General features: G+C 33.7%; 4 protein-coding genes across 5 annotated transcripts; 3 read left to right on the forward strand and 1 right to left on the reverse strand.

Moving 5' to 3' along the window:
* The first annotated feature begins 10,025 nt into the window (after positions 1-10,025).
* On the forward strand, positions 10,026-117,437 carry LOC111045250 (glucose dehydrogenase [FAD, quinone]). Of its 2 annotated transcripts, XM_039442688.1 has the most exons (11): positions 10,026-10,312; positions 28,755-28,795; positions 77,844-77,897; positions 82,502-82,789; positions 92,670-92,963; positions 93,952-94,112; positions 96,056-96,262; positions 98,915-99,106; positions 101,371-101,571; positions 111,759-112,160; positions 116,423-117,437. In XM_039442688.1, the coding sequence occupies exons 4-11, from the start codon at positions 82,726-82,728 to the stop codon at positions 116,780-116,782; spliced, it is 1,881 nt and encodes a 626-aa protein (XP_039298622.1). In that variant the 5' UTR covers positions 10,026-10,312; positions 28,755-28,795; positions 77,844-77,897; positions 82,502-82,725; the 3' UTR covers positions 116,783-117,437. The 2 variants fall into 2 exon arrangements, with proteins under 2 accessions (XP_039298622.1, XP_022186303.2); XM_022330611.2 differs by lacking the exon at positions 10,026-10,312 and having other exon boundaries at positions 28,774-28,795; positions 82,505-82,789.
* LOC120354825 lies at positions 57,252-62,092 on the reverse strand. The gene is made up of 5 exons (XM_039442690.1): positions 61,377-62,092; positions 60,626-60,727; positions 60,062-60,148; positions 59,450-59,676; positions 57,252-58,094 (listed from the first exon to the last, which is right to left on the reverse strand). Exons 1-4 carry the CDS (start codon positions 61,478-61,480, stop codon positions 59,532-59,534), a joined length of 438 nt encoding a protein of 145 aa, XP_039298624.1. The 5' UTR covers positions 61,481-62,092; the 3' UTR covers positions 57,252-58,094; positions 59,450-59,531.
* Positions 69,993-82,590, forward strand: LOC120354689. Its single transcript, XM_039442106.1, has 3 exons — positions 69,993-70,069; positions 70,614-71,951; positions 82,502-82,590. Exons 2-3 carry the CDS (start codon positions 70,682-70,684, stop codon positions 82,588-82,590), a joined length of 1,359 nt encoding a protein of 452 aa, XP_039298040.1. The 5' UTR covers positions 69,993-70,069; positions 70,614-70,681.
* Positions 117,438-118,871: 1,434 nt separating the features above from the next.
* LOC111045248 lies at positions 118,872-140,346 on the forward strand. The gene is made up of 3 exons (XM_022330609.2): positions 118,872-119,055; positions 122,831-122,912; positions 137,328-140,346. Exons 1-3 carry the CDS (start codon positions 119,000-119,002, stop codon positions 140,121-140,123), a joined length of 2,934 nt encoding a protein of 977 aa, XP_022186301.2. The 5' UTR covers positions 118,872-118,999; the 3' UTR covers positions 140,124-140,346.
* The last annotated feature ends 3,833 nt before the right edge of the window (positions 140,347-144,179 follow it).

Genomic DNA, 144,179 nt, shown 5'->3' on the forward strand with positions numbered 1-144,179 from the left:
ATTCTGTTCCCAAATTTTGATAACAGGAAAAGCTCAAAACTATTCTGTTCCCAAATTTTGATAAAGAATAACATGTCCGAAAAAATAGGTCATGTTCTGTACATTAATCTTATTCATGGAGAAGTAATTAATAAATTCTAGATATTGAAATATCCTAGGATTTTATTGGATAAGTGACTGGTAAGTGAGTGACTTGGGCAACCAATATTCCTTCAGTTACCGTAATCCATTTTTACAATAACATTTATTGGAACTGTAATAAATTCTACTCATTGAATTACAAAATATAATGATTGTTGATAAATGTGGTTATTATAAAAATGTATATAGGCCTAATCAATAAACTCATAAAGAATATTTTTGAATTTCTAAATTGTTCATGATTGAAAAATATGTTCTTCGGAAAAAAGATTTAATCAGTCGTCTAAGAACTAGAACAATCTGACAATATCAACCCTAGAATGGTAGACATGAGTAAATTTCTCTCACGTGTCACGTCGTCTGGAGTGACTTTATGTCTCAAATATCTGTCTGAATCCTGATAAATACTTTCTTCAGTAAAATTAGTCTTGTTGATTGCAGTAATTACATTGATTCTATAGAGAATAGCATTGTCAGAAACCTTTTTCTATGACAGCTGGTGAGTAAATTTTACACAAGTCCACCATTAACGGAATATAAATTTTATGCATATATTGCAATCACTTACAAGGTTTAGTAGTACATTTTATTCAATTTTTAAATAATAAATAAACTATGGTGAAGTGAATATTTATATTTCTAAACACAAAATACCTATTACACACAATACAATGCTAATAAAGCTATTACTTCCAACTCAGCCCTTTGAACGCCATCGAGCTGAAACTTATTTTTCTATCTGCTTTATTCTCAATATTTATCATCATAATAACTCTGTTATTATTCTTTGAATTCCATTATTACTCATAGTTTGTGATTTCTTTCATTATTGCTAGTTTTTTGCTAGTAGTAGTTTTTTGCTTTAGTAGTACATTTTATTCAATTTTTAAATAATAATAAACTATGGTGAAGTGAATATTTATATTTCTAAACACAAAATACCTATTACACACAATACAATGCTAATAAAGCTATTACTTCCAACTCAGCCCTTTGAACGCCATCGAGCTGAAACTTATTTTTCTATCTGCTTTATTCTCAATATTTATCATCATAATAAACTCTGTTATTATTCTTTGAATTCCATTATTACTCATAGTTTGTGATTTCTTTCATTATTGCTAGTTTTTTGCTAGTAGTAGTTTTTTGCTTTAGTAGTACATTTTATTCAATTTTTAAATAATAAATAAACTATGGTGAAGTGAATATTTATATTTCTAAACACAAAATACCTATTACACACAATACAATGCTAATAAAGCTATTACTTCCAACTCAGCCCTTTGAACGCCATCGAGCTGAAACTTATTTTTCTATCTGCTTTATTCTCAATATTTATCATCATAATAAACTCTGTTATTATTCTTTGAATTCCATTATTACTCATAGTTTGTGATTTCTTTCATTATTGCTAGTTTTTTGCTTTATTCTCAATATTTATCATCATAATAAACTCTGTTATTATTCTTTGAATTCCATTATTACTCATAGTTTGTTATTTCTTTCATTATTGCTAGTTTTTCGCTTTCTCAATCTTCAATTCAATTCAATTGTCTGTCTGATAATTTGCGACTCCTCCCTGCACAAATCATCTATTCAATTCGATTCAATTCAATTTCAATTTGTTTAATATAATATGGAGACCTCATCGTTTAAACGAATTGAATTGGGTAGATGATTCAATTCGTTTATTTCCACTTGGCATAACAATATATGAACATAATTATATTTTATCTTTAACAAAATAAGAATTACATTTTTAGAAAAATAGTACAAAGAACATATTGATTGAGTGGAATTCCCCCAGTAAGACTATAAATGCGTCTGAGTTTGGGAGACAGTTCCATCAAGCAGTATTATTCAATAAGTAGTCATATGGTATTATATTTACTATAAATTACAATATGTGTGATTAAAATTACAAAATGAGATTCAGATAGCAGTAGGTGATTTATAATTGATAACATATAGTGCTATAGTGAGTGATATTCCGAGTGAGAGAGCAAGATCTGAGGACCCAAAAACCGGCGATAATAAGCCTGTATTATATTTTGAAATTCTAAATAATTATATGAACGTGAGGTATGAATGTATGAATGAATTTAGCATTTACTATGCAGGGAGAATAGTCATGTAATCCATAACACTGTTATATTTTGTAAATATGTCTTATTTCATGAATAAACTATCCAAATTTAAATTTGGATTTGAATTTCATACATGCATTTCAATTGTGCAGGATGGGCATGAAAATGTTAGTATATAATAATGATATTAGTCAATGATAATAAGTTTTATAAACTTCCAAGAACCTTTACTGTAGCCCACATTCTCTTGAATGAGATTTATTATAATATTATTTCGCTACATTATTATGACATGAAGTGAAGACAGGCAACCTCCTTGGTGAAGAAGAATTTATTCGCCTACTTGAAAATGACAAGTTAGATGAAGAGGGTGATACTCCTAATGAAAATAAATCAGAGCCGGAGTTTGATTCAGAATGGTATAATACATGATAATGATCAAAATCATAATTGGAAATCTGATAAACAACAGAAAAGCTTTGCTGATGAACTTTTCACAGTGGTAATAGCTGATTGAGAGCAAAGTGAAGAACATACAATTTTCGTGGCAGGACGAAGCTACCATAAAATTCGAATAGATCATGGTCAATCTAATGCTATAATAGTTGTCTCCAGTGAAGATAATTCTGCAGCTAATAGGTTTTACCAGAAAACAGGTTAGAAGGCTTCGAAGAGGAAAATAGTTAAGAGGAGTATTTTTGATGGTCAGCATCAATTTTGGTTTATGTGTCAGCTCTCACTGTGTGCTTCACAGCAATTATCACTCATATTCCGTGACACATTATGGCGACGTGTGTCCTTTACGGATACTGCTTCGTCAATTTTTCCAGTATTATTTTTTGTGAATTGTGACACATGAGTGTGATGGGAGACGAGGATGAACTTTTGGCTCACAGACTAAAGCTGGATCCAGGTTATAAAGTCAGCATCTTACTTAACATTATTTTGCTAACGTTGTCTGTCATTAGACAAAGCAAATAGATCCTTTATCCTTATCTAACTACACACGGTTGCTAAATGGTTTAAAGCATATAGCGCCGGTTGCACAAAATCCAGTTAAATTTTAACCTTGATTAATTCTGAGAGTAAGAATCAGTAAAGTTTATTGAAAAGACGGCTTCTCTGACTGATTCTCGTAGAGTTAATCACGGTTAAAACTTAAATGGCTTTTGTGCGACCGGCGCTATATGAAGATATATGATGAGCTACCAAATTCAATCTGAATCATGAAAATGTGTTATCGAAACATGAAAAATATTTCTTATTGACGAGAAATATAGCATTATATTATTTGTGATGTAATTGATCATTATTACAAACTACCAATTAATCATTAATTAATTGATCATTATTATAAACTAGCAATTAATATCATATAGCCTATACCAGGATGACTTGTATTTCAGCCATCTACTATAAAAGGCAGTGGAAAAAGAGAATTGGCAACCATGCCCTTCTATCATTCCAACTGATTTTACAGCATGAGTATCACTATCTCATTCCACTATAATATGAGGAAGGACTGGCGTATTGTGGTGTTAACTACACTCAAGATTATAAAATGAGCAATATTTCTTCTTTATTATACTATAGTGAGGTCCACGTTATAATGGCAGTGTTTGATTGGCAATGGTATTGCTATCCTTGTCTACCATTCAACAAAGCGAATAGCGCTATCTCTTTCTCGTTTTGCTCTGTTGCCAGATCGACTTTTAACAATGTAGAATAAATAATTAATTAACAAAAATATTTTATCTAAATTATGAAAATTCATTATGAAATTATTGATAAATATAATTGTTTGCTTAATAAAATGTAATTGATTATTTTAAACGAGAATGAACCTTCAATATTACATCAATAAACCTATATCAGCTAACGTCTATAGAAGGCATTGACTAGACAGAGGATCAGCTACGTTGATCTTCTATCTTTCTCCACTACCATTATAACGTGGACCTCACTATAGCATAAAAGCTTCTTGCTTAATTTTTCAGCTGTACTCTCTGTTAAGCACTCCAATTTATAGTCAAGTAAGAATGACGTGCTTTCTTCTAGCGTTATGGATGAAATAGTGTTTGAGTAGAAAACCGCGAATTGGTTTTCACGCACAATTAGTATTTTTGTAGTAGAATACAGTAGTACAGGAAAATAAATTTTGCTCAAGACAGAGGTGCCCACCGGGAAGGGGAGGTTTGAAAGCAGACTGCATCTATTGCCAGTACAAAATCTGGAGGGTATGTACAAGGAAACACCCCTGCATGAGATTAATCATAATCTTATTAAATAAGATCGGAGGAGTAACTGATATTTATTAGATCAATTATAATAGCAATTTTCTGGTGGGACTGTTCGGAAGGTGGTCCGCCCCTGGCAAAACTTCACAAATTCAACTTTTAAAAGTGTGTTTTAGATAAAAAAACACACTTTGGAAAAAATTAAACGGTACACTGCTGCCTCAATCCGTGCTCTCCAGATTTTAACTCATTAGACCAGAATTTTCAGAGCATTATTATACAGATTTGCTCGTTCAAAGACAAGAAAATTTGTTCGAGTCTTAGAATAGTTGATGCTAATTCATGACGTCATGAAGATATTCAGCCGAACAATGTTTGCCAGATGTGGACGAGACTTATGTCTAGGATGATAGGATAATACATAATAAATAATCTTACTTTATCACAGCATAATGTGATCTCAAATTACACCATAGTGTGAGATTACACTATGGCTCAACTCCTACTAACGCGACTCAGGTCTAGAAGTGACTCGACTCTAGTCGAGAGCATGTTGTGTTTTCGAAATGGTGACGTCGCGGAGACTAGAATCGACTGGTCTGATTGAATCTGTTGATTAAGCTTCACGCAACATAGACAACATCCATATTGCTACGGATGTGTTTTCTCTGACTTCACGCGTGCAATTCTCTGTGATTCCCGCCAATTCAGCAATGCGTGATCCCTCTGCGCGACGCACTCAAGTCTGGGATCCCAGACTTTTGCGTAGCACGCAGAATCTATTTGCCAGTAGTCGCTGTTCCACCTCCTTGGAATAAAAAATCTCAAAAATGTTTCAAAATGATCGGAATTCATCCTATATGCCGCCATCGAACCAGTCTGAAACATAGAGAACTTTTAGTATGCGCCTCTAAAAGTTTTCCGCCCTGAGCATTCTCTCACTCAGTCCATCATAGAATGGGGCCTAAGTTACATCACTACGTAACTTATAAAAATGTTTTCACTATTTAAAAGCCTATTCAGTTTTGTATTTTATCATATTTCATTATGTAAAAAACTTTCTCACAATAAAACTCATCTTACAACAGAGAATGTGATAAGGCTGGTCTTTTCATAGACAACATTTATGCAGCAATAGCATCCAACAGCTGAACATTTACTTTGAGTTTTTGATGGAGGAATATAAAAATACGTCTCAATCTCTGTGCCATGATTCAGATCAATACACGAATGATAATAAGAAAGGAGAAGATGAATGTCTGTTTCTTCTTCTTATTCTTCTCCTCCTCCTTCTTTTTCTTCTTCTTCTCCTTCTTCTTCTCCTTCTCCTCATTCTTCTCCTTCCTTTCCTTTTCCTTTTTCTTCTTCTTTTCCTTCTCCTTATTCTTGTGATTTTCCTGATTGTCCTTCTTCCCCTTCTTCTCCTTTTCCTTCTTCTTCTTTTCCTTCTTCTCCTACTTCTTCTTCTCCTTCTTCACCTTCCTCTCCTTCTCCTTATTCTTCTCTTTCTTCTTCCTCAACACTATCTCTTCCTCCTTCTCCTTCTCCTCCTCTCCCTTCTTCATGTCTTCTTCATTCATTGTCTCCGTCTTCTCGTGTCCTCTTCTCCTCTTATCTCTCCTTCCACAATCATCTCCTACTCTTGACATCTATCTCCTTTAAGTGAAGAAGAAGATTATGAACTTCTTCTTCACTTAGAAATTAATGACAGGATGAAATTTTTAGAGATGGCGTGTGAGTCTAAGTGATAAGTCCTCACAACAACTAGAGATATATTTATTTATTCAATGAGACACAAAACACAATACATCAGAGTTATTGGGGAAGGATACATATCACAACCTTTCGGTCTCTAACTTTTAATCTCCAACTCAGTAATATGCCCCTTGCATGTGCATAGAGCACAACGTGCTCCATCTCCTATTATTCCTCGTATCCTCCTACACCTACCCATCCTACCCATTTTTCCATCCTCATTTTCCTTCTTCTCCTTATCCTTTTCCACTTTCCTAGTGTTTCTATTCTTCTCCTTCTCTTTCTTCTTCATCTTCCTCTTTTGCCTTCTCCTTCTTGACCTTCCCCTCCTTCTCCTTATTCCTCTTCTCCAACACTTTATCCTCTTTCATCTTCTCCTACTACTGCTCCTTCTTCTTCTCCTTCTCCTCCATCTCCTTCTTCTTCTCCCTCTCCTGAAATTATGTGGGATGGAAAAAATACGTCCACATTTATGTATCAATTAGAGTCACAACGAAGACATGTGGTGGTTGAAAAAACGAAAGTATTTGAATCATCGTTGGCCAAAGATTGACAAAACAACTTCATACAGATAACTCAGAATGTAATCTCAATGGTAAGCCTGACAAGTGAGCCACCTGGGCTGGAGAACTCGCTCATGAACTATTGTACTCATTTTGAAATCCACAACTTGCAAATATTTTGTAAATCAATAAAACTTTGAAGTTCACTTCATATGGGTGAATAAGTCTGAATCAAAATTCAAGACAGCTGAGAACACGTGTCGGCGCATAAGGAGAGACAATCTGTGTAATAACTTCCAAAGCACAAATCAACAGTAAACTGGATGATAAGTCACTACATTTTTTTCAAAATGTAGTCTCAATGTTATAAAGTGACAGGTTTCCTGTTACACCCTCAAAAGCGACAAAGGAGTGAGTCAATTTCGTTATTGACCAACAAATAATAGTTCAAAGAATATTTTATCTGAGATAATTAGGCCTTGATGAAATCAATCGAACAAATACATAAATAAACTCACAAACGGAGAACGACTCAAGGCTCTAATCATTAGTAAGAATATGTTACGCTCGTTCAAATGACTATAATATATATATATATATATATATATATAATATATATATATATATATATATATATATATATATATAAAGTAATAAATAAGCAGCAATAGCTGCTATCCACTTACAGCTTACAGGTATTACTACTGCTGGAGTATCATGAATCTAATTATGGATATATCTGTCATGGAAATAATTTTGCAAAACTCTTCTCTAAAATTATATTCTAGAAAACAATCTGTTTTTCTTATTCCGTTGTAATTGAAGATTGGTGGGGGGGGGGTGAATCAGACTCCTACTTTCCTATCATCCTCAATTTCTTCCCAGTGAGGTCATACCCACTGACTGTATGATTCAGATAAAACTGTCAGCATTCCTGTTTTCCATTGAAGCAATGCTCTCAGTTTAAAATGAATATCATTTTATAATATTATTATACGCCCAAACCATTTTTAATCCCTAACAATCAGCATTCCACACAAAAAAAATTAATGCTAAATGCTATTCAACAAATGCTGACAATTTGTATTGAATCTCACTATAATATAATATTATTATCCGCCCACTCCCATTGGGAGAAAGCCAGGAAAGGTCATGCCGGTGCTGCACTGTACAGACTCAGGTATGTCGTAACCAGCATTTGCAATTAGTCGCCGATTGTAGCGTTTTCCTCCACACAACACACAGATGAAAGTAAAATCTTAGCTGATAGCAGCCGGCAACATGCTAAAATGTTCCGCTGCATTCCGATTCCAATGACATCAACAAGTCTCTGCAAGTATGTTACACACTGTCTGTCTTCCTCCTCACCAACGGACACTTTAGCATACAGTACAGTGTTCAAAGTGAAACATGAAAAACAATTCAAATTGATTCCGACGACATCAACAAGTATTAGCAAGTGAGTTACTGATCAAAGTTGTTATAAAAACTTTGTTACACACTGCCTTCCACTCCATCAATGGAAATTGAGGACATCATAGGATACCGCACAGTGTGGTGACATCCCCTGCATCAAGATTTCAGTAGATCTAGTACCAGTCCATAAAGTGTAGAACTTCAGTACTTCCAGTGTTCTGTGCGTGCAGTTCCTGTTGTTTTAAGAACGTACAGTGGATACAGTATCATATGTTTAACTCTAGAATTATCAGAGAATTTTGAATGATAGGTTTTGCCATTTGGGGCCGTTTGAACAGTGAAAGCTTGAACTGAATAATTGTCTCAGCTGGTGGTTTGATCTTGAAATGAAACACATCAGCCTATAACAAACGAGACTTAATATGGACTCATTCCTGTTTTTATAACCTTTTTTTACTGGCACTGTGCAAGTGACACTAAAAATCATAAGCCCATCCCCTATATACCTTTAAACATTTAAATAACTTCTTCCTAATCCCTAACTAGTGAGCAACGGTGTAGCTGACCGAGAATCAGCCTCCAACGAGAACTAAACTTCCCATTTCTTTCAGTATCTCCAGCACTGGTCAAAATAGGTAATTGACGTACTGGAAACTTGACGTATTGTACGGTACTCCCAAACAGAGTGGGAATACAATATTCTGCATATTTCCTCCCGACATAAGGAACAATTTGTAGACTCAAGTATTCTGTAACTTGAATGAATTCCCCATTATGTCGACAAATTTAGTTACTTGTTACTACTCCGATCATACATTAGTCTATTGTTTTAGTTTTAGAGAACTGAAGATGCGGCAGGCTCAGCATATGTTACCATATTCTTGCTTTCTCTCAATCATTGATTTGATTTTGTTATTGTGTGAATAAGTGAAATAAATAATGTTTACCACATACCACAGCAGACTTTCTGAAAACACACGTATCTTCTCAAATATAGCTTACTATTACTAAGTGATAATTTAATCTCAGATCACAGTTTTATCCTTAGTCATTCTTGCTATACTGAGATTCACGTTATAAACTCAGCACCTGATTTACATTGGTTTGCTTTCCTTCTCTGTCATGAGACAAAGCAGATAGATCTATTCTTCTCTATCACCACACTGTTGCCTAATCATTTCTTGATAATGAAGAACATAATGAACTGCCAATATATTAAATTACAATTTATTATAAAAAAGTATTTTTCAATAAATTTTCTTGAAAAATAAACAAAGGAATTCGTGATGCTTCCATTAGTTTTGTATGTGCATCTAGCAAAGAGATGAACTTCTCTGAACATTGATTTGATAGACTTTTTTATTTACAAAATTATTCACAATGTTATTGAATTGTTAACTTGGCTATTCACCAAATATTATTGAATACTAGCGAAATATTATTGAATGTTCAAATAATTATTGGTAACATTTTTGAATTGGTAATGCCGGTTTTATGGTATCTGGTGATCGAAGGTTTTGTAGTTCGATTCTGAGACTCTGATACATTTCTTATTCGATATTGTTAGCATTAACTAAGCTATTCAATTAATTATTGAGTAATAGCGTCCATATTGCTTACTTCACAAAATTTGTCTATTGATTTGTTTATTGCTAACAACTTTGTTTATTGATGAAATTATTGAATTGATAACGCCGGTTGCCTGGTCTCTGATGATCAGAGTTCCTGAAGCTCAATAATTATTGGAAGTGGGAATGCTGTGGTGCCTTATCACGTCTCATCCTCCAACTCGAACTCCTCCTTCCCCGCTTGCTCCTTGCTCTGCCGTGCGACTTGTTACAACTCAGATCCCCAATTGCATAACTGGCATTCAGTCGGTCTTCGGATGGGTGGAAGGAAGAACCGTGGAGAAGCACAAAGAAGCAAAGTGATTCAAAACACCGAGGAAAGAGAGAGTGCAATAAAATGGTAGTTTGGTGGGAGAAGGACGGTGCCTACCAGAGGGGATCGTGAACAAGTGAATGTGGCTGTCAGCTGATACATGTTAGTCGCGTGCGAAGCCAGTAGTTGAGCCGTGCGTTCGTTCGTCCAACTTTCAGGTGTGAATCGCTTTCTGAAAATAAGCCGTCAAGAAAATTTAGTGTAGTTCATCAGTCTTCGTCAAGAGAGGCAGGTAAGATTTAATTCAAAGTTTACTAGGATAAATCTGAATTTTTTCAACATAAAAATGAAATTTTAGCTATTTTGCTAATTTGGAAAAGCATAAAGATGCATAAAGATTTGAGCATACAGATAAAAAAATTGACTTCATGGTTCACTGGGATAAAATACAATCTGTCCTTGGGAAAAAAATAAATTCCCAATGAAACTATAGGGGTTTTTCGAAAAACTCATTTGTGAAAAGTAAACAACTGATGTTTTGCTTAAGCATGTAGAAGTTAGCAAGGAAAATACACTTGAGGACGATGAAAGTCGGGTTTTATAAGAATTATTTTAAATAAATTTCTTGTTTTTTTTGCTACTAATATATATGTTTGAAAAGAGTAAATAACTGAAATCTTTTTGAACAAGTTGAATTTCAACAACAATATGATGCGGCTTTGAGGAAAAACACGTTCTCAATAATTGAAGTAATGTTCATTTTGTTGCTAAAACTCGTGTTGAAGAAAGTAAACAGAAATTACCGTTGTCGAACAACATTTGAAGAATTAACTTGAAAAACATAATCGAGTTGAACAAATAAAACTTGTTAATGAAATTGCAACAGCATTGTGGACATTATAAATGTAATTGTATCGAAGTCAAACAATGTGAATGGGATATTATATTCGAAATGAGGGTTTTCTGCCAAAGTTTTCGGAAGAAGTGAACGAAAGGTTGCTGATATGAGACTATAAATGACATGACATTGTGATACAATAAAATATAAGATGAATTGGGTTACAAAATTCAATTTACTCAGGTGTTCAGTGTCAAGAAGAGAAACGCTTTCAACCATGTGTGTGTGTAATCGAAATTTAAACATGCAATTCTCAGTACGCGTAATCATGAGATGACAATGATATTCTTGCATTCGTTAGTCAGTGAAAGTCCAATCTTCTAGCCAGTAGATACAAACTTCCAAGTATTTCTGACTCATTTCGAGTGGTCATTTCTACTGCAAATTGTGAATGAGCAGTACAAGACGTAAGGAAGCCGACGATTATAATTATCGTGATTTTTAGACAGCAGGAAGTTCACTGAAAACAGAATGGAAGGTTTGCAATTGAAGTATTTATGACCGTTGTCGAGAAAATAGAAGTCAGGAAGCTACGTTAATTTACGTTACCTTTCCTTTTTCTTGGAAAGTTCAAGATCATGTAAAGCTTGGTAAACATTGGACACAGAACAGTAGGAAATAATATTCGTTTCAAATAAACTATGACAATAATCAGAAATTATCATACATTGATTGATATTGATAATAGATATACATTGACTTTTTCTCAACAAGTTGTTATCTATTCATTGATGGGAGAAATGATGAGAAAATCATAAAATAAATTGAATGTTAACACTGCTCTTGATTTGAGAGTACCAATAGTTCATTATTGTATAGTGGTCCTAATTGTTTACTCCCCCAGCTCAGCCGGATAGGCACTACCAACCTTTGAGTAAATGATCAGGAATAGATGTGGGTTTGAATCCCGCCAAGCACTTAATAAGTAATAGACATGCTTTGTTTAATAATAGACACATTAGATAGTTTAATGTATCGCATCCCATTACCCACGTTCAAGTGAGAGCTAGCTCATGTCGGTATCATCAAGCAAGTATGTGTTATTTTTTGAAATATATACATAAATTCAAAAATAATCTCAAACATCTCTACAAGACTTGTGTTTTCTAAATGATTGAGGTCTGAGACAGTTTTGGGCGAAAAAGCATTCACGTGGATATTCCAGTACTATAGTACTGGAACTTTGGAGTATGGAGTGTGACCATCAACATGATTCCTCTCACTCTACTCACCCTCCGGAAAGTGGATACTGATTTATCTAGGGAATTATGGATGACTTTATATTGTTTATCTAGAAGCTTGAATTCAATAACACTAATGTCGTAAATGAGAATTTGGATTCAAAGCTGTGGGAGTTTCCTCCTAGTGGATCATTCAAGTAACATTTTTTCTAGATGAAGTAACAGATTTTGTAGATAAATAAAAATATTCTCACTTCATCACAATAATAATAATATTATGTATTTTCTGTGGAACAGTATAATATTGAAGATAATTGGAAAAATAGAATGTCACTACAATTTGAAAACGTCACAAGAGTTTGACATCAAACGTGTAAGTTCTCCAATAATTATTCAATTGTCCGTAATCTACTTTCTAGTCCTCTTATATAACAAAATTAATTAAACTGAATTAGTGTTGGTCTATGACTTGGGTAGTTCCACTTCGCTGACTTGAGCATGTCATTACAACACGACTGACCTGGAGATGTGAATGGAGTCAGACCCGATTAGGAGAATATTTTTATTGTCATGGTCACCCATCCAACCTCAAATCCTTGCTTACGTTGCTTAACAATAACAATCACGCGGCTGAGCGGTCATCATTCATAAGACGAGCAACCACTAGTGTCGCTCAAATGTTAAATTTGTTGGACCTTTAACTCTCGTGATTTTTTTTCAAATCCTCTTTCCGAATTTGTAGGTCTTCAATATCATCTTCGTTTCCAGATCACAAAACTATGAATAGCGTAATAACGGCAACAGGAATTAAAATCGTAATTCATGTGCCATAAAAAGAAATACAAACCGTTCTCAATTATTGAACTATTGATCCATCCATTTCTCATCCAGGGCCGAATTCCACAATGGGCCGAGTAGGCCCGGGCCTATGGGCGCAATATGGACCCATAGGGTGCACAACAAAGAGAAAAATAATTAAAATATATAGAAATAAAAATACATAGTCATGACATTAACTTTTGACGATAATATTGAGACAATGTGTTCCAGATTTCTGATCAAATCAAAGATTGAGGTTTCAAAGTATTGATTGGTCTTACAAAACAAATGAAAAGTATTCGTCATTGTAAAAAAATATATAGTAATTCAATAGGCTGAAACAAAACAATAATTAAATACTATTTTTGTATAGCATCAATGATATATATCAACTTCCATCTACCGGATAAATACAATACTACATCCAACTACTGTATGTTCAACAGCTCTTCCACCAATCACAAACGACTAGCTTCGTTCTAGCACACGCCCTTCAATCATATTGGTCGATGACAAATCACCAACTCCATTTTAAGTCAGTAATTCCAACCAACCAGGGGTAACAAGACTGTATTATTTTTGAGAGTATTGAATGCGGTTCAAGTGAGAGATAATATTCTCTCTCTACTCTGTGTACTCAATCAAGAATTGAATTATCATGTTTGTTTGAACACAAATTTGTCACGCTACTTGCGTGCATGAGACAGTATCATAAATGTGTGAGAATTGAAAAGGATTGTCAATTTCTTCATGGATCCTTACAGTATTAACCAAAGTTTTATTGGATATATATTTAGTTATTTGACCTTAGAAAAAGCTGTGCTAATAAATACCTCAGTGTGATGCCTCAGTACTCTTCCACATTATTCCTGAATGACTCAAGGGACCCTCGGTTCCTTGGATAATAGAAGGATAATAAAACTGTTTATAGAATTAAATTTTGTCATGCTCATACTCTCTACTGAAACGTTGTAAACCTTTTCTCCAAAATATTTGGGATTCAACTCATAAGAATTAATTCTATGCTGTTGTGGTAATGTGGTGAACAATACATGTTGTGTTTCATTCTTGGATTCACGCCTATAGGAATAAACATTATACATATGAATTCATACATTCAGTAATGTGAGAACTGCGAGTATAATGTATATTGGAAACTATAGATGGCAAGAAAAAGAGCAATACTCTTTTAACGTGATTGTTATAAAGTCATTACGATTTTCTTCTGAGGATAGTGTTGGCGCAAACTGCATGTAAGTTCATCCAATTCTACGATCTCAATGGCTGTCATCAATTTTACAACACTATTTTGATGTACATAAATGATTCTGATGTACATTAGAATGATATTCTACTGTCTTTGAAAGACTCAGGAATATAGGAATCAAACAAAGAGCAACTGCGTTAGTAAACAGATAGAATCAAGGAAGGACCACTATTATGGTTTGATTTTATTCTATCAATATGATTAGCAAAATGTCCGAGACAGGATTCATGGAGGGTTGAAATGGTTCCGTCAATTTTTATGGACTATTCAACAAAAATAATCACTACTGTTCTTCGTTCTCATCTGGCGATTGTTTATCTATTTTTTATATATTATTTATCTATACGTGTTTCGGATGGACACGGCTGTCAGGCCCTAAAATTGATCAGTTGCGACCTGAAAACTGTGACACCAGACCTGTGTCAGCCAGCCAGGTCACTCGATATTATTATTGATCTATTGATCGCTGTAACTTTAAAAACGGTTTAAGAGCAATCGTAGGGAAAAAAATCGTTGAAGACCTAAGCAATCGTAGGGAAAAAATCTTTCTGAACAAAATCGAGGTAAGCATCATTTAATGAAGAGGCAATCGATATGAAATGTAGTAGGCGGTGAATTGAGCAAGGAAGCTAATCAGTCGTGAATTATCAAATAAATAAAAAATAGAGATAAAAAATAACAGAGAACCGGTCCTGATGTAACAGCTACCTCTGCTCATCGCCACGTGATGTAATCTGATATCACAACACTGAGTTTAAAATAATGATACCCTGAAGAAGTTTGTCTTTGCAATAACTCTCGACGTTTAGCCGACATTTTTTCAAATCGTGTTAGCGAGTAGTTATTATCGAGTAACTACGGTTAATCTTGACAGCCTTGACGGCTCGCCACGTTAAAGTAGGTTAATAACCACAGATCGACAAAAGGTGCAGTTTGATTTTTGATTCAATTAACCCGAGATTTAAACATTCCTTGGAACTCCTACACGGAAAAATCTATAAAAATAAAGAGTTAGCATAAAATACTGTATAATAAACGTAAAATCGGAACAGGCTTAACTTTTGAGGTATATAGGCTTAGAGTGTTTCTCTTACCCCCACTTCTTACCTCTCACCAGTAGCTCGGGCAGCCCAACTCATAAGGCATGCCCTAATTATTGTTCACGAAAAATTGAAAAAAACAATCAGGAAAAATCGAAAAAACCTCACTATACTTACTGGTCTTCATATATCACACTGGTGAGCTTCCATTGAACTAGGCCGGATATTGCACGATTCAACAATTTCAGCTTATCATTGTTAATATCATATGAGGAAAGATTGGATTTCAGGATTATTTGGGTGCAAGTCTACGTACAGACTTGAGCAGCACGAGTACGCGCATTTCACTTTTCATCAGCTGATGATACGCTTATTATATCTACCTTATTCGTATACTTTACTGTTTCTGTACAAATACAGATAATATAATCAGGATGAGAAGTGTAATGCGCATGTTCGTGGCGCTCAAATCTGAGCGCAACTTAAGATATGGGTTTATACATTAATATAAAATTGAGAAAAATCATTATTGGGCGCATTTGGGACTTTCAAGTCCTCTCTACCACTCACCATCGAGGTACTACTTACATGTTTAGAGGTTTATTATTTATAATTAAATTTGGGGTGGAAGCGTCAATTCGAACAATTATGAAAACCTTCGACTCATCAACAAATTAATGTCTCTCAAATCCATCCTCGTTTAATATAGACACTTTTAAAACTATCACTAATTAGTTTGAATCAATCATTCAATTGATTTAATTAATTGGTTGATTGAATCATTGGCAGATTTTAAAACTCTTTATCCGAACGCTGAACTGGACACTCTAGACAGTGTGTTTCAAATCCATGCTATCCTGGAATAAACTTCTTTAATGGCTCATGAGCTCTTGGTTATGACCATTGACTTTCAAAATTCTATGCAATCTAGAATATCTTTTTCTGAACTCTGAACATTGACTAAAATGTTTTAATTGACTACAACCAAAGACAAACCGACTGTTCTCTTTTATTATTCTATTCTATATTATACTACATACAGTTATAATCTTTTTTATGCTACCACGCTAGTTACAAGGATTCAAAGTTATGTGACAAACACTGATAACAGAATGTGAATGTACAACATATGAATGAGAGCCATGTAAAGAAAGTAGCATGTGCTGAGAATAGTTTTTGTTGCGACCTTCAGCTTCAAGAAGACTACAAATATTTCTTCATGAGAGTGAAATTACAAGAGCGTTAAACAACTGAAGGTTGAAGAAAACAATAATGAGCTTTGTGAAACAAAAAGTGTTGAGACTTGAGAGAAGCGGAAGAAGATAATGTTATTGGTAGAGCAGGAGAGCAGGAAGCTGTATATGTGTTATCTAGTTATTTCGTTGCTTGGAGCAGAAGCATAATTAGAGAGGCTCTATAGAGCAATTCACATCCGTGTATGAAATTTAATCGATGAGCTGATCAAAGGAACATACAGTAATTACCATCGTGTTACTCCATAGCTAGTCACATTGTTCCTGGAGTAGAACACATGTTCATCTTCATTTTTTCAGGCTCTACTGAGGAAATTATTGGATTAAGGATTGTTCTTGCTACGGTTCGTTCAATATCAGCCAACTAGGAATGCTATGTGAGGTATTTTGAAAAAGGTGTTGTGTGTCTGTTTAGTCTGCAAGCTACAAGCTACAGTTCACTAATAGATAGTACCTTATTGTATGGTGATAACTCAATGAAGCCTGATCTTTGAGAATGGGTTATTGATGGGTACAAGTGAGTAACACATCATATTTAAAGATCAGTTATAACATTGCAAATAGCAAATCATACATATAAATTCATTCACAGTCATATCAAAATTTGGAAAGGAAAAGTATTTGGCTAGACCTGTTGGTCCTTTTGATATTTGATCTGTGTATTATGAAATGTGAATAATAAATAAATGTAAAACATAACATGCATTCTACAAGCAGTATCTATTTACTTTTTCTGAAATGATCGTTAAAAAATATTCAACCTATTTCAATTCTTCATTAATTTAGATATCAATTCAAATATTGCATGGACGTCCCTTGCTTGGATGGATTCTGATTGGCTGAGGGTCTAAATATAATTTTCAAAAGTGTATGTTTAAGTTATGTTAGTGTCATTAGTTCACCCCTACATAAACATAAATGATGGATAAAATTTTTCTCGCTAATCTGCTTACGACTCACCCAAATATTTGTTTATTTTTACAGATTTCAAATTCCATTACCAGGTTACCGTATTGTGTGTGGATAATTCTAATAGATTATGTGATGCCCTTGATCCGTGATAATTTTATAAGAGTCCGGAGAGTGGATTTATAAATAATTATTATTTTCTAGTATAGTTCTTAAGCTAGAATTGTTCACTAGTCTCGGTCTCATGATAACATGTATAATATTTCTGATTAAAAGTGTTTCTGTTTCAGAATTTTAATAAGCAGTGAGCTATTATGATTGCTGTGACTAGAGTAGACATTAGTCTTTTCAAAATGGTTTCGGCTTTTGATATCACGTTTTCTTAAATCATCAATCTTTTCAAAATACCCTACTCAATATTTAAATTTATTTGGAGATGAATAAATATTAGATTGAAATTGAACAAATCAGAATCTTAACCCTTCAGAAGCTCTCAGTTCAATAATATCACATTGGGCGCAACAAATTTTGCATGTGCTAATAAGATATGATTGAGATTGCTCCTTGATTTTCGAGGTGCTCCACTCAATTTTCTCTCTTCTTTATCATTGATCATTGATGACTACATGCTTGATAATAATTCCGTAACTTCTGCAATTTTTATAATCTATTCATTCTTAATTTTTTCAATGGAAATTATTCGTCTTTCATACTTCACAACATAATTACTCGTTTACTAGTCTCTCCACAGTACCAGTACGTCTGTGATGAAGATGAAGATTTAAATATAATACTATAAAATTAGAAATTACAATAAAATAAAATACCAATTAAATTTCGATCGGATTGTGAATAATGATAAAGTGGAATAGCAAATTAAAAGTGTCTCCACCAGAATACGATGATCTACCTGAGATTTAAATACTAAACATGGTCATAGAACATTATGAAGTCAAGTTTTGAACCAGGTTTTTTAATATTCTACAAATAAAATAAACTAGAAAGTTGAATATCGTGCCTGATCCAATGATAAGTTGGTAAAGCGAACTGTTTTATACCGTTTTGTATACAGATATACTGAGCATTACCCATAGCGTGCCGTGTCAACTACGTATAAAGAAAAGTATCATGTACATATGACTAATCCTTCTTCTACTTCCAAGTATATATAAATATATAGCGTGTCTTTTTTCTTGCTTGTGCAGTAGCGAAGCTCGTTTTGATGTCAAACTTTCCAATTTCAATGGTTGAATGTTTAGTTTTGCCACGGCCGCAGTTTGCCGAATTTATTTTCTTGTGCTTCTTGTTTTCAAGAGCGACTGTTTATCAATTCTTCTTGCCTTCAGAATGAATCTTGAACCACATTATATGAAAAGTAGAGAGCACCGCTTGCATGTGAACAGTAAATTTAGGTCTCTCATCAGACAAAAGAGTGAAAAGCCGGTTTCATTGTACTAACAAATTCAAGACCAACTACTCAACTTTTGGGCTCTGTTACTTAGAAATATTTCATACAAACGTTTATTATTTTCGTACGAGCACCTTCAACAGGAAGTTCATCGATTGCTTTGTTCTCCAATACATTCTGTGCAACTAACACTCGTGAATGATAAAGTATTATGTATGTCAAGGATATATTGTGCAGTTTATCGATCAGGCAAGGAGAGGTATAGATTTCCATTAGTTCTTCTCTGAGGATTGATATTCTCATTAAGTTTTCGTGTTCAGGCAGTTTTAGGAATTATTAGATTCTATATCTTCATTCATATAGATTATGTCTTTGATGTTCATCCCTGACGCACATCATATCTATGAAAAAACATACAGTTTCAGGTCTTTTCCGAATCATCGCGTAGTGATTTCGATTTCATGATTGTCTGTTAGCAAAGCTGTTCCCAAGCACACATCATTTCATCGGGAGAACAGAGTATTGGTAATAGCTTTATTTAATAAGAGCTTTAATTTTCATCTGTAGAAACAGTATCTGAGTCTTTTGATACTTGTAACGAATAATGTTCAATATTAACGAAAAAAATATGTTAGACTCTACTTGTTTAGTCACACTCCACAAAATTATACTTAGATTATTCATATTTCATCATTATATTTCATATTATTCACAACAGTACACTTTTTTATAGAGAACAGTTCTGTATGAGCCTTTCAACGCACGGAAAATTCTCCATAACAATACGTCTTCTCGATACAATACTTTTTTATACATTATAGAACTGAAAATCATTCAGACATTAACACTCAGACATCAGATAAACGTAAAAAAAACTGAAAACCTGATACTAAAATTAATGTTATAGAAATATATTATATTGAAATAAAACTAATCTAACAATTTAATGGATTTATTTAACCCAATACTATTACAATAATTATTCAACCTAGGTCCAAATTGAATGTTGTTATATGATATAAATTATATATATTCTTATATTATATATTTGTTTTATCTTTTATATTATATATATTCATATGATATACATTATTATATTCTTTATTCATCGATATTTGAACATATTAATGCAATCTTGCAATCAGACTTGAGCCAGCTAGGTCACTCGATATTATAATTATTATTATCATTACATCAATACTTTTTTGAAATTGAAATTTATTTTCGAAACAAATTTGTTGATTATATTGTATAAATAAATACAAAACTGTACTGCAAATTGGATTTCCTGCACTGCCAACACAATACAGAATATTGAATGTTATTTAGATATCAACACATTACCAGAGAGTAACGTTACACAGAAATAAAAAGCTGATCCTACAAATATAACAATTCAAAGCATCCAGCATTTAACCGTTTAGGGATGTCACATTCACTTCATGCTACAATGTCTGGAGAACCATGACCCTGTAACTGGATTGGATCCAGAGGAATGTGAGTTGTTTTCAATAGTAGTTGTTCATGTAGTGGATTATTACCGGGCTGTGGAGCCACTCATCACTTGGAAAGTGTGCCGAATGTGCGAATGCTTGAACGAATGTGTGTCTGTCTCGAAGCCTAGAACCGCATCGGCTTTCTATCTGGTAAGAAATGCTGAAAACTATTAGTACATTTCCCACGGCGAAGGGCTCTTAGTCACGGTTCTGGCCGAAACATTTTCGTTGCCTCACTGGGAACACCTCACTCCTGGTGGAACCCCTGTAGAGAGATACACACAAGTAACCCATGATGTTTCAATTGAACTCACAGCCTCTGTAGAGACAGTCTCATTAGATATAGATCAAATTTCGTTCGCTCATCAGTACTTAGTACTAAAATTATAGTATATGATATACTAATAGTATAGTAATACACTATAGTACTAACAGCTAAATGAACTTACCTATAAATCTGAGTACCCTTTTAAATTATTCCGTCACGACATGTTTCGGCTACTAATGCCGTTTTGAAAATTTTTACTTGAAAAAATTCCATGTAGATTTACATTTTTATTTAACCTATATTAAAAGTATAAAAGTAGCCCTAAAGAAAAAATATTAACAGCCAACTATTTCAATCGAATCATAACTTTTTACATAATGAATAAAAACGACATCATGACACCACTAATTCATCAAAACAATTTGAGGTACCAGTTTCAATAAAAACAGAGCTTTATTACTTCAACAATTGATGCACTTGGTAGCCTACATCTAGTTCAATCTAACCAGAACCAGAGCTTTAATACTTCTGAGATGAAGATCGCCCATCACTAGCTATGGATGAAGTAGGTACAACTGTATTACAATCAAATCAGAGCTTTCGCATATTGAATGAAAACGACTTAATCTTACGAACAAAGCCACTAATTTATAGGTCTAATAACAATCAGACATACTAGACTCAGTTGTAACAAAATTATTAACCTGTATAGTTAAATGGAAGCTTGAACATTATGCAGTAGATCATTTAGTATGGATGAAGCTCTGTGATTGGTCATTATCTGTTGACCAATGATGGTTGAGCTCTCCTACTGTCATTGTCTGAGAGTAGACAAACCTGAGTATTCCAATTATGGTGATGAGAACCGTTAAGCTTTTTACATAATCAATAACTCGGTATTTATGCTCCAAATAGATTAGGGGTATTCACAATGTTGGAGCTGGCTAAGTCGAGCTATTCGCTAACTCCTGCTATTTGCTAAGTCTGTGTTAACTCAATGGTACTCAGTGGTACGTTAGAAAAAAAATTAACAGACGAGATAGCAGATAGCGCAGGCTTGAGTCCGCAAACTCTAGTTAATCCTGTTAAAACGGCGGTCATATTTGTTTTGGTCATATTTGGTAGCAAAAGTGAGGTTATAAACTTTGAGTTACACTAATTATCCGCTTGGACTGCTATTGCAGTTAGATTATAGCAGTTGGTTTTAGATAGGGCGTTCACAATCCAGAGTTATCAAATAGCACTTTAACTGGCTAAAACAACATTGTGAATACCCCTAATATCTCAACTAACTAGGAATTTATCTGTTTTGAATTTGGTTCTCATTGTATTATATTGTAGTTTTGTCTCTAATAAATTTATATTCCCCTTGCTACATATGAATCAATAAAATAAACATTAATCAATTAGTAGCCAATGCCAACTAGAAAAATTTGTTTTTCATCGATTTTCACTTGAATTACCAATAGTCTTGCAATATTTCAACAGTTGTAATTGACAGTTCTCAACTAAGTAACCAAGAGAAACTTTTTCCAACATCATGGCTCTCATTTTCAGCAGTGATAGGCTACAATTAACTTATAGTATATATTTATGTCTCTCTAGTCTGACTACACTAGTGTGTTGCTTACCATGTGCTTAAAAAGCGTGTTTGATTTAATTCAATAATGTCCTGAAGTTGATGATTCATCTGGAATAATGCAGCAACAGCTGAATTAATCAGTTCGTAAATTTCATAGACATTCACATTCAATACAAATAAACTTTGGTTGAATTAGTCCTGAATTCGTTTCATTGATCAAGAGAGAATAAAGTAGTTACCATTTGATAGATTCCTTTAATTGAATTTGATAAACGAATGAATGAAACGATGAAAAGATTGATGAATGAAAGTTGCAAATATTAACATAACAGCATGTAGGCTACTACTCTCCATGTATAGCCCAGTGCAAAACAGATGGAATAATTATTATTCAACTGATAAAAAGAGGTTTGCTCGTGACTTGTATTTATGTTTGATAGAATAGCTCAGTCAGAGTTGGAAGGAGATGAATGGAGTCGCCTCGTCGTATCCTTTGAATCGGTGTCTCCAATGAAAAGACGGCCTCAAAATGGTTAATAGAATAGAATAGAATAGAATAGAATAGAATAGAAATAGTCTTTATTCATCAGATGTAAGAAATACATTGGAACAGTGTCAGTAGATTAAATATATATATATAGATATAAATAACTAGGCTAGCCTAGTATAGACAAAAACGTTTCGTCAAAAATCAATGTTAAACTCTTCAAACGAATACAGCGACAATTTTACCAGATATTCCCTTAGATACTTTGCAAACATTGTTGGATCTTCTAATATTTGGAGACTGCTTGGCAACTTTACAAAACACTTCTTACCTCTGTATATGGTTTTTTTCGTAAAAAGATCTAATCTGTGCCTCTCTGTTATACGACCAAACCTTGTATTATAACCGTGAGTGTTATTTCTCAAGTTTGTGTCACCAAATTTTTTGAAAAAGACTATAACATCATATATGTATTGTCCATATATTGTTAAAATTTCCAGGTCTGAGAAAGCTAATTTTACAGAATCAGTTCTATTGAGGTTCAGCATAATTCTTATTGCTCGTTTTTGCTGTTTTAGAATTTTATCAAGGTTACTTTTACTTGTACTACCATATATGCAGAGACCATATGATAGATGTGCATGTACTACTGAGTGGTATATTGATTTTAATATTTGTATACTACATAAACTGGACATTTGACGCAATGCATATAGACCTGGGGATATTTTTTTCACAACATTGGCAACATGATTATCCCACGAAAGGTTACTATCTATTAACAGACCAAGAAATTTAGTTTGATCTTTACAATCCAAAAGGGTGTTATTAATAGCTACGCTTGGACACAATTCACTCCTGTTCTGCCTTGTTGAAAAGGGGACTACAATAGACTTACTTGAGTTCAGCAAGAGATTTCGGCTATTCAGGTATTCATTAATAGAGGACAGGCCTACAGCAGATGAGAGTTCTACATCCTCAATCGATTTTCCTGAAAATATGATGTTAGCATCATCTGCATAGAGACACACAGAGGCATGTGCTCGAACCACATCAGGCAGACCCTTGATGTAACATAGGAATAGTAAGGGACCCAAAATGGACCCTTGAGGGACACCATACTTTAAACTTCTTAGGTTAGAGCGATAACTGTATTTGTAACTATGATTGTTTTTCTCCTCAGTATGCTCTACTTCAACAAATTGCCGTCTGCCAATCAAATAAGATGAGAACCACTTCCTCTCCTTATCATGTACTCCCAATTCCTCTAATGCGCGCAAAAGAACATTATGAGACACACTATCAAATGCACGTGTCATATCTAAAAATATGCCAATAATTCTCTCACCTTTATCTATTGTATTAATTATGGTATCTATGAAATCCACCATTGCTGTAATTGTTGACTTTTTTGAGCGGAAACCATGCTGTTCTTTATCCAATAAATGGTTTGCTTCTAGGTATTTCATTAATTGAATATATACCACACGTTCAATGATTTTTGAGAAAACTGATAACAACGCTATTGGTCTGTAGCAACCTGGATCTTTGATGTCACCTTTTTTAAATATTGGAAAAACTTTAGCTATCTTCAGTTTATCAGGAAATTGACCTGCTATAAGGGATGAATTTATGATGTGTGTTAATGGCTTGATTATAGCTCGTAAAACTCGTTTCACTACCGTTATTGGGATATCATCTGGCCCAGAAGAGTGTTTGTTCTCAAATGACATCACTATTTTATGTAATTGACACTCAGTAATAGGTTCAAATCTAAACCTCAATGAAGATTGACAACAACGTGGATTTTGTACAGTTACAGGTCTAGAACCATTGGGAATATCTGGTTTAACAAACCTATCAACAGCCGAAACAAAAAAATCGTTAAATATATTGCTCACAGTACTAGGATTCGTTGAGTGTATACCATCGCTTATTACACTTAGATTTGAGTTGTTCTTCCTATTCTTACCCACCTCAGCATTTATAATTTTCCAAGTTACTTTATTCTTATTTTTAGAATTAGAAATTTTCCCATCAAAGTATTTTTGTTTATTCTTTACAATCATAAGTTTAAGAGCTTTTCTATTATTTTTTATTTGAATCTTTAATTCTTCTCTTTTTGTTTGTCTATGTAAATTCTCTAACTCTAATAATTCTCTTTTTTTATCAGTGACCTCTGGACTCATCCCGTTCCTACTATCAGTTTCTTTCATAGTTCTCAGGATTTTTGGAAAATTAATATTAAAATAATGTGAAAAAGTCGAGATAAAGACATTGTACTTTTCATCCACTGGTGATTGATAAACCTCCATCCAATTTAAATGAGCTAACTCTCTATAGAACACTTCTAAGTGGCAGTCATCAAATCTACGACAAAATTTCCTGATTGGCTTATCGCGGAACACACTCATACCTCGGATCTCGAGCAGCTGCGCATCGTGGTCCGAGATATGAGTGATTATACCCGATATCTTTAAACTATCATCAGCTATGTTGGTAATAAAGTTATCTATCGCTGTTTCAGATGTGGTAGTAATTCTTGTAGGGAAATTGACTTTATAAATCATATTATGCATTTTCAGTACATTCACGAACTTATTATATGTGTATTTTTCTCCAGAACATTGATATTTATGTCACCTGCAACGATAACTTTTTTATATTTTTTACATAGAATTTCAAGAAGTATTTCTAACTTTTCTAAGAATGGATCTAAATAACAATGCTGAGGTGTTCTATATAAGCAAGCCAGGACAAAATTAAAATTATCAAGTGAAAACTCAGTTAAACAACATTCAAACTCTTTTTCAGTCGTTATTGACTGAATAGCAGGTAGATTTACACGTTTACATATTGAGAAAAATTTATTGTGCACTAGAATCATGACCCCACCCCCAGTACTGTTAAGTCTAGAAAATTGTGAACTTATCAGATAGTTTGGTAGATTTAGTATTTCTGTTTCAGCACTTGACATTTTATGCTCTGAAATAGCTAGTATCTCTGGCTCCAACTCCTGTAAATTTATTTTCAACATTTCCAATCGTGATGGTAGGTGTTGAACATTTTGATGTAATATAGAAATCTTGTCAAAAACTGATCTATTTTTATGAATAGAAGTCTGATTAGGAGAAGTAACTCTCTTTTGAGCCTTGTCATTTACTGTCCGTTTAAAGTGCGTCTATGTGAGTGTAGTGTACCATCAGCAACGTTATCAGCCAGTTTATCAGTGGAAATAGTATAATAATCTACAGTGCTAGAAGAGTCAAGATCCAGTGACAAATTATGATACGCTTTTGCTATAGAATCCGATATGTAGCGCTTTCCCATGAAACTGAAATGCAATCCATGGCGGGTATGGAAACGACGGCCAATGTCTTCAACATTCAAGACCTTAACATTTGAAAAACCACCGCAAAGCTTACGAATGGATTGATTGGTATTCTTAATAGTACAATTAATAGAAGAATTTTTAGGAAGATCATAACGATATGGAATGTTCATTAACAATACATTAGTGTGCATTAAACCCTGCAGCTGATCCCTCAATGAAGTTAGAAAGTCGCCAGATCGATCCTTATGCATGTCGTTGGTTCCACCGATGATGACAATGAGGTCCTTATTGGATAGGGATGAACCCTCCTGGGTACAGCTGGATGCTACTTGATCGAATGTGGCCCCCGGTTTGATGACACCTTCTACGGCACCGTCGGACGCATCAGCCACCAGCTTCACCAAACGTCTGCCATGACTGTCAGCAACAATTTTTATTTTTCCAGTCTCCTTATTTTTCTTGACAATTCCCTTTGAATTCAATCTAGTATGTTCAATATTTGATGGATTTGGAGCTTTACTAATTGATAAAACAGTTGTTGAGTTTTCGACAATGTTGTCTGATCGCTTCTCGTATGGAGATTTATTAAGCCTATTATTTATTGAAGACATCTTCGCTCCCTCCTCCAGCTCAATCCGATCCTCCCACCGACGTTGTCTCACCTCCATAAGTTCCATCTGCTTAATTCTTAATTTTTCATGGAGTCTAGAGCAGTCTGAACATGTCATTTTTGATTTAGTCTGTGTTGACATATGGGCAAAAGACCTAACTTCCACTCCAGCACTGAATTCAAGTTTTTCTCTATTTTCCAATAAATCATTGACTTGTTTTTTTAATCGTTGTATCTCCTGATCAGTTTGTTCTTCCATGTTTAATGACTCTTCAAAACAATCGATTCTTCTTTGCTTTTCAATATCTAAATTCTTTTTAATTGAGAATTCTCGGTTGAAATATCACTTAAGATTCCTTGAAGGTCGTCATTTACTTTTAGGCAGGCATCTAGTCGATTCAGAGTACTGATAAGATGAGGGACAATTTCCACAATTGCATCATTAGAATAGTTGGAAGATATGACACCCAGTGCTCCATGTATTTGAACAGCCAACTGCACAACCTCCTCATTCATCAGTCCATCACTCAGATGCATGCAGTCCACATCTGACAATTTCAACAGTTCATTTCGATTTCTTCTGGTTAACATTTTGTAAGATTAAATATTCAACAGTCGTAGTAAAGAATATATCAATAAATAATGAAGAACGAGACTGCGTCGTTTATTCGATGTTTGGAAAGGTCAGATAGGAATATTATAGGAATCGCCAAGAGAGCAAACAAGGCTGGAAAACACTATAGGAAGCTCCTGAGTACATAGGTTTTTCTATCGGACAAAATGAGAGGAAGGATAATGAATGAAACGAAATTTCAAAACGATGGCGGCAAAACATAAGCAACTGATCAGCTGTGTTTTGGTCCTGATAACAGCACTCTGATAAGTTAAATTCATAACTCGCTTTAATATCTTCAAATGTTAAGCCAGTGTTTTAACAAAGTTTCTTCAAGTCAATAAACTGAGGACCTACTTTGTCAATGATTGAAATGTCAATAGGATTCGATTCGAGCCATAGACATTCAACATCAATGGACTTATTTTACTATTCGATTTATAAGTAAATCGTGTTGAGCTTTAATGCAATTATGAACATTAAACCTTTCTTGATTAGGGTGATATTTTTGTGTTTTAAGCACATATTATATTGATTGTATGGCAAGTCGGTTATCCATGAATATTCATTGACAGATATTTGACTTGGGAAGCTCATGTTATTTATATATCAAGCAAACTTTCAAGAGTGATTTATCTGATCAGACAACTGAAAAATCATGTTCCAGATACTTATTTGAGATCGATATATTTTGCCTTTTTTCAGAGTATTGCAACATATGGCATACTACTTTGGGGAAATAGTAGTCATGCAGAAAATATTTTATTATTGCAAAAGAAGGTGATCAGGGTTTTAACTGATTCTCATAGACTAGCACACCGTAAGCCTCTTTTCGTCCAGCTTAGACGAATAATGACAATTGTGAATTTTTACATATATATTGTTCGTTGCATGTTAGAAAAACTCATCCAATTTAAAATTAAGGCATCAAACTCATAGCTATAACACAAGAAATTGTCGTAGGGTTGATATTCCCTATCATAGGTTATCCAAAACAGCCAAAAGTTATGATACAATTGGTATAAAAATTTGCAATAAATTACCTACAGATTTAATATTAGAGACAGAGAAGAAATTTAAGACGAGATTATTGAATTGGCTTGTGATAAATCCTTTTTATAGTGTTGAAGAGTTCTTTGAGAGTGAAATAATTGTTGCTTAGAGTTAAGAGGTTTCTATTTGTATTTATATGTTGTTCTAAAGGCTCAAGTTGTGCTGTAAGGAATATGTTTTGTGCATTCAAATGAATATTATTAATGTATTTGAAAAATCCAATTGACTTACAGTTTACTTAGGTACTGTATTATTTTTAAGACTCAGTAATGTAATTTTGTATGTACAGTTGCTGTAAAATTTGATTTTATCTTTTGTCTTACTGTATTCAATATTTGACTTTGCCTATTGTTCTAAGAATTTAACGGCAATAAAATCATATATATATTTATTCATTTATTTATTTATTTATTCGAGATTTTTAATATATCACTTGATCAGAAATTATAATCACATTCTTTCAATTCTAATAAGATTCATGCTACATGCCTAATAATGTTTTCTCTTTTATTACATTTTGCCTCGGTTCCTGGAGAAAAGTGCAATATTTATAGCTGGTGAGTGAGAAAGAATGTTAATTCTAAAAATTTTACTTGATCTTTGAGAGGTTTTTCAGCCTCAAAAGGCTTGATTTGAATTTTCATTCTAGATTTTATCGTTCTCAAACTAATCTGAATAATTCAACTTAGATGTAAGTAGCAATTGTTCATTCAGATTGTCTTACAATGTCACTTGTAGGTCCTTTCTTTGCAGCTAAAGAAAGTAGTTGTTAGCTACAACGTAAAGCTCTCATTGTTCACAAGTTACTGTGTCAGACTTACCATGTTATGTAAATTACTCAAAAGTGCATTACACTTTGACGCCCTGAAGAAGGGAAGAATAATCATGTAACCAAGCATATTCTAGTATTAAGTATCTGAAGTTTTTAAGGCTCTGAGAATAAAGAAAAACATTTCCATGTAAATGAATGACAAATTGAACTTAACTAATTCGATGTGAGAGATAAGAATATAATTACATCACCGTATGAGAAGTGTATCGCCTTCATTATTTGATTTTAATGTGTAATAGTTTATTTGAGGAAATTACTTGCTAGTTCTTGAATTAGTCCTTAAAACTCTCTGCTACAAGCACCCATGAATGTTATTAAAATTATTCCATATTTATATTGAGAATTTCCTTCCTTAATTCTTTCTTCTGCACCAAGTACATATTTATTCGAAAAATATATATTGTATCTGCACAAAAGAGACAATGTAAGCTCTTATGAATCAATATTCTATGATAATTCATTGATGGACATAGAATATGTTGCTTGGCTTATGTAGAATGACATAGAGGAGTTAAATATGCAATAATTGATACATTATCTCAAAATTTGTGTTTCCAACCAAGGATGTGTAAGGCAGGTACTGTTCTCTTGTTTTTGTCTGGATAAAAAATAGATATTGACCACCTCCATTATGGATAACTACCACAATATGATCTTCACAACCACTCAAAATAGTTATGTTTTTCCAATGGAATATTCAATGTCTTTCATGTTTTTGATTCTCATGTTTGGATACAAGAAAACTGCCAAATAGATATCTATGAAATTTTGCTTTCTATCCCTTTTATTACATTGATTGACAGGGGTTCACCGAGAGAAAATTTTGAAAACCGATTTCCAACAACACCATCCTCATGTTGAACAAGCTTTCAATCAGAAACTGCAACACATTTAGAACGCATTCTGGAAAGCGTTTATAGGAAGTGTACCTTCTGCTAACTGTACAGTTTATAATAAAATAGAAGTTGTGTTGCATGGTGGTGTGAGTGGAGAGTGGAGAGTGGAGAGTGGAGACCTAACCATGCAAACGCGATTGTGATCGTGAAGAAGAAAGCCGTGAGAAACAGGAAGAAGCAAAGAAAGAAGACCACCTCTCCATGCTTCCACAGTGGGCTATTACTGCCATTCATTCCAACAAGCAGTGGATTGATTATTACCCAGACTAAGAATTCTGATGAAAGTAGTAATTTTTTTCCTATTCCTTCCGTAGTTTTCATCTTATTTTCTCCCTTTTCTCTTCTTCATCTTCTTCTTCCTCTTCTTCTTCTTTTTTGTCATAATCTATCCTATTTTCTTCTCCACCCTCTCTTCTTCTTTTTCTTCTTATTCTTCTTTGCTTATTATTTTACTTTTCGATTACCAATCTTCTACCACTTCAAATTTTAATCTCCCTTCATCATTATCTTATTCAATTTCTCAAACTATTTTCATCTTTTTCTTCTTCTTTTTCTTCTTCTTCTTCTTCTTCTTATTCTTCTTATTATTCTTCTTCTTCTTCACCATCTTCTTCTTCTTCTTTTTTTTCTTTTTCTTCTTCTTTTTTTTTTCTTCTTCTTGTTCTTGTTGTTCTTCTTCTTCTCGTCTGCTATCAAAAATCACCTCTTTGTTCTTCTTCATATCCCTCACTTCTTCGTCTCTTGCCTTTTCATTTTTTCTAATTCTCCTTTTTCTTCATTTTATCTCTCCTTCATGTTCTACTTCTGTAAAAACAGAATTTTACATCATTTAGTTAATTATCAATCTATTCAAGATGTGTTCATCTTATTTCCTCATCATCATCTTCTTCTATATAATCTTCTTAATTCGTTGTTCTTCATATCCTTCACTACTTTCCAATATTCTCTCTTCCTTGTTCGCTATTACTTTCGTCTCTTTCCTTCCTTTCTGTTATCTCACAGCTGCTCTTCAGAGGATATACTTATTGTTCTTCAATAATGCCAGCTCGTATCACCCACTGACTGAGAGATTGAAAAACTACTGGTTTGGAGAAAATCTTGCTACAGTAGCCTACAGAGGTCGTCGATAATTCGGACGTCAAAAATCCAAACCATATAGGTGATCCGGATCTTGTCTCTAACACTCTTTTGTGTTTACACTGTACACGTGTTCCTCTAAATGAAATACCATTCAGTAAATACTACTACGATACAATAGCTTGGAAAAAGCATTCAAATTAATATCATTATCAGACTTTTTACTGCATCTTTCTATTATAGTAAATAAATACCATCCTAAATATGTTTATCTCAGATAGTGTGTGCAAGACCTTCTTTATAGGTTATTTCAATAATGCGGATGGGATCCGATCTCAATTAATCCGGATTATCAACCTATCCCTGCCTACCAAGTCCTACCAATCTCAGCTAGTCCTATGTATCACGTTTGAGAATGGATGTCGTGAATTTATTGCTCACGGAAGATGACCCTTTAGTGAATGTTCATCCTGAAGGAATTGAGATGAGCTCAGGTATATGAATACGACTCAGTAATTGAAGTTCATATTTACATAAATCGGTCATCATATTTGAGAATTTCAATTTGTGACTTGTAACATCAAGTAGAGTGATTCAGGTGAATATTTCCTTCAGGTAAATACGTCAAATTCCTTTTTGATAAGTGGGATAACACAACAGATAGGGAAGGATCGCAATTTTCGAAATCCAACCTGGTGGAATAGTAATTTCATTTTGAAAACGTCCTTTTTGATAAGTGGGATATCACAACAGATAGGGAAGGATCGCAATTTTCGAAATTCAACGTGGTGGAATAGTAATTTTATTTTTTAAGTTTTTAATGCTCTAGTAGCATTTACGGTAGAAGTCTTGTTGAATTTACTCGAAGATTTGTTTACAAACAATACATGATAGAGCTGTTTAGAGTTGTCGTTACCATTTGAAAAGCATTCCATTTTTTCTTGTAATAGATAAGTGGAATATCAGAACGGAAAGGAACTCAATTATTGAAGTCTAACATGGTGAAATAGTAATTCCATTTGAATTCATTTTTAAAATATTACGCTTTTAATGCTTTAGTAGCATTTATACGGTATAAGAGATTTGAAAAATTGACGAAATGTTGTGTTGAAATAGCTGCTAAATTGTAGTACTATTTACTGTGGGGTTAGAAACATACTGTGAGATTGTAGCATATATGAGGGATTATCAAAAGGGACGTTGGGGTTAAAAGGGAAAAAGAATGATGAGGGATTGTTGGAAAGTCAACAAACAGTTGCAGTGACCGTATCTGTGTTTCAACACTGTTTTCTTCCATACAATTGATGGTCTTCCACCAAGCTAAATAATAAACAATAGGCCCACATTTGAGTAACGCACGAACATATGAGACATTTCCGTACGCAGTCTTCACGTAGGCTATTACCTGCGTGACTTCTTATACCTAACAATGAGAGCGTTAACTTCAACTCGCGACTGCAGCCTACTTCACTAACAGTAATTTCATTGAAAATAAGGTCCTAACCTTGAATGTGTTTGATTTCGTATGTAACTCGAGTGATCAGTAAAAATAAGATAGGATAAAAACCAAATTGATTATAGGGCATTTCAATAACTTGGAATGTCATGAATTTGAAATTGAAGATGGAAAAACCAAGTTGATAGCATATTCATTCAAATTTTAGTTTTATAATAAAATGTTGTAAGTCATCACTCACACATGTGTCATTGCAGTAATAACGAGACCTGATAGATTTTATAACCATCATTTGGAGAAATTCCAGAAGTGAGGATGAGAATTGTATTAATTATCAATACTACCAATATTCTGGAATATTTTCATATATCTCTCAGATGGAATATAGCTAGAGGGATTCCAGAAGATGTGATGTAGGCCAATAGCCCTTCTGTTTCCACTGAAATTGAATAAAACTGGTACAGCTAATAGATTGTTCAAATATTTTGTATAAAATATAAGCATTATTGTAGTTCAGAAGTTGTATGAAAAGATGTATGTCAGAAAAGAGCTTGTATGAAAAGAAGTTGTATGTCAGAAAATATATATATGTTCATACATACTTTTGAATAAATAATTCTTGTTCCTTACAAACCGTATTCTAGGAATTGAAAGATCAATAAATTAATTATTATCAAAATATTAGCATCATATTCACAAACACGAATTGTCATAATATCAGCTTCGTTGATTTTTGATGAAAAAAGTAATACACTTCCAAAAAGCAAAACTTTCGAGCTAATTTTTCTCAAAACTAGCATAGTTGGACATACATAGTTTTTTTGTGAACTAAGCCATCGTATTCGAAGAGAGTATGATTGGAGCAAGTCTTGTCAATAATATCATCAGTGCTACTGTACTGCGTTTACTCATCCGTTTCGTAGCCTAGGGACTAAAGAGATCCTAAAGTAGGACTAGGAGTAAAGTAGGAGAAGCAGTGATCCACGATGCGGAAGAGTTGAAAGGTTGAAAGAAGATAACTACCATTATAAGTCGCAAACTAAACCCGATTTTCCAACACGTGACCCCTATGACGTCACTCGATGTCGTAACAACTGAAGAAGATTCGGAACTTATCCGGCGCCACTTGGAGCATTATTTTTAATAACAAGCGAGTCTTCAACTACATTCTACAAGAAGTTTTGAACGAGGAACGCTAGAGAGAAAGAGGAGAGAGGTCACTGAGACTTGTTTTTAATCGAGCAGTAACAGCTGCCAGTTCGATTATGCAACATTACGCGGCTTTTGGAGTCCGGAATACGTTACGAAAGCTATATATACGACGCAACGCAATCAATCATGGACGAAAGCTGACAGCCCTTGAATAGTTCAAGTAGTGAACCAAAATTATCATAGTCGGATACCTTTCCAATCGATATATTATGACAATATATGAGCAAGTAAACATTCATAAACCTCTCTAATAAATGAATTAATAAATAAATGACTGGAGAGTCTAGAGTGTCAGGTACAGAATTCTTGTAAGTGAGCTTTTTTGAATTCCTTAAAATCAAATATTGAAGAACGTTTCAGGTCTATATGAGAAAAAAGATCAGTTGATTATGGTAGGAGTCTAACGAAAAGTTTCGCAATAGCAATTCTGTGAAAATTTTTTGAAGTGATGAACTACAAGACTTAACCTATTTAGACTATCAGACTTTCAGACTTTTCAGACTATGTGTACCCTATCTAAATTCGAGGGAGGAATAGCACAAGGTTACCTTACTTTTCTCTCCTTGTCATTTTGATGATGTAATTATTGTATGAATGAATGAATAAATTCAAACACCCCATACCAGGAGTGCATTAGAGAGAGGTCCAGGGTTGTTCTTCTCAAGGTCATTAGAGTCATCATCAAGAATGAGAAAATTCAATAATTTCGTGAAGAGAAACCAATATTTTACTCAAGAATTCAAGAAATTTTTCAAGTAGCTCCTTTATATATGTAACGTTTAATTGCTATTCTTGAGTAATATTCAATGAAAAATTTGATTATGTGTCAATGTGGAATGATAGGAAAACATTGGTAGCAAGATAATATCCATGGCAGATGCGGTTAGTTCACAGTAGTTGACAATATTATTTTCTACACAGCTAAATCTCAGTTCCAGCTTGTCAATGTCTTGTGACGACGAGACTAGGATGGGAAGAGGTTTAGTAGCCGTGGTACTTATCGATAGCCGTAAGGAGTATTATCTAGAAACTAGCCATCCAAATACTAAATGAATACAAACCAATAACCAAATACTACTTCCTAAAGCTATCTGCAAATCTGTACTCCATAATTCGCGTGTGGAAACCGGGAATCCATAGAAGAAGAATTATGAAAAACTTCTTTTACACTCATCTTGACTTCGTTCCTGGATTTTCTTTCACTTGATTGCGTACCAATGGTATTTGAAAAGATTACAGAGTAAAATTTATATGGTGTAAAGTTTAGTTAGCTTACTCCTCTGTTTTTCAAAATTCTAGAACTTCTTTGTCAAGTGAATGCTTGTATACTACCAAAATTAACGGTAATATCTGGTTATGCCCTGCAATTAGGGATGTCAATCCCGGGACTGATTTCCAATCCCGGTATTTCGTGTTATCCAATTGAATCCCGGGATCCTGGGACTGATCCCGGGATTGGCAAAAATCTGTCTCATGCATTTTTAACCAATTGTTCCTCCTCAATTACATGTTCAGTAACAGTTTGTGGAGATGAAAAAGGGCTCATTATAGAGGGAGATGATATTATTGAAATGGAAAAATGGTCTGGTTTTGTAGGAATAACATTAAAATTGAACATTCTATATCTATAAAAATGTTCTCAAGAAAAGGAGTAACTTTTTTTAAAAGCTGAACACTGAAAGCTGAAGCTAAATGAAATTTCGTAGAGCCAACTATATTTACTTCAAATAGATATTCTACTTTTGATAGAGAAAGAGAAGAGAAGAGGAATTTTCCAAGTTCTGAGTACATTTCAAGGAACTGACATCAGCACTATTGCATATATTGAGCCGTCTAGACCAGTGAGTATAGAATGTAATTCTATAAACTTACATTCTAAAGTTAATTCCCAACTTAATTCTTCACTTAATTCTTGACTTAATTCTAAACTTACATTCTATACTCACTGGTCTAGACTGGTAATTGTGATGCAGTGTAAACAGAAACAAACGTAGAGACATAACAACCGATTAACAACCATTCTGCGAATGATGCGAACCGATAATGCGAATTCTATTTAGCCAGTATAGAGTACAGTATAATTATGTATATGCAACTGTAGGCTGTGCCTGTAGAATAAAAACACTTGGAACAATAAATTAGTTATTCAAAACTCATATTCATCACCATAAATGAATTATATATTGAATTGTTTTTGGAAACAATCAGGTTTTATAATCCCGAAAATCCCGGTATTGACGCTGAAAAATCCCAGGATTGTTGGGTATCAAAAATGGACCGGGATCCCGGGATTGACATCCCTACCTGCAATCTTTAGTTATTATGCTTTTATGAGTTCTATGATTATGACCCTTATCCTTCAGCCATGCTACTATTTAACTCAAAAGAGGCTTCAGAAACAGATATTAATGTACCTCTTAACTTCATTATGATCGTTCAGCTTGATATAAGAACAAACAAATTGCACTCAAAATAATAAGCCGTTAATGTGGGTGACAGTTGGATACTAATATCAAAAAATGAACCTAAGAGGCTGGTTTGTATCATAAAGTCGTGTGCTGCGGCTAGGGATATGGTTCATTTGAATCGGTTTGCATGCATAATTCTGCTTTAAATGGAATATTTTGATGATTCAACTCAATTTATAACTAGATAGAATAATCTCCTCATACAATCAACCCTACTTCAACGTTATTGCCATAGAGAGATAGACAAAACATCAAGATGATGTAAATTTCTATTTCATAACGATTGTTTCATCGTCAGGACTGTATGTATACTAAAATGAACGTGCTAGATAAACTGTCGGAAGAATGGAATAATAATGTAATAGGTACCTCTATAGAATAGAAACATTATATAGACGAATATTAATGGTAAGAGGTCTAAATGGGTACCTCAATAGAATGGAGACGGGGACATTATGAAGACGAATGAACATTAATGGGTAAAAAGGTTAAAAGAAACTTGGATAGGCTACATACTACGAAACACAATTCATAACTGGAAACAGCTTAGTCTTTTGTCAAGTCCTTGAATTGATATATACTTGATGGTTATGTAAGAAAATTCAATGTGGTATGTTTCATAAGGTAGTATCTGAAATGAGGGTGAACAGAAAAAGTGATATCCTGTTTCGACCTTGAGTCTTGGTGAGGCTTTTTTCTTCAGTGGTGGAGTCACCAGACCAATGGCCTACATTTCACATCAATGGAAGCTGAATCAAACTTCTTACTTTTACTTTCTTTAAATTTTACTTCAACTTACTCAATTCTGGAACTACTTACCTCCACCATTATAACAGCTCCATGTGGCAAGACGTCCTGTGGCATTTAATCGAGTTTTTTTTAACAAGATAGATTTTAAAGTTCACCCTTCATAAGGTGTGGTAGTAGCTAAAGTGAGTCGTTTGAAACACTCAGAAGTGTCTTTCAAATAAACACTGTACATGAACACCCCTTGGAGAATAGGGCTAATATCATTCATAGAAATATATTAATTTGGATGTATAAAACTTTTCCTTTACGTTTGCACTAACATTTTTTGTTTCAAATGTTCAAATGTGAGATGCATTATAGATGTTTACATGTATTTTTGCATTTTTAGTGTACATAAATGTACATGTTCACTTGTATTTTTGCATTTTTAGTGTACAATCTATCTCAAGCATATTATGAGCTATGTGAGTAAAATACTTGGCTAAAATAGAATTATAATACAATCAAGTATGTACCCCCTCATATTTTATTATTGAAATACATGTTGCAACTCATGAGAGCCTTAAGCTTATACTTAGCTCTGAGTATCAAATATCTCAGCAACTGAAACTCACTTTCTTCCCGCATTCGATTTTCAACAACTTTGACAGTTAGAAGCTAGTTGTCATTGTGTGTTGATCCTTAGAGCGTGAAACTTATCTCAAATTGATCAAGATAGGATAACCTGTAAAATACGTCTTCAATATTTTTGAAGAATCGTGAAGAGGTATGGTGTGATTTGGCTTGTCTATTTAACAATTTGTGTTGATATTAAAGTTTCATTGATTTTATGAGATTTGTGGGTTACTTAACATTTTTAACTATTCTCAACCCTGTTAATGGCTAGTGACCGAAAATAATATGTTGTAAGCAATTCTCACTTGATTAGAATATTATTATGCTATAAATGATATGTTATTGCTTTTTTACAATTTTTGGATAGTAGTTCTCATCGAATTTCCATCTAGCTGTTAACCCTGTTGTCAATGTCTGCAGTAGCAGAGGTCTTCGGGGTGATTTGCAGCATTTATTTAGGATTTTCGTTAAATAGTAATTATATATTAATTAGCATTTGAATAAATGCATTCTCTATTTAATTCCATCTGTTATTGCTCTACGTACATTCTGTATATACTAATGCTGGATAATTTGATTGAGGACTGATATACTCAGGCCCGGTTGCACAATAGTGGGTTGAATTTTAATCGTGATTAATTTCACGAGAACCAATCAGAGAAGGCGTTTTTGAAAAGACGGCTTCTCTGATTGGTTCTCGTGGAATTAGTCACGATTAAAATTCAACCGGCTGTTGTGCAACTGGCACTTAGAGTAGTAGCAATGCACCATACAAGACACTCACCATACTATTTTGCACCTAACATCATTGATTACGGTACCTAGTGGTAGGTCTGGGGCGAATTGACAACTTTCACCAACGTAAAATTGTCTCTTCGCCTGCAAACAATATTCACAGATACTTGCATGTATTCGAAGATTCACATATTTTTGCAAAGGCTTGCTTTTTTACTTGCTATGTGTTTTACTTGACAATATTATCAACTACAGAGCTCTTGTCAACGTGAAAAAACGTTCCGTCACTGCTGAGAGATGGTATGGTAAATACGTGAATTTCAGGGAATCATATTACTCTATATATCACTCTCCAAAGTTGATCACCCATTGCCTTATTTCTACTTTTATTATCCATTACTCTATATTTTACATTTGAGGTTATTATTTTCAGAATCACCATCAGGAAGAACATAGCAGTAAGTTTCTTTGATTTATCATTTGAAAACTTATTTAACAAGATTTAATGAAAATTTATATGTTTCTTCATTATTTTACATCAAGTTATAACTTATAATCCAGAAGTGCACTTGAACTCTTATATATTCTTTGTTTACAACACACACTTTACTTTGAGCATTTTGAACTATATTCTTTGTCTACATTACTCTTTCATTCCGGTGAAAGCACTACAATAATATTTTCGCTATTATTATCAAAGGGGATACAAGCAGTAGCGTAGCCAGGATTTTGATATGGGGGGTTACCCAAAAACTATGGGACCTCTATAGACTTCACTAGTGTAATTTGATGAGCGGGTGGGAGGCTATCTTGAATTTTTGGGCCTCTTTTTGAAGCTCATGTGGGGAGGGGGTTGAAACATAACCCCCCTCCCTACGCTACGCCACTGGATACAAGTATAGATTCATAATTTAGATTGATTATAATGGTTTTGATTGAATAATTTTTAGCCTATTACTACCTACAAAAAATACACCGCTATGTCGCCTAAAAGCGTTCAAGTTGAGCAAACTATAAACCTAGCCATGATGAATTGAAAACTCCATGAAATAAAGGTGCAATGGAGGATCAGACCGGCGTACTTATTGTAGCAGATTCAATAACAAACGAGAAATAAGAACCTGCACATTCCACAATATTGTCTGTATATATGGTATTTGAATTGTTTATGATGTGAAAAGGAGGACATGGGCTGTTCAATAACAAGCCGGTCGAGGAAGTACTTAGACACGTGATTGCACAATTCGATTCTGCCCGACATAATCCTGATGAGTGCAAAATACTCAGGAATGATCCCAGATTCTACCAAGTTGGTCTCACAAATGTGGAACTAGACGAGAGCGAACTGGAACTGGTTCAACTTGTTTGTAGAATAATAATTAACCTCCAAGTGTCAATATTATCTGTTTAGTAGTCTATCTCTGGCATTTGAGTATTCAAGTAGCATTCAAATTATTGTTGATAAGACCATTTGAAATCGAAGAACTTGTGTCCACAGATGAAACGGCTAAAACTAGGAAGCGATTGATTGAGTTGATATTGACAGTTCTCTGAATAACTTGTTATTAGATAAGGTGTTCCGTTTGCTTACGGATAATTTAGAAGCTAATAAACACAGTGAAACCTCAACAAATTTCAAACTTCGGGTTAATAAGTATGGAATTAAAAACACTTTCCAGCTTTATTTATTGACTTGCATAAGAAAAAAGATAGAAGAGGAGAAAATAGGGAGAGAGATAGAAAATTCAAATAAAACCCTCATAATAATTGGATTTAGTGAAGCGTATGTATTTGGATTGATTTTAATTAAACATAAAATGTTACGAGAAAATCTAACATCTCATTGAATCTCAGAAAAATTCTGAAACTACGAGTACACATTCCAAAACTTGATACTGCGATATAGGATTGACTATTCCCTGAGCTTTTTATTGAGTATTATACCTGTATTCACCACATAGCAGAAAAAACCTATACAAACCTAAAACCTAAGATTGTTTATTCTATGCAGATAAGTAGCCCAACTACTTTTTATTGGTAACTACTCAACTTTTCATTTGTAAATGAGCCATACATTGGACATATTCTACATCCCAGCTTTCCATCCACGAGGTATCTTTTTGAACTTCACTTGTTTTCTTGTTTATGGAATGAACCCAAAAAATAACTTTATCAACTCCGAACTCTCCCAGTAAATTTGAAACTTTGAAAGTTAACAAGAGCCCAATTGTAAAGTCAATCCGAAACTCAGTGATCTCTCGACTAGAGTGAATGATTATGATGATGAGCTTTTTGAGTTTGTTTCAGGATAATTTAAAAATGATAGAGCATAACAATTAACTCTGTATCCCAGACATACCATATACTAGCATGATAGTCCTCATTACTGGATAGTTCTGCACTGGGGATAATCCTTCAGCTTCAGGGTGTGTGCACACAGAGAGCGTTCAGGCGTTCCGAGCTCCGGCGGTCTTTAGAGGATATATTTGAAGGAGCGTTAGCGAGTTCTCACTTTTGACTCACTCAAGGCCAAAGTCGCTGTCCGTCTGTTTGTATGATCTACAATAACTTTAGAAAGAATTGATCAATCAGCTTCAAATTTTGAAGACGTATTCTTCAAACCTTTTTACTGGTCAAGTTCGTTGAACAACAAAATTGAGTCAATCCTCGTCATTTTCCAAGATATACATAACATTACAATAACATTGAAAGTCCATAAGGAAAACATTTGTTGTGATTCATCATTTAGTCAGCTTCATTGATGCAATTACAACAGTTTTTCCATTAATTCATTCATTCATAACATCAGCTGAGGCTATTACACAGAGACATGCGCTGAAACATGATTTCAGCTGCTTAATAAACTACATAATTTACAACTTCTACATCAACAAGTTGATACGGGTTGAGATATCAATGTGCGGTTTTCGCCATTCATTTTCTCTTGGAACTCTGTATCGAAATCATGTACCACATGACCACCTTCTCATTTAAAAAAATGAATTTGGATTCATATGAGGGACAAGTATGTTGAAGCGACAGACTATTTTTTCATTTCAAATAGGATCCCCAATGAAACCTACTATCAAATTATTCCTGTAAAATAAATAATATTTAGCTGTTTCCATAATGTTCACCAACTCTGTATAATTGAAAGTTACGGGTTTCAAAGATTACAATTCAACAGTTCTTGAGCGAGCTCTCCAACCCAGGGGGTCACTATCTATATATCCTACTGAGACCGCTTTGACCGCTGACCGCTCTGTATGCACTGCACACACCCTTTGGTTCAAGTTATAGTCTACTGTTGGTTCTGAGAATACTACTTAAGATGTCATGAGTCTTGTTTATTTTTAAAAATTGAAGGAAAATTATTATCCATTTGGTGGAAAATTTCATTATTTGTTACTTGGTCTTAGAATTGATTAGAATCAATCGACATCCACATAATTCACTGTGAGAGTATTTTGAAGCCAAACAGTAGCAGAGAGGCGGAGAGGCGTCACCGAACATTTGATCAATGGATCATTCATCATACGTAATCGTAGATATAATAGTTTCTGATTTAATCAGCTGTTGAATGTCGAGTCTTATTGTCTCTGTATTCCAGTAGCTACTGTGGCTCCGAAAACAATAGCCCACCTATGTGCTTGAAGATATACATACTAAATACATATACATATTAACCATACTATGTGTGGTATATGCAATGCACTTACCGTGTGCTACTGTTTCATTGTTTCGGAACGTTTCGAATTATTGTTTTACGCTTTCTGATCTCAAAACGTATTTCAATGCCAGGATGTATGGTATGAGAGTGGAGCAGAAATTACAATCACCATAATAATCATTTTCCGACAGATTTTAATAGGTATCCTTATAAGTAGTCTTTGATAATAAACCACCTGTTCAACATTACCTGCTGCGACATAAATCATACGTTGGCAGATGGCAACTGAATAATAGCCACTTTGTAAGGTCTACATCGTTTTACCGTATTTCAAAATACTACAAAATGAATACATATATTGTTGAATTTAAATCATGCATTATAAACAGCTTATTGTTTATTTGATTGCTAGATCAATAAGATGAGTAAGTTAATCGAAAAACATAAAATTACTGTGAAAAATATAAACCACGTGAGCACGTGATATAAAAACTTCTCAGTATCTAAGTTTACCTCATCATTTTTCATGGATTGTGATAAAAATTAAACAGAAAATATAGAGTTGATTAATTAATGGAGAATTAGTGATCATACTATCATTCTTTATTCATAAATATTATTGATTAGTTAGTAAACATACTAATCTATAATGTAATAAAGGAAATAATTAGCGTACGAACACGAAGGAAATTCACGAATGAGGCATCATCACGTCTGAACTACTGGACTGATTGACTTAAAATTTTGCATATGGATTCTTAATTCACCGAGGATTGTTATATGCCTATTTTCAATTTCTCAAGATTTCAGTAGGTCAAGTTTTCAGTTTGTAAAATTTCCAATTACACCCTTGCGGAGGACGGGTTACCCGCTAGTCAAGAATATTTATGAATGAAAAAAGTCTTGAAGGTGAAAACAAGAAATAATGTTATGAATAAAAGAATAGCCTAGTCCCTAGTCAATGCAGTTCCTCTCAAGAATATACCGTAAATATTCCATAAATAAAAACTCTCGAATACTTGAAGACTCTGATAATAAGTCCAAGTTTGTCTCGAATCATCGACCATCATCAACAAAATACCTATTTTTCTTAATCTGTTAATTAAATACAGCAAAAAAGTCATTCCAAAATCTCCTATAATGTGTTAATTATTATGAAACTGGTACAGCAATATTCAGAGTAGGCCAACCATATTATCAATTTTTTAAGAATATCGATCACCTTTTCCTGTAGTTTACATAAGAATGCGCGGTCTGATATTGTCACCGCAGGATTTTGGACTTGACCCGCTGGCAATGAGACGACGTATCCTTCTTGATGATGACGATGATGATTTTACGCTTTGATGGTCTCCCATCGTCGACAGACCGTATTCTATGATTACTCCATTTCAGTACTCAATCAGACGACTTTCTACTTATTTCATAGCCTATAAAAAATTCCAGCTAGATAATTCAAGAAAGCCACCATCCACACTCGTATCACTGTGTGAGCTTTCAACTTGAAGGACATCTATTTACGTATGAATAAATGTGTTTAGAAATCGAGAGTCTCATCACAATCGGAAACTTATTTTGAAATGAGTTCTGAGCTCAACACAAATGCATCCTGATGTCATCAGTAAGTAAGATCTCAACTAAACTTATTTATTCCAAAGAATACTCGATATATCTTCATATACATTCATATAATATACATCTTCATATTATATTCATCATAATATCTTCGATATGCATAGTTACAGCAGAGTTCCTACATGAATTTCTCGAAAATCTACAAGTAATGCTGATGAATGAAAACTATTTGATATTGTTGAACTAATAATTTTCTCATTGAGTTAGAGCAGTAATTTATTAAATTAAAACAATTTGTAATACTAGTTTCGGTTGTTACACCAATATCAATCTCTTGTAAACTGCAGCATTGAGCAGCTGAATATATATTGTGCGTTAAGCCCTACGATTGGCTATTATAGACACAGACACAGCCTTTTATAGAGCTCTGTGCTCGCTTCTGATTGACTCTCGTCATCCAATGGGATGCGCTGAGCGGTTCGGACGAATCGATCAATAGGAAGCGTAGGCTTAACACAAATAGGAATAACAACATAGGCCTACTATTGACTATCACAGAAGAAAATCAGCTATTCGTTGAGAAAGCAATAAATTGAATATTTGAGATGGATTGAAAATGAAATATTTTGACATCAAATATTTGATTTCATGAAAAATTGAATTTTTGAAGATATATACATTTGATTATAAACAATATTTGATTTGGTTAAAAATCTAATTTTGAAAGATGTATAAAACTGAAAAGTGATGAAACAATGCTATTATTTAGTCTAAATGCTGATTATTCCGCTGTAACAATTCTGTAGTAATCAATGTTAAAGTTGACTGATAATGCTTGAATAATTATTACAAGAGTCGATTCTCATTCAAATATATTCATGTTTCACTAGTAACACCACTCAAATAAAAAAAAATCTTCTTCAATAACAGTGTTCTCACGTTGAAAATCATCAATCAATATCGATTGCTCGGTATAAAATTAATTATTACGGTTCAATTGGAGGATAATATTAATGAATTATGATGTCATAGTGGCGTCTTAGTCATGGATTCCTGAAAAAAATTTTTTGATGAATAATCTTGAATAGATTCATAGCTTCAGCAACGCATTGCCACTCTATTTTCCCACCGTTGGTGAAAAAATAATACATTAGGAACATGAAAGAATTCAAGATCCAGAATTTGGAAATCAATTTGGTAGGACTCATTCAGGGGTGACTAGCCACCTCAAAGAATTAGAAAAAAATATACTCTTATTTTTGCAATCTGTGATCAAACACCCCCCCCTTACTCCTACCTGTGGGCACAAGTGAGTATAGAATGCAATTCATTCTATACATTAAGAATAGAATAGATTAAGAATAGAATGTATTACATTCTATACTCACTGGTGGGAACCCCTGATTCATCCATTCTCTTTACGTTTGTTCCACTGGGATTCAACCAGCCAGTAAACCTGTTTTTCCTCAGATAACATAACAATTATTATGAAAGATTCTAGCGGACTGCATCGTCCAAACTTCAGTCTGCATCGCTTTTGGGTTCGATTCACATAACGTCTGCTATTTAATTATCAAGATGGTTCATGAATAATGATTCTTGCTGAAATCATCCATCTCCTTATCACCTATGCTAATCATCGACTTGAGTGGGCATCGTAAGCAAAAAAATAGAATGATTATGTTAGATAATATGTTTGTTACATATATTATGTCATAAGTCATCAGCTGGTTGGACCGAATTGAGTTTACGCTATACGCAATTGACCAACTTAGCATTATACATTCTAGCACATTGGCAAATGTCTCGTATCAGTTGCAACGATACAGGAGCAGCATATTAATTAACTTATCGGCTGATATTATAGTGGTTGCATGAAAGAAGTTGACACACTTTGAAGGCGTGTAGATTCAGAGTAATCCGAATCAATTTGAATTACATGCTTAAATTACGCTGAAATTAAAAATTGTAGCACTGGAAGTTTGAAGCTTAATTAAAGTTGTACATAAAGCTACTCCCAACAAAAGAATTATTCTCAAGTTATTATATTTTTCTAAATAAAACATAATTCGGTATCGTTCGAGGAATAGCGTACGTTGTGAACTATATTATTTTTGTTAGCTAGAATAAGTTGAGTTGAGTAATTGTTCTAGTTTATGCTGATTTTCATTGTTATTAGTTCTAAAGAGTCTATCATTTTCAATTCTGAATGATACAGGGGAGTGGAGTCCTCTGGCTAGACGGTTAAGCGAGCGAAGCCAGTAAGTTCTAATACAATTATCGCTGCAGTACCGATCTTCATCAAAGATTTAATCTTTAAATTTTTCATTTGGGAGTCAAGTAGTTTAATGTCTCATACATTCTTAAGTTCTCTTTACCCCGCATTTCTATACGTTTGCTATGGTTTCATGTTTTAAGCCCATCTCTAGCATTATTATTAGCCTACACATGCCTCCAGCTATCTATACACTTTTACGAATCATGTACTCGTATGTACATCACTATTAATATAATGACATCGTTCCAAATAACACAGTTTAAGAACGTGAATATTCTCAATTCTAAAATTTGAGTGTGCCAGAGACTCACGTCCAAATAGGTTTATATAGGTTGTAAATATTTTTTATCGGTTATATTTCATAGGTTACCGTCTTCAAAATAGGTAAGGAGAAACATCTTATAGTTGGAGATGCGGGGTTATTAATGCTCATATCATGAGAATAGTTATACAGAAATATTAGTCAGATAAACACAAAAATGAGAGTGGCAATAGATATATTGTATGAGAGAGGAATGAGTTTGAAAGGGTACATTGATGTACTCCAACCTTTATAAGGTTTATCCTCGAAGAGTGTATGATCATCTATACTATAATAAAGGAAAGAACTGTATAAGAACTATACATGTACGGGATAGGAAAATTATTTTTGACGCATCATCACGTCTGAACTGCTGATTAAATTTTGCATATAGATTCTTAATTAACCGAGGATTTTTGAAGGCCTATTTTCAATTCTTCAAGATTTCATTACGTCAAGTTTCCAGTTTGTCAAGTTTCAAAATAGACTCTTGCGGAGCACGGGTTACCTGCTAGTCATACATATAAAAAAGGGGTGTAACTTGTAACTTATCATGTGGATATTTTATTTTTGTGACTGTCAAATATGTTCTTATCATTCGACTTATCGGAGGTCACACATAATATCCAAGACGTCACCTAGTTTTCAGACATCCATTCTAGGACATTTTCTACAAGTGTTGAATCTTGAAACTAGAAAATCAAAGAATAGCTCTTCACTCTTCTATGTATTAGGTATACGAAACATCAGTAGATAGAGGATAATGCTTTGAAAATATTTGAAATACATTTCTTAATCTTTGAGAATAGACTAACTAACCACTTCAATAAATACTTGCCAGATAGCAGACACGGGACCGGATTGAAGCGGGAGAGAGTGTGCATTACTATTACGAATACTACCAGAAGTGTAAATTTGTTGGCCTAGAGACTGTTGGAGGCAATTGTAGAATTGCATATACGAAGTCCCGTAGGCGCTAAATGCAAGAGCGTAGCGTAGGCCTTGTAGTGTAAGCGGAGAAAGTGGAAATTGCATGGCCCGTATGTCAAGGACGAATTAACCGGCCTGAAGAGTCACTGGTAAACAGGAAGTTAAGTTATCTGGTAGTGTTCCTGTCTTTTTCTTGTTTACACTACGCATGCGCACAGTTTGTAATCTACTTGAATCTGCTGGGGCTTTCCAGCTGCTGCTAAATCATTGCTGGTCTTAAGTCTCAACATTATTTGCTTGTCATTTGGTAGTAGGATAAACAAGTAACACAACGTAAACAAGTAGCAGAACTTTTCGTTACATTGCTATTTCTCCACTTCTCTTCCAATTCCTTTTGTACATTTTCCTATTTCCTCTTGAAATTTCCATCTATCCATCTATATTTTCGAAGATTCCTCTCAGTATATATATATAGCACTCTTCATAATATATATATATATATATATTATATATATATATATATAATATATATTATCTCCTTTTGTTCATTTTCCTACTTCCTCTTAAAATTTCCATCTATCGATCTATATTCTTGAAGATTCCTCCTAGTATATTATTTCCTTTTGTTCATTTCTCTACTTGTTCTTGGCATTTCCTTGTATTCATCTATATTCTTGAAGATTCCTTCCAGTCTTTTTTAATTTCTTCCTGCTACTTTGGATATTCCTGTAGTTAAAAATTCAAATTTCTCATTTCCTTGTGTCTCCTTCAACTCATGTAAAGATTTCAATATATTCTGGACACTGGACGTTCATTAGTTCATAAACCATTCTCTCGAATAGATTTCTCTCCCCAATATAATTGACCGAGCGAAGTGAGGTCTAAGATTCAAGTCGACGGTTTTGCATTTCTCTTTATGTTTGTTTATATGTTTATATGTTCAGCATTTACGGCGAAACGCGGTGATAGATTTTTGTTAAATTTGACAGGTATGTTCTTATTTAAATTGCGCGTCGACGTATATACAAGGTTTTTTGGAAATTTTGAATTTCAAGGATAATATAAAAGGAAAAGGAGCCTCCTTCATACACCAATATTAAAGTAAAATTCAGACTATAGAATTATTCATCATAAATCAGCTGTCTAGTGAATTATAAATTACATGCAATGACGCATGCAATTCAATATCTCAATCTAACTTATTGAAAACACAGCTGTTGTGTGGACTATTAATTGCATGCAGTGAGGCATGCAATTAATAACTTGAAGTAGCATTAGTATTTTCTCCCGAGTTTTCTCTGCTTTCAACTCGGTAAGCTTTTGATGATAGTAGCATAGCTGTTTACATCAAATTATTAGCAGTGTCGATACAACAACCCAAACAGAAACAGCCATTAGTCGTTTATACACCGATATCTCGCCGACACGACAGGATTTACTCTGATGGGCGGTATAAGAGGAGACTGTGGTTTATAACTGCGCGAGGTCTACTGTTCACAGAACTACTATTATATGGAGAGAGATGTTAGGAGACATTTTATATCTCCTGCATAATCATGCTGCAGTAGCACTGTTATACTGTTATACTGATACAAAGGTATGAAAAATAATTGAATTCAATGAATTCATCAATATGAATTCATTTTCTTATAGGATATTAGTTTCTGAAATAACTCTAGATTAGGTAGTTTCCAATGGAAATAGGGCAACACAGTTCATAGGTCTACTATATGATTCCCCAAATGGATGATGATGATCATGATAATAATAATATATTAGCTAGCGACTATAGTTCTGTGAAATTGATATTGTGGGAACTGAAAATATCCTTCAAATCCACTATTCAATTACATAATTCATTGGCATTTTATTATTCCACTTTCAAAAAGTAGTATTTGATATCCTTAGTTACATCTTACATGGCACTCAAGCAGTCCTCTCAAAAAGTCTTAATCATTTATTCCATTCCAGACTTCTACTTCTCCTTCAGGGATTTTAATAAACACCAACAAATACCATTGTTGATTTGCAGCCATCAAATTCAATAAACAATTTTAGTATCTTAATTCTTCCACTCAATATAATATAAAAAATAGAGTTGTGTTTTTTACCTTTCATGAGACTACAGTAGATGAATATTGAAAAATTGTTGCTAGTATAATATTCCGAAACCTTGATTGTATTTAACTGTTATATTATCCAAAGGCAGAATAAAGATAATTTTAATTTTCATATTGAGATTTTTTCTTCTCCTACTACAATCTTCAACATTGACTGAATAATCGACTACCATAGATTAATCTTATACTTATTATAGTTTCTCTCTAAACTACTGTTTCCTTCTATATATCCTATATATCTTAACTAATCAACTGAAAAGGTTTTTTCCCCCGATAAATCTTCATTTCCCAATGGGCTACAGGAATATCTTTCTTCAAAATTAGCATTCGAATTGACATTATTCTCTTTCTTCAATGGGGCTCAAAACAGGAATTTTATCGAGGGGGAAAGTAAAGTCAACTGAATTAAATTGACCGAACATTTCTCTGAAGTATTTATAGGCTTTTTACTACTTGTCTGTCTATTATTATCGGAGAGAAATTCAAGTCCATCGCCGGAACAGCTGTTCTTAGCTTTTTAGTATCGTTATTGTGATGGAATCGATTGGACTTCTCGAAACTCCAAGCTACGCTCACATTAGAGAGCCTGAAATGTATCTTAAGATAGAAAAATACTACTATAATAACAACTGTAGTACTGAGGAAGCTGGTTTGCATTTTGAATATCATGATGGTAACACAGTAATAGGTTAAGTCACTTGTAGACACGGTTATGTAACATTTTAAGGATGTCCGCGTTTTGGAGCGTAAGTGTTTTGGAATTTGTTTCTTTAAACTTTATTCAAATTTTGTGAGCTTATCAGATCTTACTCGTTGTTATTATACACAACAAGGTCCACAGTATTCTAAATTAAAATACTTGAATCCAAATTTGTATAGGTAACTTGGATTCTATTACAAGCTTTTTTTATTATATTAAAATAATAGAATCCTCAATATTTGTAATTCAATAGACTTTATATTAATAAAACTACTCATAGTGGTTGAGAGGACTTTAGAGTCCTAACTCCGCCTAATAAAGATTTTTTTCATTTTCAATTTTCTATTGAAACCATTTAAGATACTAGTTTTCGTTTTCACGCTATTATTAATCTCTATTAAACTGACAGTTTAAACATTGAGCAGCATATAGTATACAGTAAACTACAATAATTGGCCAATAGCGGTAGACCAATAAAGGTTGAGCTCTACTGTCATTGGCTGAGACACTACGCCCCCAAGTATTCCAAATAGCATATTATGATCATCAGACTCATGTATTAAGTATTATCGTATATGATAATTTTTTATGTCTCTATTACTTTGTAATGTTAAGTTCTTTAACATTATACAAAGTCACTTTTTTATAAATTTAATCATACACAAATGATAGGAATGATGAATGGGAAAGAAAAAACCCAAAGTTCTCCGTGTTCTAAATTTCGGTTCTAATTTTCATGGAAATAGTTCAAATAAGTAGGTAAGTGTCCTTTTCCACTTCATCACACATCATACTTTTTTTGAGACATGAAAGACACAAAATTCAAATGCTATTTAAACCACCATCTAAGATATGAGATGCTTTTTATTTAAAATCACCAAACTATAATAATAATAATAATAATAATAATAATAATAATAATTTCAATTTTCAATTTTCAATTTATTTCATTTAAAGTTACATAGTATCATATACATACAGTGTTTTGTTGCTCCTCTAGCTTAGAGCTAATTGAGGAGTATTCAAATTTCATACTACATCATAATAGTTATACATTCTATAAATACTACAAATGAAAATTTTTGTAAAGTGTTCAATAAACTAAATTGAAAGTCTATTATAGTTTCTATCTGGGATTTGATATTAAAGTTCTAATTTCTACCACTTGAATCACAACACTAGTCACTCTATATTCTACTAGATCGGTGATCAACCTTGCAGACATTATTGTCTCTTGCATTTAGGTGGCTGTGAACAGCTGACTAGCTGAACCAACATGCGCATCAACAACATTAGGCTACATCACACACACAGACACAGTCATAGAATACAAAAACATAACCTATCCTCCAAAAAAAACATTTATTATACTACAAACTGTAATATACACTCTCTTAATCATTTTCAACTGCTTCTAAAGCACTTTTTTGTTTACAATATTAAAATTATTCGTTTTTATTTATTCATCCATAGTTTTTTCTTTTCCATTTCCCATTGTACAGTGCCGTTTATTATTGTCTACTATGTGCAAACTAACCTATCTACTAACTAACCTATTAGAATAATTTTCAACATATCTTTCCATTCAAACAATTCCTATAAAATAATTCTTAAGTTTAGTTTTTATTTCATTTCTTTGTAAATTTTTCAATTCTGGTGGCAAATCGTTCAACAGGTAAGGGATTCTGTATTTTAATAGGTTCTTACCATAACTATTATTATAACGCTGTGCTCTAAATAGCCTATTCCTCAAACCATAACTTATTTCGTTTATTTCCCTTAATTCATCTTCAAAATAATTTCTGGACAAATCAGTGTATTTTGCGAGAGATTCTGGTGTCATAATACCCAATATTCCAAGCTCGACTCCATTAAATAATGTATTTGCTACTCTTCTAACTACATCATACAACGGCTGTCTCAAATACACTGGTGCTAAACTATGAATTGTAATACCATAGAATATTATACTTTGAATCATAGAGAAATAGATAATTCTTTTAATATTTATTGGAAAACAGTGGCTAATTCTAGAGCATTTGTATAAAGCAGCTTTCATAATTCGCAGCATCCTATTATTGTGTGAATTGAATTTCATGTCTTCATCAAAAACAACTCCTAGATGCTTAATATTCTCACTGAATTCCAAATGCTGGCACCCGCATGTGTTTCTCAAATTATTATATCTTAGACATTCTGCTTTATGGCAAATTAATTTATAATTGTACAAACCTACGTTAATTCTAGGATTTCTAAATATAATTACCTTGTTTTCTGTGAATTTATCTTGATACCGTTGTTGAAAAAATATTTATTAGCCAAATTGAGATCCTCTTGCATGTATCTTATGCCCATTATTAGATCAGTGTGTGTCATATATAGCAGGTTGTCATCTGCATACTGCAGCACCTTACTTTTGAAACTGAGACTAGCTAGATCGTTTACATACAGATTAAATAGAACAGGAGACAAAATGCTGCCTTGAATAAGTCCACAGGATTGATTATAATCGGTACTAATATATTCACCTATACTAACATGTATTTTTCTATTTTCAAAATAGTTTTCAAACAAGTTGAATAGCTTTCCACGAATACCTATTCTATTGATTTTTTGTAACATAATTTCATAATTAACCAAATCATATGCTTTTGTCAAATCTGTTGCAACAGTTATGACAAATTATTGTCATTTAAAGCTTCAAATATATTTTCTGTTAGTTTTTCTAATAAATCTATTGTTGATTTTTTTGGAATAAACCCATATTGAGCATCATTTATTATGTTCTGATTGATCAGGTATTGATTCAATTGCATACAGATGAAATGTTCTAGAATTTTCATAATTACTGAGATTGATCCTATTGGCCTATAAGAACCTACATTTTTCTTTGCTCCATTCTTGAAAATTGGTCTGAGATGTGTTATTTTTAGACGCTGAGGTATTTTTCCTGTTTCAATTATCCTATTAATCAAATGCATCAGGATCAGCTTCAGATAGAAAATGTTATTTATTATATCTTTTGGCCTAATTTTGTCAGGTCCTGCAGATGATCTATTGTTTAGTTTGTTAATGATACTATAAAGTTGATGTTCTTTCATTTTTTTAAAATTCATACTCATCCTATCCCCTATTGTATACTTACCTTCTTTTAAATCTGGTATTATATCAAAGTGTTGCCCGTTCATTTCTGTTGTAATTTCTTCTATTTTTTCTTTAAAGCTGTTTTTAAATTTCTCTGTTAGGTTCATAATTTGATGATCTTCATTGATATTGAAATTTAACTTAATTGATTCCTTTAGAGACGGCCTATTCTTCTTATTTATAAAATGATTGATGATTTCCCAAATTTTCTTAGTATTGTTGGAGTTATCATTGAAAGCCCTATAATAGTATTTCCTTTTCTCATTACGAATCATGTCTGTTAACTTATTTCGTATGTTTCTAAACTGATTTCTCAAATCCACATTATGTTTATCTCTTTTAACCATTTGCCATAAATAGTTCTTTCTCTCTATCATCAGCTTAATTCTATCATTGAACCAGGAATTATGTAGTTGCTTAGTTTTTTGTTTAACCTTTATGACACTTTTAGCATATATATTTTCGAACCTTCTGACTATATCATTATAATATCTGATGGTTCTCTTAAGTCTAGAATCGGCCACCAATTTTCAGTTTGAATCAATTCATTTACTCTCCCCGTTAAAATGACACTTTTATATTCATTTTCCATAGTCTGGTGTGTACCATCTGTACATGTTTCTAACAATTTAATCCCTGTCCAGTAATGGTCTGCAATTTTGCTTTCAATCAAAAATGAAATATAAGAGTTGTTAGGATCTAACTTTACATTAACATGATCTAGGCATGATGATACAACTGTGTTACCATATGTTTCCTCTCTAGTTGGCTTTTGTATAGTATTGTATAAACCATAAGAGTAGAGTACACTTATATAATTATTCGAACCATACATATCTGACAGGTAACATATATTTATATCTCCTACCATGATAATATTTTTTTCTTGACTCATTCTTTCTGATGTTAAAAGCCTCTCTAATTCTTCATTAAATAAATTCACATTTTGATTAGGTGGTCTATAAATAGCTATAATTATTATTGTCGTATTTCTATCACAAAACTTAAAAGATATTAATTCAGCAGAAACAAAATCTATTTCATTTTTCTCAACTTAATACCTGCTTTGTAAAAAATTCCCAATCCACCTCCCCCTCTCCCATCGGACCTACATTTAAATAGACTTGTAAAACCCTGAATTCCATACAAATTTGTTTCTTCACTATTAATATTAATTTCGCTAAGCACAAGAATATCTATTTCATTGATTATACTGTTAGTTTCTGCTCTCAATGTATCCCAATTTTTTCTAAGTGATCTAATATTGGTGCATAGAATATTTAGTTCCTTCACTGTCTTGTTCTTCTTCAAAAATTCTTTGGACTGATCCAAGTCTTGAAATACTCTGAAATCCCTGTCGTTATTTAAATCTTCTTCATTTAATTGAAAAATTTTGATTTCTAGAAAGTTTTATGGTTATATTTTTATTTATACCTATAATATTATTGTTTGGTAGATTTATTAGGGAGAAAAGATAGTAACTTACCTTATTGAGCTACTAATTAAATTGTAAATGCAATATCCTGGCCTTGAGAACTTTTAATTATCTTTATATTATTTTTTCTAAATCTTCAAACCTTATTATTTTTATTGCTCTAGCTGTCTCATCTTTTTTAATCATTATTCTGTCCCCATTCATCCACAGAAATTTGTATTTCTTTGTGATTTTCATTTCCTTCACTTTTTTGAATAAATTGTTGAAATAGGGGGTAAGATGGTCATTGAAGTAAATTGATTTGACTGTCTTGGTCTCGTTGAACATGGACGTGGTAGGTCTAATCGCCCTGGCCTTTTTAAGGCGAATCAGCATGGAAAAAATTATGATTCTAGCCCTATAGATAGCAGCACTGTTGGGGTCAAATTACTCTATGTGATTACTCACTTATTTTTAGTCCAATATGGAAGACCAAAACTGTTTTGCAATCAGCTTAAAGGTTTGAAACTCGCTACCATATGCTTAATTTTTTTTCCAATTTGAATAAGTTTTTACAATTGATAATTTTTATATTAAGAAAAAAATTAGGTAAAGAAGGTAGTCATTTTAAAGGCAATTTTTTTTCAAGAATTTTAAAATTAATTTCAAACAAATCGGTTGAACGGTTCTGTCGGAAGCGCGTTTTTAATTCCAATGCATTGTTCAATATGGATTGTATTATTCACGCGGTCAGAACAGTAGCACATGTCAGTTTACTGCCTAAGCCTAAAGCACTGATTGAGCGCCTTCTCACTCATTCTCTCTCTCTTTCTATCTGACTAGTTCCAGAGCTTTCTTTCTTTGGAGCTGTAGTCAGTGACCATATCGTGGTTATTGTTGTGGGAGTGAGTGATTGACAAAGTTTGCAATTCACTTAATACATTTTTTTTCAATCTGAATAAGTATTTACAATTGATAGCTTTTATAATAAGTAAAATTTTAACTAATGTAGGTAGTCATTTTAAAGGCAAATTTAAAATTTAATTTCAAACAAATCGGTTTAACGGTTCTGTCGGAAGCGCGTTTTTAGTTCCAATGCATTGTTCAATTGCAGTTCACGCAGTCAGAACAGTAAAATAATAATAATAAATAAATAAATTTATTTGTTTCAAGCACATATGCTAATACAAACGAGTTGAGTTGAATACAGTCATTACATTCCATGATATCAAATTACTGATATGTCTTAAATCATATATGCTTTAAATATATATCACAAGTAAGAGTACTTTAGTAAGTATATGTTCCTAATATACAGAAGAATATGTCTATTACAATCAAAAAATTTGAAATACTAAAATAAAATATCAATCTGTACATTTTCATTTAATAACAATATATCTATCAATCTCAGCATTCCAGTATTATATATCTACCTATACATATTTTATAAACGTGCAATAACAGTTCAACTACGAAAATAATGAATTCTACATAAAATTTATCCAATACTACATTTCTTACATACTAATAAAATGTCATTTATAGTAATCAACAATAATAACATTCTAGTTTTAAATATCTACCTATTCGTATTTTATTAACAAAACGAGTAATAACAGTATTAACCTCAACAATAATAAATTCTAGACAAATATATCCAATAATACATTTTCATATAATAATCCATCACAGTATCACACATACAATGATCTCTTCCAAGTATCTAATTTTTAGAGCTCAATCTATCCCCATCAAACTTACTTTATTCAGCTCAATGCATTCCCCACTTAACCGTCTAAAATGAGCATCGAATACTATTAATATTTTCAATGATATCCTCTGTTTCCTGACTATAATTATCGGACATTATTCAAGTGCTTATTATCATAGATCTGATTTCGATTGCTTTCATTGTATACACATACAAACGGTTGATTTTCTGCTCCATAAAGTTCGAAGTAATATGGGTTTGTCATCGTCAGTAACCACATTTGTAGTGAATTTTTCTAAATAGTGTCTTCTTATTCCACCATACATCGGGCACCTCCACAGAAAATGCTCCACAAATTCCTTCTCTTTCATATTACAAATAGGGCATTCTAATGAGCTGTTAATCCATATTCCCAGGTCTCTATTATTATATAAATAGAAAGAGTCAGAACAGTAGCACACGGTCAGTTCACTGCCTAATGCACTGATTGTGAGCCTTTTTACTCGTTCTCTCTCATATTCTCTCACTCTCTTTCTCATTTTCTTTCTATCTAACTAGTCTCAGAACTTTCTTTCTTCGGATCTATAGTCAGTGACCATTATCATGGTTATTGTTGTGGGAGTGATTGACAAAGTTTGCAATTCACAAAATATATTTCTTTGCGTAATGGTTCAATCAACAATTTTACGATTATTGTGCAATGACAAAAATAAAACAAATGAATAGCTGTAGTGTGAACTTGAGTGTAGTTTTGAAACATCAAAACAATGAAGGTGAGCCCTCTCCTGTCAACATTGTCCTACTATAGCATTGTCCTTCGTCCTAACTTCTTTCCGTTTCCATTATCATTGCAAATTCAACCCTCAATAGTTGTCACCACCTACCCATTTCACACCCGCTCATCCTTTGTCTATCACCACCTACACCTCTAATGTCTTTCTTTCCTTCACATGACTGTAGTGAACCTCCCGAGCTGTAAAACTCACCTAGGAAGTATTGTACTAATTTTGAAATCCGCGATTTGTATAATAATATTACTCATCATGTGTTTGTGAATATATAGAACTTTATGAATACTTTATATATTATGGAATAAGTCAGAATCAAAATTCAAGACAGACAGCTGAACTCACGTGTTGACACATAAACGACAGACATTCTGTATGATTACTCGCAAAATACAGACACCCATCAACTGGTTTGGTGATGTAACCACACATTTTTTCTTACACAATAATTCCAATGTTACCCTGATTCAATACCCGCTATTACTTAGTAATAGCTTTCTATTTAGTAGGTATTGGATCTATGTCGTCAAATCATGTTATAGCTTTCGTTCAATAACTGCAAATATACAGGTTAATCAAGTTGGAAATCGTATAAATTCGATTTTTATACAATGATGTAATAGCTTATGATAAGAAAAGTTGTACATACTTAGATATATCAAAAATCACCTATGAATTTTCCTGGTAATAATAATTGTGGTTTTTCTTGAGACGGACGTTTCCACAACGTAGTTTTTCCAAGCAGAATGATTTCACTTTGATCACGGCTTCGCTGATAGTGAGGTTTTCAGCAGACTTCGGACATTTCACCTCAATCAGATTATCACCTCCGACCAGTCCGTCAGGTGAAGCCGCCAAGAAGTCATGTTCTTTGTCAACAAACAAACCGCAAGGCTGAACTTGAATTTCTTCCATTTCTTGAAACGCATTTATGGCAGCTGGTTCGTGGAGCTGTCCATACAACGAACTTCATTGTCCATTCTGATGATTTTGAAGTTGAAGACACCAGTGTCATATAACCATTATCACTTTTTTCACACTCGTATCTATGGTAGTCCAAAGATCTCAATTCTTGCACAAGATGTTTGCCGTCCACAATAAATCGGCCAGAAATAATATTAAAATCGTCTTTGGGTGGTCTTCCATCCGGCTCAACTATTAGATCTGGATACTCATCATATCTGTAATTAAATGGGGGTGATTAATTATCGGAACATGTTGAAAAATGATTGAGATTTTATATTTTATTGGCGCACGCACATAGCAGCAGACAGACGGGGAGAATATCAACTTCGGCATGCCAGAGTAAGCAGACATAATAATGTTTCTCCGCCTATGTATGCTTTTGTGTGCGTAAAGAGAACTAGGAGAGCATAGAGACTCTTTGACAAATTCTAGATCTCTGGTAATTAGGCCAATATCATTTTACAAAAAATGTCAACTTGGAATTATAATTAGTTTTAGTATTGGAATGAACTTCTCTCTCTGAAGTTTATAGCGATGAAGAGTAGGTTTATATATCACAGTATGTCGATAATCTTTCTCAGAAATGATAATCGTATGCCTGTGAATATCTTTTATCTATGTATTCTTTCTCCCTTACCAATTGAGCTGAAGATAGTAATTCTATATGATTTATATATATATATATATATATATATATATATATATATATATATATATATATATATATTATATAACACTATACTCCATATTGACACACATATATAACTGTATACTGTATTATATAGCCATTGACACAGCAGACAGAACAACATGACAAGCAATACTCCAAATCCAAACAAAACCTAACTCGCACTCTCTCTGACAATCGCTATCTCTCTCTTCCAACCCCTAAGTTTGGAGAAGCTATACAGCTGTGAGAGAGAAACGCGTTTGGCGAATGATAGTTTCATGCTTTCTCCCCTATCCCTGTCACACTCTTTCTAACTTCAGCCCATTGTAATATTTTCTGTTGTAGAACGGTGTGCAGAAAGTCTCTTCGGGTTTGGAAGAGGCGCCTATTGCATGAATGAACTAGTAATATTAGTCTTTTTAACTAGTGTGGAATTTATTTGTACTGTACTAAAATATCAAATAAATATTAGTCAGGTGATCGAGTCATTATTGCTATTTTCATATTGTAGGCTATATTTGTTTTTTTCAGCTTCGAAATACTAGCTTGAAAAAATATTTATCTTACTAAAAGTATCAAATATTAACTATGAAAAATTATTCTCGTTCTTGTTTAGCATCTACAGACGCCTTCAACACAACCTAGCTGAATCATTCAACTTCTAATAAAATTGATCTTATTGTGAATCTTCTCTTGCAAGACAATACTAGTCCAAAATCATATTTCTCAATGAGTAATATTGTGGGTTGATCCAACAAAGCTTTATATAACAGTTGAAAAAAACAATAGAATATAGAAAAAAGTGGACCAGTGAACAAAATACATTGTACTTGTTAGGAAGTATAGAGAACACCATATTCGTATATATGAAATTAGTTGTAAGTTGAGATGATGACATACCTTGTTAGGAAAGTATCACAGACGTTACTCTCCACGTAAGAAACTCCACTATTTCGCGTTGAGGTGGTATCAATCTCATGGTTCAAAGCTGGTTGTAGACCAATTGAGGGGAATGGTGGCACAATTGTAGCAAAATCAGAGGTGCCATCAAGGACGCTTTTTTTAGATTTGACTCTAAGGTGGAAGAAGATGTTGATGGCCCAAATTTTCCTTCTCCTTTAGATTTCCTTTACAAAAAAAGAAAAGTTTATAGGTCTGATGTATTAATTCTCATTGAATTAAATTTTAAATGAATATAGTTTGGGAAATAATTGAATCATAGTTAAAGAAATGCCTGGAAACGTTATGTTTGTATAGAAAATAATATTATATAATTTTGAATGTGAATGTCTATTCCAAGTATCATTATTCAAATATGTGTTTTCTATATTATAATGTATGTGTTGGCTTATTCGTTTTTTCAATTGTTATTTTTATTTATCAAAAAATAACCGGTGGTTTGGTAGATACAAGGATATGGACCATAAAAAACTTCACTTCTTTTTATAGAGGTAAATAATAATTTACTATACTCGCTGATAATTATATTCTGTAAACTATTAAGTTACTTACTTTTGCTGTAATCTCCATTTCATCAAATGCACTGGTACTTTTCTGTTGTGTGGTCTTCTCTTCTTTCCTTTAGGAGTTGACGTTGCACTGCAATTAAATTTAGAAAAAAATTATTCTGGAAACTTGTGATTATGGGATATGAAAAGAAAGTGTATGAAGCAAAAGGATTTGTAAATTCATATTTCCAACACAGAGAATGGGCTACTGTGATACTAAATATTGTCTTCGTAAGGGTATAATTGTATTTATGGTGGAGGGTGAATTCCTATAGGGAATATAGAGAAGGATCAGACAACCATGAGACATACAATTTTAATTGAATACATTTGACTATTATTAGCATCTTATTACTTTATTAGAAGTAATGAGCATTGGGATCGGGAACATTTCCAATCACAATTTTCTCTATTTAATTCACTTCATGTATAAGTGATGCTTATAAATTCTTCAAAGTTGAATATAAAGTGTTGTGAGTCGCAAACTATTCATTGTAAATTCTTAACCTGTCGTAACATAATGCAAGTGAGATTGTGGAAATTCGAATCTTGAAATTACAAAGTTTACCTGGGTTGAAAGTTTTCAGTGGATACAGAAATGGCATCTGCTGAAACACTGTCAGCCTGGGAAGATGAAGGCGCTTCGAGCGATAAGGTTTGTTCTTCAATCCTGAAATGTTCAAAAATCACTTTGCAGACATTTTTTCATATATATATATAGTCTACATAATTTGCAATTTCTCTACACTCTTCTCACTGGTACTTCATTTCCACAGGAATCACAATGATCAGGAGAGAAAAAAAGAACTTACATTGAGCTATTTTTCTCCTAAATTTAGATAAGATTACAGAATTAAAAATAGGTTTAGTCTATAAATTCAATTTAGGTCACATCGTAAACAGTATGTTCTGAACAAAAATATTGTACAAAACCGATTCTTGAAATATCTAGTCGCATTTGTATCACCTCACTATAAACATTACTTTTAAATAATAGTGTACTGTGAGTTTTGTAAGATCAATTCAAATTTGCCATGCTTTTCTATCACCCGGTTGCTCTCTGTACCTATCCATTCAGACATATATCTTGAATAATTATGCGAATAGCGTTGTCAATAACGTTGACGTTTGTTCATATTAACAAACATAAAAAAATACATAACGAAATACCTCTCTTGAGATAATACGAACTGAGAATATAATTATATTTACATAATAACAATATTAATTATTCAAAGCATGATTTGCTTCATATTATAGTAGGCCTAAAGTACGTGACATTTTAATTTATCTAATTATATGAAATGAAATCAACTAACCTTCTACGTCTGTTAGCATGAAATTCTGGTGGTAGCCGCCTTTTCATTCTCCTGGCTGAAAGAACCAACTTCGTCTTTCCCTTCACCGTATGTCTTAAATCCATTTTACCGGCCGAAAATGCCAGAGAAACATATATAATACGGAAATCTAAATTATATGTGGAGTGCGTCTGGAAATACTATGTCCTAGTACTAGCCACGATCACTGTCAATATGACAAGTGAACAAGCTGAAGAACTAAGAAAAGTTGTGACCAGCCTGAGCTCTAAGAATGAAGGCTGACTTGTGGGTGGGGTGGTGGGTGAGTGACTTGTGTGTTGGGGTGGAAGGTGCCTGAGTGACGTTTGGATGGGGTGGAGGGTAGGAGCGCATAAAAAATCTTAGAGATAAAACTTGTAAATATGATTCCGATGGAACCACTGGTTCGATTTTCAAGCTGAAAAATGATAAAAATTTTTTATCATCAAATCTTCAAAATGACTACCTGTTTTTCTTGAAAAAATGGATCCCTTTGAAATTAAGAAATTTATTTTTGTTTAAATAAAAAATAAAAATAAATCGACATGGTAGCGACATGGATATAGATATTACAAGAATAAATCAGTTTTCAAAACAAGTTTTACTCTAATAGTGAGCGAGTAATAGCATAAGGTATTTCGCATGATTTTAAAGCGCTACGTGGTGGCAATTTTTGAACTAGGGCCTGTGGTGTTTCGCCTTAACTATCATATCCCTCACTGATCGAGAGCTCAGCTGTAGGATAGTTGGGCTTTCTGCATTCTTCGACGGCAGGCGATGAGTAGTTATGTCTTCTCTTCTCAGTTCAATATCCATCTTCTTCATAAGCGTGAGTATTTTCTCTTTCAGATCCTCATTCCTCGAAAACGGAATACTGGATATGATGATGTTTCTGCTTCTTCCATACTGTCGCTCACATTCCAAGTCCACTCTTAAGTCATCAATATCACTTTTTAAGATTTCTGTCTTCTTTTTAAGGTTTTTTATTTCTTCTAAAACCCCCCCAATTTTCTCTTCAATTCCGGTGAACAGCTTCTTCATTTCCTCCATTTTTTTCACCATCACTGCTTCATGGTCACTGAGCATCTTCTCCACTAGGCGTTTCAGCATCAAATGTGTCCCATCGGTGAGTTCTTCTTCAGTACTGTTTTTCCTTGGTCTTGCTGCACCCCTACATTGAGGACACTCCCATTCTGCTTTTTTTTGGGCACTTTTCGCCTTCCATGTTGACTTTGATACTCCCGAACAGTGAAAGTGATATTCCAATTGACACTTACCACAAGCCACACAATCGTTATCAATCGGCAAAGCCTTATCGCAGACTGAACAATCCATATTTAATCTATTGATAATATTTCACTGAATAGCAGTTAAATTCTAAGATTGTTGGTTAAAGTTTTTGTTTTCCTAACCTCACTTTTTCGAAATCTAGGCTTACCGACTTCAAAGTTCCCGTGACTCGTAGCAAATATTATTTACACAATAATTATCAAGTTCTCTGCCAAAAAATAACTTAAAACATTATTATTTTTCTTTCAACTTTTATACTGAAGCACTTATTTCTCACTTGCTTATTCTTACGTTATTATAATAGTCACTGCCTTCGTGATAATAATAATTATTATTATTATTATTATTATTATATTATTATTATTATTATTTTATTATTATTATTATTATTATTATTATTATTATTATTATTATTATTATTATTATTCAGGTGGCATTGGATAAAACTAGCAGTCTCTTCAACTTAGCTCTAAAATTTCGTGTTATTTTCAAAATAAAAGTAGTAAATGAGTGTGAAGTGATATATCAAACATTTTCTACGGTGTTAAAAAGTGTAGTGAATAAAAAATTGGACTTAAACTGTGACCAGTTTGACATAACAACGAAATCAAAATAACAGACACATCATAACCTAGAAATAGGAAGGATCGGAACTTTCAAACAAGAAACGACTACCTTCATGAACTGCTAAAATCTTCAGGTGGGTTTACGTGAGTCGTTGTGAGCAAGGAAAATAATTGAAAAATTCAACCATGAAAAAATGTACGAGATGCGAAGAAGAACTACCATCTGATGGCGATTCAGTGAACTGTAATGGATGCAACCAACAAATGCATTTTGAATGCTCGGGACTGAGGGAATCAACACATAGGAATATGTCAAATCAAAAGAAAGCTGATTGGCGGTGTCCAACATGTAGAATAAAGATGAAAGCAAGGAGTGATTCTACCTCTTCACTTAACGAAAACACGGATATCCAAAGCATTCTCAATCGAATCAACAATCGACTAGAGTTAATGCCAGAAATTAACAAAAAGATAGAAAATTTAACATCATCCATTACCGGCATCACTGAGGAGATGAAGCAGTACAAGGAAAAAGTGGATAAATTAGAGAGAATGAATGAGGAAAAGGATAAAAAGATAGAATCACTGGAGAAAAGGATACTTGATTTGGAAAATCATTCGCTAGAGAAGAATATTGAAATTGTGGGTGTCAAGAAATTACCAAATGAGAATCTTAATAGCATATTTGATACTATTACAAAAAAGCTAAACATTCCAAATGTATCGTCCTATGACATTGAATCAATCTACAGGCTACCAGTAAAAAATGATAAAACGAAGGACACAAACATCATAGTGAAAATGAAAACTAAAAATGAAAAGCACATCATTCTACAAAAGAGGAAAATGGAAATCACCAACGAAGATATCCTAGGTATCAACAATAGAGAAAGGATCTACCTGGCGGAAAATCAATCAAGGGAATTCAAAAAACTGTTCTGGGAGATAAAACAAGATGCGATACAACAAGGATACAAGTACATATGGAGCAGAAATGGAAGAATATTCATCAAGAAATCGACAAACGATGATAAGATACGTGTACATTCAAAGGACAATATTCCGAAACATCAAGTGTAAAATCAGTAGTGATAAATAGAAAGACAATATGAATACAGTACTTACATATAAAACAAAGACAATATATCATATCCACAATGAACATTTGAAGTGTGAGAGGTAAGGATAACAGGTATTATTATGAATCTTGATTTATTTCTTTATTATGTCATCTTTAAACTAAAAGAAAAAAATATATATAAAAATCCAATTAAGTTGTGTGCACTGTTTTGTAGACTGACTGAATACCCAAAATTAAAAAAAAATCAGAGAATGGACAGATAGGCAACCAGAATATTTGACAGATTGAACTTTTAAGATAAACTAAACACATGAACTTTAATTTCAATCAAAATTTCATCACTTCACTATTAAATTATAACATGAGCAACAAAGAAAATTAGGTATTCAAATCAATAACAATATATTCTAATATCAGGCACACAACTCTATGGATAAATTAACGTTGTTTACAGAAAGACGAAATGAATTAAACTAACAGAAAAGCAACGAGTGCTCCCGTCGCAGTAGAGATAAAACTTCCTTATCAATAACGATACGGGCAGGCCTACACAGATAAGACAATTTTGAGAGTACTCCATTAACTTTGAAAATGAATTATCATACTCTCACCTTCTTTGAGACATACAAACAGAATAAAAAAAAAATAAAGGATAAAACAGAGCTCACAACACGCACAAAAACCCAAAATCAATCAAAATTCATCCTACATACCAGACTAATTATTAAAGCAGTAAATTATAAAATTTAAAATTACCACCATCCTACTAATTCAATTATGGATCAGTTATTTGACATAGAACAAATACGAACTAAAACGTACAATAATTTGCAAGACTTTACAAATACTATGATAGAGGAAAACACATTTGAATGTATCATGATCAATATTAGAAGCATAAAAAAACATTGGGACACACTATTAGCAGTCATGGGGAATACATTAGATAGAATAAAATTACTTATCTTGATTGAGACCAATCTAAAAGAGAACGAAATAGAGTCATATGATATTCCAAATTATAATCATTTGAGTTACTGCAGAGAAGAAAGAGCTGGCGGAGGCATACTAATATATTATAAGAAAGAATTGAATATAAAGATAATAGATTACGATTTTCCTGCTAGTGAGTCACTCCTATTTGAATTGTCAATGAACAAGAAAGATTATTTGATTGCAGTATTCTACAGGCCACCTTCAAAAAGTATTAACCAATTCAATGAGCAAATAGAGAATTGGCTGCAAACTGGACATGTGAATAGCAAAAAGAATCTTATAATCATGGGAGATATGAACATTGATATCTTGGAGCGAAACATCAATCCACAATCAGAAAGCTATCTTAATATATTGTATACAGCTGGTCTGCAAAATGGAATAAAAGAGCCAACCAGAGAAGAACTGTATGCTGATCATATAACGTCTTCATGCATAGACCACATCAATTCCAGAATAAACCCAAATCAGATAGAGACAATGATTATTAAAACGAAAATAGCAGATCATTATATGATTGGTTTCAAGCTGAATGGAATTGGAACAGAAACATCAGTAACAGATGAAAAAATAGAGGTTATCTCGGATAGGCTTGTAGGAAATATGATTAGGAATACTAACTGGAATGATCATTTAACATCAAACGATCCAACAAAGATATATGACTCAATTGTTCAAAAATTTGAAACCATTTATGCAAAAGCTACAATAAAAATCCGCAATAAGAGAGATGGAAAAACCCAGCCATGGATAACCGAACACATTAAAGACCGAATCAAAATGAAAGATGTATTGTGGAACAGATTAAAAAGACAACCAAATAATAATCAATTGAAGAATGAATATAAAAACCACAGAAACAATCTAACTAACGAAATACGTAGAGAAAAGCGTAACCACTACTACAATAAAGTCAAAGATCATATCGGAGATGCCAAGAAAACATGGAATGCAGTTAACGAGATACTCAATGTAAGGAAGAAACCAATCCAGTCAATAATAAGGGAGAATTTCAAAATCGGGAAAGAAGAAGATCTCAATAAATTATGCAATAGCTTCAATGAACATTTTAAAACCAAGATAGAAGAAATGAACAGAAACATATCAACAGATGAGCTGTACGTGCCAACGATTGAAACTGATGAACTTGACTTGAGAAACGAACCACATACCATAATAAGAAAAATACAGATGAATAAATTACACAGTATAGTGAAAAAATTAAATAGAACTGCCTCTCCAGGAATTGATAATATCAAACCAAAACATATAAGAGACCATTTTGAATACCTGAAAAGAATTCTCCTTCACCTATACAACATAATAATTGAAACAGGAAAAATCCCAACGAAAATGAAAACAACCCTACTCAAACCTATTTATAAAAACGGCCAAAAAAAAGATATTCAAAATTACAGACCAATAGGTGCAATCTCAATTCTAATGAAAATACTTGAATTCATCATTCATGATGATCTTATGAAATACTCCATTCAGCATAACCTACTAAATAGAAACCAATATGGTTTTGTTCCTGGTAAGTCCACAACCCAATTACTGGAGAAAGTGTCATACTCAATCAATAAGAATATAGATAGAAGAAGCTTGACCTTGGCAGTGCTACTGGACCTCAGCAAAGCATTCGATACGATCCAACATGAAATACTCCTTAAGAAATTGAATATAATGGGAGTATGTGGGATAGATTTGGAAATATTCAAGAGTTATTTTAGTAACAGGGAAACAATTGTTCAAATTGGGAAGAGCAATAGTACTCCAAAATCGCAATCTTTCGGGGTCATTCAAGGCTCACCACTATCACCTTTGCTCTTCAATCTGTATATCAGTGACCTGAAAAACTGTGATTTCAAAGGGGAGGTCTACAACTATGCAGATGATACTATAATCTTATCTACACATAAAAACTTATCAGTTGCAGCCGAAAAAATACAGAGAGATATAAACACAATTACAAAATACTTTCATAACAATTATATCCATATAAACAGTACAAAGACTAAAACAATAGTATTCCATAACCCAAAACTGAACATAGATACCATCGATCCAAACAATAGAGTAACTAGCCACAAATACGAATGTTTTAAAACTAACAACCCGTGTACCTGCAACAAAATCAAACACTCAGATACAGTGAAGTACCTAGGAATGCATTTCGATTCGAATATGAAGTGGTTTACTCACTCACAAGTGTTGGCTAAAAAACTGAGGTATATAGCACATAGATGCTTCCAACTAAAATATCTGCTACCAATGAAAGCAAAACGTACAGTATACCTTAGCCTAGTGGAATCTCAAGTAAGATATGGAATAACCGTTTATGGACATGCTCCGAATTATATCTTGAATCCAGTAGTTCAACTGACTGACAGAATAAGAAGACATTTTTTCCAGAATCTAGACACAAATGCAATACAGATACTCAACTTCAAAAACTTGTACAAATTCATAATACTACAGAAATACTACTTCGAAAATAATTATAGACAGGCCAATGAAAATAGATACAATACAAGACACTTGCACTATAGAACACCAGACTTTTATACAGAAATGGGAAAGGCTATACCGGAATACTTTGTACCGAACATCCTCAACAGCATCCCCAATCACCTCAAGAGCCTCAACACATACGCAGAAGTTAAAAGAGAAATAAAGAGCTATTTCATAACAAATCAATAGAAGAATAGAAGATCAACATATAACTCAATTTAACATATAAATGTAAACATCATAAAAAATATTTATTAATAAATACAAGAAGAAGAAGGAATTATATTATGTTTATGAACCTCTTGCAAGTCTGATAAATAATGTATTAAAACAACACCCCAATATAAGCTAAAATTAGCTTCATGGGGTAGCCACAAAATCTTAATAATAATAGGAGATCTAAATTAATTCTTTCAGTTAGTACAGTTATCATTATTATTGTTATTATTATATTATGGAGATCTAAATAGATTCTCACGACATATGTGATAAAATATAAGATGTTATTATTTTATGATCAATCCATTGTAAACTATCATATTATGTAATGTGAGAAAAAATTGAATAAAAAAATTATTATTATTATTATTATTATTATTATTATATTATGGAGATCTAAATAGATTCTCACGACATATGTGATAAAATATAAGATGTTATTATTTTATGATCAATCCATTGTAAACTATCATATTATGTAATGTGAGAAAAAATTGAATAAAAAAAAAAAAAAATTATTATTATTATTATATTATGGAGATCTAAATAGATTCTCACGACATATGTGATAAAATATAAGATGTTATTATTTTATGATCAATCCATTGTAAACTATCATATTATGTAATGTGAGAAAAAATTGAATAAAAAAAAAAAAAAAATTATTATTATTATTATTATATTATGGAGATCTAAATAGATTCTCACGACATATGTGATAAAATATAAGATGTTATTATTTTATGATCAATCCATTGTAAACTATCATATTATGTAATGTGAGAAAAAATTGAATAAAAAAAAAAAAAAATTATTATTATTATTATATTATGGAGATCTAAATAGATTCTCACGACATATGTGATAAAATATAAGATGTTATTATTTTATGATCAATCCATTGTAAACTATCATATTATGTAATGTGAGAAAAAATTGAATAAAAAAAAAAAAAAAATTATTATTATTATTATTATTATTATATTATGGAGATCTAAATAGATTCTCACGACATATGTGATAAAATATAAGATGTTATTATTTTATGATCAATCCATTGTAAACTATCATATTATGTAATGTGAGAAAAAATTGAATAAAAAAAAAAAAAAATTATTATTATTATTATATTATTATTATTATATTATTATTATTATATTATTATTATTATATTATTATTATTATTATATTATTATTATTATTATTATATTATTATTATTATATTATGGAGATCTAAATAGATTCTCACGACATATGTGATAAAATATAAGATGTTATTATTTTATGATCAATCCATTGTAAACTATCATATTATGTAATGTGAGAAAAAATTGAATAAAAAAAAAAAAAAATTATTATTATTATTATTATATTATTATTATTATATTATTATTATTATTATATTATGGAGATCTAAATAGATTCTCACGACATATGTGATAAAATATAAGATGTTATTATTTTATGATCAATCCATTGTAAACTATCATATTATGTAATGTGAGAAAAAATTGAATAAAAAAAAAAAAAAATTATTATTATTATTATATTATTATTATTATATTATTATTATTATTATATTATTATTATTATTATATTATTATTATTATTATTATTATTATTATTATTATTATTATTATTATTATTATTATTATTATTATTATTATTATTATTATTATATTATTATTATTATTATTATTATTATTATTATTATTATTATTATTATATTATTATTATTATTATTATTATTATTATATTATGGAGATCTAAATAGATTCTCACGACATATGTGATAAAATATAAGATGTTATTATTTTATGATCAATCCATTGTAAACTATCATATTATGTAATGTGAGAAAAAATTGAATAAAAAAAAAAAAAAATTATTATTATTATTATTATTATTATTATTTACAGAAAGACGAAATGAATTAAACTAACAGAAAAGCAACGAGTGCTCCCGTCGCAGTAGAGATAAAACTTCCTTATCAATAACGATACGGGCAGGCCTACACAGATAAGACAATTTTGAGAGTACTCCATTAACTTTGAAAATGAATTATCATACTCTCACCTTCTTTGAGACATACAAACAGAATAAAAAAAAAAAAAATAAAGGATAAAACAGAGCTCACAACACGCACAAAAACCCAAAATCAATCAAAATTCACCCTACATACCAGACTAATTATTAAAGCAGTAAATTATAAAATTTAAAATTACCACCATCCTACTAATTCAATTATGGATCAGTTATTTGACATAGAACAAATACGAACTAAAACGTACAATAATTTGCAAGACTTTACAAATACTATGATAGAGGAAAACACATTTGAATGTATCATGATCAATATTAGAAGCATAAAAAAACATTGGGACACACTATTAGCAGTCATGGGGAATACATTAGATAGAATAAAATTACTTATCTTGATTGAGACCAATCTAAAAGAGAACGAAATAGAGTCATATGATATTCCAAATTATAATCATTTGAGTTACTGCAGAGAAGAAAGAGCTGGCGGAGGCATACTAATATATTATAAGAAAGAATTGAATATAAAGATAATAGATTACGATTTTCCTGCTAGTGAGTCACTCCTATTTGAATTGTCAATGAACAAGAAAGATTATTTGATTGCAGTATTCTACAGGCCACCTTCAAAAAGTATTAACCAATTCAATGAGCAAATAGAGAATTGGCTGCAAACTGGACATGTGAATAGCAAAAAGAATCTTATAATCATGGGAGATATGAACATTGATATCTTGGAGCGAAACATCAATCCACAATCAGAAAGCTATCTTAATATATTGTATACAGCTGGTCTGCAAAATGGAATAAAAGAGCCAACCAGAGAAGAACTGTATGCTGATCATATAACGTCTTCATGCATAGACCACATCAATTCCAGAATAAACCCAAATCAGATAGAGACAATGATTATTAAAACGAAAATAGCAGATCATTATATGATTGGTTTCAAGCTGAATGGAATTGGAACAGAAACATCAGTAACAGATGAAAAAATAGAGGTTATCTCGGATAGGCTTGTAGGAAATATGATTAGGAATACTAACTGGAATGATCATTTAACATCAAACGATCCAACAAAGATATATGACTCAATTGTTCAAAAATTTGAAACCATTTATGCAAAAGCTACAATAAAAATCCGCAATAAGAGAGATGGAAAAACCCAGCCATGGATAACCGAACACATTAAAGACCGAATCAAAATGAAAGATGTATTGTGGAACAGATTAAAAAGACAACCAAATAATAATCAATTGAAGAATGAATATAAAAACCACAGAAACAATCTAACTAACGAAATACGTAGAGAAAAGCGTAACCACTACTACAATAAAGTCAAAGATCATATCGGAGATGCCAAGAAAACATGGAATGCAGTTAACGAGATACTCAATGTAAGGAAGAAACCAATCCAGTCAATAATAAGGGAGAATTTCAAAATCGGGAAAGAAGAAGATCTCAATAAATTATGCAATAGCTTCAATGAACATTTTAAAACCAAGATAGAAGAAATGAACAGAAACATATCAACAGATGAGCTGTACGTGCCAACGATTGAAACTGATGAACTTGACTTGAGAAACGAACCACATACCATAATAAGAAAAATACAGATGAATAAATTACACAGTATAGTGAAAAAATTAAATAGAACTGCCTCTCCAGGAATTGATAATATCAAACCAAAACATATAAGAGACCATTTTGAATACCTGAAAAGAATTCTCCTTCACCTATACAACATAATAATTGAAACAGGAAAAATCCCAACGAAAATGAAAACAACCCTACTCAAACCTATTTATAAAAACGGCCAAAAAAAAGATATTCAAAATTACAGACCAATAGGTGCAATCTCAATTCTAATGAAAATACTTGAATTCATCATTCATGATGATCTTATGAAATACTCCATTCAGCATAACCTACTAAATAGAAACCAATATGGTTTTGTTCCTGGTAAGTCCACAACCCAATTACTGGAGAAAGTGTCATACTCAATCAATAAGAATATAGATAGAAGAAGCTTGACCTTGGCAGTGCTACTGGACCTCAGCAAAGCATTCGATACGATCCAACATGAAATACTCCTTAAGAAATTGAATATAATGGGAGTATGTGGGATAGATTTGGAAATATTCAAGAGTTATTTTAGTAACAGGGAAACAATTGTTCAAATTGGGAAGAGCAATAGTACTCCAAAATCGCAATCTTTCGGGGTCATTCAAGGCTCACCACTATGTACTCTTGCAACCGACGGCGAAGCTTCGTCCGGCGAAAACGCCGGACGGCGATTTCGCCGGATCGTGTGTCCCTGCACTTACTCTTCTATTCTCAACTATAGTGTCTCTCTATTTTGGTTTCTCTCTTTTCCCAATCCTTCTTCATTTGCTCTTGTATCGTCACTTCCTGCCCTACATTATTGTGCTGGAATACTGGGTTACAAGTGGACAGGAGGAATTTTAGTGGGACACGTAGAAGTTTTTTCTGTGGGACAAATATTCTCTGAATTTGTGATTGCAACTCGGCAGGATCTATTGCTTTGTCTCGCACGATTGATCCGAGTGACCTATGCCTCATCATCGTGAGATAAACCGGCTTAGCTCCAACAAGTGATGCACGCTAACAATTTCAAAGTTACACAATGTTACATCATCATTACCCTAAATCATAGAGTGGAGTCATCTATACTGGCGTTTAAATCGAAATTATCATAATATTACATCACAATGAGATAGAACATGGGATTGGTTCAGTTTCTCCGTCTGGACCAAAGAGAAGAGAATAGGAGCAAGGACATTCAAGAGCTGCAAAAGAGAAAGATTTATGAGAAAAGGGAAAGTGGGATAGAGTGAGAGAGAGGATCCCAAAGAGATCAGTGAAGAACAAGGGAGAATATAGAAGAAGAGGATAGTAGGAGCAGAGATGAACGAATATGGTATTTATTTATTCATTTTATTACATTTCAAAGTACTGCGGAACATGGTGAATGCAGGGCGCATAAACCAGGGCGGTACATAATGATCAGCGATTTGCACCGAGATCTGCACATCACCTATGTGAACAGTGAGATAAGACGATTGGCAGCCCATCATGAGTCACGTCTTCATCAACACGACAACACTGAACTCACAAGGAGGTTGGAAAGAACAAAGCCCTTCGAGTTGGTGTAGTGCTAGTGATGTGAAAAAAGTATATTGAATAAAAGCGTAGTGGAAGAATTTAAGGTGGTAAAATTATAGATTGGAACTGTAGGTTTCACTAGAGGAGTTTAGCAATAAAAATTAATATTTTAGGATAAAAAATAAGAGAAAAAAATTAATGGTTAGTCCCAGTGACTAGTTTTAATAGAAATAATAAAACATATAAAAATTCCCATTTTTAAACAGCTGATCAGCTGGGGTCAACGTTGATCAACTCTTAATTGGTAAAGTTTCATTTACTCTCATCGGATTATTTTCGTGCAGTTGACTATGGTAGGACTCAATAATTATTGGATAGGAGTAGCACTCAAAAAATTGGTCTATGATGTGAATAATGATTCCTGCTTCATCCACTAATTTTAAAATCATTAGCAAATAACAAGGCCAGCTTCATAAATCAATAATATTCATAAACATTATAAGTCTTGAATAATTGAGATATTACAAAAACTATAATATTAAACTATTTTTCCCAAAAATAGATATCCTTTCATTCCATAGCGACTCATAAATAATTGTCTAAGCTCTGTATAAACATTCATTCGAATGCTGAAAACTGAATAAACTACTTTTGAAGACTGAACTCATAATACACACTGACACACTTCCTTATGAAAATAAAAACGCTCTGTCATGCTTATTCAGTTTCCTTTGAACTCATTCAAAGAATCAATCAAATTCTTTAAATAAATTTTATATTTTGTATTCGAATGAACCCAACCATTATTTTGAAGGAATTATTGAATTTGGTATAGGTTAGCATCTCTAGCCAGCCAGCCGCATATTTGTTGTGAGAATTATGTTGTATAAATTGAATCATGAAACTTGTATTCCTTGTAGATTCGTGTTGTTTTTGAATCATACAAAATATTTGTCGTCAGTGACTTGGAAGCAATGTAGATTTTCCATGCAGATTCTAGAACATTGATTCCATATTCGCATGATGAGATTTGCAATTAAATCATGATTTGTAAAAATGTCGTGTTTATGGCATTGATACAATAATTCATGAATCACATTCATGAATTCATGAATCACTAAATCTGATCGAATTAGTGACCAATACTTTGAGATAATATCTTCATGTGGTTTTGAAAATGTGATTGATATTGACACACGTGTGACTGACACCACTTCAACATGTATTGATCACATACTGGTTAGAGGTCTAGCTCCATCTCTTGCACGCTCTGCTGTTGTCGAGGTCTCTATAACTGATCACAGAGCTGTATGTATATCTATGCATGCTGATAGGTCTCGATCTGAGGTGGTTTCACAGGAATTTCAGGAAATTAATTATGAAGAACTTACTCGTTTACTCAGTGAAGATGATTGGTCTACTGTGTACAGAGCTGGAAACGCTGATCAGGCTTACAATTGTTTTTGTAATATTTTGAATTTGTCCATTCAGTCAACTACATCCACTAAGCTTAGGCAAAATAACCATAGACAGAGATTGTTAAAACCTTGGATGAGCAGTGGACTTTGTGAAGCGATTGTATCAAGAGACAAGTTATACAAAAGATCTATGAATGAGCCTGACAATCGTAGGTTGAAGCTCGAATTTGTAACTTTGAGAAACAAAATAAAAAAGTGGATCAAGAAATGAAAAGAAAGATACTACTATGGTCGATTCCAGATGGTTAGAGGAAATTCCAAAAAACAGTGGAAATTGATTAATGAATTGATTGGAAGAGGTACAAAGAAAAGCAAATTCAATTTGATTACTGAAAATGGGATTGTTAGTGAGGATTCAAAAGTGGCTGATATGTTTAATGAATATTTTGTTTCCGCACCCAAGTCAGCTGTTCCTCCTCCTTTCCCTTCAATAGCTTTACATGACTATCACAATTCTTTCAAAGAGCCACGTTGTGAGAGATCCTTTTTCCTGCATCCAATTTCTCCTTTTAAGATAGAGAGAGTGATTTCATCCTTGAAAAAATCCAAGGCCCCAGGAATTGATGGATATTCCTCTGTCCTAGTTAAATGGATGAGCTCTTTCATTAGTCCAGTGTTAGCTTTTGTTTTCAACTTGAGCATTTCTGAGGGCGCTTTTCCTAGCAAACTCAAAATTGCAAAAGTGATTCCAATTCCCAAAAAAGGTAACCGAAAATTGGTGGAGAACTATAGATCAATTTCACTTCTTTCTGTGTTTTCAATTATTTTTGAGAAGCTGATTAAAATTCGTCTATTGAACTTTCTAAATTCATCCAATTTTTTCTCTAGTAGTCAATATGGCTTTAGGGAGGGCTTGGGAACTGAGTTGGCTCTGAGGAAATTTGTCTCAGAAATATGTTCAAATATCAATAATAAAGAGATTAGAAGAGTATCAGGTTTGTTTCTGGACATTCGAAAAGCCTTTGATACTGTGGACCATTCTACACTTGTCAGAAAGTTGGAGGCATCTGGAGTTCGTGGTCTGCCACTAGCTTGGTTCCGTTGTAAGCATTGGCTTGAGTTCCAGCCCGCTTCTGATGATCGACTGTGGAGTTCCACAAGGCCTCTGTGTTGGGACCAATTTTATTCTTGGTTTACATCAACGACCTGTATCTGGGCCCCTTCAGAGGAAGTTTTACAGTGTTTGCTGATGACAAGGCACTTTCTTATGGTGCATGTTCTGATGAGGATTTGTATGATCAGATGTCAAACGACCTGCACTTGATTTCCATGTGGTTCGGGTACAATAAATTAAGCCTGAATCTTGATAGAACCATTTATTTGAATTTTGGAATAGCCTCTTCTTTCTTGCTAACCCAACCTTTAAAGTTCCATCATGTGGGATGTACCAGTCGTGACTGTGACTGTGGTATCATCAATCAGTCAAAAAGTGTAAAGTATCTTGGCATTACTGTTGATGACAATTTGATGTGGAAAGGATAGATAGATGGCATGAAGAAGTACCTGCGTTGCTTACTGCATAGAATTTTCAGTTTGAAAAATATGTGTCCAACATTTGTTTTGAGAGATCTTTACTTTGCTCTTGTTCAATCTCGCCTTTCTTATGGGCTGGTCTGTTGGGGAAGTACTTATATAACTCACTTAAGGCCAGTAATGTCTCTGCAGAAGTCTCTAGTTAGAGCAATTGCTGATCAAGAGAATTTTGATTTTCTATCGTCATGCCAGGTTATGAAAATCATGCCTCTGAGGCACCTGTACGTCTTCAAGGTCCTGTCTGAATTCTATTGGTCTAGTGGAAATCAAGGGGCAACTTTGGGACATGAAACTGGAATAATGAGAACAAGGTTCACTGATAGGTTCCCAATCCCTAGACCCAATGGTACTTTCTTTCAAAAATCTTTTTGTTTTTTGCAAAGCAGGTTTTTCAATCATGTGCCACAGGATATAGTTTATGCTAATTATCCTCTTCCTGTTTTCAAGAGAAAAATAAAAAAGGTAATTTTTGCTCTCAATATCGATGTCATTGAAAGCTGGTATCATATTCAGAGATAAGATTATTCATTTATGTGAAAAACCCTTGATAAAATGTTTTAAAATTAGCATGTAAGTCATATTGAGTTATCATGCCTTTTAGTATATATTCAGTGAGGTACCCTGCTAATGTCCTACTGTTGTAGAAATTCAATAGGTCTAATCATTTTCAATATCCTCAAATTTTTCAATTTTTAATTTCTTAGCTCCATCTCATTTTATACTTTTTTGTAGCCTATACAGTATATTTACAAAATGTTTCATCTTAGCCTAGTATAATTAGTTATGCTCTCGTTTCATATATTATTTGCTTCTTATATTCTTTTTATTTTTGTCAATATTCTAATATTCATTATATTGTTGTTGATATGATACTCCTGTGCGCGGATGGAAAATTTATTTTCTTTGCGCTCAGTAAATTTGCCATAATTATTATGATTTAGTTTTAAACTTTTATTGTATTATTGTTTTATTTACAATCGATATTGTGTTTCCAACAGTATGTCTGTATTTGTTTTTATGGCAAATAAAGTCTATTCTATTCTATTCTATTCTATTCTATTCTATTCTGATCAACTGAGAATGATGAAGATTTAGGAAATTTTATGTTATTCATAATGATTATGAATATGATTATGATTTATACATGATACTCAGTAATCGATTGATCTATTCCAATCTATTCATTCATGCATTACATATTTCCATAGAATAGAGCGATCTCATGTATATCTGATATTACAGATAGTATAAAATTTACAAATTGTATTGTTCATATGGGCACAAATTGATTTGAATTTGAATTTCAAGGAATGAAGCCACGTGATCAGAGTCTTCGCAGAGATTGATGTCTCTTCCGCATTATAGTAGAATCACCACTTAGTAGAGTAGAGGAAGAATGAAGTTATCAAGTAATTCATGACAATAATTTAGTCACATTGAATCACACACCGTGAGAAGAAAATGGTCTAAATATAACTTCAGCGCTGAAGTCTGTGCTTCTAATGTTCTAATAACACTATTATCTCGATGTTGGCATTATGTTCTGTGATAGTGATTGTCATCTTTCTTCATTGGATCTCACAGATCTTTTTTTCTTGTTTTACAGGAACAGATTGATCACACGGTCAGGTGGCGTTGAAACGTTTTTCACCGCTGATAAGTGAGTATAATTAATCTTCCTCAACCACAGCCATTGTAATACTTGAACTAACTCTTTGTGCACGAAAGAGTAGAATTAATATGTGTTGTGGAAAGTCGTCGCTTGTAATGGGTTGAGAACTTATTTGTGTTTGGATAACTAATTGCCCAGCGCTGTAACAAACCCAATTGTTGTCCCATTGGCTGGAGGAAGTAACCGTGGGTTTGTACTATGATGCTAATAGGTTCATGTGAAACGGAAAGTCCGGAGAAGAATTGCTCTCTTTCAACTTTAATAACGGTGATGAATGGATAAGATTACATAATCATGATGCAATAAGATATGACACCTATCATCAGGCAGACATTTCGGAACATTGTGCATTCTTCATTCATACATAGAGGGAGGAGAAATCATTTTTCTTTGTGCCTTAAAATACCATCCTTTTAATGCTTTTAATATTATACTATTTTCTATAATACCGCACTTATTACTGTATGTATATACTATTACTAGTAGTTCTTTGAACAGTAGACCTCGCGCTCAGTAAGTGTTACATTGACCTGTTGTTATGTTTTCTCAAAAATTAATAAATAATTTATCAATTTAAAATGTCTAGAAAGAATCCTAAATAAACATGGAGCTTTCTGTCCTATCGTACCGTGACGTGACGTCCCGGAATGAGAGTGTGAGTGCTGTTATCAGGCCTGGCTGCCGTCGATACGCCAATCCAATCAACCCATCAGAGAACATTGTGTGTTGTCGTGTTGGCGAAAAATCGGTGTGTTAAAATTGACAAAATAAACTAACATAATGCTGATTTCCTAAAAACTTCATTCCCCACTTTTCATGATTTTAGAATTAAATTTATTTTCAATAATATTTGTTGCTATTTAACTCCAAACTCTAAACTAGAAGCATGGCCTCAGCTTATGGAAAGACAAAGTTAGTGGACAACTGTCTATAATTTTCAAGATGTTCGATGTTTTTGAATGGGTAGTATTATAATCCACTAGACAGCTGATTTATGATGAATAATTCTATAGTCTGATTTTTACGGTAATATTGGCGTATGAAGGAGGCTCCTTTTTCCTTTTATATTATCCTTAAAATGAATAATTCCCAAAAACCTTGTATATACGTCGACGCGAATAGTTGTATAAACGATCCCTCTATAGTTGTTTATACTTGTATAGTTGTATAAACGACTATATTGAACATATGTGAGTCAATCGAAAATCTCTTCATCTGATAATTTTACCAATAATTAATACAAATCTATTGTTTACAACTCATATTGTAGTAAAGTATGTTAACGACGAGTTAGGCAACCATGCCATGGTTTAGGCAACCATGTGAAACTTATGAGTATATTCTCGTCATGGAAGTACTCATTCCGGCTTGTTCACACCAATAGGCAATTATTTACGGTTTACTCAACTCGCAAGCATTTACTTCAAGTAAGAAATTCATCCTCTTAAATTGTTACGTTCACTTGTTTCTGGATGCTTTTCCAGGATTTACTTGTCCTACTCGTTTTTATTCACCCGGCCTATTTATCTAAGTCAATATTTTTGAAAATTATTTTCTAAACTATCTGTTATGAAGCACAGAAACTGTATAATTCAATAAAAATCAGGTGATTCTTCATTTAACATTTAAAGAGGAGATAGGAATTGAAATATCATTTCAGAGGTACGACAGGAATTCGAAACCGTTAATTGTTCTGAATAATCATAGTTCATATTTGCATAGAATTGTTATTTTCACCATTCACGAATCATTAAATCACATTATTCATGAATCATTAAAGTGTATGATAAAGTTTACTGTGCAACGAACGTTTTATACTTTATATCAAACCACAGAATACAAATACATCGTTGCATTCTGTGATCAAACATATTCAATATTAGATAAGTTCAAAAATTGAATCGACAACCATTTTATTTGAAATCTTCACCCAGCAAATAATTAAGAATATTACATGGGATAGGATACCAACTGTCTACCACCCAAGGGAGAATAGACGGAGTTGAAAATTCTACCCAGCATCTGCTGCCGTGTATTGGCAGAATTCCAAGAAATATTTGTTTTTGGATGACAAAACAAACATTTTCCTTCACCCTTGGATCATTTTGGCTCTCGCAAGAGCTATGAAAACACTTGGAGAATGCGGAAAACCTGAATTTGAGGTGTAATTTAAGTAAATTTTTAAACTCTCTTCACACACTCTCTATAGTATGTGGTTGAGCTAGTTTACAAAATTCAAGCTTTTAGTATGATTCGTCTCCGAAAAAACTGGGAAAACATTTTGAAGACACAATAAAAGTATGGATGATGATATCCCCCAGGCTAGACGGATAAGGTGAGTGAAGCGAGCCTGCCGGCTAGTCTCTCATATAATCATCTTCTCAAGCTCCGCCAATTTATTGAGAAGCAAAACAATATTATATCATAGTGAATCCAGATTACATTCCATCTTTATATATTTTTCTAATTCTTCAGAGCTTTGTAAGATTCACTCTGCTATATTGTTAGTTATTGTGTATTTAGAATTGATGTGTTATTATATTGTTACGGGTTTCCACTTTACTAAACTAGTTCTTGTTGGTTCTAGAACTATAGAATGAGCTGACAACACTTGGAGTTGAAATTACACTTTATTGTACCCTTAACTAAGTAGATGAAAACACTAAATAACAGATTATTAACTCTACTACAGGAAATAGTTCAATCAATCAACAAGTATTCAGATGGCCAATATAAAAATCAATGACTTATAAACACAGTTATTTAATTCACAGTTCATCAACATAGTATGCAACACTATTACTGTCTATTTCTTATACCAGGACTCTGTATCACAGTTCGCGTATCAAGTATCTTTACCACCTTTCCGTACCACGTTATCGCGTATCCGTATCACCGTTCTGTGTCTTATATCTTGATACAACTGTCACGACAGTAAATTATTATCACTACACTACACCAACTATTACAATAATGTTACTATGCAATTATCACTATAACTGTCACTATAGAATTATCACAATAATTACCACTAAGAGCTACCAGGCTTTGGGTACGGCTGACACTCTGTTCCTTTATCACTTAAGGCGAATCAGCATGGAAAAAATTATGATTCTAGCCCTATAGATAGCAGCACTGTTGGGGTCAAATTACTCTATGTGATTACTCACTTATTTTTAGTCCAATATGGAAGACCAAAACTGTTTTGCAATCAGCTTAAAGGTTTGAAACTCGCTACCATATGCTTAATTTTTTTTCCAATTTGAATAAGTTTTTACAATTGATAATTTTTATATTAAGAAAAAAATTAGGTAAAGAAGGTAGTCATTTTAAAGGCAATTTTTTTTCAAGAATTTTAAAATTAATTTCAAACAAATCGGTTGAACGGTTCTGTCGGAAGCGCGTTTTTAATTCCAATGCATTGTTCAATATGGATTGTATTATTCACGCGGTCAGAACAGTAGCACATGTCAGTTTACTGCCTAAGCCTAAAGCACTGATTGAGCGCCTTCTCACTCATTCTCTCTCTCTTTCTATCTGACTAGTTCCAGAGCTTTCTTTCTTTGGAGCTGTAGTCAGTGACCATATCGTGGTTATTGTTGTGGGAGTGAGTGATTGACAAAGTTTGCAATTCACTTAATACATTTTTTTTCAATCTGAATAAGTATTTACAATTGATAGCTTTTATAATAAGTAAAATTTTAACTAATGTAGGTAGTCATTTTAAAGGCAAATTTAAAATTAATTTCAAACAAATCGGTTTAACGGTTCTGTCGGAAGCGCGTTTTTAGTTCCAATGCATTGTTCAATTGCAGTTCACGCAGTCAGAACAGTAAAATAATAATAATAATAAATAAATTTATTTGTTTCAAGCACATATGCTAATACAAACGAGTTGAGTTGAATACAGTCATTACATTCCATGATATCAAATTACTGATATGTCTTAAATCATATATGCTTTAAATATATATCACAAGTAAGAGTACTTTAGTAAGTATATGTTCCTAATATACAGAAGAATATGTCTATTACAATCAAAAAATTTGAAATACTAAAATAAAATATCAATCTGTACATTTTCATTTAATAACAATATATCTATCAATCTCAGCATTCCAGTATTATATATCTACCTATACATATTTTATAAACGTGCAATAACAGTTCAACTACGAAAATAATGAATTCTACATAAAATTTATCCAATACTACATTTCTTACATACTAATAAAATGTCATTTATAGTAATCAACAATAATAACATTCTAGTTTTAAATATCTACCTATTCGTATTTTATTAACAAAACGAGTAATAACAGTATTAACCTCAACAATAATAAATTCTAGACAAATATATCCAATAATACATTGTTAAAATACGATCTGGCAACAGAGCAAAGCAAGAAAGAGATAGGGCATCCGCTTTGCTGAATGATAGACAAGGATAGCGATACCATTGCTAATCAAATACTGACATTATAACGTGGACCTCACTTTATAATATTATTATGTTTTTGTCATTGATGAATAATTTTTTTAATATATACATTTCAAACATTATGCTATCATTTCATTAACTTTTGTTGCAGAAGGTCAGCCCACACCAGAGCTCATCAGAAAAATGGTGGTTTTGATGGAGCGATTGACAGCGACGCAAACCGAAGAAGCGATCAGATAGGTGCTGCGCTGCCCTCTCGTCGACTCGTACCGAAGATGCAGTCGGTTGGTCGGTCGTCTGAGAACAACAGTCTTGAAGTATTGAACTTGGATGCCGATCTGACGAGGAGGAAAGCATGCCCGCAACCCGTGCAACATGATATTCACCTTGATTGCTGTAACATCTGCCTTGAAAACAGGGCTCACTATTGTAGGAACAGGTACGTCAAACATTCAAATTTCAGTTTTAGCTTAGAAGTGCTACATGATTATCTTAAGATGTGGGTTTGCTGTGATTTGAAAGCAAATTCAATTGTTTTCATTGCATGGGAAACACAGAATACAAAAAATTGAATCATCACAATGTAAACGATGCCTAGCTATAACGAATCTTCTGTTACCGTACGTATAAGAGTGACAAATAATATAAGTAGGAATAAACGTGGATTCCCACATATCAGTATCATATTCAGTGGCCGATACAGTGAAAATATAATTCCCATGAGTTCTAATGGGACCAGTCCCACTCATCCCGGCCTACCGGGAGTTTCCCATTATAGACCATACAACATTACTTTTGACTTGGAGGAATATGCAGAGCATGGAAATGGAGGGAGATTAACCAATTACAGTGATAAATAGAGTTATAGGAAGAAGCGCAGTTGCCAATTTGTCTATTTGACTCAGTCGACTCAGTGCTTTCAGAGAGGAAACTTTGTATGTGTATCATGAGCACTAGAACACTCACTAGAAATTAGAGAACGCTAGCCGCTTTAGAACGGCAACATCGCCGTCGCTGTATCCCTACCTTTCTCTGCTGCGCATGTCCCTCCAAGTCAAAAGTAATTTTGTATGGACTATAGAAAGTACGGGAATAAATACCGTCACTATACCGATCACGTGCACTATTACTAATATGCGTGATTCCGCCCTTATACTGTAATATTGTAGATTCTAATAGATGCGATCTTTGAATACCCACACTCACACATTATGTGAAATAGAAAAAGTAAAACATGCACTCATCCACGAATGATGCCCGTGTCTATGTGTGGAGAGGAGACTGGACCTGGACTATATTATGATGAATAGGCTATGAGATGATTTTGTTTCTTAGCCTCGAACAAGATATTAATTGAAAACTATTTTATAGCCTGCATAGACCTATACATGCAAGTTAAAATGTTTGAATATCTTGGAAGCATTATATCTATGGAATACCTCCTCATTCGTGACTCTGTCAGTCCATTTTATTCTGAGCAGATGGAAATTGCATTTAACTTTGAACTTTCGTTAATTAATAATTATTTTGAGAATTCGTCTTCAACACCACACTTCAAAAGCATTATTTAGAATATTTTCCTCAGCCTCAACAACCAAAAACGATATTCATGCTTGAAACAGTATAATTCGATACAAAAGTGGATCGTCTATTAAAATTACAACATGATACAGATATTATAACAATAAGCAAATGAACGAAGAGTAGTGGAAAATCAATAATTATTGAAGAAATTGAAATACAATTCTTTTCAGAATATTCTCAACAGATTAAACAGATGTGACTTGAACAAATACTTTGGAAATGATAACGTGAGAATAAAACGTCTTCAACACTCAAAGACTAATGCAGATTAGAAATCGCTGAAACTTTCTTCTTGAAAATACTTCATTTGTTAAAACATTCAGAGGAATGTAGCAGTAGAGCGACAAAAAGCAAATTTACTTTTTTAACAAACATTATCCTCAGGAATGAAAGCAAACAGAAGATGACAATTATTTTAATGGTACGGTAAAAGTAGTTGGTATGCTAATTTTTTCAGAGTTGATAACAGAACTGTACTTAAAATAAGGAGGAGGCTGCTAAAACACTCACATTATTTTTGTTAACCTCATAAGAAGATTTTTTCAACGTATTATGTAAGTATCACACACACACCACTTAAAATTTGAAAGTTTCATTCAGAAAGTTGATTGCAATGAATCTATACGATTTGGCTTTTATGGATTCAAAAATATATCTTTCAATTTGAATAGTTTATCTGTGATGGGTTTTTACTAGAGGCCTTTATCGATTAGAGGACAAGTTTTTGTAATTTTGGCTCCATGTTTCCCGGAGCATAGCAGCTGACACCTAACGGATTATCAGAGAACTTGGTGGGCAAATCAATAAGGGTGGTTCGGGTGAAATGCCCAAATCAGCTTTAAAATGTGTTTTAACTTATTTAAAAAACCTTTATATGTCCATTTATTAACGCAAATCGGCGATTATATGGGAGTAGAATGATGTGAGCAAGAAATCAATGACAGGTTGAAAGCAAGTGTTTTTTTATAACAGTTTAAACTGAGCACCCTGACCAAACTCGCGCGTGCAGCTTTCGAAATCTGCTCCGTATATATAGGAGTTTTGGAAGGAACAGTTCTCAGGGAGTCCGATGGGTGCAGTCATTTCTCAGTGATAAGTCTGAGATACTTGAGTTCAACCCGCTGGTTTCGGGCAGGCTCCTATGACTAGCTCCCGGCTTTGACTCTCTTTTTTATTTTTATTTTGAAGATAATAATAATTGACATTTAAATCAAATATAATAAAAAGTTACAAATCATTATTTTTTGTTGCTAGTTTTCAAGTATTTCTACTTCGAGTTTTATTTAATATTAAATACGGTAAAGGCAACTGATTCGCAATAGATTGTCAAAGCATAGCCAAGTTTCATTTTTCCATAAATAATGACCACTTTGAACTTTTATTGAATTTAATCGTGGTTAAATGACGTCACAGTATTGTTCATATTGGTTCTCTTCGCATCGTTTGATCTTTGTTTGCACGACTAACGTCTGTCGCTGCGTCTATTGGAAATAGGAATGAAGCAACTATTCAAAACTCAAAATAAAAATATACAGAAATACATGTACAAGGAATCCATTTTGGATATTATTAATATTATAAGTATATAGAGTATGACATACTATATAATAATTTACAATTATCTATAATTTTACATTGTAAAATTTGTGGTTTTCAATAGTTTCCACTTTAACTAGTCACAGCGATCAACGGCAGCTCCGTCTTGTCAATCAAATCCTACCTTGAGATGATGTGATTTAATCGCCAGTCAAGTGACGTCAGTTGAATTCAATAGACGTAATTTCAACCTTGAGAAAGTTTAATATTGTTGAACATCTATCTAGCCTTGTGAACAGTCGCCCTTCCAATGTGAGGACCGAGAATAAGTAACTTATTATATTAAGCTACTTTATGCACTCCTGATGCCCTAAAAGTGGACTGGCTTTCTCTCTCACCCGCTCTCTCCCTAGCAAACTCTTGTTTGCTTTATTGTTGAGATGGAGATCTGCCAAATAGGACTGCAGTACAGTTACCTTTTTTCAACAGGTCTCCGGAGATGTTAGTAGATAGATAGATATGCTGCCTTTATTTAACTCCCTCTTCCATATCAGTACTGAGTTGAACACATAGTTTTTTTCAAAACGGGTGAATCTTATTCATGAGAATTTTTCTCTAAAATTTTATGGTACGAGTCCCAATTCGTCCGAACTCCTCACGTGCATCATCATCAACTAATAAAAGTATATAATACCCAACTCTCATTGACAAATAAGAGTCAAGCTATAAGACTAACTTGAGACTTGAAAATAAGACTAATATTTCAATTGTATTGAAATAGTTTCATCAATATTTGCAATAGAACGGCTTCTATGGAGGTGAAACAAATAGATGAATTGAATCCAGCATGGAAAATTTGACTCAAAATAATTCATCAATTCCAATTTAGTAGATTAGTTTTCAAAACTGATGAATGATTTTTATGTTATTGATGATGCCTCTATAAAAGTACAAGTGGAATTGTGCAAATTGGTTTAACTGTTATTGTAATTCATTTTAATATTATAAACTACAAAATTGCTCATATTCAGTTATGTATTCCAATATACTTGAAAAATGTAGCTCTTTGAGTAGGTATAACTCACCAAGTCATAACTTTCATTATTAATTATTCTCTTTTTCCATTTTATTAGATCTCACTAAGTTGCTAGACACATTTTTCTTGTATGGCAAATCCACCAAAGTCTTTTTTTCAAGGAAACAAATTATGGCATAGCATAATTCACTAACCATCTTTGGTGAGTTAGGCTTTCCACAAAGATAAATTATTAATGCACAGTAATGACATTATTTAGGAAATGGTGAGCAATATTTGCTGTTTGGTAGTCAGGCAAAACTCACCTAGTGTGACATTCTGATCTCTAATTACATTTTTTATTGAAATGGTAATTTTTTGAGTTATTAATTTTAAATGATTATCAGGCAAAAATGTGATTGAGGAATTTGATCATTACATTTAGTAAGTGTTGAAACCTAAACGTAATAATTGCTCTTTGTAGCATGGTAGTACTCTCCAAAAATCCTATTTATGCTTATAACTCAAAACTGTAGTTTTTGACTTTGTGAGTTTTGCTAGTATGAGTACAAAATTATGAATTTACTTAATGAAGCTATGAACTATATAAAGCTACATACTTTCCTTGAGAATGGTCTCCAATATTTGAAAAGAATGCCAATATTTCGTAGCACATACCTCGGGAGCTACAAACCTGATGATAAAATATTGTAGAGTTAATAAGAGAACATAAGTTGTAGAGATTAAGAAAGTTTTAAGTTGTAGGAAATTAAGGAAGATTCATGTTGTATTTGGAACATTTCTCCCTAGATTGATTGATTTATTTATCACATGCCAGGTCTTGAAAACTAGAGCCGATTATTTTTGAGATACGGGGGTGAAATCGAAAAATTCTCCCCACTTCTACCGTTGCTCACCCCCTAGGTTAGAGGAATTTAAGTATGTATGTTTACCTCCTGATTACTGTCAAAAACTATCGAAACCAAACCTGTCGCAATTCCATGAATTTCTTTAATACAGTCATTTGACTGGGTTGGAGGGTGAGTTTATTGAATTTTCGTTCCTCGCATCCAGGAGTCGCTAACTGACACCTAGCGGAGACTTATGGAACTTGGTGATCAAACTAACGAGAGTGTTTCGGATGAAATGCCCAAATCAGCTTTAAAATGAGTTTTAACATATTTAAAAACCTTTATATGTCCATCTATTAACGCAAATCGGCGATTATATGGTAGTAGAATGATGTGAGCAAGAAATGAATGACTGGTTGAAAGCAAGTGTTTTTTTATAACAGTTTAAACTGAGCACCCTGACCAAACTCGCGCGTGCAGCTTTCGAAATCTGCTCCGTATATATAGGAGTTTTGGAAGGAACAGTTCTCAGGGAGTCCGATGGGTGCAGTCATTTCTCATTGATAAGTCTGAGATACTTGAGTTCAACCCGCTGGTTTCGGGCAGGCTCCTATGACTAGCTCCCGGCTTTGACTCTCTTTTTGATTTTTATTTTGAAGATAATAATAATTGACATTTGAATCAAATATAATAAAAAGTTAAAACCCTTTTTTTGCTGATTTATAAATTTTTCTGCTTTTTGTTATTTAAGAAGCGGTGTTTTACAACCGACGCAGCTCAAAGTTAAAAAAATATGGTAGTACTGTAATACATTACAGGTGAATTCTAGGTTCCCAAACTTCTCTGTTGACAAGAGTGTAGTAGTAAAGTCAGAATGTAAAAGAGATTTAGTCTTACTATAGTGCTGTTTTAGCTGACGTTGTGTCAGAAATGGCGTTTGCCACAAAGAATGAGGGAGACCGAAGAAGGAGGGCAAGCAAAAGTTCTGTCAAGCTGTCAGAAGGGTAAATTAGTGAGGTACGAAGAAGGAGCGCACTGAAATGACGGGCTCCTTCTTCGTACCTCTACGGTTCGAGTTTGACAAGGGTTCAAAATTTAGGCTGAGTATATATAGCTTGAAACGTAAGTCTCCATATTTACTTGTAATTTATAATAATTGAACGGGCGTTAGCGAAGTTCTCATTTTTGATTTACTGAAGGCGTTTTCTGTCTGTTTGTATGTTCGACAAGAACTTTAGAGAGAATTGATCAATCAGCTTCAAATTTTGAACACGAATCCTTCAAAACTTTTTACAGGTCAAATTCGTTAGACAACAAAATTGACTCACTCTTCTTCGTCCTTTTTCTGGATATAGAAATAACATTGAAAGTGCATAAGAAAAAAATTGTTTTGATTCAGCTGAATAATACACAACATTAATTTAACAGTAGTTCTGTGAACAGTAGACCTCGCGCAGTTATAATTCACAGCCTCCTCTTATACTTTTGATCAGAGTAGATACTGTCTGTATGTCGTGTCGGCGAGATATCGGCGTGAAAACGGCTAATGGCTGTGGGGGTTGGTGTATCAAGAAATGCTAATATCAAATAATGCAAAGACATACTGTCAACAGGCCAGCCCGAGTTGAAAGCAGAGAAAGGTCGAGGGAAAATACTATGTTTACTCTCAGTTATTAATTGCATGCGTCATTTCATGCAATGAATAGTCCACACGACAGCTGATTTTTCACTAAGTTACGTTGCGATATACCATCTCTCTTGTAGCCAATTCTCAGTAGTCTCTTCAATGTTCTGCTATTCTAAGTGTCGAGAATTTCTGCTGGTAGTGCGTTTATGATGAATAATAATTCTATAGTCTGATTTTTACGGTGATAGCGGTTTAAATTGACACTTAAAATCGATCAAAAAATAAAATTAACAGCTGACCTAAATTGAAGTTCACTGAAATTCATATCAAGAAATTCGGCTTGAATTTAATCACTTCAACACTCCAACACACCTGGAGGACACTAAATACTAACTACAGAAATCTACAATACTAATATTTTTCAATATTCACCATTCGTTCCTCAACACGTCGATTTTTGTTACAGTGGTTTATTGAAGAAAACTAGAAAATAAATAGTACCAGGTATATTTGTATATATTTTGACCGAACGTAGTAAGGTCTATGTTTCAACTCGATTTGCTTTTGTCTGTATGTATGTAACGAGATTACGGCCAGACGCGTTGATAGAATTCGATGAGATTTGGCAGGAATATTCCTTTTTCAACTGCACGTCGATGTATACAATTTTTTTTGAAATTTTGCATTCTAAGGAAAAGGAATTTCCTCCATACTCTGATATCACTTTATACCGTATATCATCTACTTTGAAGATAGGATCAATCAGACTATAGAATTATTCATAATCAATCAGCTGACAAGTGGATTATTCATTGCATGCATTACACAGATGTCTGGCCGTGTCTATTTCTATAAGGTAGGATTTCAATATTTTTTATGATGCGTGCCCATCAGTATCAATATTCTCACATTTGAAAAACAAGTTCAATAGGTGATCGAAAATAAAATAAAAAATGATTAAATGAACTGAATAATGCCGAAGAAATTATAATATTCTTGATTGAAAAAAATAATTTTAAAATATTTGAGAAATATTTTTATCAGATGGAAAGATTATCACGAAACTGGATAGAACATCATATGGGATACAAATTCAAACGTGAACTGAGTTTATTAAAATAAGTGAGTTTTTATCTTGGAGAAAACAAATAACATTTTTAAGAGTGAATTGTGATTCAACTGAATCAACTAGAAAGGTGACATAAGATACTTGTGGATAAGAAAACTGCGTGAGGTCTACTGTTCACAGAACTAATAGTATCATAATTCCACGAAAGCAGGTAGTGAACAGGTAGACTAGAAAAAGGCGAGACAAGTACCAAGGTACAAAGAAGGATCTGGTCAAAATGAGTTATAAAATAATAGTTTCCCCATACTGCAGCGTGGAGATGTCAGTATACACCACCGTCAAAGTCAGACACATCCATCCTAGCACTGAAAATCAGTCTTGTTTTGACAACAAGACAATGACCATTGTTTGAAAACAAGACAGCTCTGCGTAGTACAGACCGTCCAAGAAGTGCAACTTAACCGTCTTGTTTTGGAAGTGTCAGAGATTCGATATGTCTGACTTTGTCGTTTCAGTACGAATGTAAAAGTGTCCGGTTTTGACGCCTAACGCACACGCCAATTCGAGACTCTTTCAAAACAGTCTTTCCCTGTCGCTGGCGTACGGTGTCGATGGATGAGAGAGTCGCTGTTCACTCCTGTCAGGTTCTGGGTGTGTCGGAGGACTAAGGTGGCGCGTACCCACTGCAGCTCGTAATAAGTTGACCAAAATGCAATAGATCAATAAATTCCTCACAACTGGTTGTGTGAAAGATGATAAAAAACTAACTCGCCTGCCAACAAAGTCAACTGCTATCAAGCAAATTCATGGAACAATATTGTTTGTTGCAGTCACCTAATTCTCACTTGCTGAGAATTTTATCATCACAAGCTGTGGTGTCATCAATACCGCCATAAATTAGTGATCCGTAGTCTAATAGGTATAGTACTTGTGTAGCAGCTGAGGCTCCCGGGTTCAAAACCAAATACGAACAAAAGTTTTTAGCCATATCACTCCCGTTTGATCGGATGAGTACATTGAATCGTCGGTCCCGGCTGAAGTAGGGCAGTCATGAGGCCTATTTAAATGATCATGAGACTTATGTTCAGGGACCTTCCCGCGAGGGACTTCCCACCAGTAAATTCATACGAATTTACTTTTACTGCCAAAAAATGTCAATGCATGACCTTAAAATGTGGTGCAATAATTATTTCATTTAGCTTAGAGTTGCGTCTTTCGTGAGACACTCGTTACTATGTGCTATAATGTACTTGATGAAGATATATAATATATATTCAATTTAGTAATATATTTTTAATCTATTGTGAATTAAATGATCAATATTTCAAACTTTATTGGGTATGTTTGATTTCAAAATGTATGTTGGTGGTAAATAAACTCTTATCACTCATGTGCACCACAGATGGTCACGCAAAAGAATATTAGTGATTCAAATTTTCTATTCAATTTGACTCCTGATGTTCAATTCAAAACAGTGATTCAGTAAATTTTCGACAATTAAATTTGATCGACATACCAATCACAACAATAAAAAATCAATGACGCGTGTTGCAAGAAGAGAAAATGAAAAAGAAGAAGAGAAAGGAAGTAGAATTCGTCCGTAACATTCTTCTGCCACTCGAGAGTTGGGAGAGATAATACATAAAGCAATGTTATGTGGCTGCTAGCAATATAAACTATCCATTCAGATGTATGGATGAATGCAATTATTTTGGAGCCGGCGTTGAAAACCAAACAAATCATTTGGCTTGAACTTTCTAGCATACATTGGAATTCATAATTTGGAGAGTAGCTTGCAGGACTCTTGATAGGTCTTAGCTTCAGGACTCAAGAGATTATTCAGTGAGCAAATAAAATCTGCATTTTGGCTGGATGTGAATGAAAAGAAGCTAAATCATGCAGAATTGACAACACTTAAAGAACTCTTTAAATAGTTTAAAAAGTAACGAGGATAATAATCAGTCCAGTAGTAGATGTGATCCGACATTCGTTAATTTCCTATCCCGTACGTGTATAAGCCAATTTATTCCTTTATTAAATAAAATGTTCATTTACCAAAAAAACTAAAACCACTTCATCAATAATTACAGAAAATATCAGATAGTTTACAATGAAATACAATAGTTATTCGTTTTAGAAATTTCTTTTAATGTGACTTGGATATGTTTAGTGTGGGAGTTGACCTACTCCACTATGGCCTACCATGTTCTTGAGTAGGTTTTGTTTGTTTGTATTTTTTGCGGATTAGTAATTAGTAAGTGTTTAGTAAGTCGGTTTTAAGTTGAAAATATGAGTTGTTTGAAATAATGTTTTCTATGCTTTGTCTTCCTTTGCTCATCAACCAATTGTGTACTATAAATTGTTTTGAACGTTCTTATTATATTATGGATTGGCTTCTCGGGTATGTTCTATTATTATTTATCAATTGCTTTAGGCCTACATAATTATAGATTGTATCAGATTTATTTATTGAGAAATTAATTTGAAAATATGGGAAAAATGAGAGATTGGATTTGTTCACCCTATTGTCAATATTTGCAGTAAAATAGCAGATGTCTTCGGGGTGGTTGACAATATTCAATTTGGTTTTAGTTTAATAGTTAATGAATGAATTTTAATTGTTGATTGTTTTGACAGGAATATGGCTGATACCATTGCTGATAGCTGGTCTGGCCTATTACCGCTACGACTCGTTCGATCCCGAATCGAGACCCATCGACCAACGACAACTGAACCGGGAGTACGATTTCATAATAATTGGGGGCGGCTCAGCTGGGGCGGTGATAGCTAGCCGCCTCTCGGAGGTGGCGCACTGGTCGGTGCTGCTCTTGGAGGCCGGACCCGACGAGAATGAAATATCCGATGTGCCGTCGTTAGCCGCTTACCTCCAGTTGTCCAGTCTTGACTGGCAGTACAAAACTGAGCCCACTGGTGAGAAATCAAACAGACTCTACTATTTTTTAGGGTAGAGAATGTTATCATCACATTACTATAATCACTGACTCATAACTTGATCCCTGGACAACTCTCTTCCACAGCATCAAGACAGCCTCAAATGAAAAACTAGAAATTCATATTTTCTTTGAAGTAGTGAAAATGATAATTCAATTTTTAAATATAGATAGATGAATATAGGATATAAAGTTGAAAAAGCCTATCCCAATGGGGGCATGGAACGGTAAGGGAGAACAATACCAACTTCGATGCCGGTGGAATTGGAAACAATAATACTGTCAACCCATGTCAATATTCAACAATAGATCTGCTCAATAAGGGTCACAAAAGTTGTTGCTTGTTGGTAGCAAAAAGCATTGGTCTGAAAGACCGTTAGAAGTGTTAGGATACAATAATTACAATAGTTAGGATACAATACAATAGTATTTTGTATCTGCAACTCTCTTCAAACAAGGACAGTTACAAGAGTTGGGATCAGAAAGATCTTTGTTTTGCATTTAAAGAAATTGAATTACTCATGCGAATTTATGTATTTAGTTGAGCTTAAATTGATCTTTGTAACACAGTTTTAGCTATCAAGTAAAAATTACAGCTTTTTATGGTTAATTAGCTATCCTGCTTTGGTTGGTAATCAAAACAAACAATACAACTAATGCTGTTTCATTATGCTGTTTTTTTGTAAATAATTTTTATTTAGTAAAACAGAATTTTATTTATTTACCTACTGATCTACTACTACTACTACTACTACTACTACTACTACGAGATCTAGATCTACTACTTTAAAGTAGTGTATCTAGAAGGAATAGTGTATAAAAATTTCAATCCAACTCTAACACCAACTCAAATTACTTAGCTTGGATGATTAGTATTTTCCAACACAGGCTTGAAAAACGTTTACATAGCCTATGTTGCATCTTATTCTCTCTGTTATTTCACTATTCAATTATGAAATCTTTTTCAGGGAAGGCATGCCTGGGATTCAAAGGAGGAAGATGCAGCTGGCCCAGAGGGAAGGTTCTAGGGGGATCATCAGTACTCAACTATATGCTCTACATTAGAGGAAATCGTCATGACTATGACAGATGGGAAGAAATGGGCAATGTTGGATGGGGCTATGATCAGGTATTTTATAAATTTAATAATTTAAAATTATTTTACACCATTTTCAAAACTCAAGATTTGAGATGAATGAGTGCTGAAGTAATCTAGCATTCCAGTTAGGTTGTGGTGTCAATCACACCACATGTGATGAGTTAATCTCTCAAACCAGATCAGCGACAGATACTCCGTATCTACTACAAAAAGAGTGTCCTTGAGATTCAAATTGATTCTCACTTATGTTTTATGGCGTATTTTCATTGGTGACATTGGTTCGGTGACCGACGAACTCCACTGATATCAGTAGTTATGAGCTCCATTTCCCAATATTTCGAACCCCATTTGAAAGTGTAATTCTCAAAACTTGCCGTCAATTATGGAGGAGCCTTTTAGACTCTCATCTGAGAATCACCCTCACAACAAAAATATATCTTGTACATTATTCAATAATTTTAGAAATATAAAATAGGAATGAACATTCAGGGTGACACAGAATAACGGGAACTTTTAAAAACGCTATGAAACATTAGTGGGAAGAGCAAAAATGAGTTTATTCAAACCAATGTGAAGTTCAAGACTTGCCATTTGAGAATTATTAATAACATCTATCACTTTTTGACAATTACTTCTTTAAGATGGCTTACTCCTGAACGAATACACTCTTTAAATCTGTGCTGAGATTCCTGAACGATTGCTGCAACATTTCAGCTGGGATATTATTAATTCAATTTTGAATTGTCTGTCATGATTCAACCACAGTTATTGGTCAAGTTGTGAAAACGTTTGATTTGAGATCCCCAAACAGAAGATCGCAGATTGACATAACATGGGACCAGGAAACGCAGAAGTAGCAGCAATCGTTCAGGAATCTCAACACAGATTTCAAGTGTATTCGTTCAGGAGTAAGCCATCTTATAGAAGTAATGTCAAAAAGTGATAGATATTATTAATAATTCTCAAATGGCAAGTCTTGAACTTTACATTAGTTTGAATAAAATAATTTTTTCCCTTCACAATAATGTTTTATACGTTTTTAAAAGTTCCCGTTATTCTGTGTCATCCTGTACAAGCATTACTTATAGATAAAGCTTTCACAATGCTTTTTCCTCTAACTTGTAGGTCTTACTGTGGAAATTGGAGGATTTATAAATAGTTAAAATTGTATTTGATGAAGCCTAGCTACTTATCGCCTGAAAACCGAACACAATATTTTGCTTATCACCATGTTATTATGATAGAACTCTAAATTGAATGTAATAATAGTCATGAATTCAATTGTCGAGGTTTCTTGAAAAAATTCAAGAACTTTCTACTCTGAGATTTACTTCAAAGCTCAAACTGTTAGCATCCCTTATAAATGACATCAATGCTTCCTATTCCATAAATGCTGACATTTTGAAGTACGTTAATCTTAAATATAATGAAGGTAATGTTGCGGAATTATTGTGAAAACTAGTGGAGATAATGTAAAAATTGAATTGAATATGTTTTTAGACTACTTCAGCGATCTCCTTTATTTGAATATCAGTCTATAATTATGATTATGAATTTACTGACATGTATTTATGAATATACAGAAATTACGGACTCAGGGGTCTCTTCCCACTTACACTAGGCTCAAATATGTCCTTTCTCACAATGCTACGAATGTGAACGAGACATATTCGTAACTTGGATTTAACATTGGAAGATAGAACGTATTTTAGCGTAGCTTAGTCAAGTGGAGAGATGACTTATAATATATCTGTATTTGTGCAGCAACAGTGAGATATAGATATAAGCATAGCATCAGCTGATGAAAAGGTAAATGCGCGTGTTCGTGCTGCCCAAGTCTGTACGCAGCTTGATAAGAATTATACTATTCGTAATCACTATGCATTGCTAAAATTGGAAGTGAATAAATGGTAAATACAAATAGATAATATGTTTATTTATATTTGAATTGTCATTCGAAATTCATGTTTTAGGTGCTTCATTATTTCAAGAAATCTGAGGACAACCGTAATCCCTATTTAGCCAGAACAAAATATCACAGTAAGGGCGGCTTATTGACTGTCCAAGAGTCACCATGGCGAACACCACTGGTTTTGGGATTTGTCAAGGCTGGAGAAGAACTGGGATATCCGAACAGGGACATCAACGGCGAAAAACAAACTGGATTCATGATTGCTCAGGTGAATAACGATTTTACTCTCAAGATTTGAACGAAATGAGTGTAAGGATTCAAGATTCTGAATGGGGTGGTAAAATATTACCTTATTATGCTGTTGAAAAATGAGAAGATAAACCGATTATTACCGTACTGGAACCGTGTAAGCCGATTGTAGGTGGCAAACAAGTTGTATAGAAACCACCCATTCAGGTTCGGGTTCAATTTCAGGGGATAAGCCAAGTTGAGCTAAAGTTGATAGCACCTTACACTAGTGGCAGATTGTTATCTTGGGATGGGGGGGGGGGGTTGCGTTGTTGTATCATCGACCGCGGGGGGGGAGACATATCATCTTCGGATGAATGGGGGAGGGGTGAATTGTTATTTATAGGGCCTACACCAAATAGAAATATATACGTATTTTTAAATAGTATATTTAGAATAGAAGTATATTTAAATACGTATTTAAAGAAAAATATATTAACTAGCAGTTTCAGAGGATTTAACACAACAATTTAAATGTGAATAATATTGGATTTTTTGAATAAGTGTTTTAATTGATATCGGCATCAGTTGTAAGCCTGTATTACTTCTAGAAGTTTACAAAACCTGAATTAAAACTGAAAAGTGGTATAGATTAAACAAAGGTCTTATGATTACAGTTTCTCAGAAAAACTGTATGGAAATTCAGGTAATGTATAATTAAATATTTAACACAAGTGGGCAGGGTCGCTTCGCTCGCCTTAGCCGCTAACCATGTCTAATCGCCTTGTTTATCCAGACATGAATCCAGCAGCTGCATTTTCCATTTGAGATTGCTTCCTTCCATCAAAAATTCTTCATACTTTCAGGCTTAATCCAATTACCGTTTGATTGAACTTTTCAGCTTGGGGTTGCAAAGATCTCTGTCTATAAAATCAAACAAAAACATCAAACATCGAACAAACAAACAAACAAGCAAGCAAGAATAGCGCTAGAATGCGCGAAAGGATAGCACTATCTGATTTGTCGAATGATAGGCGAGGATAGCAACACCAATGTAAATAAAATACTGACATTATAACGTGAACCTCACGTTAGAATGAAGTTTCTTCTTTCATATTTTCTCAAACCGATTCTTTCCTATGCATTTCCTGAGATTGAGGTTTTTCTCTGACCTCTCGGGTGGCAGGGGGGTTCCCCCGCCTCACCACCGCCACCAGTTCCGTACTCTGAGAAGACTGCTGTACATTCTGCATCTCTATTAGATTGGATTATAGATTTTATGATTGAATTATAGATTTATATGATCAATAAATCAATCAAGTTTTATTGAACGAAATATTTACATTGGAGGTCCCACTAAACCCGAAGGTTTTTCAGTAGGTGCTTATATAAATTTACAAAATAAATCATAGAATAGAACATTACAAAAAATGAAATTAACAAATTTGATAAGAGGGAGAGAAAAAAAATTTGTTTTGCATGCAAAGATAAGTTGATAAGTAAGAAGAGGATGGATGTAAAGGAAGGAAGGTGGTAAGGAAGGTTATCCAGGAACTAGAATATTAATTATAAAGTTATAAATAGATTTTTGAACCCTCATAGAAGAGGCTATTGATTTGCTTTGAGTCACATTTTCCTCTGTTTGCCTTTGTTAATCATTGAAGAATTCAAATATGTAACTTTGAGGTGCAAAGAATGAATCTCCTATCAATAGGTGTTGAGCAATAATGAATAAATACATCACTCACAGTTGAAATCTCGGTGGTGTTTCAAGCAATTTGATATTTCTTCGCAAAACACCTGTGGAGCTTCTATCATCGTTCATGACCTGAGTAAGAATAACACCCCGTGAAATACACACTCTACATAACTTGTAAACATGTACTGCAACTATGACACAGTAATTTCACATTCTAATAGCATGAAAATGTACAGTAATAATGTTTCTGCAAACAGAACATGACTGTGTGATTTCTACTACTAATTTGTAATAGTATCACCATTGCTAATCTAATACTATCATCCAGTAGTTTACTGCAAACCAGAGGGAATAGAATAAATCGAATCAAATTCAATGACATCACTTACATAACAAATTCCGTTACACAATTAATATTACAGATCATAGAATACAACATTGTTTGCTTGAGAAAATTCTTGTCTGCAAACAGGAGTGAAATACATTCAGAACCTAACTAAAAATGCTTGTATATAAACTCAAATGAAAACAATATTGTATTCTCTTCTCTGCAAATTCTATAGTTACTTATTTCGCTCTCTCCATACTCACCTATATTTTATAATAACCCATCATTTATCACCTATACAGCCCATGCTTATTGCTGTAATCATAGAACCTATTCATGTTTACCTACAATGAGCTATCATGTTTACAACCATATAGAAAAGATAGTATAGCATGCTATTAAATGCACTTAAATTGTGGCGCAAAGAATGAATCCTCTATTAATAGGTTGAGCAATAATGAATACATCACTCACAGTTCAAATCTCGAAGGTTTTTCAAGCAGTTTTATATATCTTCGCAAAATACCTGTGGAGCTTCTATGATCTATGCTACATAATACTTTCAAGCGTTAAAGTAACTTTATACTCCATAATTAGTCTGTATTTTCTCTATGCTAAAACCTATTAATGTTAACCTGCCTATTAATGCTTCCTTTATTTGACAGGGAACGATTCGAAGGGGCAGCAGATGTTCGACAGCTAAGGCGTTTCTTCGCCCAGTGAGGATGCGCCGAAATCTGCACATCGCCATGAACGCTCATGCCACTAGAATTCTCATCAATCCGAAAACGAAACGCGCCTATGGTGTGCAGTTCCTGAGAGATGGAATCAGGCAAACAGCTCTTGCGAGAAGGGAGGTTTGTTGATTCCTCAATTGTGCTCGAAAAATACTGAAAATTCAATCAAATCAAATCAAAGTTTATTCATCAAAAACAATTACAATACAAATTTGAATACTATAACATTTAATACAATGAAGTTTTATGCATTGAATAATTTCTTAATAGGCATAGATAATTCAATGAATAGGCTAAATATACACCCCACTATAAATGATATTATGTGTTGGGGTATACGTTATTAGTTGCTTGTTGCGTGTTATAATTACAATTTACAAACTTCATTCAGTGATATAGGATCAAAGTTTTGTATATTGAAATAAGTGAAAATTGATAATACAAACAGAATTATGAAAGTAATAATAATAAATATTAATGTTCTATTAAGGATAATAATTAGAAAGTTAATTTTTTAAAATGAAAAAATAGTAAAGGAAAAGAATGAAGAGTGAAAGTTTAAATATTTACAGTCTAACTAAATTTTCACAATATTCCAAAAATGAATCGCCTTTTTTTATAATTTATACTTTATATTTTTCATACAACTTTTCCAAATGAATATTTCATATAGTTAGATCGCTTTGTTGATTTATTATAATAATAATATTTCTATATTTTGTGAATATTTGGTATGAATATTATTTCAAGTGAATAAGAAATTGAAAAAATATTTCAATAAGAACATATTGGAAGAGAAGCCATCTGAAGATGTATGTGATAAAAGTAGATTGTTTATCTTCTCAGCACTCAGAATATTTTAGAAATGAATCTATGAATGGTTTTCATTCAGTGACAGAAGTGTGTGAACCTGTTGAAAGGGCCGACTATTGTTCGCTTATCACCTCGCAGGTAGGGGTAAAATCCCCATTGGAAACATATGATGCGCTGAAAAGCAGGAAGTATTGTTCTCTGGCATCATTTTGAAAGTCACTCAACTAACACACCCTTTTTATATTCCTATATAGCCAAATGTATGGAGCCTGTTTTAAACTCATGAGTAGATTGTCTTTCTGATTCTTCTGTATTCAAATAAATGCTTTTCAAAAAACATAGCCTGTTTTGTTGTTGAGCAAAATCATAGGCTACGGCAATAATAGAAAATAATATTTTCAGGTGTAGATGAACTTGTTTGAAGATGGAATTGAAATACGGAACATGCAAATAATTTTTGTATTATTATGAATGAATGAATGAATTTATTTGCCAAAAACAAAATCCAAAAAAGGAATACATATGCTACTGCACTTAACTAAAATATATGCATAAAAATTAGGGAACTATTAATAATAATAATAAAATTTTGGCTCTACTGGCAAAAGTAACACTTGAGCGCCAGTAGTGAGTTCAATTAAAGTAATTATATAATATTATGTAGCTACATGTACAAGAAAAAAACCTATATTATAGCTTATTGTATTTTGTTCCCGTTTTTCTCTCTATTCTCAATAGTCGCAGAAGTTGAAATTAGTGAGGATAGAATGTAAGAATGTACATTCTATACTCTTTGGTTGATATAGCATAATTATTGACGTGGGTTCTCATTTAATAATAATACTTCAACAGTAACATATTCACTACGTCCTCAAATCTAAAAGCCTCAAAATAGAGTGCTTAGGAATTTAACTCACTCTGGGTGGAGAGACCCTTGCAGGCCCATATTTCGCAGACTCAACCTTTCAACACTTCCGGCTTTATACATGGTTGACATTTTAATGTACATGAAAAGAGATAGTGAGATAATTGCTAACAACCACCCCATTCAAAGGTTTCCTCAGCGTAACAACAATCTTTGTTTGCCAAAGCACAGAATTTAGAAGGGAGCCTTATATTAAGGCATAAAAATATATGATTCTTTGAAAAACGAGTTGAAAACTGAGAATAATTTGAAAGTATTCTGAAATAAAATAGGTGATATACTATTAAAGAGTTGTCCCTATAGTGTTGAAGAGGGAATGAGGTCCTTGTCTGATAGTTTGAACATATAGGTTTTTAAGAAAATTAATATAATGAGAAATGTATCGAATAAAACCATTTTTGTATGTAACGTGTATAAGTATATGTAATTGACAGGTGGCATGTTGTGTGAGTTTTAATGAAGCTCACATATATACAACCAAGTGCCATGAATAACAATAATAATATTCTACATAAGGCTATTATTTAAGGCACATATATACAACCAAGTGCCATGAATAACAATAATAATAATAATAGTATTCTACATAAGGCTATTATTTGATCTTGATTGTAATTAATTGGTAATGAGCTTAAATAATTTGCAGGTAGTCCTGTCAGCTGGTGCTATCAACTCGCCTCAATTGTTGATGCTGTCTGGGGTGGGACCTGAGCATCATCTACGAAGCATGGGCTTGCCTGTCATAAAGAATTTGCCAGTTGGTGAGAACCTCCAGGATCACGTCGGAATGGCTGGGATGACATTCATTGTTGATAAGCCAATTGCCATAGTACAGGATAGATTGCAGGTCAGCAATAAAATAAATATTTGATGTCTACATCATTTGAAAATTATTAAGTTACCATGAATATGAAAAATAGGCCTTTATCAGGCGGTGTCGTCCGATAAGCGATCAGGGAAAAAGTAGTTCACTGAGCGATTCATTGTTCAGAATAACAATAAGGATAGGCAGACGCTATGAATGGGAGGAATTGGGTGTCATTAATCATCAGGAACAGTGACGGAGGAAGGTTACAAGCGTATGTGTATACTCACATACCTTTGTACCGATTACCAATATTTTATGTTTATTAGTTCTTGGAAAATGCAGGAGAAATGCTTATATTGCGCGTATACTTGGAAAATTTTCAAAATAGTATGGCCCCAGTGCGCGTATAAAAGTCAAACCAAATAAGTATGTCATTTTTGAAATTTCTTGGGTCAGATTTTGAGCTCTGTTGATTGAATCTGTTATGTGAATGAAATATGGGAGCCATTTTGCTTTTATATAATAATTATAACGATTGTAGATTGGCATGAACTTAAAATTTATGATTGCTTGTAGATTGCTTCAGATGTGAAGTTGATCTTAAATCTTCTTGATATCTGTGAGATACTTTACACTTAACTTTATACTTATCTATTTGTAGTAGTGTTACTCATTCACTCGAACAAATGCAGATGATTGATAGGACTTGTTGGTATTCCAAATTTTTATATATAAATATATATAGGCTGTAATGGAGATGAATTTGAACTGTTCGAAACTGAAAGCTGTTCGATCTCTGCTTAACAACTGATTCCTTTTTATGGGAGTTGGTAGGTACAGATTCAATCATCGTCATTAATATAATATCGTATTGAAAGTTCACTACCCATTACATGGCACTATCCATTTATCGCTTGTGGCCTTCCTCTGTCACTGTCTCTGATGATTAATTACACCTAAGTCCTCCCATTCATAGTGTCTGTCTATCCTTATTGTTATTCTGAACAATGGATAGCTCAGTGGACTGCTAACCCCCAAAATCGCTCATCGGACGTAACCTATCAGGCTATGCCTGATAAAATGTATCCTGTAGAAATTATAAATGCGATCATAGAGATGGACACTACACCCTAATAGATAAATTACAAATGTTGCATTCAAACAACAATAGTATATTTTTGTGTAAGAAATACAATTTTCCATCAAAGATTATGATCGGGTCGTATAATGATTACCGCCCCGACATTATCGGTTCAAGTACCTTTCTTTATCTCACCTTCACGTTAAAAGTCTTGAACCATTTTTTTTATCAATCCATTTCTATGTATAACTCATCACTTATATGTGTAGTGTGAATTGTGGCATAAATAATAAGAATTTGACGTTCACTGACTAAACATTGTTGAATACAGTGACTCTACGCATAGCTTAGACGTATATTTTTCTAGTCATTGAGTGAGCCTGTGAGCGCCCATTGCTCCTGCAACCTGCAAGTCGTCATTGGTCGCTTCTATGTCCCAAGCTGGGTGATAAAACTTCTTATCCTATACTCTTTCCTAACCTTGTATTTAGCAGGCTAAAACCTATTAAATCTAAAATTTCCGTTGATATTCATAAATATTGAAAATTTTTCCATTTAAAATATATATTGAAAATTTTTCAATCTAAAATAAATTGAAAATTTTCAATTTAGGAATATCAACGGAAATTTAAAATTAAATAGGTTTTAGACTGCAGAATACAAGGTTAGAAAAGAGTATAAGATAAGACAAGCTGAGCCGGATGGTTTAAATATGGAACTGTTCAAGCATGGAGAACTCTTCTTCAAACTTCGCTTCCTCCATTTGATAAATATGTGCTGGAGACAATAATTGAGCATCCCAGAAGTTTGGAAAGTGGCTGCAGTCAAATCTCTTTTCAAGAAGGGAGATATAGTCCAGCCACTATATAGGCTACATTGGTGCTTGAAATTTATATTGTAGTTCTAATTTTTAATATATTATTTGGATACCGTACGTGACAGATGTCCAGAACCATTTTCTTCATGCAAAACTTCCTTGTGCTAGGTACAGAGTGGCACAAAAACCTCGTATTTTCAGTTCATTTTCCAGTTTTTAGCTATTTCTGCCAAATGCAGTAATCGGATGGTAAAATTTGCTCTCGCCTTTGTTTTAGATTTGGATTATAAAATTCTGAATATAATGAGATCATTCAGAACTCTTTATCTTCAATGAGTACTGAGTTATGATTTTTTCAATAATGAGTAAAATTTGAAGAGATAAATCAATTCTGATGAGTTTTAGTCTTTGAACAACAATATCTTCCGATAGTTACCATTTAGTTAGATGTATAATTCAAAGTCCCTCTGGGCGTATTTTTGTGCTCTACTTTCTAAGATCATGTAGAGGGCTCTATCTCATATAGATTTCCAGGTACACCTGACAACAATGCTCCTTGTATTGTGAAAAACACCTCATTTTCAGCTTCATCCATCACCAACTACCAGAAATTGGCCATTTTTGTGTTTTGGAATACACTCAACAGTAAATTTTCCACTTTTCGACCGAATTTTACTTATGATGCATGATTTTGGACCGCCTTTTCGAACCGAGAAGAATGAAGTGTAGTGCGATGAGATAAGTGTTTGAAATTTTGATCCTTGAGGTGTCCTTATGCGCGCCTCTTGGCACTAGCACTCAGCACTAGGAAATGCTGAAATGAAATGCATCTAACGGGTAATTCTCATTGAACATAATCTCATGAACTTATGTCATTGTGCGAAATATCAATGTGCAGACAATGTAGTTGGTGATGATTTTTGAAGCTGAAAATTAGGTGTTGTTCATAATACAAGGAGCATTGTTATCAGGTGTACCTGGAAATGTATGAGATAGAGCGCTCTACCTGATCTTATAGATGGAAGAGCACAAAAATACGCCCAGAGGGACTTTGAATTGTACATCTGAATTGTAAGATTGTACAATCGAAAGATTTGGTTGATCAAAAACCAAAATTCATTGGAATTGGTTTTTGTTTTCAATTTTACTCATTTTTGGAAAATTATAACTCAGTAATTATTGGAGATAGAGAGTTCCGAATGATCTCATTTTATTCATAATTTTATAATCTGAAACAAAGACAAAAGCAACTTTTCTGTCCGAATACTGGATTTAGTAGAAATAGCTGAAAATTGGAAAATGAATTGAAAATACGAGGTTTTTGGGCCCAGGGAAATTAGGCCCTAGCACAAGGAAATTTTGCATGAAGAAATTTGCTCTGGACTTCTCTCATGTATCCAAATAACATATTTAAAATCAGAACTACAATATAAATTGCAAGCACACCCCCTTTTTTATGTCTATATTGACTGGACGAAGTTCCTGTGACAACTATTGAGGAATCAGCTTGCTAAACACTGCTTACAATATCTACTGTATAACATTATTATCAAGGAAACGATGCAGCCCATAATGGAAGTTTTCCTGCTGGAAGAGCAATGTGGCTTTACTTATACTACCTTACCATGCTATATTGTGGGGGTGGGGGCGCATATCAAAATCTCGCCCCGGGCGCCTATTAACCTCGGGGCGGCCCTGCAAATATGGTCATGAGAATCGGCTAGTTTCCGCCAATGACAACAGTTGAGATAAACCTTTATTGTTCAACAGCTAATGACCAATCGTAGGGCTTCGCCCATAATATAATAATTATATATATATATATATACATAATATAATTATATTCTGCTACTTAATGTTTAAGCTTTCAGTTTACTAGAGATCGATAAGTTGGTGTAACAACCGAAACTAGTATTCCAAATTGTATATAATTGTATAATAAATGTATTTATAATTGTATATATGTTAATTATATATATTATATTATTATATAATTATATTCTGCTCCTTAATGTTTAAGCTTTCAGTTTACTAGAGATCGATAGGTTGGTGTAACAACCGAAACTAGTATTCCAAATTTTTTGACAAGTTAGTGGTTTTGACTATATCAAGTCGTGTTCATTCAGATTTACCATAAATACGACAGCTATATCATAAATAAGTCGTGTTCAGATGTATTATAAATGTTGCAATTGCAGTTCCAATCAACAGATTTAGAATGGGTTTGGTGCAAACAAAAAAAATTGATATGAATTAAGATGATTCAATTTAGTTTTTAAATGGCAGGTAAGGTATAAAGCACAATGTTGCATGCTTACTCGATGCAACCCAGCATGAAAAATAGATGAAAATAATGTTAATCCAATTTTGAAATGATGTGGTATAGACCTATCTCACAGTAAGCATAGAAAGAAATGAGATATTCAGATTAGATTTTCGTTTAATAATGAAAATTATCACATTTTTTAATGTAAGCCACGTCAATCACTGATCGCCTGACATCAATTCATTGGAAACAAAAATACAATATTGAGTCCTGCTAAACCCTGTTAAGTTTTTCTTCAGGTGCCATTTCAAGTTTAATAATAATATGAAATATATCAGTTCTCGACAGGATAAAATATTCAAGTTATATTACTACTGTAGGTTTTATTGTATTTCACTAATTCATCAATCCAATTAATTCAATAAAGTGGATAGGTTAGTGTAGGAGGCTCTTCAAATTTATCCACAGCACTTTATCTTTCATTAACTATTAGTCTTATCTAATAATTAATATCGAGGCACCGAGCTTCGCTCGTTATTTATTTATTGATAAACAGAACACAATTCTTCAAAATGATTGAGGAAGGACTAACAGGCACAGCCCAAAACTGTTTCTTCCCCGAATTTAGATTAATACACTATACATATTCCAAAAAGTAGATTATGTTCCATACACTTTAATTCAGGTCAAATTTTCAGTCCAAATATTTGAAAACATAAAAGTTCTAATTTTGATTGTCTACAAACCAAATTGAATAACAAAATAACACTCACTAATCACTTAGAACTGTAAAATAATGAATAACTTTAAATATTGATGGGTTGGTAGCACTGGACTACCCTGTTTGTTTCAAGTGTACTTCAGTCTCTAAATTTTCTTATTTTTCAATTAATTAATTAGAGAGTACAGTGATTAAGCACACTGAGTGTAATTATTAAGCTGATTGGGTAAAACCTTTTCTTAATGGGGGCATGGGACGGTCAAGCTAGAACAATACAACTGCGAGACCCTTTGGCAGGTATATTTAGTACATTTTCGAGCCTTGTGCAATGAAGCGTATGCCCCCATACTGTTAAGTTTAGTGACGTTATTCTACACTTAGACTTTCACACGGGGATTCCCATTTCCATGTTCTGTACAGGTCCATCAAAGTTATAATTTCCAACAATTTAGACAGTCTAAACTCTGTAGCTTTGGGTGAAACATGGAGTTCCGGCAGAGCTTATCGAGATGGGACAAAGATCTAAACCATGAAGGCATATACCAGTTTTTATTTATGTACAATCGAATTGTGAACCAAAGGATATTATGCTCGTCGTGTGATAAAAACCAAACCCTGCAACGATTTTATAACTCGTATCAGGTTATCAGAGATGTACATATTGTTTCAAAACAGTATTTTTAAGTCATTCTTATTAAATTTAGAAAAATAGTTGAAATCCATCATTATGGAACACAATTTTGAGCCTATTATAATATTATCAAGGAACTAATTCCCTTGTGCTAATTAATATTTTTCAAACGATACATATTATGTCTAGTTGTAAGTTGTGGACCAGAGTGGTGGATTTTGAAGTAGGTTTTGAAAATATATTTTATGCTGCTAAGCCAATCTGGATGGGAGCATTTAGAGATCTATTGTTGAATATTGGTTGAGCATTGACATGGGTTGACAGTTATTGTTTCCCATTCCACCAGTGTTGAAGGAGGGGTATTGTTCTCTCTTGACCATTCCATGCCCCTATCCAGATAGGTTTTACCCAGCTGATTAGTACCTGCTAATTGTATCCAATATTTACAGACGTGTGCTAGTGAGTTTGTCAATGTTGGATTTGGAGAGCGATTTGCACTGGAACTGTTGCTTGATTAGACTCCATTTTTGTCGCTGGTTTTCGCCTGCTTTTGTTTACACGGAGTGTTGGGGTAGAATAGTGAGATTGGGTTTGTGATTCCATTGTGCGAAAACCGAGATAACGCCGGGTGAGGCCGGCACGTGCGGCTTATCTGTCGCTTGGCTCTCAATCAGCTGTTCTGTTAGCACGGGTTTCGTTGCCAGGGCGACCGCTGACGCTAAATCGAGAGCATCTGGTCAGTTAGCTGTCAGTCTTTCGTGCCGCCAAACTTTGAATTCGGAAGTAAGCGTTTGTCGGCTGTTTGTCTTTCTTTCATACTGCGTTTCAATACTTTTAATCCCGTCGAATTTCAATCCGGAAAGTTCTTTACTAGTTTGTTTTTTTCTCTCTGGCCTTCTGAGATGTTATTAGTATTATCATCCTTCCAATCCCAGTTACCTTGTTTGTAACCTGTATTTCTCAGGAGCTTCCTTATCTCGACCTGCCACGAAAGCAGGTCATTTAAGCGGGCACTAACGATACTCATTTGTATGAGCCATATCAACTGACTCTTTTACAAGGGATGGATGCTCTACTCGGCCTCGATATCATTACCAACATCGTTGTGTTGGTGTTCCGTGCCGTTATGATGCCCCTACTCGGAATGATGACATACAGCATTTCAACTCCTGCATCTCTCGTATGGTGCACAACTATGATGGCGTAGCTAAGCTCCACTACTTGGATATCAACGTCTTCCTCCAGAGAGCTCATCTCACGAGACACGGCCTTCATCTCAATAGACAAGGGAGAAGACTTCTCTCAAAACAATTGACAATATTCATTAAGCAGAATGTGATGAATGGTGTTGTAAACTATTATTCTCCAGTTGCCGTTGTAAAACAGGTTCCCTCAAAAGTGCAGGTATTTAAAAACTGTGATGTGCCGGTATCTCCTCTGATTCAACTCATTGAATCCTTCCCTGTTACACCCCCTCCGTCAAATTCTCCCGTACCCTGCAGTCCTGAGCCTATTGGATCAATACCTACTGCGCTGAATCCAATAGATCCTCCTTTGCCAGTGAGCTCAGCTGATACATTGATAAAGAAGACCCATTCAAGTGTTCTGGATTGTTCTCTCCTGACAAATTGTAATCGGGATACTGCATTGTCGATTAATGATTACGAAGCAGATATCAGTAGGTTTTTAGTCTAGATTCCCCACCCTCACCAACTATGGGCAATGCGAAAGTGACACAGAATAATAAAATTGTTAACTTAGCTTACTCTTCTACTCCCATTGTGGGTGGTAATCCGAAATTTACCGTACCTAAACAAAACAAGTTTAATACATTTCAGAACGGAAAAATTGCAGTCATGCATCAAAATGTCCAGCATTTGCCATCACGGTTAGATCTGTTGAGAATTAATTTGGAAGAGACAAGACCGGATATTCTAGCTATGTCTGAACATAAGATGTCAGAAGGTGAATCAGCATTGTTGAATATACCCAATTATAAGATTATTCCTAAATATTGTAGATGTAATAATGTAGGGGGTGGAGTCATGATTCGTGTGAATAAAGAGAGAGATTTAAAAAGTAAAAGCGTAAATCTACCAGCAATAAACTTAATCGCTAAGGAAAAAGAATTTGAGTGCTGTGTTTCAGAATTTTCTATTGATAATAATTTCTCCTTTGTTTTGGCATGCTTGTATAGGACGCCACAGCACTGCTTTTTAGATCCTTTCTTAGATAAGTTGGAAATTTTACTAGAAATATTATGCAGGAAGTTTAAAAATGTTGTAATGGTAGGTAATTTAAATATCAATGTTTTGGAAAAAAATACTACTTATCATAAGTTGAATAACGTGCTGAAAATGTTCAATATAAGATTAAGATTGAATGTTTAATAAGATTGATTTTGCCACAAGAATTATTGAAACCTCTGAAACTACAATAGACAATAATTGTATAACCAATATCGATGATAATAATGTAAAGGTGACTGGTATTATTACTCACATTTCTGATCATGACGCTAAGCTATTTGAAATTAGGAATATCAACAGACCAAAAAATAAAAAATTAAGAAAACTTAGCCGTAAGTTTGATGATTGCAATTTGAAAATTCTTATAAGAGATTTACAGGAACGTAATTGGATAGAGGTTTACCAATAGGTAGTGAATGAGAAATATTATGATACTATGCGGTGGATAGGGGCGATAAGGTAATTGGGTACTTTTCTGGATTTGACACGTGCATTTGACAGTGTCGATCATGATGCTTTATTAGAGTCACTCAAGGGCATGGGAGTGCTGGGGAAAAAGCTGTCCTGGTTCTCATCCTACTTGAAGGGAAGAGAACAGTATGTGGAATTGGAGAGGATTGATGTAACCCCTTCAATTAACTATAAAATGAAGTATCGCTCTGAGCTCAAAAGTCTCCATTACGGCGTCCCGCAAGGTTCCATATTAGGCCCTTTACTGTTTCTATGTTACATTAAGGGGTTACCTGAGGTGATCCGAGGACAGGCATCTTTTTGTCTCTATGCGGACGATGCCAACATTATTTTTACGGGTAATACAGTACAGGATGTGGAGAAATCATCAGCACAGGGTCTAATAGCAATCAATAAATTTCTAAACAGCCGAAATCTCCTCCTAAATCCCAATAAGTCAGTTGTAGTCCCTTTCTCAACTAGGCAGTGCAGAGGTGTTTCAAGTCCAAACATTATATTAGATGATAACATTTTAGAGCATTTAACTAGCACAAAATTCCTAGGTTTGGTGATTGATGACCATTTGTCTTGGAACAAGCATGTCAATCATGTGCTGAAGAAAATATCACCAGGCCTGTTTACTCTTAGGCGTATGACCAATGTGTGTGGGCTGAATGCTCTGAAAGCGATTTACTACGCATTGGTTCATTCCAATATAGCTTACGGCCTGTGTATCTATGGCTGCACATCGAAAAAAAAACTTGGACAAAATATTAGTTCAGCAGAAAAGAGCACTGAGAATTATCATGAACATTAAAAGGAGGGACTCGATGAAACAAATTTTTCAGCTAGGCATATTGACAGTCTATGGGCAATATGTTTTTGATGTCATAATGTACTTTAAAAAATTCACTGATTTGGAAAAGAGAAGTAGTATTTCACATAGATATAATACTAGATCCGGAAGAATCGTACAGAGACATAATTTAGAATTTTTCAAAATGACAACTTCCATGGGAGATAAATATTTTAACATGCTGCCCCGAAATTTAAAGTCCATTGAGGAGTTGACAATTTCTAGAGCCAAGCTGAAAAAATATCTGATAGGATTGTCCTTATATTCATTAGAAGAATTTTTACATATTTGATGGTGATGAATTTCTTATTGACTGTTTTGTGTGTTTTTTTATTTTATTATATATGACGTTATTCAATGTATCTGTACATTTGTTGAAAAAAAATATTTGAATTGAATTGAATATTATGATATACCATCTCATGTCAACAAATCAGATTATTTTGATCGAATCTATTAAAATTTCTAGATTTCTCGCGAGATACGGTAAGCTGATTGATTATACAGCTGATCTCCCACACATGCACACGCATCTTTTGTTATCGACATACAGAAGATGAAATTATCATCTGTTTTCCAAGGATGAATTATCCTTTTCATGTCCTCCAGCGAGTTTTCCCAGGGATGAGACCTAGTGCAATCGAATTTTTATATCATAAACCTACTATGTTCCAAATTTCATGAAAATCGTTAGAGCCGTTTTTGAGATCCATTGGACATAAATAACCATAAATAAATATAAATAACCAGCAAATATAAAAATATATACAGATATACAGAAATTGCTCCCTTAATATAATAGGATTATAGTTTTAGAGGTGTACAAAACAAATCAATCCAATATTACATATATATCAATTATATTCATGCACTGAATTCTATATTTATTAATAGCTGGAATTTGGATGTATTAAATATAAAATAAGATACACTGAGATGATATTTATACTCACACAATCGAAAACTGCTTAATGTTTCGTATCTCCTTCCGATAAGCAAGATATGATATATGTGCTATATTTTGTCTCTTTTCTGTTTAAGACTACATGATGTGATAAAATAATTCAAAAAGGGTACTGAGATTTCTATTTATATTGTGTATTTCTATTATTTATACTGTATTTCTATTTATTTGTGCTATATTTTATATTACAGGCGGTGCCAGTAACCATGGAATACATAATGAATGAGAAAGGTCCAATGACAACATTGGGAGGTGTGGAAGGAGTTGGATTTGTCAGTACAAAGTTCGCGAATCGATCAATCGACTGGCCTGACATCCAATTCCACATGGCACCGGCATCTATCAATTCAGATGCTGGCGCTAGAGTTCGAAAAATTCTAGGTATCACTGATCGCATCTACGATCGTGTATTTCGACCAATCACCAACAGAGATACATGGACTATAATGCCCTTGCTGTTGAGACCTTATTCACGAGGATATGTCAGACTGCGATCGAAGAACCCTTTCCATTACCCGGTTATAAATCCGAATTATTTCGAGGATCCCAGGGATGTGGCGACTCTTGTTGAAGGGATCAAGATCGGATTGAGGGTAAGATTATTTTGACTATTTTACTTGGACTGTATCAATTTCTACCGACTGAATTTGGTGACCTTTGCTACTTAGCGGTCAATGATTTGGATCCCATTTAAGGTGAAATTGTGTCTGAAATCCAAACAGACATACACCAACTCCTCCTTGCGGTCAAATGGGAGTGGATCATGGCTCCTACACACACACGTAAATTTTGTACGTCGTGACGTTATCACTGCTTGTCACGAGTGGGGGTATGAATAGAATATAATATAATATAATGACTTGTTTATTTTTTTTTGACGTGCCGAAGTTTGGACAATAATGTCCTCTCTACCACTTAGCAAACAATACAATACAAAATATTCAGAGATAACAAAAGAATGAACCAAGAAATGACAATAAAATGTAATAAATATGAGAGATCAATATTGAATAATAAAATTCTTTAAAAAATAAAATATTATCGAATAATAATGGTCAAGGGAGAACAATGCACCTTCTTCAACGCCGGTCGAATGGAATACAAAACTGTTAACCCATGTCAATAGTCAACAATGCCTCAACTCAATGCACAACTCTTTTTCAATAAAAAAGATAGAAATCTTAAATTTTTGCTGCTAGTTTTCAAGTCTTTCTACTTCATGTCTTATTATTCAATTAGATTTACTTTTGGGAGCTTATTGATAGATTAAGAAAACATCAAAGGGCTTTGACTTCCCTTTTTATTTTCATTCTGAATAAGATTCATCCTTCAAGTGGAGGAAAAAATCTATGATATTATAAAGGTAGGGATTGGCTGATATAAATATAGGGATTGACATGTACGGTATAGGAAATACATGATTGACGCATTATCACTTATGAACTAATGAACTGATTAACTTGCAATTTTACGTAAATATTCTAAATTGACCGAGGATGGATATAGGATTATTCTCATTGTTATTAATCAATTAATTTCGATTTAATAATTATTTAGAGATTCATTAAATTTGTGATTTATTCCATTATTTGCTTCATTTGAATCTAAGTTGGAATTAAATTTTTAATCAATTCATTTTCATTCCACTTCATTTTCAATCTTAATTGGAATTACAGAATATCACTTACTAGCAGGAACCCGTGCTTTGCAAGGAACTATTTTCAAACTTGATAATCTGAAAACATGACGTAATGAAATTTTTAAGAATTCAAAATAGGCCTATAATCATCCTTGGTTAATTAAGAATCTAGCCTATATGCAAAATTTCAAGTTAATTAGTCCAGTAGTTCAGACGTGATGATGCGTCAAACATAATTTTCCTATCCCGTACGTGTATAAGCCAATTCTTTATTTTATTATAGATATGGTTAACGACTGCAAGAGATAGGAGTGTGGAACAGAATAGTTGTGAAACTATGATAGCGCCAGAAGTGTCTCAAACACAACATGAACTTTTTGAAAGTGATTTGAAAAAAGTTAAAACAACAAAACTGAAAGTTGTCAACCTTATCATTCTACCTCCATTCAGAGAGGCTTTTGTTTGAGACGAATGAAATCTTCTATCTTCTATATATATATAAAAATGAATTTCTGTTTGTGTGTTTGTTCCCTATGACTTGAAAAATACCTGACATAAGGGCATGAAACTATGAGAATATGTTGTGTGAATATTGGGGATGGTTTCTGACCAGAAATTTTAATAGGGTGGCTAATAATGATTATTTATTAATCTATTTTACAGACCTATGTTTTCGAAATTGTTGGCCTAGCGGCTACCGAAGAACGGAAAGATGATCATGTAGTGTCAAGTGTAGTTGATTGGTACCAGCTGTAGATAATGGTTCCTTAGAAGACCTATACAAATTATTATCACTCCCCTATCATTGAGTAACCGGAAAATGTTGGAAAAAATTATTCACCTCATGGAAGAGGGGTGTTTATATTGCATTTATTAATGGCAGAATAATTTACAATTTTTTGAATTTAGCTTAGCTTATATTTCATCCTAAAATGGAAGATGGAAAGAATAATATGTAATTCCTGGTGATTCATCGTACATCGCATATTTCCTGGACCATCTATTGACAATCAACAACTATGAAAACATTGAATTCATCTTTGAAACATTGATTTATCCTATCTATTTTTTTTCAATTCAACACTTTACTGTTAGATATTACTACCAATTGATTGAGAAGAATATGTTTTTGGAATAATGAATGCTGCATGACTAAGCACATAGGAAGTCCATATTTAGATGTAAATGAAAATATTGATTGTCAGATAAATTTCATGATTCACCAAATAAAGTGAAGTGTGACATGAGATACATTGACTTTTTGGTGGTACGAAGTTCGCCTGGTAAGCTAGTTCTAAATAAAGCTTTATTATTAATAGTCAACGCTGAAAAAAGACAGGCTCAATCACCAGGAATAGTATAAATTCTATGAAGGACCAGTAAGCCATTAATTTTAATCACTTACATTATGGACACTGGATATATTATGGACAATCAATACGTATGAAATTTATTAGCTACAAAGTAAATAACTTTGATTGAAGTGACCCCGACTACTACAATATGAATAACCATTTAGATCAAATATAAGAAATTACTCACATCTCTCATCCACTCGTACTTTTAGTTCTCAAAATATTAACACAAAAATATGAGTTATATTGAATGAACTCACGGCTAGTACCTACTCAAGTTTGTCTTTCTCTGGCCGTGCTACAAATAAATGTAGGTTTATGTTAGACATCTTGTTTTTGTGATCTTGTTGTCTATTAAGAAATTTGTCAATGTGATTTTTGTTTGCAATAGAATTTGAATTTGGAAAAAGAATTATCAACAAACTCCTAAACAAATCTCTGTGCTCTGTTCTTATCGGAATGTATGAGACTCCATATACAGCTGATGGAAGGCGCAAACAGAACTGGCCAAGCATACAACAATGGAACAAACACGTGGCAAGCTCGCGCTTTCGATTCATGGAAAATTAAATTCGATCAGCTGATTGATAAAATTATTTTAAGCTTTCCAATGATTACAATATATGTTAGAATATTATGTGTCAATTATCACAGTTCCATATGGCATTCACCTTACCATGTTCATAACCTTACTAAATAGGATCCTTTTTCATCCTTTGAAACCCTTAGAGGCAAAATATCTCAAAACTCGTTCTTAGTGCACGTCTAGCATGCTTGAAGAAAATTTGTGCAGAGTTTTAAGTCTGTAGGCCAATTAGTTTGAGCTGTAGTGTGATTTTACATGAAAATTTTCAAAAAATGCCCTCTCCTGGACCCCTCTCTGCTCCAGTTCGGAATTTTTCTGCATAGATCTAATTTTTTTTCGTAGCTGAACAAAAAAGTTCCTCATTACTTTGCTGTGCAATGAGCGGTTGAAAAGTACAAAATTTTTTGGGGGGCCAGCTCCCTCAGGGGGGCAAATTTCTGAAAATCCTTTCTTAGTGGATGTTTTGAGGCTATCATAAACAATTGTGCAAAATTTCAAGTTTGTAGGCTCAGTAGTTTGGGCTGTGGTGTGATTTCAGTCTGTATGGGCTTAGCCTTTCATAGATATAGAGTTGTATTCAATTATTAATTTACCTTCCTCCAGTATCTAAAACCCAAGAGGAGATGTTTTTTAGACCAATCCACATGATAAAAAGCAATCCAAGCAAATTACCCACATATTAGTCTTGTATTGATGTGGGCCGCACAAGACAAATAACTTTAGAGTTCATGAGAGCATTTTTACTACTAGCAAAAATGTTATCCAAAGCAATTTAATCATGACAGTCATATAACCAAAATCATTCACCAATCTCGGTCAAGACATTTGAAGATTGTCAAACTGAGTACATTTCACACGCGTGCACTGGAATTATCAATAGTAACTATTGTCTTAAAGTAGCATAGCCAGGATTTTGAAATGGGGGGGTTGTCCAAAAACTTTGGGCCCCCTATAGTCTTTATCAAGAGGAATTGGTTCATGGTAATTCATGAGAAGGGGTTGTAACCTGGACCCCCCCCCCTATTCGCTACGCCACTGTTGACATAGAAATTAAGCACGCGTTGTGAACTGTCCCCGATTTGACCACGTTCAAATGTCTTGATCGACCTTGGTGAAATTGGGCATCAGAGCTATCCCATTTCTGGATGATACCTTAGAGAAAATATAGCATAGTGAAATTTGAACATTAACACCCTATACCATGACGTTTCTTCTTTTGGATTGAGTTCTTCCAAGTTCCGTGGTATATTTTTCTCAATCACATTTTGTTCGCAGGTGAGTCAAGGATCGGTGTTCAAGCAGTTCAACTCTCGACTCCATCGAATCCCATTACCAGGGTGCCATAAATACCCATTCGCATCAGACATCTACTGGGAGTGCTGTGCCCGACATCTGTCAATGACCATCTACCACCCGGTCGGAACCTGTAAGATGGGACCGGAGGGTGACCCCACTGCCGTAGTCGACCCCAGACTACGTGTTGTTCACATTGGAAATCTCAGGGTGGCTGATGCTTCGATTATGCCAACAATTGTCAGTGGGAATACCAATGCTCCCACTATTATGATTGGAGAAAAGGCTGCCGATCTAATCAAAGAAGACTGGTTGAGCGGGAGTAACTACGGCAACTACTGATAAACACATTTTTGCTTCATAAAATGACTTGAAGACATTCTAATATGTTTCTAAATATAATCGTATTGTTCATATTCCTGTACAGTACGTTAGCATATTATAATTAATAAATGTTTGTTCAAATAATGTTATTACAATAAACCACATGGTACATTGAAGAACGCTCTGCTACATAACTTTACATCGTTACATTTGTGTGTGTTTATAGTTTCTTGTATAATTGTAATTTGCTAATATGTAGGCGATTCTGATGTTTTAGGATAGAATGTATGTCATTACTTGCTCAAGAATGAATGCTCTGTATATGAAGAATATTCTCAGATCATGTACAATAAATGACTAATTCTAATACTAATTCTGCTGTTCCAAGTTTGAATTGTATGACTATCTACTTTTACTGATTAAACATAGACATAGTGGTTCTCTTTGTCAAAAGTCTCAAAGACATTAGCATATTCAGCGAAGAAAATGGTTTGATATTTTTTTCAGTAAATATAATCAAATCACAATAAATATAGATCTACTGAGCTCTATTTAGAGGTGATTCTCGATATTTTAAAATTTGTGGATAATACATTCAGATTTTTATGCGTGTATGATGTTGAATGTATATGCAATAAACGATTGTACTAATAAAATGATCACATGTAAACTATTTTTTAGATCAATTTCTCATTCTAAAGCCTAATCTGATTATTTGAGTAAAATATTTTCCACCAATTTTCGATATGTATTAAAAACTCTTTCTTACTCGACAATGAAGCTAGATTCCCAGTTCCCACCCAACAGTGATAATAATAATTATAATCCTCACGAGTTTTAGTTGTACCGTTCTCATCCAGCCTAGCCGAGTGAGTATGAATAATCCCATTAGAACTCATGGAAATTATATTTTCACTGTTCACTGTTACTGTTGTGTGAGAATCCAGCTCAAGCTAGTACAATATTATTGACATGCTACCAGCTTACAATTAATTATTGACACACTATCGCCACGCAGGATAACTCTATTGGTAGGCCTACTAAGTACTACTATACCTACGCTGAAGAAATATCAATTTTCATATCGTGACACATCTGTATTTTGAAAAAATCATTTATCACTTTCATCATCTATGTATTTCTTTGCCTCCATAAAAACCTTTCCTTATCGTAACATGTGAATAAATTATCAGCAAAAAATTCACAAAACAAACAACACTTTCGAGCAATATGGTCGCTGCCTCTTAAGATTCTCACAGCCCTCTTTTTCAGTGTCAGGACTTCAGCAGCCCTTGCTGAGTGACCCCATAGGTGATGTGGCAATGGAAGAGAGTGCAATACATCATTACAGTATCAAAGTATACATTACATACAGTATTCTCGAACATCTCTGAACTAGCCATACCTAATCCTGAGAATCAAATTTGGATTTTTTCTGTCCTGGTCGTTCTCAAGAGAATTGACCCAATTTCTCAAGGGCTTACTTTTGAGTTTTGCGAAATTCTTCTTATACAGGTATTTAAAGATGAGGAATCTTCATTTAAAGTCAAAGTTTTTCTTTATTTCAAAGTTCGATTCCAGAGATATTTCAGCGAATTTTAACATAAAAATATAGAAAAACCCGTTCCAAACAGCACAACATAAATAACAATGCATTTATATTTAGCGAATTGATTAATAGAGGTCAAGAATTGCTGAGAGGTCAAACTGAGTTTTTCAATACACATGGATTTTGATTATGCAATTAAAGCAATAATAATACTCATCTACTCTACTTTTCATGACGATGAACTATTTTGATGACTATTAAGTCTAATTTGACACAACTTTGAAAAAATAACCTTTGACACAACTCATCTTTTACTGAACCTTTTTTCAACTCAACCTACAATGGTTTTCCCCATCATAATTTATTTATGAAGGGGAAATCCAAATAAAGCAGCTAAAACCTCTAGGCTTTGTATCAATAGAACATGTCAATATAATAGATAACAAACCGAGTTCATTGTAACAATACTACTCTCTATTACATATTATCTCTGGCTGCAATGTTTAATTCAACCTGCGACTCATTTATGATAAGAACTTTTTCCGATTCTTATCAATATTATGTATGCATCTCTATTCACACTTTATTGACGAATGAACTATGTACAGTACCGGTACGCTATATAAAAGTAATCTTTTTGAAAATAGGCTATCATTACAGTGACAAAGTGTGTAAGTGTAAGAATAATGTTCAAGTTACTAGTTCTGAACATCTTTCTTCTTTTGTTCCTTGGATGTCAACAGTAAGATTCATTTATTTAAAATACTCTGTCAATAATTATAATAATATCGATAATAATTTACTCTTCTTCACAACAATAATAATTGTGCATGATTTAACGCATATCTTAAGTCACAAAAAAGTGGCCATACCGTATTTTTTATTCACATTTCTTCTATCTCGATAAAATTTTTTAGACTTTTGCCATCAGCCGACCAGATATGCAGGAGAAGAAGTTTGATTTTCTCAAAATGTTGCTTTTTATTTTTTCTCTTCCAATCTGTTTTGCCCTTTAGCTCCCTATAAAATAGCGGGAAAGTACCCAATACAAATCACACCAATGTCTATAACAATTATCAATGCATATACAAATTACCATTGCATATACGTGCTTTTGCTTGCCTGCAATTACTTACACTTTGCCAAAATTTACTTATGCCTGCAATTGATTATCAATGCTTATACCAAAGGATAGTTGGCAGGGCATTTTTTTCTCCCATGCAAGTAGCAATTTTATTTTATTTTTTTGTAAATAAATTAATTTAATCGAGAATTGAATTTGAATGTGATTCAATGTGACAAGGCAGCATCAGTCACCTGTAATAGCAGCGTTGCAAAACAGCCTTTTATTTATGAAAATCAGTTGCTTACAGCGCAAATATTGGAATAAAAATTTTATGTAAAATTCAAGTCCAGCCTTTAGCAGATACAATGAATGCATGCTATACAGCAACTCTGCTACCTTTGAAAATTCATATGGAACGAACTTATAACCTCCGACCACTTTTAGCATTGAGGCGAATGATATCATCATTTCAGAACAGTTTCTCGCTTTCATTACCCACTTACAGGCTACTTTTTGTGGCAAAAAAGTTTCTGGTTTGTCTGAAATTTCATGTTTACTGATCAAGTTAGCTCGACATTGACAAACAAATCATTTGTTACTTGTTATCAAGAAAAAGGCTTGTAAGCATCTAAACCAATGGGTAAAAATTCTCACCGTTCGTTTGATGTGAATGTCTGTCTAACTTGTAGGTACATCCCAATTTATTTCATTATCAAACTATATTTTCAATGGAGATTTCCAAATAATTGAGCATTATGAAGAAACATTGTGTCGTACAACTGCTGATTTGATATAGTGTGAGGACGATCATGTTCTATATATGAAATCTTATTGTTATTAAGCATCTAGTGTAGGGTTTGATAGGTCGCTATATTTTTATTTATTTAGATAGGTAGCTATACATTTAGCTTCGATTTTCAAGTGAGGCTAACAAATTCATAGACTTTTGATAGTTCCCACGGATATATAGTTGCACAGTCGCTCCCCGAGGCGAGCAATTAATTTTTAATTCTTTTATTCTATTCTGTACAAGTGTTAGATGAGTGTTCTGTGGATATTGAATGCAAACTGTATATTGAGTACAATTCTCCAGTTGTTTGAAAATGTTTAAATAGAGTTTGATAATGTTTTCATTTGTTGTGTTTTAAAAATCTTGAAATGCAATATTAATAAATCATTAAAATGGGCTTGTGAATGAATCAAAATTAAGTTGATAAAAGTTAGTATTGATTGTGAGCAACCATGATTCCACTCGTAGTATAGGTTTAATTAGTTTAAATAGAATAGAAAATTAGAGAATGAGTTTAAAGTATCCATCACACCTTAAGTAATCCACAGTTACACATCTATAGAGATAATTCAAAAAATAACATGAATAATATTAGACTTGATAAAACTGACAATATTCTACGTTTGTTTCTTTATTCATTCGTTATTCTTTATTCATTCATACAATAAGTACATTATCAAAATGATAGGGAGAGGAAGAATAAGGTAACCTTGTGCTATTCCTCTCCCAAATAACACATAGTACGAATAGGTTAAGTCTTGTAGCTCTTCAATTCACAAAATTTTCAGTCCTCAAGTAATTTTACAAAGTAGATTTTCAAATTTAGATGCTTTAAAACTAAGCATAGAAGAAATATTTCACGTTATTATAATTAATATAGGAAATATTCACATATTAAAAATATAATTTTGAAGAATATTATAAAATTCTATTATCAAGCATAATGACAATATAATTATGAAATGATTCATGAGTGTTATCTATCAACATGCCTTGATATTGTGTATTGTTGTGATTATTGTATATACACACATTACATCTACTTCACTTCTCTTATCACGTTTTTTTTGTATATAGTGATTCGCAATAATAAGTACATGATTGTTAACGATGACCCTTCATACACATTGTGTATTCATGTATATATCTTTTGGATTAATTTTCGATAAAATTCGGGAATGGAATAGTAAATAAGGGCTACAAGCCAGTTTATCCATTTCCAATCATTTTATTATTATGTTTTTTTGTCTTTGTTGAATAAATAAATAAATAAATAAATAAATAATAAAATATGCGTCTGCAGTCACTTTCGTTCACGCTAGGTGCTAGGTGGAGTATAGTATCATCAATTCGTGTTTTTTGCATATAGTACCGTACATTTTACAATGATAAAATAATAATAATAAATTCATTTATTCTTCCAATTTATACATTTCACATAATCAGAAATTATGAATAGTACAGTAGATATATAACAACAACAATCTTGCAAATTATAAAAATAAAGATAATAAGAATAATACAATTACACAATAAAGAAATCACAAGAATTCATTTACATCAAAAGAAAAAATAAATAATTTCAAGTACCCCGAGGACTAAAAGTCCTGTTTGGGGCACCTTAATATTTTTAATTAAGAAAGAAAAAAGCAATGAATTATTTTGCCGAGTCGGAACTTGTATAATATGACAGGGTGAGGAATTTTAGTTTAGAAAATACATGTATATTAAATTTTTATCTACTTTCCCTTCATTTGAAAAGAATAACCAACAATCAATGCACATTCCAGGCAATGAGCAGACAAATAAATTTCATTTTATAAATTTCTGTCCATAATTATCAAAATTTTAGGAAAATTACTCATGTAGCTTGAATAATAATATTATCTTCACACAATTTCCAAGAGAGAGGGAAAACATTCATCCAATGAAACCCGTAAATTCACATAGAAGCCAAGCTTTTACTTGATTTTAAAAATGTTTTTTATTATTGATTTGCTTCAATTCTACCGGCAAGTTGTTGAATGTTCGGGGGGCTACATACAAGTAAAATCTTCGGAATATTTCCTTATATGGTCACGGAGGTATTAGCATGTCCCCTGATCTCAAGTCCTGTCTCCTGCCCCGCTCTATTTCTAAATTTGTTTCTCTTTCTCTTCCAAATCTTAGAATAGGTAGTTTTAAAAAAAATATAGGTATCTGAGAGGGAGCAGATTCCAGCTTCTAAATACAGCCAAAGACGAATGTATCATAGGTTTTTTATCCATTACTTTGACAATGTGCTTTTATCCCACTATTAAAGGATTGATGATGGAAAAATAAGTACCTCCCCAAGCCACCACTCCATATGACAATCTACTTTCTACAGTGGCATAGTAAATCATTTTTAACACATCATTTGGGGATAAATTTCTAAGAAAATAAAACTTCCTACATGCTATGAAGAGTTGTTTTTTCACGTTCTTAATATGTTCCTCCCAACGCAACCTTGAATCAAGAAGAACACCCAGGTATTCTATTGAAATTGTATGCAATTATCTGTTTTTCATTTTATTAATGATATATATATATTTAATAATCCACTACGTATTTTTTTCATTAAATAAATATTTCAATGCAATAAGATGATTTGTAAATTTGATGAGACTGATTATTTTCCAGATCTTTAACCATTCCTGCAACGTACTCAGTGGAAACATTATCAGAAAAATTGGATGAGCTTGACGTCACCAACAAAATAAATGTAAGTTGATCAATTTGATGAAATCGCAAAATTCTTTTGAAGTTCTCAATGCCCATATGCTTACACTAGGTCTATTACAACTGTCGCCCTGCTTTCCAATGAATGCCTGTTTCACTGAGCAGAAACAGTGACCGAGAAAATTGAATAAATAAATGAATCTGTGGCCTATATATTGTAGTTTATGAAATAACATGTGTGGTTATAGGATGATGCAAATCAAAACTAAATATTTATCGAGTTATAGTCTTATCTAGTTCAATTTTCACTTCTTTTATTAGTTCAAGTAATTGTCTTATAAATTAATCCCACATCCAAGATAAGGTTAAATGAATCAGAAAATTGAACCCGGAAATAGCTCTGTAGATAATGCCCTGAGCAGAGAAACTAGTTTTGATAAAATAAATAATATTCCGAACTCATAGGGTGAAGAATGTAATGAATGTATTTCTACCGGGTGTTACACGATGGACGCAACCCAAAAGTTTATAAATATTAGTAATACATAGGCCTAAATGATTAAATTTTAGATCCCCAAACTTCTATGTTGGCAAAAGTGTAGTATTTGGCAAAAGCCAAAATCAAGTGTTAGTTAAAGAGAGCTGATCTTTCATTAGTGCTGTTTTAGCTGTTCAAAAACTTGTTTACTATGCGTCAGAATTGTTTTTGCCACGAATGAATGCTAGTCAGTCAGAGAATTCATTCTTATTTTTCTCAATTTAATTTTTAGTTTATTTAATGAATACTAAGAATGTTTTGTATACAGCCAACCGTTGACCTACAAACATTTATCCCGGTAAAACCGGGCATGGAATGGTCAAGGAACAAAGCCTACTCCTCTTTCAACAGTAGTGCAATGTGAAACAATAACTGTCAACCCATGTCAATTGTCAACAATAGGACAGCTCTAGTGAAATATTTTCAATACTTACTCCAAAATCCAAAGCAAATGAAACTGATCTCACATTGATCATTACAACTATGTGTTTACGTTGATTTTTATTAATTGACATATGACTATCGTATCATAATATGATATAATATACATATTATATGTATCGTTTTGAAATATTAAGTAGCACTTGATATCAGATTATTATTATTCTTTCTACGTTCTTTGATATTAGAATTGGCTCATTTGAAATTGTGTTCAATAATGATAAAATCAAACTATTTTTTACAAGAATAGTCGAAAAATAATATTTTTTCTACATTATTCTATTGAAATGATGTATAACTTCATCTACACAGATTGTCTAAGTAATTCTTTTCTAGAAGAAAAGTAGCCTACATTCATTTGTTCAATATACTAGTGTTTAATGAATTCACTTACCTTTTTTGTGTGTTGTGAATAAATTTAAATCTGGACGCTTCATTGCAGAATGATCAGAAATGTGCTGAATCCATCCATAAGGCAAAGGGTCTTTCATTGTTCTCCCTTGACCGTTCTATGCTCCCATTGATTTCGGTTTACCCTTTCATTCTAGTTTCAATAATATTATTTATTTTGAATGAGGATTCTATAAAATTTCATTGTTTGGATACACATTCGGGTTCCTACTTGTTGATTCCGTTGGATATGAACATACACCGATTGCGCCCAGCGGTCAAATGGGAGTGATACATTGCTCCTATAAACAAGTACACTGTTTACGTCGTGACATCATCACTGCTTGTAACATTATTTGTCCCGGTCTCTTTCTCTCTCTCTCTGTTTGGCGCGGCAGTATTGAATAGGCTGGGATCTGGTGGCGCAGATTAGGCTTGGGTCGGGTTCAGCTTTATTTTTATTGTCTATTTACATTGTATCAATCAATCTACATGAATTTAACTCATTTCCACCTTTTATGCAACTACAGATACAAAAATATTTCATCTTAATATATTGTTTTATGATAATTATTATACTTTGTAAAATCTTTGTTTTTAGGGTTTTTTGTGTGCATGTGTGAGTGAATGGCAACTTGAGGGGGCGCGACAGTCGAGACCGACGACATTCGAGGCCTACGACCGTAGAGGACTGTTTCACAGTCCTCTACGGTCGTAGGCCTCGACTGTCGGGAGTGTACGAAAATTAGAGTGGCCTCAACTGTCGCCTAACGCAGGCGACATTTGAGGCCACTTTTTCAGGAGTCCTCTGCCGTCGCAAGTCTCGACTGTCGGGGCTGTACAAAAATTAGAGTGGCCTCTACTGTCGCCTAACGCAGGCGACATTTGAGGCCACTTTTTCAGGAGTCCTCTACCGTGGCTGGCCTCGAATGTCGCTGGTCTCGACTGTCGGGCCTGTACAAAAATTAGAGACTCGCTTGCAGCAGGCGACAGTTGAGGACACATCCTACTGCGATTCCAGACAAAATACATTTTGTAATGTCTATAACTTCTGATTTGTTGAAAACCATATAATGGAAACTTCCTTCATAAAAAAAGCATATGAACTTTGAAGGTAGATAGGGCTTATCCTTGAAGGATTTTCAGAACGATCATCTTTGTGAAGAATTACAGCTTAATCAGTCAAGTATTTCAAGCGTGATGAGCTCACATAAAAACAGACAGAAAGACAGACACCATCTCGTCTTATAGATGGATAGAAGATAGATAAATTCTCTATTTTTGAAAAGAACATGAAAGAGTATTCCTTCTATGAGCCGGAGTATGGTGGAATAGAGCTGTTAGAAAGATAAGCTGATACTGTATTGAATAGAAACTGAGAACTAAACCAAACATGGATAGTTGAATGAATGAATGATAAAGGAATTTGATGGTGCAATATTAGACTCATGGTTTGGGACTTGACCTGTACTTTTCAAGAAATAGCCAATTCATATTACGTTTCAAGGAATTTTATTATAAGGCAGATGGACAATGATGATGCTCAGCGCATATCCAGATTCAGAGTTCTGCTTCTTTAGAAAACTGTTATCTGCTGAATGACAACAAAAAGGCGTACGGAATGGAAAAACATAACAGAGAGTCACATATTAATGTCCATGAATAGAATTGATGAGCTGGAATAAGCTGTAACGGTGTTGAATAGTACTGTATTCAATGAAACACATTTTGGGAAATACGTGCTCCAAAATATACAAAGCTTATGTGTTTTAAAGAATTCCCAAACATTTAATATGACAATAGGTTGACATTATTTTCGTTTGTGTTCACATTCATACTTTGTTCGTTCATCAAAAATCCTACTTCAAAATGTCAATACCTGAGAGAAACTAACAATCTGGTGATGTTAACCGTTGTGCATTGTATTACCACATAAAGAAATTACAAGTGAGAGACCAAAGTTGCTCTTGACACTTGACAGTTTACACTTGATGGTGTTTGACCTCGAAGAAAAACACATTAATTCAGTTTTCAATAAGTTATCATCATAGTTCAGTTTAAAGTAGCCTAACAATATAACCATGGTTATATAGTCATCGTCAGTTACTTCTAATGGAAGAAGACCGTTTAGGGAAATAATTCCAAAGTAACTGAAAGATTCTTGGAACGATTCTGCAGTATTGGACAACGTCAATAAAAAAACTTGACCCCCTATTCGCGACCCCCTCCCCGCCCCATAAAAATGGCTTCAAATCTATCGGAAATAGGTGAGAAAGTATGGAATTATGAAATTCAATTAATTTTAAGGTGAAAAATGAGAAAGCATTTTTAATATAATTTTTAGATATATTATTTCCGATCTCGTGGAATTATTACAAAATTTTGATTTTCAGAAAGTTATTGATATCTTTGTTTTTAACTTGAAATATACATACAATTTATGTCAATTGTAAAACACTAGTATTGTTAAATACTATTATTTAATGACTTCAGGTTAGTTACCTTTTCTAATGGGCCTTTCTTCTCGGCAAGATCTTGCACATCTACCGGACGTTTTTCGAATGAACTTTCATTACCATCGCACGCTTCTTGCACAATCTCCACTTATGAATAATCCCCTTTTCCTTAAGAGACTCAATCGATTTGTGCGATAATAATGTTGTGTGCAACCAGAGGCAGATTCTAGGTGGGGGGAGGTGGGGGTTGGTCAAGGATTTATATTATCTGAGCTAATGTCACGACGCTCAGGTAACGTTTCTCTTCTCGAAATATGAGCAGACATGGTGAACTTGAAGACTGCACAATACCAATACAAATGAACTCTGCCAACTGACAATCCATAATTATTATTATAGACTTAAAGAACTGGGAAGTACTGAGAAGTGTTTTAATGGTTGAGCGCAGTTGAATCTATCCAAAAATACTATCAATACCGTTCCAACCTATTCCGCTTCATCAATTCCATACACTTAACTCTTATAATAATTATCATGCATCATCTTCATTGTTGATTTTTGCATCTTCATAGAACTCGTAGAATTCTTCATAGAATCTCTTTTGGTATCATAGAATTCGAAACAGAGTTTGTGGTAACTATAATAACAATCAAAAAGTTAGCTTGACGCGGAGTTGATTTCTAACCATGGTAAGTTGGAACATTTTTCAAAACCTAGATTTGAATACCAAAATCAATCTAAAAATTTACAAGCATTTGATCTGATTCCTTATAATGATAACTCATCAAATCCTTGTAGTGGAGAATTATTGAAAATTGTTGATCAAGAACTTGAAAGTATTAATGGTTATGTAAGTTTAAAATCTGTAGCCCACAGTCATCTGCACATTGGAAATGGTGAAAAGAGGAGGGAAGAGGGTGATGATAAGGTGGAAAGGGAAGTTAGATGGAATAGTGGAGAGGAAAATGGAATTGAATCGAATTATGAAATTAAGGAAAAACTTGGAGAACGGAATGAGAATGTACAAAGAATGAGGAAAGATGTGGAAATGGAAGAAAGTCAAGGTATGAATTTAGAAAGAAATTAAAAAGAAATATTGGCTAGTATTGGGAAAAGTGAAATTGATAAGAATAATTATAGAATGAAGAATATGTATTAATTGATGCATACTCAATAAAGAGAAGGAAATTAATGAAAAGATTTCTAAGTACCCAAACAGCCAAAGAAAGTCAGTCTTATCAAGCAGTGTTGCATGTAATGCAGTGTTATGTTTTGTTCACGTTCGTTTCATCTTGTGTGTTTAGTTTATATTATTTGTTTTATTTTCCATGTTTTGTTTATGTTTGTAATCCTTTTCATATTCATTTATTTTATGGCTTGAGGGCAAGCCAATTTGTCAGAATGACCGAGTGTAGGATATGAGATTGTAACTATGTTCATTCTATTTCGAGGTATGATGTTATCATCATATGAAAGTAATCATGTGTGATTCATTCCATAAGCTACATCATTAATGGAATAATTAATCAATTTAGTTTTTACGAGAAAAGCTCAATGTATGGATCAAAGATCAAAAAATCGTAAAATGTGAATGTGTGAAATTAATAAAAGTTATTGATTTGTAACAGTATATGGATTTTTTGAATAATATTCAACATCTATAATGTACTGAGAATTTGACATCCAAGTATCAAAAAGATATTCACGAGTTCGTTTTTTATGAAGAAGCAGCTAAGGTATATTTTCAGTTGTAAAGTTGCAATACTTATTCATAATGTGGAAGGAATAATGGAATATAATATATTATTCAATTGCTGGTAAATACTACTGCTAAATTAAATAAATATTGCTGGTAATAATTAAATGATAATTCTTTTGGTGCTGTCTGCCATTCTGGAGAGCCTAGCGCAGGCGACAGTTGAGGCCACTTTTTCAGGAGTCCTCTGCCGTCGCAGGTCTCGACTGTCGGGGCTGTACAAAAATTAGAGTGGCCTCAACTGTCGCCTAACGCAGGCGACATTTGAGGCCACTTTTTCAGGAGTCCTCTGCCGTCGCAGGTCTCGACTGTCGGGGCTGTACAAAAATTAGAGTGGCCTCAACTGTCGCCTAACGCAGGCGACATTTGAGGCCACTTTTTCAGGAGTCCTCTACCGTCGCTGGCCTCGAATGTCGCCGGTCTCTACCGTCGCTGGTCTCGACTGTCGCAGGACTCTTCTGTCGTTTGCCTCGTTTGACATCGACCCCAACTTGATTAGATCTTCATCTCTTCATTTGTGATAGGTTTTCCTATAGATTTATCTAGTGGAATTTGAAATATTGTTTCCAATTGTATAAATAAATAAAGTTTAAAATTCTCTTTTATTATATGTTATTGTATTTTGATTAATAGTTTTATTTACTTATATCAATCTTATGTAATCTTATTACATAATGTAATCTATCTTTTCTGTTCTTATGTAAATTTGTCTTCTTTTGTAAAGGGTTGTGTGGCAGAGAGGACCAGGAGTCCTAATTCCGCCCTAATAAAGGCATATAATCAATCAATCAATCTCTCTCTCTCTCTCTCTCTCTCTCTCTCTCTCTATCTCTCTTTCTCTGTAGCTTCTCGTTGTTTCGCCGTTTCACACCTCCCTTCTGCCTTGCTGCTTCGTCGCAGCCACCCTGCCTTTACAGCAGGATGACGGCGCGGCCGCGCTGAGTGTCGGCGATTCCCTCAAGGCATTCCCTCAAGGGCTGTCTCTCCTTTACCTGATCGTCTTAAGGTCGCTCATGTCAACGCGCAATCCCTCCTCTGCCATATAGATGAATTTAGGCACACTTTCGAGGGCAAAGATTGTGACATCATTCTTGTATCAGAAACCTGGCTGAAACCGACAATCCCTAATCGACTTGTTGCACTCGAGGATTATGTGCTCATTCGGAATGACTGGTTACACAAGAATGGGGGAGGGGTTGCCGCGTTTGTCAAGCGTTCTCTGCTGCCTGTTCATAAGTTTTCCTCTGATACCTCCCGTGCAGCTAGACCTGAATACATGTTTATTTAGGTTAAGTGTAACGGAGTTAAAATGTTAATAGCAGTTTGCTACAGGCCGCCTCATATTGGGTATATGTCAGAATTTGAGGAAGCACTACTTGAGCTGATGGTGCCCTATGAACATGTGGCTATCATAGTTGACTTCAATACTGACTTACTTTGACCTGATACTCATGACAAAATACAACTGATCACTATGTTTTTTTGCGAATATGACCTCGCTGACTCTCCAAGCTACGCACCATACATCCACTTCGGACACATTGCTTGATCTTATTGCAGTTGCCGATGTGAGAGCAGCTGTGTGCCATGGGCAGATCCTCTTTCCAGGCCTTTCTGCACATGATATGATATTCCTAGTTTATAATATCAAGAGGCCTAAGCCTAAACCTAAAATAATCACTTATAGAGATTATAAGAATATTAACTATCACAACTTGTTCAATGATGCAATTAACCTTGACTGGCTACTAAAACTAACAATGTTAATGTTATGTTGAACATTCTGAATCACAATATAATCTCTCTTTTTGAAAAACATGTTCCTTTGAAAAATCGCAGAATAACCAGGGATCCTGCTCCATGGCTCACTGATGAGATACGCCAGCTGATGAGGGATCGAGATTATTGGTGCAAAAAAGCAAGAGCGTCAAAAAGCCCCAATGATTTCAATCATTATAAGCGTTTGAGAAACTCTTGCAAGCAAACAATTACAAATTCTAAAGCTACATTTTACTGAAACTTGATCTCCTCAAAGCGATTATTAACTCCATCTCTGTGGCGTGCTCTGAGGGAGATTGGGGCTGGCAAGGAGAGGCAGGTACCGACTGTTGCCCACTCACTGGATGATCTCAATGATTTCTTCACTGGCATCCCTGTAAGTTTGGACCAAACTCGTGCTCACTTTGACTCTCTGCCTGATTGTCATCCCAATGAGGATTTCTACTTCTCCAATGTCACGGAGCAAGAGGTCTTCTTGGCTGTTCAAAGAGTAAAGCTGTTGGTGCAGATGGTATCCCAATCAAATTAATCAAAATTATCCTCCCTCTCATCCTTCCTTTCCTCACTCATTTAATCAATCCCTTACTTTTAACGTCAGTTTTCCTAATGACTGGAAGCCATCCATAGTAATTCCCTTGAATAAGATCCCTAACCCTCTCTCTCCATCTGATTACAGTCCTATTGGTAATAACCTTATTGTCCATCTTGTCCAAGGTTCTGGAAATCATTGTTCACTCCCAATTGAGCGCATTCGTCCATGGCTATGGATTGATTGGTGACTTTCAATCGGGGTTCCACAGCGGTCATAGCACTACCTCTGCACTCCTGAGAGTCACTGATGACATCCGTAGGGCCATGGATAATAGAGATAATAGAGCTAACAGTTATAACAGAGTTATAATGGATAATAGAGCTAATAGAGCTAATAGAGCTAACAGTTCTAATGAGCTAATAGAGCTAACAGTTCTAATGAGCTAATAGAGCTAACAGTTATAACAGAGTTATAATGGATAATAGAGATAATAGAGCTATTATAATAATAGAGATTATAACAGAGTTTTAATGGATGATAGAGATAATAGAGCTAATAGAGAGAATATAAATAATAGACCTATTATTATAATAGAGATTATTATAATAGAGATAATAGAGCTATTATTATAATGGAGATAATAGGGATAATAGAGCTATTATTATATTAGAGATTATAACAGAGTTATAATGGATAATAGAAATAATAGAGATAATAGAGATAGAATCTCTATTAGATAATAGAGAAAATCTTAAAGTTGCAGAGCAACTGTTGCAATCTGACTATAATAGGATTCTTAGGTGGTCACATGACAGAAATTTAGTCATTAAAAAGAAGAAAACAGTTTTAATGCATTTTAAATTACCACATATGAGATGTAATGAAACTCCAAAAATTATCAGTCATGACTGCCTCTGTCTTTCTAAATCACTTCAAACTTGTAGTTGCCCATCACTAACTCAAGTTGACGATACCCGATACCTAGGAGTGATAGTTGATTGTAGAATGAGATGGCATCCACACATCAACTACATCTCGAAAAAAATTCAAGCATTAAGCGCAAAAATATTTTACATGCATAAAACTATTCCGGTTGACAGTCTTCACCTAATTTATGAATCTCTCGTAGAGTCTATCTTTAGGTATGGTATAGATTCATGGGGCTGTGCAGCTGACTATTTGTTGCACAGAGTAGAAAGAATTCAATTAAGAACCCTGAAGAGCATAACATCTCGATTGCCTCTTATCAACTTGAATATTAACTTCAATAATCTTTCTAATGAGCAATTTTTTCACCATACACTAACTCCAAAGAATTCCTATATTTACAAGATTATAATATTTTTCAAGAATAATATTCAATACAGATCCTTTGCTCCACCATCTCCTTACAATTTAAGATCACCAGTTATATATCAGTTACCTCGATTTAGAAATATATATGGAAAAAGATCACTCCTCTACATACTTCCTAGATTATTTAATAAATTGCCTCTAAATATTCGAGATTATTCAAAAAGTGATGTTCTTAGCTATGTAATAGATAACAATAATCTCATATAAAGGAATCAGCAGCTCAGAAGAGAAATAAAAAATCTAAAAAATGAAACATTTTCCAATCATCTCACTGAGCTGACTAATGAAAAAAGTACTGACTACTCCCTATGGAAAGCTACAAAGTGCATTAAAAAGACTTCAAGCCAAAATGCACCCATTAAAAATGTGGATGGTATGTGGGCTAGAGACAATAAACAAAAATCAGCTAGGTTTGTAAATCATCTGGAGAACATCTTTAAAACTGATGACAGCTATGTTGATGATCAACATCTGCCACATACTGTTCAAGAATCAGCGAGGATCACACCAGTCACTGTAATTGAAGTGGAAAATATGATCAAGAGTAGCATCAAAACCAGGAAGGCACCAGGGTTTGATCTCATAACTGGAGATGTATTGAAACAGCTTCCAAGGAAGGCTCTCTTGAAGCTTACATTCCTCATAAATACAGCTTTTAGGCTGAGATATGTCCCAGATTAGTTGAAAGTTGCAGAAGTCATAATGATTTTAAAGCCTGGAAAAGCACCACATGATGTTACACCTTACAGGCCAATCTCTCTCTTACCTGTAATCTCAAAACTATTTGAAAAACTGCTCTTGGAAAGATTAAAGCCAGTTATAGAGAATGAGAAGTTGATACCAAAACATCAATTTGGATTTAGAGAGAAACACACCACCATAGAGCAAATCCACAGAATCACCAATTTGATTGAGATGGCTCTTGAAGAGAAGAAAATTTGTAGTGCAGTATTCCTGGATGTTGCCCAAGCATTTGATGAGGTGTGGCATAGAGGCCTATTAGCAAAATTAAGAACTATGCTTCCAACTGAATACACTGAAATATTGGAGTCATATTTAGTGGGAAGATATTTCAGAGTCAAGCAGGAAGACGGCTATTAAGAGCTAAAAGAAATTGGAGCAGGAGTACCTCAAGGTAGTGTTCTTGGGCCAATTCTATATCTACTGTTTACTAGCGATCTACCTGAGTTGGAAAATGATACAGTGGCAACATTTGCTGATGACATGGCTGATCTAACTCTGGGCGACAACAGTTCAGGAATCTATGAGGAAACTTCAAGATGCTGCTGATGAAATCTCCAGTTGGGCTAAACTGTGGAAAATCAAAGTGAATGAGACCAAGTCTGTCCAAGTCAACTTCACAAACAGAAAATGTGAGCAAATTCCCCTAGCCATCAATGGGAAACCTGTTCCATTTGCTAACGAGGCCAAATACCTAGGCATGACTGTGGATGCAAGGTTGCATTGGAAAGCACATGTGAAGAAGAAGAAGAGAGAAGAACTAGGTATCAGATATGGAAAAATATACTGGTTGATAGGCCGAAATTCTGCTCTTTCAACTTACAACAAGATCTTCATCTTCAAACAAATCCTGAAACCAATATGAATGTATGGAATCCAACTCTGGGGCTGTGCCAGCAAGAGCAACGTCGATGTAATCCAACGATTCCAGAACAAAGTTTTGAGGAACATCGTTGATGCTCCAAGATTCAGCCGAAACGCCGACATTCACAGAGGCCTGGAGGTGGAGTTCGTTGCAACAGAGATTGGGCGCTTCGCAAGCATGCATGCAGAAAGGATCCAACGGCATGAAAATGAAGAAGTCGCTCAGCTACTTGACAACACACATATGCTGTGCAGATTGAAGCGGACCAAACACTTCGAGTTGTGTGGTGCTGTGTAGTGAAAGTGTCAAAAGTAGAGCAGTGTTGATAGTGTGAATGTGTATATTATAATACATGATACTTTATTTATATATAACCATTATTATCTTTTGTTAATTTCAAGTTAGTTGCTAGAAATAGTAGTCCTGGTGAGAGCTACCTATCTTATTAATATTTAACCCATTATTATATTAGGAAAAAATTGCTCATTAGTCTTTTTAGACTAGATTGCAATGGGATTAAAATATATATATATATATATTAAGAAACAGCTAGCAGAGATTTTGCTGGTACATTATTAATTTTATTGAGTCACTGCCACCAGCTAGAGCGACTACTTATAATTATTTCTTGAAATTCAAACTAACTTCATTTCTCAATTTTCTCCCCCATGTATGTTTATTAGCATTTTGTTTTCATAAATAGTGAATACTCATTTTTTATGATTTATGATTTTATTTGATTGATAGTTTTCTTTTACTTGAGTAGTTTATCAAATTTCTTTTCTTAAATTTTATTATTCTAGTTCCTAGATAAGTTTACCTTCCTCACCACGATCCTTCCTTTACATCCTCTTCTTACTTCCCAACTTCCCTTTGCATGCAAAAAATTTTTTTCTCTTCCTCTTATCAAATTTGTTAATTTTGTTTCTTTGTAATGTACAATTCTATAATTTACTATGTATACTCATATAGGCACCTACTGAAAAACCTTCGGGTTTAGTGGGACCTCCAATGTAAATATTTTGTTCAATAAAAATTGATTGATTGATTGATAATAGAGCTATTATTATAATAGAGATAATAGAGCTATTATTATAATAGAGATAATATAGCTATATAGAATAGAGATGATAGAGATGATAGAGATAATAGAGTTAATAGAGATATGGATAATAGAGATAATGGAGCTATTATTATAATAGAGATAATAGAGCTAACATTTGTAACAGAGTTATAATGGATAATAGAGCTAATAGAGCTAACAGTTATAACAGACTTATAATGGATAATAGAAATAATAGAGATAACAGAGATAATAGAGCTAACAGTTCCAGTCCTAATAGATTTTAGCAAGGCATTCGACAGTATTTTCCATCCCACTCTATTCTACAAACTAAGAAACTTAGGTTTTTCTAACTCCACTGTGGCATGGGTGAGGTCCTATCTTCGGGGTCGGTGTCAGTGTGTGAGAGTTGGGGATGCCTCTTTACAGTGGTGTGAAGTGAACAGAGGAGTTCCTCAGGGTTCGGTATTGGGTCCTCTACTGTTCAGCATTTACATAAATGACGTGACAAGCACTCTACTTACTACCAGACATCACCTGTATGCAGACGATTTACAAATATACCGACACTGCAAGAAAAATGACTTTGACGTCACAGTTGATGAGGTCAATTCTGACTCGTTTGGTAAAGTGGACTGAGAATAATGGACTGAAAATTAACGAAACAAAATCGAAATCCATAGTGATAGGTTACTCAAGACTTTCAAATACAATTGACATATCTGATAGACCATACATATTATTGAATAACCAACATACAATTGGAATACAGTTCTGACGTGAAAAATTTGGGACTCACAATGACAAGGACTCTTGACTGGACCAGCCACGTGACTCAGACTTGTAACAGGGTCATTGGGGGGATCATGACATTCAAGAGGATCTCTGACTTCATTCCCTTTTCAACAGAGGTTATGCTGGTCAAGACTCTGATCTTCCCATTCTTCAACTATTGTGACATTGTGACTCTTGACATGACAGTTCAAGTTTTGAAGAGGATGCAGTGTGCACATAATTATTGTGTTCACTTTATCTTCAACCTGAGACGTGACGACCATGTGACAGATTACTTCAACAGACTTGAACTCATGAAGTTGCGTGAGAGTAGATCACATCATGCTTTGTGCTTCCTACATAAGATATTGAAAACTAAAACGCCTAAGTATCTGACAGTACAGTATCGTTACTTGGGTGATTTTGACCGTGGAGGAACGCGGCATGGATCCCATCTGCTGGCTGCCTCAACACATAGGACTGTTATGTTCAATAATTCGTTCCTTGTGACAGCCTGTAGTTTATGGAATCTTTGCCTGCTGAGCTGAAGCTAGTTGAGGGACATCACCGGTTCAGCGTGGCTGTCTTGCGGTGGATTCCCTTGGATATATCAATGTGTCCATCTTACCAGGGGCTTAAGAGGGGGCGGAAATAATGAATATAAAGAAAAAAGTACAGTAATCTGAACTTAATAATTTGAACAGCTGCTATCTCGTGGCGTACATCAATAAGGCAGATGTACGAGATACTACGACCACCTCAAACCCACAAGCCACTCCCATTTCAACAATGGTGGCCTGATTGACAGTTAGCAGTTGAGCTGTAAAGGTGCCAGCAGCTGATTGTCAGTCAGCCACTGTTCACAGTACTAAATTCCCTAGGAGAGAACCCTCTCCTTTTGAAAATGAAATGGAAATTAAACTACAATAAGAATATCAGATATTAATGAATTAGGCAAAGAAAAATCAGAGAATAATAAAAATAAATAAATAAAGATAAAAATGCCAAGCTCTACTAAAGGTCTTATAATTATATCAGGAACCCCCAGCTTCAGCACTGTTATTACTTTGAGCAGTCATAGAGCTCCATAACTCAAGACACTGCCGAGTTAGGGTGCAATGACTCACCCTCACATGTTCCACCAGTAGTAGTAGTAGTACCTGAACTTTTTAATGAATGATGTGGGAAGGCATCGCCGCGGCAGACAATGATTACAGATGTGACATTAAAATCTAGACCATGGTTTGAAAAATAGCGACTGAGATCTCTCGATCATTTGGTTTGTTTTGGAATATACATTTTTAATGATTTTTATTGCCAACAGTAAAGAAGTGTGATCTCGGTAAAGTGAAAAGGGCGTTCAGCACAAATTACGCTCTAAATATGAGAAGCAAAAAGTATATAAAGTATTATCAATAGGGTGTTTACTTGAAATCACTTAACCTTGACTCACCCCCCCACCCCAGAAATATATTCTATATATGCCACTGCTTCTTACTTTCATACCTCCTTCTTTCTTACCTCCATATATTATGTTCTTACTTTGTATGGTACTTGACCAGAATTGAAGCAAAATAAGTTAACTGCAACTCACTGCTAACACACAAGAAACCTTGTTGGCAGTAGCAAATATTACATTGATAATATTGTTACAATCAATGTCTGTTTGTATTGTAAAATCTAGTAATTATATTTTACAAATATGTATTTGTGATTTTTGGGAATAAATTCAATTTAATCTATTATGAATACATTTTTTGTATGCAGGACAATGGAAATAAAGGCTCTGGACAACACTTGGACTGCCAGGCTGAATCAGGCTACATTCAGGAACAAATTTCACTGATCACAAAAATGCTGGCTGATGGCGAACATGTTGCACAGAAGCAGAAGGACTTGTCAGCAGCCGATGAAACCATACTTGTGCTGGGTAAGGCTGGCAGTGGCAAAACCAGTTTGGTCCAGTTTCTGACCGAAAATCCCAAACTGCAGTCGAAAAAGGTAAGATGGGAGACGTCCGAATACATAATTGAAGATGGAGAGAAAATTGGAACATCTGCCACTGAGTCTTTCACTCTCTATCCTGAGCTTGTCAGCTATAATGCAACCATCAACTTCTGTGACCCACCGGGATTCCACGATTCTCGCAGCTCTGCACATGAGATTGTCTCCATGGATGTCATGAAGTCTGTAACCAGCACATTCAAAAATGTGAAGATTCTACTACTTGAGAAATATGGATCTCTACAGTATGGCATATCCAAAGACAATTTCATGGACACTCTTAGACATCTTAATGATTTCTTAGTTGATATTGATAGGTATAAAGATCACATTGTGCTTATTGCATCTAAATTGCCTTTTAGCTATAGAATGCCAAATGAAGGTGATGATGGTTCAGTACCTGAATTGATAACAGAGGAAATGCAAATTGAAAGCATCATGGATTACTTGAATTACACAGAGCTATCTATAGCTGAGAAACTTAATCAGAAAATTGGAAAAAGTAAGCGAGATTTCTATCAGAAAGTGATAAAGCTACTGCAAAGTCTTCAAACCAGAGACAAAAATGGCAAAGCAGCTAGAATAAGTGTCTTCCGTCGCCCACACCAGTCAGGGTCACTTACAAGCATGCCATTGCTCAATGAGAACAAGAAATCACTCACAAAAACCATCATGAACTTGAATGCTGTTGAGGTGCAGAAGAATGACTTTGACTTCACTCTGTCAAATGAAGCAAAAGTGTATCTAGAATGCCTTTTGAAACTCACAAGTGACAACTTCAAACATAAAATCAATGAGCTGTCTTTCAAACTGAATGAATTTGTGGTTGAAAAAGTTCAGAAATACACAAGTTTTCATCAAGTGTTGTCAGATTTTGAATCATTTCATAATGCTTTGAAGCAGCTAACAGAAAACCTTGATGAGACAAGAAACTACAATGAGTTTTTTGAGAAGGTTAATAATTTCATTTCTGAACAGAGAATAACAACAGTAGATATCAACTATAATGAACAAATACATGTACTTGAGAAATATGAGGAACTATTACTGAAATTTGTTGACACAAATTCAATGTTCAATCCATCATCATGGACCCTCCCCATTAGACAAGTGAAAAAATCCGCGGAAGATGAACTGCAATGGTACATGACGCTTAATAACTTCATCAGAGGACTATCAAGCTATAAGATACAGAGGAACAAGACACTGATTCACTCAAAACTTTTCCACGACGGTTCTATATTGACAAATGAGTTGATGGATCTATTTGTGGATATCACTGGAGGAACAAATTTGAACCAATTCATTGACGCACAAGGAAACATCAGAAAAATGTTGGAGCTTGAAAGTGTGACAAATACATTACTGAAACCAAGTAATATTACTTGTGATGGAAATGGGAGACTCATAGTTGAAGGTTATCAAATTTGTCTTGCAGAAATAAATTCAAAAGATCTGATTCAATCCCATTGCAACAACATCACTGTGAAAGAAGTTGCTCTTCTAGCTGTTGATGCAGTTTACTTGGATGAGGACACCGTGGATATCTTCAGAGAAGTGGATATGTTTGTAGTGGCACCTAAATGGGAAGTGATTGGACAAAGGAGGATAGTGCTCAGTGGTCAGAATGGAGCTCACCATTCTGGTGATGCACTTTATGTGGACAATGGCACAGATGGAAGACCAGGTCTGCCAGGGGGTAATGGAGGCAACTTTTTTGGAATCGGTTTGCAGTTTGTGAATGGCAAAAATCTGCTGATTGAGTCGAATGGTGGGAGAGGGGGGCAAGGAACAGATGGAGCAAAAGGAATGAGAGGTCTTGCCGGAAGAGATGCAGCTGAAAAATTGAAATCGGGACTTTACAGTCGAAGTTATATGTTTGATAGTGGAGTAGAAACAGGAAGTATGAATAAAAGCTTAGTTCCAAATGCTGAAGAAAGAATTTTCAGATTATATCCTCCTTATAAAAGTTATGAGTGTGATGATGTTGATGCAGGATTTAAAGTAATTACAGAAGATGGTGACTGTGGTGGTGAAGGAGGAGCTGGAGGTTTTGGCGGAGAAGCAGGAATCGGAGGTCAACCAGGAGACCAAAAGCTGATTCAGTTGGGTGACTCATCTCAGATTCAAATGGAAAATCAGAATGGAAGGACTGGTACACGTGGCAATAAGGGAAAAACTGGAGAGCGTGGAATGGATGGCATTGGAATGATTTGTGTTCATGTAACATGGGTCGGTCACACTAGATCGTACTGGAAGTGTACATCAACCAACACTACATCACCAGGATGCAACTCTTGTGATAATCTGGATAATCTGGTTGAGTCCCAGTACACAACAACAGGTATGGAACAACCAGCGCCCAAGAAATCTCCTGATTTCTCTTACTATTTACTTGACTACACAGTTCTGTTGGAATCGCACTCAAATCACACAATTTTCAACCAAATTATAACTAGTTTTAGAGAAGCCATTCAAAGGAAATACTCTTATTCTTTGAATGACTTAGGACTATTGTTCTTCAAGTTCTCTAAAGGAGACAACACAAGAAACCTTTGAACAATACAAATGATGTGATTGAGTTGAATACAATTGACTCAATCATGATTTCAATATGAAAAGTCGTTACGGAACTCATTAATAAATTATTCAACATATAAACTAGGCCTATGGGAAGCCTACAATTGTATTTTAATGTATGAAAAAAAATATTATATGTAATGAAATATCTTCCTGAGTATAGACACTTATTATATATTCATAAATTCACATATTTTTCTATCTTGATTCTATTTTTTCTCTGCTAGTAGATGCTGCTACCCACATCATATTCACATTCACATCATTTTTCTCTGCTACTCACATCAAAAGATGTTCTTGTGTGTGAGTAATGAGATGAGATAATCAAACAACCATATCCTTTGGTAGGATGCAAACCCATACCCAGACGCAATGACAGTAGACTAAAGTTGTAGTGGTGAAGACGAATCAGCTTGGATACTGCAGAATTTGAAATAATTCTTTAATAAAAATATGTCAATCATGAATCTGGTTCAACTCCATCCATACTTGGAGAGAATCGTCGATATCTTAAAGTTGTGTACAAACTTATATGCGCCATCAGCTTATGCCATGCTTATTATAATGATCTGTAGGCTACCTGTACAAATATAGTTATAAGTAGGCTACAGCATTAGCTGATGAAAAGCGTAAGGCGTGTGCTCGTGGCGCATAAGCCTGTATACCCAGTGGGTTTCAGTGGCAGCGATAAGGAGGCGCGGGCCCCTGGCATATAACACCATGAAGGTATTTCAGGGCAAGCTGGCATATAACATCCCCACGTAGGTTTGTTCATCAGGGCCACTCCCCCTATATCTTGAAAACCATTATTACACGTATTCCGGGTGGATCCTAGGAAATACCTTTCGGAATATATTCCGCCACTTGTACTAATTTCAAGTTAATTCGACATCATTCAATAGCATTTTCGTATTTCAACTATTCTAGCACATTCTGAAAGGACAGCTGTTGCAAACCGCAGAACTGCAGACAATATTTTGACCTAATAAGTAGAGAATTTTTATGATCCCTTAACTGCCAGTTCAGCTGTAATATTCTAACAACTACCGTACATTTCCTAACGTACGGTAACCCTCAAAGACAATGAAGAATGAATCTTGTCACAGGCCAAATGTATTTTTTGAAGTCACTGACCTCTGACTTCTGACTTACAGTTTTTTTAAACTTGAAGTCAAAAATCGAGTTTAATTTATTGAAGAAGAGTCTACGCTACAGTGGTTTCAAGTTTCTGTTCCCGTAAACTTGACTTCAATTTGGGAAATACATTATATTCAAAAAAATAAAAGTCAAGTAAACTGGACTAATGTAAATGCGGCTTGAAGGAGTAAAATAAAGGTTGAGAGATTCCAAAATACATGCAATGTTGATATGTATAAGGATTAGGATAGGATTGAAATATAGCCAAGTATTTTTATTGAACTGGAATTGATACTGAGTGATTATTAATAAATTCAAATCAATTTCATTATGTTTCTTCATGGTTAACAAACGATTTGGAAACAGTGCAGTGGTAGAAAATGATAGAGCTATCTACTCAACCAATGACAGACAAGGAGGGTAGCAAACAAATGTGTTTATTTGAATCTCACTATAGTTGACAATTTCACAACTATGTATTAAGTTATATTATCGATTCACTTTATCGCTGCATCTGGATCACGAAGAGTGAAAGGGACTCTACTCTGTGGTTCGTCCAGAGGTCTGGTGTCAGAGTTTTCAGGTCGCACCTGATCAATTTTAGGGCCTCTGACATGACCTTAACTGTTAATTATTTATTATTTCAAGCAAAAAAGGTAGATACATGAGAATAGAAAATCAACTAACAGTTCAAAAACGGAATGTATTTATCACAATAAGATACACATCTTAAGATAAGTAAGTACATGCTCATGCTATGATAATTATGTAATATTAACAGGTATGTAATTATGGCATGATATGTAATTCGATCGTTTTTTTAATCAACTTGGAGTTTATATTAAAAGTATTCAAGTAATTGCATGGATCGAACCGGACTCCTTCATTTCCAAACAAAAAGCAAACTTCTAGATGTTCTAGAAGCAATAAAAATTAAAAAATCCCCCAAAAACCAGAACATCATCTGTTTAAATGAACAAATCTACTTCAAACACAGCATATCAAAACTTACTCTTTGTCAACCTAACCTTAGCTTATAGTTTTTCTTTCATATGTAGGCCTTCTATAATGTTATGACCTTACACACCATCCCCCTCACATATACATCTACCAATTTTTCAATGTCAACCACCTCGCTAATAAATTTTTGCATCAACTGCCAACCTACCATCATCCTCATAATATACCGTATATACTTTATAATATAAATTTAAGCTTAGTTATTTCTTACTATAATAATTATATTAGCATCAGTTCATGAATAGTAACATCAGTTCAATAATCATTATTATGTATAATTCATTAATGTTTACTAATTTAGGTTTTCCACGTTATTTGTCCTTTTTGCCAATTATTTTTGCCGTGTTTCAACTTTTACACAATCAAACTAGTTTATAGTATTACCACCAACAATAAAATTTTGAATCAACCACTAAACCACTAGCAACCTTTAAGGCCTAATTGCAACATAGTTAAGTCTAATCTGTATAATTGATTTTGCAAAATTTTATAACCTACATATAGTTTACTCCTTTAATATTTCATTTCAACCATTTCCAAGTTCTTATAATTTATTTTTCTTCAACTTTTTTGGAGTTTAGAGAAATTAGAAGTTGATGTCAAGGTGTTTGGATGTTATCGTAGCACAACATTATGCCATTCAAACTAGAAGCTAATCTTATACCATATACGCTCATTCAATAAGTTTTATTCGCATTATCCTAATTTATACCTATAGACTACATATTGATTGATACGTCTGTGGAGTACTAGGTACCTATACATTGTTGTGCGATACTGGACTGAAACCTTTAATCTTACTCAAGTAATATTCACTGTCAAATAAAACACTTAAGCTAACGTTTATACAAAAAAAGAAAATTTTACATTTCATAGTTAATTCGAAAACAAAATTCAAAATCCAACTTGAGGATCAGAAGTTGAGGATCAATTATTGCTGCTTCAATTCAACTATCCAATGGCAAACTTGAGAACTGTTTTATCCTAATCTTACATCATAACGATGGAAATGACATGTACATTTGACATTATTTCTATAGTAAAAGTGGTCCTAGCCTAATTTAATTGTAGTCGTGGAATGAGGCTCATCTAACTGAACTTTACATAGACCTCAGATCAATTGATTCGCCCATTAGTTCCTCATTGAGGGCACAAATCAGCCTCCGATCCGTGTACATCAAGTTGCAGAAAAAGTTGACACATCATCATCCATATGTTCAAAGTGGATTTTCACGTACAGTAGTGACTGAAATAATATACAGAGTGTCCCACCAAGGTTGTAACAGCCGTTAACCATAGATTCTACTCAACATTTCTGACAAAAATGTTTCGTAAACTTTTTTTCTATCGACCTTAGTTTTTGAGATATATCGATTTTTTCGATATTTTTAGAATGTGTCTACTTCCGGTCATTAAATACTCAATAGCTAGAAAACTACTGGTTGAATTTCAATTTCAAGGGTATTTTTGGAAAGAGAAAAACATTTCTAACAAGACTGGTGTAATTTTATTTGTTGTTAGATATTTTGTAGTTTTTTATTATGGCTTAAACTTGGAAAAATGCTATTCTTCAAATTCAAAGTCAAATTTTAAACCGTTTTTTCTCGATTTTTTCCGGGTAATATTATGGTGGTTTCAATATTTCAAAAACTTCTCATTGGGGAAATGTCATAAGCTTTCGAATAAGTATAAATTCGAGAAGGTATGTTCCATGATGAAGTGTTGAAAACTGCTAATATCTGGAATGAACACCTTCAAAATGAGGAAATTCACAAACAGCATGCATCAAGTGGTGATCCTAAGGGTGAAATCACCTGATTTCTCTCTGACAATATTCACAAGTTTTAATGAACATTTCAACATTCTACTACAATGATA

Source organism: Nilaparvata lugens, chromosome X, assembly GCF_014356525.2.
Source record: "Nilaparvata lugens isolate BPH chromosome X, ASM1435652v1, whole genome shotgun sequence".
Classification (NCBI taxonomy): Eukaryota; Metazoa; Arthropoda; class Insecta; order Hemiptera; family Delphacidae; genus Nilaparvata; species Nilaparvata lugens.

Coding starts and splice junctions, on each gene's coding strand:
- LOC120354825 (XM_039442690.1), bottom strand. CDS start 61,480: ATGGATTTAAGACATACGGTGAAGGGAAAGACGAAGTTGGTTCTTTCA. Junction 60,149..60,625: donor ACTGAAAACTTTCAACCCAG/GTAAACTTTGTA, acceptor ATTTAATTGCAG/TGCAACGTCAACTCCTAAAG. Junction 59,677..60,061: donor AAATGGAGATTACAGCAAAA/GTAAGTAACTTA, acceptor TTTTTTGTAAAG/GAAATCTAAAGGAGAAGGAA.
- LOC120354689 (XM_039442106.1), top strand. CDS start 70,682: ATGAACAAGAAAGATTATTTGATTGCAGTATTCTACAGGCCACCTTCA. Junction 71,952..82,501: donor TCAAAATTACAGACCAATAG/GTGCAATCTCAA, acceptor CTTTTGTTGCAG/AAGGTCAGCCCACACCAGAG.
- LOC111045250 (XM_039442688.1), top strand. CDS start 82,726: ATGATATTCACCTTGATTGCTGTAACATCTGCCTTGAAAACAGGGCTC. Junction 92,964..93,951: donor GTACAAAACTGAGCCCACTG/GTGAGAAATCAA, acceptor AATCTTTTTCAG/GGAAGGCATGCCTGGGATTC. Junction 99,107..101,370: donor CAGCTCTTGCGAGAAGGGAG/GTTTGTTGATTC, acceptor AATAATTTGCAG/GTAGTCCTGTCAGCTGGTGC.
- LOC111045248 (XM_022330609.2), top strand. CDS start 119,000: ATGTTCAAGTTACTAGTTCTGAACATCTTTCTTCTTTTGTTCCTTGGA. Junction 119,056..122,830: donor TTGTTCCTTGGATGTCAACA/GTAAGATTCATT, acceptor ATTATTTTCCAG/ATCTTTAACCATTCCTGCAA. Junction 122,913..137,327: donor ACGTCACCAACAAAATAAAT/GTAAGTTGATCA, acceptor TTTTGTATGCAG/GACAATGGAAATAAAGGCTC.